We start from the raw sequence: 100,975 nt of genomic DNA on the forward strand, positions 1-100,975 counted from the left end.
AGATAGGGCTGAATTCAAAAACCATCAACAATTTCCAGAATTTAAAATCCTGAATCATGACATGACACTAGTGGAATTCAGGTGTTTCTGGTACATGGACTGCTCTCACCCAATGTGAGGTTGAACTGTTGACCTTGTGTACAACCTACTTCACAAATGAGTCTGCCAAATACAATAAGCCTATAGGCTGAAGATGATGCCCCAACACTGCGGAGAAACCTCAGGTGACTGTCCAGGCAGCAGGCTGTTTCTGTCAACTCACAAAATTTTTGGAAGTTGCTTTTGTGCACTTCCTGTTTTTATTTTTGTTAGCTAATATTATTTCCTTCTTGGGTCTCTGAGGGAGTTGAAAATTAGTTAGTTATAGTTGAAGATTAATTAGGATAGAAAGTGAATTAGATACATTTTGGACTTACTAAAATAGGATAGATAAGGAAATTATTTTCTCTAATTTGTCAAATACAAATGGACTAGACATCATTTAGGTATTTGTTACTTGTATATATTGTATATAGTTATTGTACTTTTGTATATAGTTTTTCTTTTGTTAGTTATAACCTTTTGCCTTTTTTTTCTTTTTATTAAAATAGAAAAGGGGAAATATGGTGATATTTTATTTGTACTGAAATGTAATTTTAATTTTATGTTAATAAATAAAGTTGCCCTGGGGTCAGAGCTATTAGAGCCATAGCAAGAGCGTGATGGTTAGAAGAGCTAGGTAGATTTCTGTGTGTTCAGGGATACAGCCAGTATTGGAGACATATGCCTTTAAGACCTGGAGGGCGGTACTTACAGGCAGTGATGAGGCAGTCATGTGGTTGGGTTTAGAACCAATGAGAAGGCAGAACAGAAAGACTATTTAAACACAGACAAACAGGAAGTAGCTCTCTCTCGGGGAAGTTAGGAGCACTGCAGGAGGTAAGATTTTATCTCTGAGCTCTGACCTCTCGGCTTTCTCTCTTTTACATTGGCTCTGTGTTTTTTATTTTAAAAAGACGATTGGATACATCTACAAGATATCCTATCTCTCTTATATTTGTGAGTTTAAGGTTTCATATTTAACGTATCTTTTATCATAACTGAGGAACAATCTAGTCTTCAACTACATCAAAGACCCCAGAAGGATATATTATTACCTGAGAAACAGGAGAAGGATGCAAGCAACTTTTGGGAGTCTTGCAGGGTAGATAGAGATAGCTGGCAGCCTGGACATTCACCTAATGTTCTTTTGTAAAGTTGTGGCATCTGTCTTCAACCCACAGGCTTAGAGTCTCTCAGTCACTTTTCTCTGTGTCCTGTAGAATGTCTGGCAGTTTCCTCTGCAAAGCAAGAACCTGAAGGACCATTTTGCCAAGCAAAATTCAGTGGTCACCTTCCTATGGGTCTTGCATGTCCAGTTGATCAAGCAGTCCAGGCAAGAACAGTTTCTTGCCCAAGTGCTATTTTTGCCAAGAAGATAAACTCCATATAGAATGTCTTCAATGTCCATCCTCCTCTCTGAAGTAAATTGATACTGCCAGGAGCAAACATGTCTCATTGTCCAGAAAGTCTAAATTTTTAAAACATTTTAAATGCCACATTCTGTAGGTCTTTGAAGTGTTTTAAGATTACCTGTCTATCTGAAATATATCTATGTATACCTAGAAAACTTAACTAATATGCTATAAATTTGACTATCATAGAAGACTAATTATTAATCTGTATTTCTTAATTATCTATTACAATCTAAATGAGTTACATAAACATAATACCTCAAACGAGAGTAGAGATATACAGTATAACAAAATTAAGTTTAAACTTGTATCAAAAAACTAAAATCTATACCAATGTAAAACATTTCAAACAAGTTGTTGCTCTTTAAAAGTAGGTTCATTAATCTACCCTTTCATCCTATCATCTCTATATCATATATATATATAGATATATATATAAAATATCCCCTTTCCTTCTTTAGAAAGAGATTGCATTTATAATCAACCTGTTTTAAATAAAAATATTGGGTTTTTTTTCTGTCCCACACCAGAGGGCTCTTCTGATTTGGGACACAAGAATCTCTTAACCATTTTTTTAAGCAATATGCCTGGGTTTAGAGAAGGAGTGAGCCAATTCCATCTCCAAAGCCAGCTTGGTATATTTGGGAATTTGGGCGTAGCTTCTCATACTACTTCCTGCTGGAGGGGGGGCACTGTATCTTATGGGGAAACAAAGAAGATTTTAGGATTATGGAGTAGTCCATGAGACTGTATTGTCTGAGCCAGTTGCCTTGAAACTGTTCTGGATGTTGGATCATCTGGATCATGGTATCATCGGAGACCTTTCAGGAGGTCTTGGCTGGTCAAACCTGATATATCTTAATCTGGAACAAATCCACAGCCCCTGGCTTTTTGTGGAAACAAAAGCAGAACTTCTTTTCCAAAGCAACATATCCTTACATCCAAATTTTGAAGTCAAGGTACCTTTAAAATATATATATTGGTTTAACTCATCTGCCTTTACAAACAAATGTTTTTTTTTTGTAGTAAAACTCCCAAAGACAACACAATCCAGATTCTCTGTGTGATATCCATCTTTATGTGGCTTATTTTTTATACTACATTTATTGTCTCTTTAAAGACTTTATTTTTTAAAACTATGTATTTCTTTATATAACTGTATATATCATTTTTTTCTTTCAAGCCTACGTATATTTTATACACATTGTAAACTATTCCATCTGAATCTGTCTTATTGTGAATCTACTGGTTTAAACTGCAGCATTCTAAGACTGTGGCTGCTGGCTCCACCCACCTCAGCTTCCCAACATGGTGGTGGTACAGTTTACCGCCAGCTCTGGGTCTGGAGCCATGTGTACCATCAACTATCAGAAGCAGTTTTATCAAAACAGCATGTAGCCCAGAAACCTCTTTTTTTTTTTTTCTGGTACTAGCAAAGACCAAATCCACCATGCAGCGTAACATGCCGATTGCAGACACCTCATTCCCGCCACACTGCAGGTCAAGCAAGCACTCCAGGAACCCACCCTAGTAGCTCAAACACACAGGCTGCCGCTAACTTGAGAGAGACAACTAGGAAGCTGGTTTTTGCCAGAATTCTCTTCTCTGCTTGTCCTACCTATACTTCCTGCCTGGCTACGGGCCAATATGCATTTTATTTATACAGAGTGATATCCACAACACCCTGTGGAGGGAGGGGAAGAAGGAGAAACCATAGAAGGCAGAACCTGCTTCTCCATCTCTTTGGAAACCTAGGGATCTCAAGTCCTCTCTGAGAGCCTGGACCAATTGCTCCTGCCTATCAGGGTCGTGGAGCTCCCCACACAGCTGGAATCAGGCCCCTAGCCTTCCAGTTCTTTCTTTCAAGGATGCAGGAATCCTGGGCACCTTGCAATATTCCCATCTCAGTACTGAAGAGTTGAGGCCTCTCCAGTGTGCCCCCTCAGGAGCCTCAGGTGCTGGTCCTACACCCTCTTCACCCAGAGCCTGACCTCAACCTCTTCCTCTGTCAGAACCCAGCATTCCAGCCCTTTCCAGTCCCACCCAGGGTCCTCAACTCAGCCAAGCCCCACAGATTCTAACCCTGCCTGTCTTCTGGACTGACAACAGGCTGCTGTAGACACTCTCAGGAGCTGGACCTGCAACCTTGGTTACCAAGGACATGAGGAATGTAGCTGTCAGAATATTTCATGACACACTGTTGAGGTGCTCTGAAGATGGGGGAGGCCTGAGTAAAGTGCTGGGCAGACAGGAGAATGCTATGTCTCCTCCAGCCAGGCCGTCACTCCTGCCCCTTCCCAGGATACCCTTCAAGGATGTTTGTACAGCAGGCAGCCTTATGAGATGGCATCTCCCGAGATCAGCTTTGCTTGCTGTCCTAGTAATAAATGTACTGTCCCTCTTACAACCAACTTCTTTACTGCTAGGACAATAAACATAAGTCTGTGGTGGTGGTGGTGGTGGATTTGTTTTTAGCCTAGGCTAATAAAGATAGCATGTCTACAGAAATGAAAACTGGGTGTAGCCGGAAGTTTTCCTGTGTCCTGCCTAGTCCCTCAGTCGCTCAGACCTGAGTAAGCACACAGAGGCTTATATTAATTACGAACTGGATGGCCTATGGCTCAAGCTTCTTGATAGCTAGCTCTTATATCTTAAATCAACTCATTTCTATTCATCTGTGTTTTGCCATGTGTTCCATGGCTTTACTGGTCTGCTGGCATATTGTTCCTTGGGTGGCAGGCTGGCATCTCTCCTCTTCTTTCTCTTCCTGTCTGTCTGCTTGCATTTCCACCTGCCTCTAAGCTGCCTTGCCATAGGCCAATGCAGCTTGTTTATCAACCAGTTAGAACAACACATATTCACAGTATACAGAAAGACATCTCACAGCAACTGGGTGTTCCTCCACAGGGCCCCTGATATACTCAGGAGGTTTGTCTGTGTGTGTGTGTGTGTGTGTGTGTGTGTGTGTGTCTACACGTGTATTTAATCTAGGAGGTTTCATGTGGTGTGGAAGCAGTCTACCACTGAGCCACACCCCAGCCCTCACTGGGGGATTCTAGGCAGGGGCTCTACCACTGAGCCACACCCCCAGCCCCTCACTGGGGGATTCTAGGCAGGGACTCTACCACTGAGCCACACCCCCAGCTTCTCATTGGAAGATTCTAGGCAAGAGCTCAATCATTGAGCAACACCACAATCCCTCACTCTGGGATTCTAGACCAGGACTCTACTATTATGCGCCTAACTGAGGGGTGCTCTTCAGGGCCTCTAACACCGAGCCATGACTGGGGCTCATCTGGGGGATTCTAAGTAGGTGCCCTAACACTGAGCCATCTTCCCAGTGCCCCACTGTTTTTGGTACAGGGTCTCTCCTTGAACATGGAACTCACCAGATTTCTACATGAGTTGTGGGATCAAAATCCAGGTCTTCATGGTTTCAAGGCAGACATTTTACCAACTGAGCATGTCCCCTGACATGTACAACTCTTTGTGTTCATACACACACATGAGCATCTCTTTTGTGATCCTTGACAATCCCACTCCAGTACCTGCAGATGGACCTTGCCTTACCACACTGTCCCTGACGACAAGGATGGAGAGTGTCACTGCCCATGCATGCATACTTAGGAACTTGGTTGCCTTATTTGTGTCCTTGTGTTTAGCTGAGATCTGCAGACCCTGATGCTACGAGCATGTGCCATACATGACTGAAAACTTCTTTTTATGACAATTACTATAAGATCTAAGAAACACCAAAATGTTTTTCCTAGTCTCACATCCTCAGTGCCGCGTTTCTGGTACTAGATTTGTGAGGCTCACTCCCTACATGCTGAGCAATCCTCCATCACCCACTAGCTGAGTGTCTTCAAAGTCAAAGCACGGATGACTGTGTATGTCTGGAGTTAGTATCAGAAGTCTCAGGACTCTGGCCACCAGGACTCAATGCAGCCCACTTCAGAGGTCACTCACAACCCTTGGGTGTGTCCTGGGCTTCTAAAAGACTTCCATGATGTACTACTGTCCACTCAGGTGTCACTAATTTGTCACAGCAGCTCTGGGGCTTGGGGACACTCTTGTCACTGTCACAGCTCAACAGCATAAGTTGTCATCAAGGACACTGATGAGCAACCAGATGAAGAGGTGTGGAGGATGTGGTCTAGAAGGGTCCTGAATGTCCTTCTCCATGAATAATGCTGCTTCTGCACCAACAAATCCTAACTGGTTTGTAATCTGGGCCAAAGACACAGGGACCAGATAAAACTTCCTCCACAGCCCTCCTCCCCCGTATGGGCTTCTGGTTGCCTGCCACTGTGGCTCCTCCCCTTGATCACTTATTTCCTCCTTATTATCCCCATATTCATGATTTTGCCCTGTCTTGAGTGGCTTACTCCTGACCTCCCTATATCAAACTAAAATGTTCCACATAAGCTCTCCAGTGACTCTTGAGTTCAACAGCTCCATTTGTTCCCCACACATCTGTAAAGACCTTTCAGACATTGTGAAGAAACTCTGGCTATAAGGGGCCCTCTCACCCGAGGCCAGCCACAGTTCTTTAAATTAGTTCTCTGTTTTTCCTGTTCCCCTTCTTCAGTGCTGCGCAGATCTCTTTGCTGCTGCTAGCTCACTTTGGTGTAGCCCCCTGGTGGGATTGGTCACCCTGAATCGACTCTGTAGTCACTTCCTCCCACTGGTCCACTCTGTCCCCCTCTACTCGACCCCCGGCAGTCTCTCAGTTCTACTGTGACCACCACCATCTGCTTACAGCCTTCTCACAATCAGTTTTCAAAAGTCTCTCCAGAAACTCAAGATAGCAATCATGATCCATCATGCTAGATTAAGTTAAAACCAGCCTGCTAAGTGACCAGAGAATCCCCCTCTTCAACAGACCCTGATCCACCCCCTCCTGACAACCGTCCTCACAGGAAGCAGCTAAGGAAGGGTCTATGGCCCATCCTCTATTTTATATCCTTTTATGGCTTTGGATGAGAGAGTGACTGCACTGTAAAATAGAATTTCTACAGGATGACCTGGCTTGGTCATCGCAGAAGGGAATATCTGTTGGGACAACCTGTCTCGCCGTGGGCAAACAACTCCAGGAAGGAGGGGCTGCCGGGCTACAGGTTGCAACAGTTTCCTCATTCCACACCCCACAGCCGGATTTTTTCCCAGGCAGACCTCTCAATTTCTTATGGGCAAAGGGTACCAATGCAGTGTTTGCCAATAACCACAGCCCCATCTGTTGAAGGTCACACTCCTGCCTCTTTTCTGCCTCCTGTCTTTAAGCCGCCTCAGATCTAACATTTGACACATGATCATAGCATCAGAGTCTGAAAATCTCAACCAAACCCAAGTACACAAGTATTGTAACCCAAGGTTCTAAGAATGCATGCATGGGCAAGCAGACTCTGGATCTTTGTTGTCAGGGACACTATGTTAAGATGAGGTCCACCTGAGGTACCTGAGTGGGATTTTTAAGAATCACAAAAGAGATGCTCCTGTGTATGATTATGGTGGGGAAGATGCTTAGTTGGTAAAGGACCTGAGGTGAATCCATGAAAACCTGAATTTCCATTGCCAGAAGTCCTGGTAACCGCCAGATTCAGTGAGAGATTCTGTCCCAGAAATAACATAGAGGGCTGAGGAAACTACTCAGTGTAAGGACATCTGTCTACTATCCCCATTGAGAGGTGGGAGTGTGGCTCAGTGGTGGAGCCCCTGCCTAGAATCCCCCAGGGAGGGGCTGGGGGTGTGGCTCAGTGGTGGAGCCCCTGCCTAGAATCCCCCAGTGAGGGGCTGGGGTGTGGCTCAGTGGTGGAGCCCCTGTCTAGAATCCCCCAGTGAGGGGCTGGGGTGTGACTCAGTGGTAGACTGCTTCCACACCACATGAAACCTCCTAGATTCAATCCCTACCACTGCAAAAATAAAAATTTAAATACACGTGTAGACACACACACACACACACACACACACACACACACACACACACACACACAGACAAACCTCCTGAGTACGTCAGGGGCCCTGTGGAGGAACACCCAGTTGCTGTGAGATGTCTTTCTGTATACTGTGAATATGTGTTGTTCTAACTGGTTGATAAACAAGCTGCATTGGCCTATGGCAAGGCAGCTTAGAGGCAGGTGGAAATCCAAGCAGACAGACAGGAAGAGAAAGAAGAGGAGAGATGCCAGCCTGCCACCCAAGGAACAACATGCCAGCAGACCAGTAAAGCCATGGAACACATGGCAAAACACAGATGAATAGAAATGGGTTGATTTAAGATATAAGAGCTAGCTATCAAGAAGCTTGAGCCATAGGCCATCCAGTTCGTAATTAATATAAGCCTCTGTGTGCTTACTCAGGTCTGAGCGACTGAGGTACTAGGCAGGACACAGGAAAACTTCCGGCTACACCCAGTTTTCATTTCTGTAGACATGCTATCTTTATTAGCCTAGGCTAAAAACAAATCCACCACCACCATCACAGACTTATGTTTATTGTCCTAGCAGTAAAGAAGTTGGTTGTAAGAGGGACAGTACATTTATTACTAGGACAGCAAGCAAAGCTGATCTCGGGAGATGCCATCTCATAAGGCTGCCTGCTGTACAAACATCCTTAAAGGGTATCCTGGGAAGGGGCAGGAGTGACGGCCTGGCTGGAGGAGACAAAGCATTCTCCTGTCTGCCCAGCACTTTGCTCAGGCCTCCCCCATCTTCCAGAGCACCTCAACAGTGTGTCATGAAATATTCTGACAGCTACATTCCTCATGTCCTTGGTAACCAAGGTGTCAGTGACAGTGTCTACAGCAGCCTGTTGTCAGTCCAGAAGACAGGCAGGGTTAGAATCTGTGGGGCTTGGCTGAGTTGAGGACCCTGGGTGGGACTGGAAAGGGCTGGAATGCTGGGTTCTGAAAGAGGAAGAGGTTGAGGTCAGGCTCTGGGCGAAGAGGGTGTAGGACCAGCACCTGAGGCTCCTGAGGGGGCACACTGGAGAGGCCTCAGCTCTTTAGTACTGAGATGGGAATATTGCAAGGTGCCCAGGATTCCTGCATCCTTGAAAGAAAGAACTGGAAGGCTAGGGGCCTGATTCCAGCTGTGTGTGGCTGGGAGTTCCACCACCCTGATAGGCAGGAGCAATTGGTCCAGGCTCTCAGGGAAGACTTGAGATCCCTAGGTTTCCAAAGAGATGGAGAAGCAGGTTCTGTTTTCTATGGTTTCTCCTTCTTCCCCTCCCTCCACAGGGTGCTGCTGAGATAGTACCTTGAGCCATGTGCAAAGCCCTGGGGTTTGGGGTCTTATCCTGCCTCACTCAGAAACCAGACTGTGAGGTATATAGCCACTGCCATGACATAATGTTCCTGTGAGTAGCCCTCACCCATTTCCCAGGCCAGCAAGCTCCCTTGTCCCCTTTCTAGGGACAGCTCATGTGATGCTACCTGGAAGCTGGGTCAGATAAACAGCCTGTGACCCAAGGGAACCTGGTGGAAAGAGGCTTGAGGAAGGCCAGGTTTTCACAGTGATGGACTCTCCAAGGCTTTTGGGTGGAAGCAGGAAGAGCCTGCCTTTAGGGGCATCATCCACTTCCACTGGCCTCCCAGGTCTCTCAGGTCTATTGGACTGTGCTGATACCCCAGGGTCTCAGGCATGTCTAGAACAAGGAGTAGTCAGGGTGCCTGGTACTTAGCATGATATGTGCAGGGCGGGGGTGGAGGTGGGGACTCTTCTGTGGCCCTAGTTGAGAGGGACCCACGGTGACAAGCGTGGGGTCCGACTGAGCATCAGGATGTGCTGGCATTTGGGTTCCTCTGACCACTTCAGATTCTGAGTTGGTTGAGGACAGAGGATGAGGATTGGAGAGAATGGGCTAGGGTGCAGTTGGGGAGAGCTAATCAAGGAAGTGGCCAGGCTTTTGTTCTGATTCTCTTCTGTGACACATCAATGAGATTTAAAATCCAACCAAATCCCAAATCTGGGTCTGAGTGATGTCCTGAGGAGAAGACACTGGGCTGGTTGTTGTTGTTGTTGTTGTTGTTTTGACAGGATGCTCTTGGCCTGAGAGGATGTGGTGATCTGTGGAGACAGCATGGGAGTGGAAGGTGCCTAGGGAGGTCAGTGAACCCCAATTCTCCACATGAAGACCGACTTTGACATACTAGGGGCTTGGTCATGGAGACTCCCATTTCCTGATTGGAGGGCGCTGGGTAGGCGAGTCTATGAACAACATCGTTTATCATGAGGAGTATTCCGTTCTGATACTGTTCCAGCTGCATTAGAAGCAGGAGATTGGGGCTGGGGAAGAAATGCACTTGGCAGGCCAGCAGATCTGAGTTCCAATCTCCAGAACCCTTTAAAAAAGGGCTTTGTAACCAATGTTGGAGAGGATATGGAGAAAAGGGAACACTCTTCCACTGTTGGTGGGAATGTAAACTTGTACAACCGCTGTGGAAATCAGTATGGCGGTTTCTCAGAAAATTAGGAATCGAACTACCTCAAGACCCAGCCATCCCACTCTTGGGCATATACCCAAGGAATGCTGATTCATACCATAAAGATACATGCTCAGCTATGTTCATAGCAGCACTATTTGTAATAGCCAGAACCTGGAAACAACCTAGATGCCCATCAACGGAAGAATGGATGAAAAAAATGTGGTACATATACACAATGGAGTACTACTCAGCAGAGAAAAACAATGAAAGCATGAAATTTGCAGGCAAATGGATGGAACTAGAAAAAATCATCCTGAGTGAGGTAACCCAAACCCAGAAAGACAGTCATGGTATGTACTCACTCATAGGTGGATTCTAGATATAAAATAAAGAACAATCAGACCACACACACACACAAAAAGGGCTTTGTTGCACTGATGCCTGGATGGTGGTGGTCCACACCTTTAATCCCAGCATTTGGGAGAGGCAAGGGGAGGAGGTCTCTATTGAGAGCTGCTGGTAGCAAAAGTCCATGGGAGTATACAGCAGGTGACAACTAGAGTTCAGAAGGCCAACCTATCAGAACTAAGGGTTCTGTTAGAGGAAACCATCACGGAAGGCGTTATGGAATTACTGTCTTTTGAATGAATCGACTGTTTCTTGTTGTAAACTTCTTGTGCAATAACAGCTATGATTCTCCCCATTTACTGTGCATTTCCACATTATGTGTACATGTAACTCCGTGACTACATCTCTATCTTGGGCACAACTTTCCCTATATATTTTAGGTGGAAAACTGTCCCCAGCTGTGTTTATTTTTTATTAACATACATCTGGTCAGGGCCATTCTCAGGACAAAAGCATTTCAGCTAAGATGATTTTTTCCAAGGACAAAACTGCACATAGATAAACATTTGTTCATCTCACTTACAGATAAGAGGAAATAACCACTAGCAATTAAATCCCCAAGTCCTTACCTTCACCCCAGGTTATTCATATAAGATCCTAACTTAAGAGATTTACTGCTCACATTCCTGGGATGATGTGATTTTAGCTACTTGCTAGTTACTGGGTTAAGGTAGTTATTTCCCACTGACCTAAGAAGATATCTGATAAGGCCAGGCAAGTGGTAGGTGCCAAGCTTCGTTTCCTGTGCAAATTAAGTTTTAATTCCTCCTCAGCCAGGTACTATCCCTAGATTTTCTCCTCAACAATTACTCTGAATGAAAGTGCTTATACTGACCAAATGCTGCTTGCTCTGACCTAGGTTGCCTAGCAACCGATCATACCTCCCCCTCCTTTCCAGAAAGCAGCTGCCAAAGACAGTTTACATTTTAGTGACTTACTGACCCCTAACTTTCTACCTAGCCACTTCTAGATTATAGTTTGAGCACATAAATTCCCTAATTGATCTTAGCCTTTAGTTGACCCTACCAGAGAACTCCCCTCTAGTCACTCACCTTTTGGGGTTGTAATTGGAAGCTGACAATTATTGCTTTATGTGTGGATACTTATCACCTCTCTCTGTGACCCTAAAAACTTCAAGCCTCACCTTGCTTTGCCAAAGAATTACTGCTTGTGTATACATACCGGTTCCCACACAGCCCTTGGGAAATTGATTCAGAAGAACAAAGATGAAGACAGAGATGGAAAGAACTAGATAGAGATGAGAGATCAGCAGAAGGGACTGAGCGCAGGAGGGACTGAGAAGAGCCAAGTATGAGAACAGAAAAGAAACTGTGTAGATAGAATTGACTTAGAAGAATAAAGGAATGGACTAAAGAATGCAGTGTACTTAGATTCATTGAATATCCCTCAGATTAGAATCCTTGGCTGGTTGGTAGACTCTTCCACGGGCCCTGGGAGCAAACAATATAGGCTGGACCTTTTCTTGTTTTTGGTAGATCTCTGTGAATTCAAGGTCAGCCTGGTCTACTAAGAGAGTTCCAGGATAGCCAGGGCTACACAGAGAAACCCTGTCTCTAAAAACCAAAGCAAACAAACAAACAAACACACAGGGCACTGTCACACACACCGGAAATCCCCATCTATGTTGGGGGTGGAGGCAGGACGACCACAGGGCCTCGTTGGCCACCACCGGGGAGCTCCTGGTTCACTGAGAGACCTTGTCTTGAGGAGTATGGTGGAGAATGATAGAGAGGGACATGCAGTTCTCCCCTGGTCTCCATGCCCACACAGAAGCATATAACGGCAGACACGTTTACACACACACACACACACACACACGCACACGCACACGCACACACACACATTCACACACACACACACATACACGCACCACACCACATCACACACACAAATAATACAAAAATTAAATAACTCCTCAGAGGTTTTGGAGAATTAGCCTCTGGGCTGATAGTGGTGCAGGGGTCTGATAAGCTCACAGTCCAGATGGCACTGGTCATTGAGACTTGGGGGAAAGGACTTAATCAGTGTTTACTTGATGAGACTCTGTGTAGAGGGCTAGTCACAACACTGTTCTTTCACTCTCTCCCAAAATTTCTGCTTCCTTGATCAAACTCGCTGCCTGTGAGCCCTTCCACGGTCAGGGCTCAGACCATAGGACCCATCCAGTGTGATCCGCGTCACAGAACAAGAAGATGTGGTTCTCATGCCCAGTCACAGCCCTCCGTGCAGAAAGTGTCCGGCCTCCAGACCTGGAGGTGAGCTGGCATCCTCTTCATGCCAACAGGGCGGGAGGGGCTGTGGAGGAACGAAGACTTTATAAGCCTGCAGAGACACTCAGCTCCCAGCTCACTGCCCGTCCTGGACACCCGCCACCATGTGGTGCCTGCTTCTGTGCCTCGTCCTGTCTCTGGGGAAATGTGGTGAGAATTTGGGGGTGCATGGGAAGGGAAGGGGACCAGACTCCTCCAGCTTCTCCCCCATAAGTCCTTCCTCAGGCCAGCAACCTGCTTAGGACCGGGGACTGGGCTCTTACTTCTGGTGGTGCCAGCGTGAGACCCCATCTCCACCCCTCCATGCTGCACAGACCTCCCACTCCCTGTCTTCAGAATCTACTGTGAGGCCCTGGAGCATCTCCTCTTCCCCTTGTCCACTCCCTGCCCCCAGGCACTTTACCTCAGGGGCAGGTCCCGGGTCATCTCTGTCTGTCACTGTGGGATTCGGAATCCTCCACTGGAGGCCGCCAGTCTGCACCGCAGCCTCCTTAGCCCAACCGAGACAGACTGCGGTTCTCACGGGCGTCACTGTCACGCTAGCCCTCAACCTGACTTCTGTCCCCCAGTCCTGTTGCCGGGAACACAGGTCCCATGACGCATGCTGTTTTATCACATAGCTAAGAGATCTAGTCAGAGACCAAAGAGCCCCCCTAACCCTGCAATCTGGAATTGGGGTTCTGGAATTTCCTCGTTGTTCTGACTCCGACTGAACTCTCATCAGTGGGGCGGGGGTGATCAAAGCCTCGGCTCTCTAGAACTGCTTCCTGGGTCTACACCCCCTCAAATTTGCAATCTAGTCTATCCTACCCTTCCCCCCTCAGCACTACGCAGGATCCCCTCCCAAAAAGCAGACATCACCCACGGGAGCTCACTCCTCCACTTCAGGAACTCTCTGTCCCTGAGAACCCACAATTCACACTCTCACCCGTCCCATGCCCCTGCTCCCCTCAAATCCCTGGAGCCCATGCAGCTCCAGACACTGACTTCATCAGCTGTCTCCCAGTCTGCTGTCTGAGGTCAGCTTTGTGCACAGAGCATAACGTCTCTCTAATCAGGTCACACACCAGGTGACACTCCTAAAATTCAGTCCATTCTAGCACCCCTTAATCCTGACCTCAGTTCCAGTCCTCTGCCCGTGTCCCTCCACACCCACAGGACAGCTTCCCGCCCCCCCAACCCCTTTTCCATGCCAACCCCGGGCCCCACCCAGCATTCCTTTCTACAGGTGCCCGGCCCCTCATGGAGTCCAGGATCATCAGTGGCTGGGAGTGTGAGAGACATTCCCAACCCTGGCAGGTGGCTGTGTATCATTATGGCAGGGCCCTGTGTGGGGGTGTCCTGGTGCACCCCCAGTGGGTGCTCACAGCTGTCCACTGCTTCAGCCGGTAGGATGGGCTAGGATGTGGCTTGTGGCCAGAGGCTGGCATGCTAGAGGCCCTGGAATCCATCTCCTAAACACATTAGTAGGAGAAGGGCAGTGTGGGAGGGGGCCTTCTATTCTTCAAGGAAGAACATGTCACCCTCCTCCTTGAATGACCTCATGTGAGATAGGGGTCTGAGGGATGAAGGATGGTTCAGGAAGCCTGGGGGCGGCAGAGCTGGGGCTGGCCCACCTCCACTCCATGACCACCTGGGTCTCTCCCCAGGTTCCTGTCTTGCTGTCCCTTGACATCCTGTCCTCTGTGTGACCATGTGGGCTTGGGTTTGGGTTTTGGTCTCTTCTCCTTCCCTGTCTCCTTGTCTGTGTGTCTCCCCTATCTCTGTCCTCCTCTGGGTGTCTCTTTCTGTCACTGTGTGTCTCCCCCTCCAGGTCTCTGGCCAACCTTCTCTGGGTCTGGGTCTCACCCTCCCTCTTCCATTTCTACTGGCCACACTGGAGAACAGGCTTGAGCGGAACCAAGCAGACAGGAAGAGGTGTCCCCAGCATGCATGTGTGAGAGAAGTCCTCAGCTTCCCCTGACCAACCTGTCCACTCTGGGGACACGCGGAGGGAGGCTGGGCTGAGCTGGGTGTGGGGGAGGGCAACTGGGTGAGTACAGAGTGTGGGCAGGGAGCTGGGAGAAAATGGGATCAGACCTGGGGCTGTGGCCACAGCCCGCAGGCCAGGGAAGCTCAGGCCAGCCCTGGTGCTCCTGAGTGGCCCTCGGGCCTCTCTGTTCCATTTCTCGTTCTCTCTTTACTTCCCGCCTCCCTGGCCCGCTCTGTCTACTCTTCTTTGCCTTCCGTCCGTCCCGGTTGCTCCCCTCTCCTCATCCACGTCCTTGCTGCTCCCGTGTGCTTTCTCATGGTGCCCTTCCCTGCCCCTTTCCTCCCTTTCCTTTCTAGCTCTCTCCTTTCAGTCATGTGTGTGTGGTGTATGTGTGTGTGCTGCTGGTGTGTGTGTGTGAGTGTGAGTGTGCATGTGGAGGCCAAAGGTGGCTGTCAGCTGCCTCCCTCTCTTGCTCTCCAGCTTATGTTTTTCAACCTCTTGTATCGCATGCATTTGTTGTGTGTGTGTGAGTACGTGTATATGTGAGTATGCATGCCAATGCACACAACTGGCGGTCACAAGACAGCCTGCAGTAGTCAGTTCCCTCCTCCACCATGCGGGTCCTGGGATTGAACTCGGGTCATGCGGCTTGGCTGCAAGCACCCACACACACTGAGCTGTCTCACCGGCCCCATCTTTTCTATAAGTCACCTTAATAAAAAAATGATCTATATGAGTGTTTTGCCTGCATGTATGTCTGTGCACCATGTGATGTGTGTGCCTGGTGCCTGGAGACCTGAAGATGGCCTGCAACTGCAGTTACAAACAGTCGTGAGCCACTGTGTTTGTGCTGGGACTTGAACTTAGGTCCTCTGGAAGAGCAGCCAGTGCTCTTAACCACTGAGCCGTCATCTAGCCAGCCATTCTCCATCCCTATTTTTTTTTTTTTCCAAAAGAAACTCAAATGTCCAGCATAGCTGGCTGCCAGGCAGCTCTAGGGATCGTGCTGTGTCTGTGTCCTCAGCACAGGGACTGCAAGGCATGCGCCACTCAGCCTGCTTTTCACGTGGGCTCTGATGGTCTAAAGTCAGGTCCTCACACTAGCAAGCCTTCACCCACTGGGCCATCGTCAGCCTGGACGCTCTCTTTCCCGCCTGTCTGTCTTCCGCTCCCTCCCCATGTAGTGTTCTCTCGTTCTCTCGTTGTTTCTGCTTTCCTCCCTCTCATTCCCCATCCCCTTCTCCTCTCATTCCCCCTTTCGCCCAGATTCCTTAGCCCCCACCTTCTCCCTCATTCCTGCTTCCTCCCTAGCGACGGCGTGGTGGGGCTGGGTCAACACAGCCCGTGTGCGGCTGAAGACACTGCTTAGCACGTTCCTGTCAGCCACTGAGTCCCACCCACTACAACTCGAGCCTCCTGAAGCCCAGATTTCTCAGCCACACCGACAACAGCCACAAGCTGACGCCGCTGCAGCTGAGCGAGCCAGCCGACATCGCAGAGTTCGGGAGGGTGCTGAGCCTGCCCACTGAGGAGCCTGAGCTGGAGAGCCTCTGCCTGGCATCTGGCTGGGGCAGCGTCAGGCCAGATAAGTGTGTGCCTGGGCCAGACCCTATCCCCTGGAGCAGGAAGCACAGTTCTGGAAGAAACTGGGCCTCTGGGCTGCTGGGCTGCTGGGCTGCTGGGTACCTGCCGTGGCTGTATTCTCTCGGCCTACAGCTATAAGAGCAAGGAAGCCGCAGTGTGTGGACGTCTATCTCGTGTCCGATGATGACTGTAAGACAGTCATTTGCAGAGGGTGACCGAATTCATTTGCAGAGGGTGACAGAATTCATTTGCAGAGGGTGACAGAATTCATTTGCAGAGGGTGACAAAATTCATGCTGTGTGCTGGGCGCGAGGAAGATGACAAAGATACTCACATGGTAAGCACTTCCATTCCCTAGGACTCTGAGAGGACAAGAGCAAAGGAACCTGATTCTGAGCTGAGGCCCAGCCGGCATCTCCTCAGCTGCTTAGAAACCGCAGCCCGTCAGCTCCCCAGTGTGTCAGAAGGCTCCCTGCTCCAGCAAGGCACACTATGTCTCTCACTCTCCCACATCCAGTGGTCTCAGTCTATGAACACCTCTTCTTAGGTATCTCCCAGGTATCTTCAAGCAGTTCCACTGAAGAACCCCCCTCCTGAGGGGCCTCCTGAACCCCAGTGCTCTGAAACATGGCTCAGACCTGATGGGGTGGGATGTCATAAGGCTGTGGAGCCATGGGGCAGGCAAGAGGCCCGCGAGGGCAGGAGGAGCACCTGTGGTAGGAGGGGCTGCTGTGTGCAAGGTGAGCTGAGGTAACACCTGTGGAGGGTGCCCTATGGTGTCAGGTCCCCAGGGGAGAGGGGCTGGAGGGTCGAGGGACAGCCAAGGGGCTTGTGTCTAGCTAAGTGTCAGCAGACAGTGTAGACAGGGAGGGGTAGGAGCAGAAAGGAGACCGCTTCCTGCAGGGTCTCAACTGGGCCTTTTGGGATGCTTTTACCCTCCTCGGTGCGGAGCAGAGCCTGGAAACGCTGACTCTGCTCACAAGCGCCCTCTGGTGTCCATTAGATCAGACTGCAGGAAGGCAGAAGTGGAGGGAGGATCTCAGCGGAGCTCGGTGCAGACTCCAAGTCCTATCCTCACCTGATCTCACCCCACCGCCTTCCTCACAGGCGTTTGCCTCAGTCTCTCTTACTGTACTGCCTCCAAGCAGCCCTTCCAATGTCAGAGCTGGCTTTTCCCTGCCCCGCTTACAGCTCTCCGTGTGGGGTGTCTATTCTAGCAGGGTATCTGTTCTGGGAACAGTTCATGAGGAGGGGGCCATGAGGTGACCAAGGGAGGAAGTGTTGCCTCTGTTCCCTCGATGCTGACCTGGGAGCCCTGCCTTCTGATCCCTGTACTGACTGGGGACCCTGCCCTCAATTACAGGAGCTGCAGTTTCCCCTCCCCCTTTCCCAGGGCTCCAGGCTACGCCCCCTTTTGAAAGGCTATCCTGCCTTCTTCTGGAAGGCAAAACTGGGAGGCTGCAGCCAGTAATCTGGTGGTGGTCATGTGTGAGAGATGAGGCACCCCAGAGATAAAGTGGGGTGTAGCTGGAGGGCTTCTCTCCAGGTTCCCCAAGCCCCTTAGTCCCACAATCCACTTATAAAATAATCACTCAGACGCTTATATCACTTATAAACTGTATGGCCATGGCAGGCTTCCTGCTAACTGTTCTTTTATCTTAAATTAACCCATTTCTATAAATCTATACCTTGCCACGTGGCTGGTGGCTTCCCGGCGTCTTCACATGCTGTTTCTCCTGGCGGTGGCTGCAGTGTCTCTTCCCCAGCCTTCCGCTTCCCAGAATTCTCCTCTCTCCTTGTCCCACCTACCTCCTGCCTGGTCATTGGCCATCAGTGTTTTATTTACATAGAGTGATATCCACAGCACTTCCCCTTTCTTCTTTTTTTTTAAAAAGGAAGGTTTTAACTTTAACATGGTAAAATTACATATAACAAAACAATTACCGAGCAAGAATTATAGTTACAATATTAAAGAAGATGTCCTATCTATCTTATATTTGTGAGTTTAAGGTTTTATAGCTAACTTATCTTTTATCATAACTGAGGAAATTACGACTATCTAGTCTTCAACCACATCAAAGACCTGAGAAGGAACATAATGGTACCTGAGAAATGGTAGATGGATGCAAGCAACTTTCGGGAATCTTGCAAAAGTAGACCAAGACAGCTGGCAGCCTGGACAGTCACCTAATGTTTTTCAGCATTGTTGGTGCATTCAAATTGGCTACAGGCCTAGAATATCTGACAGACCATTTTCAGAAGCAGGAATTTTAAGAGACCATCTTACCCTGTCTTGGCAGAGTACAGTGGTCGCTTTCCTTGTGTCCCACTTGTCCAGAAAGGACAGCATTGCATTTGTACTGTCAGCCATCAAGGCAAGGGCAGTTCTTTGCCCAGTAGGCCATTTTGTGCCAAAAGACAAACTTCCAAATGGAAATGTCTTAGAAGCCCAACATTCTCTCGGGATCAATTGGTGCAGCCAGGAGCAATTGTGTCTCACGTCAACAGAATTCTAAGTTATTTAAATGCCATATTCTCTAGGTCTATGAAGTGTTTGAAGATTACCTATCTATCTGAAATATATCTATGTATACCTAGAAGACTTAACTAACATGGCTACAAATATGATTATCATAGATGACTAATTATTAATCTATTTTTAATTATCCATTACAATTTTAAATGAGTTACATAAACATAATATCTCAAACAAGAATAGAAATATATATATATACAGTATAACAAAATTAACCTCAAGTTTGTATCAACAAACCAAAATTTATACCAATGTAAAACATTTTAAACATAAACTAAAATCTATACCAATGTAAAACATTTTAAACAAGTTATTCTTTAAAAGTAGGTTCATTAATCTACCCTTTAATCTTATCATCTCCATATCCTATATATCCATATCATATCCCCTTTTCTTTTTTAGAAAGAGATCATATTTATAATCAACCTGTTTTAAATAAAAATATTGGTTTTTCTCTGTCCCACCCCAGAGGGCTCTTCTGATTTGGGACACAAGAATCACTTAACCATTTTTTTTTTTTTTAAAGCAATATGTCTGGGTTTAGAGGGGGAGTGAGCCAATTCCACCTCTAAAGCCAGCTTGGTATATTTGGGAATTCGGGCGTAGCATCTCTTACTACTTCCTGCTGGAGGGGGGGCGCTGTATCTTATGGGGATGCAAAGAAAATTTTAGACCTATGGGGTAGTCCGTGAGGCTGTATTGTGTGAACCAGTTGCCTTGAAACCGATCTGGATGTTGGATCATCTGGGCCATGGTGTCATCGGAGTCCTTTCAGGGGGTCTTGGCTGGTGAAACCTGATGTATCTTAATCTGGAACAAGTCCACAGCCTCTGGCTTTCTGTGGAAACAAAAGCAGAACCTCTTTTCCAAAGTAACATATCCTTATATCCAAATTTTGAAGTCAAGGTACCTTTAAAATATACATTTTGGCATAACTCAACAGGTTTTGTAATCAAATGTTTTTCTTTAGGTATGAATATCAAAGAGAACATAATCCAGATTCTCTGTGTGGTAGCCATCTTTATGTGGCTTATGTTTTATATTACCTTGAGCCTTGAGCCTATTGCTTTAAACTGTACCATTGTAAGCCTGAAACGGCGCTGTGGCTGCTGGCTCCGCCCACTTCAGCTTCCCAACATGGCAGTGGTACGTTTTCCGCCAGCTCTGGGAGTCATCAAGTCTCAGAAATAGTGGGTCTAAGCTTTTATCAAAGCAGCGTGTAGCCCAGAAACCTCTTTTTTTTTTTTTTTTTTTTTTTTTTAAATAATAGTAGAGACTAAATCTACCACACAGCTTAATTTGCCGCTGGCAGATGCCTCATTTCCGTCATACTGCCGGTCAGACACACCCGCCAGGAACCCGCCAGTGTTTAAACCTGCGTTTTGCAGCGTCTAGCTGTCCGTATGAGACAAGAAGCAGGAACCTGGTTTTGGCTCTGTTTAGAATTGATTATTAAATATTCTCAGGTTTAAGGTGGAAACTCGAGCCGTTGGGCGCCATTTGTAGCTGGAGGGCTTCTCTCCAGGTTCCCCAAGCCCCTTAGTCCCACAATCCACTTATAAAATAATCACTCAGACGCTTATATCACTTATAAACTGTATGGCCATGGCAGGCTTCCTGCTAACTGTTCTTTTATCTTAAATTAACCCATTTCTATAAATCTATACCTTGCCACGTGGCTGGTGGCTTCCCGGCGTCTTCACATGCTGTTTCTCCTGGCGGTGGCTGCAGTGTCTCTTCCCCAGCTTTCCGCTTCCCAGAATTCTCCTCTCTCCTTGTCCCACCTACCTCCTGCCTGGTCATTGGCCATCAGTGTTTTATTTACATAGAGTGATATCCACAGCAGTGGGGTGTCTTTTCTCACTCTATCTCTGTGCCTTCTCCCCTTAGGGTGACTCTGGAAGCCCACTCATCTGTGACGGGGTACTCCAAGGTATGACATCCTGTGGTGGTAACCCCTGTGCTTGGCCTAGATGGCCTAGCATGTCCACCAAGTTGAAGCTATACAAGAAGAGGATTGAAGTCGCCATGAGGGACAACCCACAAGGTCTCCATGTTAGTAACCTGACATCCATCGTCTTATGTTCCTCACTGTGCCCCTTTTCTGGACTCTAGGCACCTGGGGGCCCAGAACTCAGATGGCAGAACCCAAACCCCCTAAGCCTCCCAGCTCAAGTGCTGGGTATAGATTCATGACTTTAACAGGAAGAAAGAGCTGAGACATGTGGGAGCCAGCAGGCCTCAGAGGGGTCCCATGTGCTTCTCCCGTCTGGAGAACACGGCAGGTCTAGAAACTGCTCAGGCAGAAGGAGGTGGTGGTGGCCTGGCATGTGTGTGTTTCAGAGATGGAGGAAGGGGGCACCCAGGAGACAGGACACAGGTACACGATGACAAATCCGGGAAGCCTCGAGCGAGATCCAAGGCCCGTGCAACTTGGCACATAGTGGGGTGATGCTAAAATGTCACCCTCATTTTTCTGGAGGCACCAGGATGCCTAAGGACATTCTGAGCAGAGGAAGGAGGTCACCCCGTGTTACAGGGCTGGGGCAAGGGAGGAGGACCACAGAGTGGGGAAGCTTATTCACTACATGGGTGTTGGTGACCACAAACCACAGTTAACAGTAGGACTCACAGTCACTGCAGATGTGGCGCTAAGGTGAGTCATGGGTAGAGACCACGACAGCAAGCAGCTAGAGATCCAGAGACAAGCTCTCAGGCGGACTGTGGAGTGAAGAGGTAAACCCTACAACCCCTTGTCCAGTGGCTCCTACGGACAGTGGCGTGTGAGGACCTGTCCAGTGTGAGGACGCAGCCAGAGGACTCCTGTCCACGGCAGCTGGCCAAGCCTGGTGTGCGGGGTGCTCTGTACTCAAAGGGGGCCACGTGACTGACATCCCGTCCACCTCCAGTGTCGGCAGGGCAGGGCCAGGACCCCAGATACCCAAGTTCAGGTTCACACCTACAGTCACACTGTCAGCATAGACTGTTACTCCAAGGCTTCGGTGTGCTGAGACCTCTCAGACCAGGAAGTCTGAGGCAGCCGCCATTGTGAGGGATCTCTCACGGTCGAGTGCCCAGGCCTCCTGGGAAATCTTCTACTGATCGGGGAATAACGGAAGAGAAGGAGAAAAGAGGGGAAAGGGGAAAATGGAGGAGAGAGGAAATGTGGGGAGAGGGAAAGGAGGGGAGGCGTGAGGAGCAAGAGCGACATCCTGTGATAAGCTGATGGGGGGGGGCATGCAGAAGAAAGTGAGGGTGGAGACGACCCTGCACTCGCTGGGGACATGGTGGTGACCCCACTGCTTTCTCTTCACACCCAAGTCCACGGCTAGAGGGACACCCAGCACTCCACGCAGGACACAGGAGACCATCGGGTGTGTGTGTGTCACAGCTGGGGAGGCAGGGCATGGCTGGGCACATGGGACCACACAAGCCTGTACTCAGGATCAGGATGACAGCAGGTACTCCGGGAGTCAGGCTGAGGTTCGAGAACTCTGGTTCTCCTGGGGAGAGTGGAATTGTGCTGTCAACCTCCCTGAAGGCTGGCAGGATGTGAGGGCCTTGTGAGGAACTGCTGCTGACAGAGCAAGCCGCTAGCCTGGGGAGCCTTCCACTGGGAGGGACCCTGCAGGCCGCCGAGGCCTCCTGATGACAGACTTGGAAGCACTGGGTGGGGCTGGACCCCTCCCTCACTGTCAACAGCCTGTGAACCCCAGGTACTGCTGGACTTTAATTACTGGTCAGTAGAGCAGGGTCTGAGTCACAACTGTGGCTCCAGGATAGGATGTGATGTCCTGAGCTACCCCAGGAGCTGATACTCTGTGGGATTACACCCTCACAGGAGACCGAAGAAGAAAATGGATGCTCCACTACCCCCTCCAACTAGGCCTGTTAGTCACACAGACAAAACAAAGTACCCCAATGCTGGGGGATGGTCTGAATGTCAAATTACTCTGATTGGTCAATAAATAAAACACTGATTGGCCCGTGGCTAGGCCGGAAGTATAGGAGGGACTAACAGAGAGGAGAATTGAGAGAACAGGAAGGTGGAAGGAGTCACTGCCAGCCGCCACCATGACAAGCAGCATATGAAGACGCCGGTAAGCCACAAGCCATGTGGCAAGGTATACATTTATAGAAATGGATTAATTTAAGCTATAAGAACAGTTAGCAAGAAGCCTGCCACAGCCATACAGTTTTTAAGCAATATAAGTCTCTGTGTTTACTTGGTAGGGTCTGAGTGGCTGTGGGACTGGTGGGTGACAGATTTGTCCTGACTGTGGGCCAGGCAGGAAAACTCTAGCTACACCCCAGGAAATACTGTCTGTTCTGGAGGCTTTAGGAACAGAGTGAAACCTGCCTAAAGTGTAGACCACGACATTGTCCATGCTCACCCTTGCGCCTCTCTCTGCAATAAACTCTCCCATCTTCTACACAAAGCTCTGTGCATCTCAGATGAATTCTTTCTGATGGAGAGCACAGGGACTGGAGAGCCAGGGGGAGTCCGGCACAAGGTCCTGGTGACTGGACCGTAGAAGTGTGAAGGGGTATTTGATGACCAAAATATTTAAGTTGGATTTCAAGTTGAGTTAGAAATATCCTAATAAACACGCTGAAGGAGACAGGACAAGATATTAACAATATCGACCATGAAAACATAAAGCAAGGCCAGAAAAATACTAGGCAGGAGAAATCTAATAGTTGAAAAGCAAACTTGTGAACCGTGAGGATCTGGGCAGATGACTCAGTCAGTAAAGTGCTCATTTGCAAGTGTTAGGACCTAAGTTCAGACGCCCAGCACCTGCGGCAAGCTCTAATCTTCCAGAAGGTTTATTATAGAACAACACAGTTGGTGGTGGGTAGGTCTTCACACCAGTGAGGACAGTGTGAGGGGGACCAGTGTCGGGGAGCCATCCAAGACAGAGAAGACGGACAGAGACAGAGGGAAGAAGGTAACAGAAGCCGAGAGGTCATACAGGGTGTCTAGACCCAGGGAAACAGGAAGGCAGGAAGACACTGCGGGGAGCATCTTGGCATCACGGATGGGACTCTGTGCTGGCCCTTCCAGGATCCCACTGAACACAAATTAACCTTCTTTCTGGTCCTTCCTGCCTGGCTCCTTGTCTCCAGCCATGTCCACCTGCCAAGGTTTCCTCTGCCAGAGTCTCCAAGATGCAGTTCTGTGGGTGTCAGCCTCTGCCTGACTCTTGTCTCCCTCTCTGTCCATCTTCAGCAGCTTTCACCTTCCAACTCTAAGCCTGAGAGTTTCAGTTTCCTGGAAGCTGATCTGGCAGGCTGATAAATGGATGCTGGGTCTCTAGGGTTTGGGTCTGCAATTCTGAACCTCTACTAACGGACTGTTGGAGTGGATGACAGTATGACCCTTGGCAATCATTATTTAGTTTTGTGAATATGTCTGACTTTATTTATCTACACAATGTGACTAACCCTATGAACCTCCTATAAATATATTATATGCCCTTGATGAAAATAATCACCGTTTACGAAGGAGGTCCTGTATTCCAGGCATTATCATGCATATGCAAATAGAGAACTTCCCTGTACCCTTAAAACAACAGCATCTCACAGGTTAAATAAAGAAGAGTGTGATCAAATAAACTCTTCAAAGAAATAGGGTTGGTATGTTGAATGCCAGGGGTTTAGACTGGGCATGTACCCGATGTACCACAGAGCCCTGAGTATAAGTAATTCTGCCATTCACCCACAAAGCTCCTTGGACCCACAAAGGCCCTTGGTAGAGATTTGGAATTGTAGACCTAGCCACAGAGACCCAACACATAAGGACACATTAGACAAGATTCCAAGCAACTCCCAGACATAGAGTTGGGACCTCAGCAAATGTCAGTATCTTCCCCTGCACAAACATTTCGAGAGACACACACACACCCTTCTTACACATCCAATCCCTTGTGCAAATGTCCGCATTTGGGGCATAAGCTCTCCAAATTTATACTGGAAACCGTCTGTGTTTACCCATGTCTTAACCTTATATATTAATTTATGCATATGAACTCCAATGTTGTGGTTTTTGAAGCTACACTGTGAGGTCCAGCTAATAGCATCATCCACCTCGGTACTCTAGCTGTGCACATGGATCCACAGCTGAATATGGCCACATCCATGCTGTCCTAGTCAGGGTTACTATTGCTGTGATGAAATACCATGACCAAAAACAAACTGGGGAGGAAGGGGTTTATTTGACTTATACTTCCACAGCCTATTTATCACTGGAGGAAGTCAGGGCAGAACTAACAGGGGCAGGAACCTAGAGGCAGGAGCTGATGCAGAGGCTGTGGAGGGGTGCTGCTTACTGGCTTGCTCCTACTAGGATGGCCCATTAAGCCACTCTTAAAGCATTGAACCCCTTTTCTAGTCCAAAGTCCTGAAGTCCAGCATGGCCAGGCCCGTCACAGCAATACCCTGCTCCCTGATACCAACATGTATCTTAGTCACTGTTCTATTGCTATGAAGAGACACCATGACCATGTAAGGCAACTCTTACAAAAGAAATAATTTAATTGTGGCTTGCTTAGAGTTTCAGAGGGTTAGTTCATCATCTTCATGGCAGGGAGCATGGTGGCGTGCAGGCAGATGCTGGAGCAGTAGTTAAGAGCTTTGCATCCTGACCAGCAGAGGGGGGGGGTCTGGTGTGAGCTTTTGAAACCTCAGAGCCCACCCCCAGCAACACACCTACTTCAACAAGGCTACACCTCCTAATCTTTCTAAATAATTCATCAACAGAAGACTAAAAATGCAAATTTATGGGCTCATGGGGGTCATTCTCATTCCAACCACCATACATGCCTTTGTATGTCACTGAGTTTGACTGACAAACACAAACTCTGGGAGTAAACCTTCATTTAGTATCTGTGACACATGGATGGTCTTCATGACTGGTTCCCAAGACCACCTGTCTGGACCCACTGTATCCATAATCCATAGTCCTCATCTCCATCCCCAACTAGAGATAACCTCAGCCCTGCGCCATCCCCATGCCTTCTCTTTTAGGGATCTACAGAAAATAAGGCAGATGGAAGAAATAAAGAGAGACATGGTTCCAGAAAACAGAATGCTGGGGATGTGGCTCAGTTGGTAGAGTGCTTGCCTAGCATGAATGAAGCCCTGGGTTCAAACCACCACACCTCACAAACCAGGCATTAATACCAGCAAGAAGATCAGAAATTCAAGTTTATCCTTGGCCATATCATGAGTTCAAGGCCAACCTGAGCCATAAGACCCTGTCAAAAAGAAAAGGGGGGTGAGAAAATAACTGAGGGTGTCTTAGAGCAACTATTGCTGTGATGAAACACCATGACCAAAGCAAGTTGGGGTGGAAAGGGTTTATTTGGCTCACACTTCCACACTGAAGTCCATCATCAAAGGAAGTCAGGACAGGAACTCAAACAAACAAGGAACCTAGAGACAGAACTGATGCAGAGGCCACGGAGGGGCGCTGCTTACTAGCTTGCTCCCCCTGACTTTCTCAGCCTGCTTTCTTACACAATCCAGGACCACCAGCCCAGGGATGGTCCCACCCACAGTGGGCTGGACCCTCCCCCTTAGATCACTGATTAAGAAAATGCCCTACAGGCTTATATACAGCCAGATCTTACAGGGGAATTTTCTCAATTGAGTTCCCTCCTCTCAGATGACTCCAGTTTGTGTCAAGTTGACATAAAACCAGACAGGACAGAGAGGAAGGGACAGAGCCATAAGTGTTCTGAGGACTGTGGCCTCTGTGACCCATGTCCAGATTGAAAAGTGACCTTGTAGGCCTTGGCAACTTGAGCCCCAAGCACTCCCAACATCTCCCCACACTGAGTGCTGCCTTTCAACTCAGGCAGGCTCAGCACTGAGGCTGGGAGCGGGAAGTCCTGACTGCTGGTGAAGCCCTAGAGAAGGCGAGGGCCTGACTCCCAGATCTTGGGGAGACAGGTGCTAGCACCCAGGCCCAGACCCTCAAATGCTCTTTGTGTTTTGGCCCAAGATTATCCCTCTCTCAGCAACCCCGGAGTAGAGACTCCAGCTCTCCTCCTCCACACACTGGAGTCCAGGCCCTGGATCCTCTCCCTCAGGTGTCCACACCGGAGCCCTCATCCCTTGACCAGGGCCCTCCTCCCCAGAGCCATGTGTCCAGACTTCAGTCTCCTCCCCAGATCCAGAACAATTCTCTGTCCCTTGTCCCTCAGACACAAGAGTGGAGGTGACTCACTCCTCCCCCATAGAGGAAAAAAGGTCCCTGTGGAGTCGCCCTGGTGCCACCTGGTGGCTAGTTCCTCCAAGTACAAGTCGCACTTTCCACAGCACAGCCTGAGCAATGAAGACTTGGGAAACCTGGACTCCATCCACTGTGTTGTTCTTCACTCTGTGGTGTGGCCTCACTCTGGACTTCACTCACTCACCCATTTCTCCCCGTGCCTCAGTTTCCTTAACTGTAAACCGGGTCATGGTCAAGGTATTTTAGGGATACAGAAAAGGGTGTCACACCTGTGAGATTAAAAAGAAACAGTCAACACTCAGGAGGCAGATCTCTGAGTTTGACCCAGCCTGGTCTACAGACTGAGTTCCAGGACAGCCAGGACTACACAGAGAAGCCCTGTCTCAAAAACAAAAAAGAAATAAAGAAACAAAAACAAATGTCTTCTTCCCTCACCCCATCTGCTTCCCTGACCTCTGTGCCCGGAGACTGTAGCTCAGCACTGACTCCCAGCCTGCAGGGACCCCAGCCACCAGCGCTACTGTAGAGAGAGGCACTTACCATCCCTACCTCATAAATGAAGAAAACGGGGCACAGAGAGACTAAGAAAGCATTGTGTGTCTGGGCAGGATTTGAACTCAGCCCGCCTTGCTCTAGAGCCCATGCCCGATTCACACATGCTGACTAGTTTCTAAGCATTAGCTTGATTTTAAGATTTGCACATATGCTCCATGGGCATTACCTCACTCAACCCCAGTAAGGTCCTGTACCTTCCCATCACCCTAGCCTAAGACAACCAAGAAGGACTGCTTCATACCCAAGGGGCAACGGGACCCCTGGAACCAGACTCTTAGCCCCCCAGTATTTGTGTCTTGAAGACTGGGATAATCTTCCTCATAAACAGCCTGTTTGGGCATGATGAATCTAACCACCATCATTTACTATGAAAACTTGAAAAAAATAATTTGGTGTTTCAGAAAAAAAACTTCATGTGGGAGCCAGTACTGTTCTGACCAACTTCTTTTAAAAGATGAGAAACAGATGCACCAGGGTCTCCAAATTAATGACTAATAAACGAAGGTCCGGAAGGCAGCTTAGTCAGCAGAGCATGCGCAAGGCCACGGATTCAATCCCTGCTAGGCATAAACCAGGCCTGTGATACACGCCTGTAAGCCCAGCCCTGGGAGGCTGGCAGCAGCAGGCTTGAGAAAGAAGTTGAGGTTCATTCTTCACTGTGCAGCAAGTTCAACCTGGGATACATGAGACCCCGCAACTAAATGGGAACTGGAGAGACGACTTGATTGGTAAACTACTTGCTGTACAACCATGAGGCCCTGAATTTCATCCCCAGCACCCACAAAAAAGTGGGGTGCACATGGAATCAAAGCACTAGGGAGGCCTGGACAGGAGGATCCCTGAGGCTCACTGGCCAGCCAGTCTAAATGGTCAGGTAAACTCTGGGTTCAGTCAGAAACTTATCTCAAACAATAAGATGGAGAAGGATAAAGGAACCCACGATCAACCTCTATCCTCTGCGTGCGCCCTTGTCCAGGGATGATGGACATCGGAGAAGGACCGTGGAGGGTGTGGAGACCACGTGGTGGCACCGTGGGCAGAGCACAGAAATGTGGGACCCAGCAGAGGGAGAGGCACCCAGGAAAGGGCTGGGTGGATGAACTGCAGGAGGAAAGATGTGAGTGTATTGAAAAGGAAATAAGAGGAGGACATGACTGCTCCTAGGTATGGTGGAGGAGAAAGTTTACTGTAAATATTAGGGAGAGCCTAAGAATCCAGTAGACATAACCAGCGGACTAAGCCCGGTCACGTGAGGAGAGAGGGAAGAGGAGACGGGAGAGCCAGGAATAAAGACCAGGAGGCCCAAAGGGCCAAGGGGGCCCAGAAGGGCTGGTAGCCAAAACGGCTGAGGTTATAAAAGGAAGAGCAGCTGGGGAAGGGTAAGCCAGCCGGAAGGACCCTGCCACAGGTGGGGACTGGGAGATGCTGGGAGACCTGGCAGCCAGCATCAGCTTCGATGTGTTAGGCCGCTCAGTTAGCATGTGTCACGGGTCTGAGACCCAGCGGTAAGGACAGCAGATGCACGACAGGGGGAGAAACGAGTCAGGGTCCTGGAGACACCGGGGAAGCGGGTATCGGGAAGCAGGTGCTGAAAGGTAGGATGAGATGGACTGAGCCGTGGGGGCTGACCAAAGAAACACTCCTCAAGCGATGAAAGGGAAAGAGAGGACGGGAAGAGAGGGGGGAAACGGAAGGGTGAGAAGGAGGAGGAGGAAGAGGAAGAGGAGAAGGACAGAGAGAAGGGGAAGAGACGGAGGTGGGAAAGGAGATGTGTGAAGAAGACCAGGAGATGGAGGCGGTGGGGTGAAGAGGAGAGAAGGAAGAAGAGCAGGCACACGGGGGGCCGGGGAGGAGGAAGAACACACCCAGCCTGAGGCCCAAGGACTTCTGGGTCAGCCAAGACTCCCAAGAGGATGGTTGCGTCCAGCCTGGGGCAGGCAGGACACGCAGATGACGTCACCGCTAGGGGGCGGGCCAGACACACTCCCAAAGCCCACACCCCAGACTGCACTTGGCAGGGCGTGAGAGCGCCTAGGTTGTCGTTCTTTTGTGTGTCTTAGAGCCAAGGTCAGTACCTGCCTGGGCAGGCTCACAGCAGCATGTGTCATGGTGGAAAGCTTAGTTCAAGCCGCCCCCCTCCAGGAGCCCTCAGTATAACCCCAGAGAGCCCCCTTACCCATCCCCACACCCACACCCCGCCACCAACCAGGGTGCTCCAAGACCAGAGGAGGCTGGAGGCTGGGAATAGGAAAACTAGACTCTCCTTCCCCGGTCTTCTGCATAACCTTCGCCCTCATCTGAGATTCAATCTCTCCATGAGGAGGGAAGCCCAGGAGCCACCTCACAGGACTACAAAGAGGACGCGATGATCCGCGGACAGCACTGGGTGGCAGCCCGCGTCCCACAGAAGTGCCCAGCTGAAGCTCGTCTCAGCGTGAGGCTAGACAACGCTGAGTGTGAGTGTGGCAAGGAGACAAGCGGAACGGGAGACTTCTAGACTAGCTGAGCCTGGGGGTCCAGGGTGTCTGCAGGTTTGAAGCTCTAGGGTTCCAGGTTGCCTGGAGGCCTGTGATTCCAGACAGTTCTAACACCTTGGATTCCAGGGTTTCTGAGGACGTAGGCAGACAGAATGTCCTAGAATCTGAAACACAATTTCTAAGGATAGCTGTGTCCAGTAGCTCTAGAGGGGCTGAACCAGCCATGCAGGTTTGTCCCATAAAGTCAACAGCTTCCCAGACCTAGGGAGGGACGGAACTTGTAACTGAAGCCATGCTTGGCTGTGTGACCACAGCTCAGTCCCTCCAGCTTGAGGGGCCTTCTCATTATCGAGGTGTTAGGTAATTGCTCAAGTCCCTCTGGGGGTTTGAGACACCAGGAGCCACAGATACCATAAACCTTGGGCCATCTCTGTGATGGTTCCAGCCTACAGATGCAGTCTGGAGGCCAAGCTCCGGATCCCACAGGACTACAAAGAGGACGCAATGGTCTGCGGACAGCACTGGGTGGCAGCCTGGGTCCCACAGCAGTGCCCAGCTGAAGCTCGTCTCGGTGTGAGGCTAGACAACGCTGAGTGTGAGTGTGGCACATTAACCTGGGAATCCAGCACCGAGACACCGATGCCTAGCTGAACACTGAGCGCATGCTCCACAGCCAACACTAGCAATCCAGAACCAGAAGTCAGGCTGTCTTGAGTCCAGACGTTTTGTTTGTTTGGCTGGATAGCCCAGGCTACCTCAAACCTCCATCTTCCTGTCTCTACCTCCTAAGGGCTGAGATTGTAGTATACAGACATGTGACACTGGTATTGGTGAAATTAAGGCCACTCCACATAGTTAAAAGGGAGGTTTATTTTGAGGGGTAACTTACAAGTGAATGGATAGTTTACAGGGTCCAGCAGTGTTCTCTGCAGAACTCTGCTCGGTCTACCTCCAGCGTCCAGGGTCCAGGAACCAAGAGGGCCAGCGCATCCGGATCTCGGGTCTTCAGGATCCTCTCTTGGCCCTGCCTTGTAGGCGTGACAGTTACTGAAGCCTCATTGGGGGTAGTACTTCCAGGTCAAAGCTGGAATGGCTACCCACTACACACTGGGTCTGGCTCAATGCAGGCTCTGTTCTTTGTTTTGTTTTTGCTGCTGATGTTGTTTGAAAGCAAGCCTTGGGTATCCCAGGCTAGCCTCAAGATCACTGTGTAGACAAGCATATCCTGAACCTGATCCTCCTGCCTCAGGCCCCCAAAGGCTGGGATTGGAGGCGTGCACTACTCTATATGGTTTGTGTGGTACTAGGGATGGAATCAGGGACAAGAGGAGGAGGAGATGGAGGCGACACCAGAAGAAAGAAACAATAAGGAGCACAAGCCTGGGACCTCAAAAGTCATTCACAGTTCCGAGCCCAATATACAGATGACTCCAGGCATGGGACATCAACCTTCAAAGGTGAACTCTCTAGGGTAGGGACACAGCTCAGTGAATGAAGTGCTTGTCATGCAACCCTGGGGACCCGAGTTCAATACTCAGAACCTACGTAAAATCCAGCTTGAGCTTGTAATCCAGATGGGCACAGGTGGGTCTCGGGAGCTGGCTGCCTAGCCAGCCTAGGTCCATCGAGAAGCTGCAAGTCCAACTGAGAGAGTCTGCTCAGAACACAAGGTGGCGGGGCTGGAGAGAGAGCTCGGCAGTTGAGAACATAGTCTGCCCTTCTAGAGAACCTAAGCCTGGTTCCCATCACCCATGTCAGGTCGCAACCAACACAACCTCCTGGGAATCTGAGGCCCTGGCCTCCATGGGCATCTGCACTGGTGCCCAAGCTCACATGTGCAAGCACACACATAATAAAAAACAAAAACAAATAAGGTGGACAGTGACTTAGGAAGACACCACAGTTGATGCACATGCGCACGTGTGTGCACATTTAATATATTTGAATGACTAAAAATAAAAGTAATTAAATTTCACACTGTAGACTCGAGGTCATGACGACCAAATTCGAGACCTCCCCATTCTGTAAGCTAAGATGAACCCAGATCCAAGTTCCAAGGTGGCATGGTGGCATACACCTGTCGTCCCAGCCTTTGGGAGGCTGAGGCAGAAGGATCTCAAGTTCAAACTCAGATCAGTCTGAGCTGCTTGGCAAGACCCTGTGTCAAAACAACAAAACAGAATCAAAGCTCAACACTCTCTCCCAGGCCCAAGCAGCATGACTTTAGAACCCAGCTTCCACCCCACACCCAGAATCCCAGGCTCTGCATTGCACAGTTCTTCTGTGCTTGTCCTCTCGTCCCCTCCCTTGAGGAACTGCCCCTGGGTGGAATTCCTCCTCACAGACTCAGACAATGGCTTCAGACTAATAAACGCTCATTAGACCGACCTGGTCTGGCATCGCACCTGCACCAGGGCGTCCAGCCTGTAAACCTGACCCTCCACTGCCTCTCGCTCTGCTCTGCCCAACCCCACCCCAGACCCAGGCTGGGCCAGGAGCTTATAAATGCAGGCTTTCGGGCATCTGCTCCCCTTCTGGCATCCCAGCTGCTCTGGATGTCACTGGAGGACCTGGAGGGGGTGAGATCTTTGAGAAAGAGCTTGGGAAAGTGGGTAGGGGTGGAGAGGGGACCCTGAAAGTGCCTTGGGCTCCAGGAGGCACAGACTACCCTGGAGGGCCAGTTGTCAAGGGCATTGGGTCTTCTGTGTCCTTTTTCTGTAGCTTCAAGTTGAATCTGAACCAAGAAAATGTCTCGAAGCTTCTAGAAAGAGCTTGGGCTGAAGGGGGAGGAAGGGATGGGGTGACTTGGGAGGACGTCCCTGAGAACACTTGTCATGGAGCCAAGGACATGGTCAGCAGTTATCACGGGTCAAATCAGTTCAGAACAACGTCCCTGAGGTGTCCCCAGTGCCAGGTCCCAGGTTGAACAGAGCTGGGGACAGGAAAGTCTGACCTGAACTCCATCTTCCTCGAGGATGAGGAGTGGGAGCAGGCAAGTCTCAGTCTCTGCAGTCAGTGCTACCATGCAGGGACGGGGTGGACACCACAGGATCTTAATGACACCCCTCTGCCTAACAGTGTCTTAGAAGAGTCAGGCTGGGCTGAAAGAGTAAATAGCAAGATGAAAGATGTAAAGGACTTGAATTCGCTCCCCCAAACTTCCTGAGGTCTCTCTACGGGCCAGATCCTAACACTGGGTGGGCCCTGGGGACCCAGGGCCAGTCAGGTGGGGTCTGCTCCAAAGGAGTTCTCAGTCTGATGAGGAGACACCACAGAGAGTCAGGGGAGGGGTCAGAGAAGGTCCAGGGGGAATAAGCTGAGCAAAGTCAGGGTGTAAAACTGCAGAACCAAAGTCCCGCTCTGCCTGTACCTAGGAAGGTCCCAGAAACCCAACTGGACAGGCTGGAAGGGGAGGAGGCATTTCTGTCCTTCAAAGTACTGCTGGGAATGTGGGGCTTTATTCGGGGGCTCTCAGAAGTCCATGGGAGGCTGAGACCAGGAGAGAGGAGCCCGCAGCTCTTGTGTGGAAAGACCCTGTGGAAGCCAGGTGTGGTAGTGAATACCTGTCATTCAGCACTTGAGAGGCTAAGACATGAGAGTGGAGAGTTCAAGACCAGCATAGGAAACTTAGTGAGACCCTGTCTCAAAATGAATAGTGAAAAAAGGAGGTGAGGATGTGGCTTAGTGATGTGCATTCCTAGAATCCACCAGTGAGGGTCAAGAGGCATGGCTCAGTGCAGTTAGCCAGCATAGGTCAGGCTCTGGTATCCAAGGGGAAGGAGAGAGGAGAGGAAGAAGGGGGGAGGGAGGAGGGGAGCTTAGCTCTCTAGGGCTTTGTGTACAGGACAGACTACAGGAATACTAGACTTAAGGGGACCCAAGAGTCCCCATGGGAACCTGGATGGAGTCCTGCTCCGGGGCCATGGGGATGAGAGAGACCCAGGGTGCTATAGAACGATGCTGGGGTCTGCCAGTGCTGAAAGGAACAGAGGACCCTCCAGAGATAGGAACCAGGAAGGAGCACGGGTGGAGGCTGCGGGAGATGGCAGGCAGGGCAGTAAAGGTAGGTTTCTTAGTCTAGCATAGTGCCCTACCCCCGCCATCTCAGCAGTTAAGAGGCTGAGGCCAAAGGACCACGAGTTTGAGGTAAACCTGGGATATACAGAAGAAAGTGTGTCATATACAGGGATGCATTTCTGTCTGCAGGGATGGTGACAGGGACAGACGGATCCAGCCTCACCCCAATCTTTGTCATCCTCCCCGCCACCAGATCTCCAAGCCCAGGACCCTCCTCCACAATGTGGCTTCTCCTTGCTTTCATCTTGCTGGTGTCTGCAGGTGAGGGACACCAAAGTTGGGTACTGGTCTGATGAAATGGGGTGCCCCTTTCCCCAGAGTGTCTGAAACCTGGGACCTGCTAGCCCATACTTCACCCAGAGACCCCTTTATGATCCTATCTGGACCCCACCTGAGCCACCTGCTAAATGTCCCTGAACCCTCAGCCATGAGTCGCCAGAAGTTCTGGAGGTGCTGAGCCACCTGAATCCTTGAACTTGACTTCCAAGACCATTCCTTACCGCTGTGTAGCCTTGGGGAAACCCTTTTACCTCTCTGGGCCTCAAGTGCTTCCTACCTGGGACAGTCACTGTGAAGTCCTAATCACATCATGTAGGTGATGTACAGGACAAGCAATCAGGCTGGTTGAGACACCAAGAGCACAGGATCTAGGTTTGAATCCCGTGGCCGCCCATTCCTCAACCCTGCAACTCAGGTTTCCCAGCCATGGGATGGAGGCAACTGTCCTCCATAAAAATTCAACGTGGTGCTCCATGAAGTGTGTGAGTATTCTGGAACAGTTTGGACACTCCAGGCAGGGCACATAGCATTTGCACATAATGACCACGTGAGGTAGAAGGCTTGGGGAGATCCCCAGTCCCCTCGTGAAAAGCCTGCAAAATCCCAGAGCTGGGAGGAGGAGATGGGGGTCTCTGGGCTTACTGCTGTCCAGTCCAGCCAATCTGTAAGCTCTACGTTCAGTGAGAAAACCTGTCCCCCCAAATAAGCTTGGGACTGGTGAGGTGGCGCAGACGGTAATGCCGTCAAGCGTGAGTGGTTGAGTTCAGGACCCACACGTGGAAGGAGAGAACCACCCTTGCCCTCGTTTACCAGTTGAAAGCAGGGATGACCACTAAACCAAGGTCACTCCTGGTGACAGGCCAACTCCAGACCAACCTCTGCCACTTCTTGTGGGAATTTCCAGTGTAACCTGATGCTTCCTGCCCTGGAGAAATGGGAGGGGGTGTCCATTAACGATCCCCTGCTCCCCACCTGACCTCTGCCCGGGGCTCTCAGCCCTCCCCCATGGCAGGCCAGCGTCCCCTTGGGCTCTCCCTGTGCTCTGCCCGCTGTTGCTGCACCCAGCTGGGGCCTCCGCCCTCCTCCAGCTGGGACTGGCCAGGTGCAGCCCGATGCCCAGCTGTTCAGCCAGTGCCCTCCTCGGCAGGGCGACCTCACCCTTCCTCTGCTAAGCCCCTCTTCTGCCACATCCGCATTCCCCTTGGCCCTGTTCCTGACCTTGGAGGACAGAGGGCAGAGTGTGGACATTGTCTTGGTTGTCACACAGCCCAGGAGTTGGGTGTCTGTCATGGTCTTGACCTTGGAGGAGTGGGACAACCACATCATTCAGTATAAGGAACTGTGGCCTCAAATGTCCCAATTATGTCATTACATGTGATGCCATCCTCCCTCTCTCTCTCTCCCCCCCTCCCCACTTTGTGTGTGTGTGTGTGTGTGTGTGTTTGTGTGTGTGTGTGTGTGTGTGTGTCCAGAAGCATGAGCCAGGTCCCCCCTTTCCAAGAGTGACCTTAAACATTAGAGATCCTATTTTCTCTGTCTCTCCTGCTAGTATCTTTGACCTTGAAATCTCAGCTCTGTATCTGGCGGCTCTGAATGTGGTCTAGGTTAGCGGGCACTGTTCATGTCTGAGTATTCACCCTGTAGATGGGTGTCTGGGTCTCTGAGTTCTACAGAATGGCTTGTGTGTAAGCACATCTTTACATTGTGTACACATGCATGTGGATGCCCAGGTCAGTATCAGCTCACTCATCAGGCACTGTCTGCCTTGTTTTATTATTTTATGTGTAGGAGTGTTTTGTCTCCAGTCCCACTTTGGTTTTTTACACAGACTTTGTCAATGGCCAAATGCTCACTGATTAGGCCATGCTGGCCGGCCAGAGAGCTCCAGGATCCAGCTGACTTCAGGCACTGGAGTAATAAGCATGCACCACCACGCCTGACTTTTTACCTGGATGCTAAGGATTAAACATGGGTCCTTGGGCTCCCAAGGCAAGGACTTACCAACTGAGTCATGTCCCAGCCTTTAAACTGTATTTTTGCTGTTAGCTGTTGTAACTAGGTCTGTGCAGATGTCTGCCATGCTTTGGCCTTACCTGTGTCACCTACCTGAACATCCACGTGGACACCCACGTTCGTTTAAAGTAACAAATGCACATGACTATAATCCCAGAACCTGAAGACTTAAGAGAGAAGGCTGCCATGAGTTCAGACCAGCCTGGTTACATTGTAAGTTTCAAGCCAGGCTGTGCAACTGAGTGAGGTCCTACCTCAAAACACGGAAGAAATAAATCAATTGTGTTACAAGAAGTTACAATGTACCAGGTACAATTCATACACGGGCACACACAAAGGCACCCATAGAGCCCGCTTACCTTCATGGCCATCCCCACAGTTTTACAGCTGAGAAGAACAAGCACCAAGAGATCAGCGTCTGCCTGGGGAGAGGGCTCGGTCAGTAAGCTGCTTCCTTGAGGACCCGAGTCTGACCCTAGAACCTGTGTCACAGCCGTGTGTGTAAGGCGGCACTGGAAGGGGGGGGATCAGTGGGTTCCTCAGGCTCACTGGCCAGCAGGCCTGGCAAAGTCAGGGAGCCCCGGGTTCAGTGAGAGTAATCCAGTCTCAGTAATCAAGGCGTTCATGCCTGAAGAAAGACACTGGAGACTGTCCTCTGGCCCACATGCACGTGTGTGCAGCCATGCATGCACAGACATGCAAACACAGGAGTCAACGCCTCATGGCAAGTACAGGCAGCAACTGTCACAACCAGAACACACGGCTCCAAGACAAGTGTGTGCGCATGCGTGCGTGTGCGAACGCGTGTATGCGTGTGTGCGCGCGTGCGCGCGTGTGCGTGTGTGTGTGTGTGTGTGTGTGTGTGTGTGTGTGTGTGTGTGTGAGAGAGAGAGGGGGGGATCTAGAATTAGTTAGCTGTGAGCCACCATGTTGGTGCTAAGATCTGAACCCAGGTCCTCTGCAAGAGTAGTATGAGCTCTTAACTACCGAGGCATCTCTCTGGCCCTCCATCTTGTCTTTCTTTTCTTTTCTTTGAGACAGAGTCTATCACAAACTAATCATCAAGCCCTGGGATCAACCTCTCTCCCCTCCCCCAACCCCAGCCCTGGGGTTACAGGCATGTGGGACCACACCTGGCTTTTTATGTGGGTGTTGGGGGTCCAAATACCCAAGGGGCTCTCCTCAGCCCTAAGCATAGATATATTTCCTTCCTTCCTTCCTTTCCTTCTTTCTTTCTTTCTTACTTTCTTTTTTATTTTTCTTTTTGAGACAGAGGTTCTCTGTGTAGCCCTGGCTGCTCTGGAATTCACTCTGTAAAACAGGCTGGCCTCGAACTCCATCGAGATCCATCTGCCCCTGCCTCAAGGAGTACTTTTCTTCTCTCTCTCTCTCTCTCTCTCTCTCTCTCTCTCTCTCTCTCTTCTTTTCTTTTTTAAAGAAGTGGTTTCTTAACGAACAAAGGGAGGGCCTGGGTGAAACCTATAGTGAAAATAGGGTAAGGCGGGGGGTGGGGGGGGGGGGGGGGTGGGGGGGGGTGGGGGGGGTGGATAGGGATGCTGAAAAAGGCGGGGCTCACGGAGAGATCCGCCCATGTCTCCCGCAGCTCAGGATGGTGACAAGGTGCTGAAAGGCGAGGAGTGTGCGCCTCATTCCCAGCCGTGGCAAGTGGCCCTCTACGAGCGTGGCCGTTTCAACTGTGGCGCTTTCCTAATCTCCCCACACTGGGTGTTGACTGCTGCCCACTGCCAAACCCGGTACAAAGGCAGGGGATGGGGGTCCTGCGGGGTGTGGCTGTGACTGGGGATGGCTGGGTTTGCGGTACATGGACTGTTGGGTACGTGGGGAAGTAACGCAAGTTCTTGGTTTCTGAGGACGGGGAGGCTGGAGGCTCAGGCCCTGGTGAGAAGGGGTGTGGATTCTGCCACCGTAGATTCCTAAAGGGGAAAGGAGGAGGCCCCATCTTTTGGGCCCCTGCTGAGAGAGGGGTCTAGTGAGTGAGAATTTTCTATTCTGAAGAAGGAAAGGCGCCAAACCTGGGACCGAGTTCCACGTGTGTACCTGACTTGGGACTCCTGGCTTTGTTTATCTGCTCGTTTTTTGAGAAAGTCTCACTGTGTAGACCAGGCTGGTTCAAAACTTAGAAAAATTCACCCGCCTCTGCCTCCCCACTGTTGGGGTTAAAGACATGTCCCACCACACCCTGCAACTCCAGGGCCATGGCTGGCACCACTGGTTTGAAGGACTTGAGAAAAGGAAGTGAGATTTTTAAGGTTCTCAACGGGTCAGAAAATGGCAGGTTGTCGACTCTTTGACCCCTTTGTCTGCTCCTTTCGGGTAACTACTCACCCGCCCAGTTTCATGCGAGTGCGCCTGGGCGAGCACAACCTTCGCAAGCGTGATGGTCCAGAGCAAGTGCGAGCCGTTTCTCAAATCATCCCACATCCCGGCTACCAGGCTCGCACCCACCTGCACGACATTATGTTGTTGCGACTTCTCCGGCCTGCCCGGCTCTCATCTCAGGTGCGCCCTGTGCCTCTGCCCACGCGTTGCCCCTTTGCCGGCGAGGGCTGTGTGGTGTCAGGCTGGGGCCTGCTCTCAGACAACAAGCCTGGAGCCACAGGGAGCCACAAGTCACCAGGTGCGTGGAAGGATGGCGCTGGATCTAGGAATTCCAGCAACGCTGTCCTCCAGGGTTCTTGGGTGGAGGGCACAGGGACCAAAGGGAGTGAATATATTCAAAGCCATCTGTCCTCCTCAGTGAGACTCCCGGATACATTGCATTGTGCCAACATCAGCATTATCTCCGTGGCATCTTGCAACAAGGACTACCCTGGTCGAGTGTTGCCCACCATGGTGTGTGCTGGTGTAGAGGGCGGCGGCACGGACTCCTGTGAGGTCAGAGCCAAGTGGGGACTTGGGGTAAACGTGAATAAGATGCATCCTAGCTTGCTTTTCTGTTGCTGTGATAAAATACTCTGACCAAAAGCAACTTGGGAGGAAAGAGTTTATTCAGCTCTCAAGCTCACAGTCCATCATTGAGGAAAGGCAGGGCGGGAACTCAAGTGTGAGCCTAAAGCAGAAACCACGGAAGAATGCTGCTTACTGGCTTGCTCACCTGCTCCTGTTGAGCTGGCTTTCTCTTTCTTCCGTTTCCCTTCCTTCCTTCCTTCCTTCCTTCCTTCCTTCCTTCCTTCCTTCCTTCCTTCCTTTCTTTCTTTTCCCTTCCTTCCTTTCTTTTTTTATGTGTATGAGTGTTTTGCCTGCATGTATATCTGTGCACCACATGTGTGTGGTGCACATGGAGACCAGAAGAGGGCCTTGGGATTAAAATTACAGACAATTGGGAACTGCCTTGTGGGTGCTGGGAATCAAAACTAGGTCCTATGCAAGAGCAGCCAGTGATCTTAATTGCTGAGCCATCTCTCCATGTCCTCAGCTCTATTTCTCATACAACCAAGGCCCTTTCCCTAAGGGGATGGTGCCACTCACAGTGAGCTGGATCCTCCCGTATTGAACAACAGTAAAGACAACTTCCCACAGACATGCTCTGGGCAACCTCTCAATTGAGACTCCTCAGATGATTCTAAGCTGTGTCACGTTAGAAGCTAATTAAGACAGAATAGAACAAGTAGGATATTGTTAGAATTTTCTTTGCTTTGGGCCAGAGATAATGTTAAGTTCAGGTATGGAATAGATTTCCAGGAGCAGTTAGAATCATAGTGAGATTGGAAATGGGGTGGATTATATGGTCTGGGAAGCTAAGAAGGGGAATGAGTTTGGTTTGACTCAGGACGGGAAGCGTGTTGGGGTTGGCAGGGGATGGCATGGGTTTGGGGGAGGGTGAAGAAGCTGTAAAGATTGGGATTGGGTTGTTTGGCGAGCACAGGTTTAGTTTGATTTTAGGTGTGTGGATTGGATGGAATCTGACTTGAACTTAGTGCTGTAGGGCGGGGGAGTAGGAGACAGAGCTGAACTCGGCGGGGGTGGGGGAGGTGAGCTCTCTTGGGTTGTGTTGAATCAGAGTAGGCTTAGATTGGCTTGGGGTGATACTGGAGTTTCCCAGGGTGAGGTTGGTTTGGGGTTTCACTGAGATGAAGAATAGTGGTTAGTTAGAACAAGGCTGACAGTGGGTTGGGGTTGTAACTCGGTTGGTAACGTCATAGCATGCACAAGGCCTGGCTTCCACCTCCAGCGCCATGTGTACCGGGCACGGCAAGGCACACCTGTCATCCCAGCACTTGGGAGGTTGAAGCAAGAGGGTGAGGTGTTCATCCTCTCTCCACATGGAATGAAATACTGAGGGAAACCTCCTTTTTCCCCACAGGGTGACTCTGGAGGACCCTTGGTCTGTAGCGGTGCCCTGCAGGGCATCGTATCCTGGGGTGATGTCCCCTGCGATACTACCACCAAGCCTGGCGTCTACACCAAAGTCTGCCGCTACATGGAGTGGATCCGGGAAAACATGAAAACAAGAAACTGACTCGTTGGTCCACCACCTAGGTCCCTCACTAACCACCTGGGACCCTGACCAAGAATTCCCCATAGCCGGCCAGCAGCCCCATTCCTACCGGAGACAGAGCCGAGTCCTCCTGCCCATTGACATACACCGTTAGCCAGGGCCCCACCCCTCCCGAGGTCACCTGCCTAACACCAAGAAAACAGTGTTTTCCCAACACTCTCGCGGCAGAAGCAGACAGATCTCTGAGCTTAAGGCCAGCCTGGTCTAAAACGTGAGTTCCAGGATAGCCAGAGCTACACAGAGAAATCCTGACTCGGGAAAAAGAAAAAGAAAAAAAAGAAAGAAAGAAAGAGAGAGAGAGAGTGAGAGAGTGAGCAAGAGAGAGGGAGAGGGAGGGAGGAAGGAAGGGAGGGAGGGAGGGAGGAAGGAGATAGTGTTGATCCAACTTTCTCTGTAGAGATGTGACTTTCTTTCTTTAGGGTATGATGGGAAATGGGTGGGGACTAGGATACAAAATCTACTCTTCCCTGTCACCTAGGGTCCCTTTCCCTGGGCTAGGGAACGTGGTTTCAGGTATGACTTTGCTCATTTGGATCAGATATGAATGTTGGATCAGGGGCCTGACCCCACTCATTCTTGATTTTACCATCTGTGAAATGGATCACCATAACACTTGTCTCCTAGGGTGTCTGCAAAGATTAAATGAGTCATTCATCTTAATGGATCAGAACAGTGTCTGCCACTTTGTCCACACTCGTGAACTGTACATCCCAGTGAGAGAACCCAATACACACTAGATTTCCAAGAGTCACCATTAGTTCTAGGCTTCCTGGCGACCAAGACAATGAGGCCAGCATTCTCTTTGCCTTGGCCACACTGATGACATACAGTACAGGCTGGTCAGCTGCCTTGCTGACTGTATCCAGGTCTCACGTTTGAAAACTCTGGCTTTACCATCAAGGCTATAGGAGTCCAGTTTCTGATTCTTTTCAGAGACCCCCAAAATGTGGTTCTTGGGGTCACTGAATGTTGAAGCCCTTGCTTTTGGTCATTGAAGCTGATAGATTCTTAGACTGAGTGAGGGGTTATCGTTGCAACTTCTGAGGATATTATTTTTATCTCACATATTTATTCATGGATGTTCAGAGATCGGAGAACATATTCTAAGAGCTGGCTTTCTTCTCCCACCATTGGGGTTGAATTCAAAAGCTGTCAGGCTTGGTAGTGACCATCTTGTCCACTGAGCCATCGCGCCAGCCTCAGAATATTTTCCTTTATTTATTTATTGATTCATGTCAGCCAAGGATGACCTTGAACTTCTGGTCCTCCTGCCTCCATACCCCACACGCTGGTTTTACAGGCATGCACCACCAGACCTGGTTTTACACTGCACTGTGGCTCGAACCCAGAGCCTCATGCATGCTAGGCAATCACCCCACCAACTGGCCTACGTTCCCAGTTCTGACCAACTCCCACACACACTTCTTTTGGAAGTTAGGGTCTCACAAAGCTCAGACTGACCTAGAACTAGCTCTGTAGCTGAGCTACCTTACACTCCTGATCCTCCTCCTGCCTCCACTTCCCAGACTTTGTGGTGATAATCTTGACTGGGGAAGGTCGTTAGTTCAAATCTTTGGGACTTTGAGGACATGACTTTGAGTACCCTTATCTAGGAAACAAGGAATAGAAAGGTCATTGAGACCCCAACACAGTTGGGGTGGGTGACACTCCCCTGGGATAACCTGAATTCTCATATTCTTGGATCAAAGGGTGATCAGACTATAGTAATGTGCAGTCTAACTTCTATTATTTTTATTTTATTTTATTTTATTGATTTGTTTTTGAAACAGCTCTCTATGTAGCCCTGGCTGCCCTGGAACTCACTCTGTAGACCAGGCTGGCCTCGAACTCACAGGGGTCCACCTGCCTCTGCCTCCCAAGTACTAGGATTAAAAGTGTACACCACCATGCCTGCTCCCAAACTTCTAACAAGAGCACTAAAATCAGTGATCTAGATTCCAAGTCTAAGAAGGTAAGAATCCTTACATTCTCAAAATCAGGATCTGTGCTTTCGAGGGGCTTGGGGCCCCCTGGCTACCACTGTACCAGGAATTTGTTTTAACTGCTGGTTTCTGAGGGCATGCTGGGTCCTGAGGTACAGGACCTTCCTTAGAGCTGTGTGGTGGGGGCCACCTGCTCCCCCACCCTCCTATTGCACCCCTTCATCACCACCACCGGACCTTGCTATTCTGGCTATGGCCCCCAGATCACGCACAGCTCCAGGAGCGGCAGGCCCTGTCCCACCCAGTCTCAGCCCTGGGAAGGCGTCCAGGGTGACCTAGAGCCTGCAAGACAGCAGGTGCCACTGGTCCCTCCCTCCCACAGCTGTGGGGGTGAGTGGGGAGTCCACCTCCGTCAGCAAGGGCAGGGCCTTGGCCAGCATCTGGGTGCCAGCAGGGCAGGGGCGGGGCTGGGGGGGGGAGAATAAGGGTTTTTAAAGCCTCCCTGAGGAGGTTCCTCAGCTCCAAGCTCACCTGCTCCTGGACTGCTGTTACCATGTGGTTCCTGATCCTGTTCCTGGCCCTGGCCCTGGGAGGGACTGGTGAGACAGTGACGGGAAGCGGGAGGGGCCAGAGCCGTGACTCTCATGCTGCCTTTAGCCCTGGAAATCCCTTTCCCCTTTCCCCTCACCCCAGCAGGCCTGCACCTCCCCCCTCCTCCCCCCCTGCACGCTCACAGTCCTCAGTCCCATATCAGGCCCTGTTCCTTCCCACTTTCCAGAACTTTCTCTTCCTCCCTAGCCACCTGATCATCTCTGGGTCTTTCCAAAGGAACTTAGCCCCTTGCAGCCCTTGGGATCTTGGTTGCCCCTCCAGTTTGCTGTTTTTCTAGAGCCCGATAGTCCAACTCCTGAGTTAGGAGCTAACTTGGGCTGTCCAGCAGCTGTCAGCCTCCAGCTGTGTCCTCCAGTGCTGACAGCTGGTCTCCCATCCTCTCAAGTCCCTCAGTTTTTACCAACAGTCTTAGCTTGTGACACTTAGCTGGTTTGGGGGATCTGCCCATGTCCCTTCTCACTGGGTTTGTTTGTTTGTTTGTGTGATCTGTTTTGGGAGGAGGAGTCGGTGGTGAAAGCCAGCGATGGACACCGAGTGTCTTCCTCCACCTTACCACCTTATTTTTGAGGCGGGGTCTCTCACTGAATGAAGTGCTCCCCTCTTAGCTAGGTTGGCTGGCCAGCAAGCCTGGGGGATCCTGCTGTTCCCACCTCCCCAGCTCTGGGGTTTCAGAGCTCAGGTCCTAATGCTTGCGTGGCCAATACTGTAGAACCAAGCCAATTCCACAACTCTTGGGAATAAGCTGTGAAACAGGGTCTCATTATGTAGCCCAGGCTTGCCTCAAGCCCATGGCAATCCTCTGCCTCAGCCTTCTGTGTGCTGAGATTACAGATAAGAGCCACCCACCATGCCTGGGCTCCCTTTCCACTGTTCCTAAATACCATGTTCCTAAATACCGATCTTCCCTCCCACGCATGCCCCCCACCCCCACCACAGGCTCCTGGTTGACTTCTTGCTCCTCACCGGCTCCTGTCCCCTCCAGACTGAGTCCCACGGCACAGCTCCGGTTTCCACTCTGCCCAGGACTTCCCAAAGACCCCAGTACCTGAATCTAGTACCCCATAGCAAGTGGGTCCTCCCCTCCATCCTGGTCTGACCTGGTTTAGATCCTTCTCCACTCCTGTCCCAAGGCTGCCTCTGAACCTCTCCAGTGCCCCCAGACCATTAGCCCCACCCCACGAGAAGCAGAGCCCTCCCCACATGGCCCAGCATTTCCTTCTCTCACTCTCTGACCCATCCCAAACTCTGTTCTCAGGGAGTTCCACCCCTCTCAGATACCATCCCCACCACAACCCTAACAGGAGCCCACCCCTAGCCTTAACCCTACCCTTCGACCTGGAGACCCCCCATTCTCCCCCAGCCCAGCTGGCCACTTCCTGTCCAATCCAGGAACCCCCAAATCATCTTGGGCTCCCTTTCCTGGGAGCCTCCACTCTCATAGGCCCTGACTTCTCAAGCCTTGGAGACTGTAAATGCCAAACCTTCTTGACCTCTGATTCCACTCTCATTGAACTAAGAACCACTGGCCTCTAGAATCCCACCTCCCTTTCTCTCTCTCTCTCTCTCTCTCTCTCTCTCTCTCTCTCTCTCTCTCTCTCAACATTGCCCTGCCAGCCCTTAGCCCAAAGTTCTAAGTGACCTGACACCATACCTGATTCTTGCTCCAGACGCCAGGAGCTAGGCTATTTCTATCCCCAGAGCAGAGATCTCCCTATCCGGGGCCAGCCACCTATGGGTCCCTTCCCCCAGATCACCTGGCCGGTGATCCCAGCCCCGGTCAACTGTGCCCCCCCAACAGCACACCTCCCTCTCTGAGCCACCCCCCCCCCCGGCTGTGTTGCAGGTGCTGCGCCTCCCATGCAATCTCGGATCATCGGAGGATCTAACTGTGAGAAGAACTCCCAGCCCTGGCAGGCGGCGGTGTACCACTACACCCGTTTCCAATGCGGGGGCATTCTGGTGGACCCCAACTGGGTGCTCACGGCCGCCCACTGCTACAACGAGTGAGCAGGGCTGGGGACAAGGAAGCAGGGTGGAAGCCAGGCCAAGCTGGGGTGCCGAAGGGCAGGAGGATGGGATGGGCCGAAGGTTGAAAGGGAAGAGGCAGAGCAGAGCTAGAGCCCTCTGTCCATGACCTCCAGGGTCTCTCTATGCTCCCTCCAGGCTTGTGTTTGATTCCCGTTTCTTTCTTTTCTGTCTTATCGTCCGTGTGTCTCTTGTCTGTATTCACAGCTGAAGGTCTCTGGGGCCATCTGTTGCTACACGTCTCCCCCTCCGGGGTTCTGCCTAGCCCTCTCTGGGTCTGGGTCTCACTTGTCCTTCTCCATCACTACTGACCCTACTGGGGAACAGGCCTAAGGGGCTCCCTGAGGATAAGCAGCGACGTCCCTGAATATAGACGTGAGGGAAGTCCTCCCTCTCCCCAGACCAGCTCGGCCCTCAGGGCCTTCTGTCCACTCTGAGGACACACAGAGAAGGGCTGGTCTGAGCTGGAGCTGGATAAGGGCAACTGAGTACAGAGGGAGGGCAGGGTGCTGGGGTGGAGAGAACTCGGGCCTTGGGCTGTGGGCCAGGCCTGCCTGCTGGGGAAGCTCAGCCCAGCCGCACAGCTGAGCAGCTCTCACCCCTCCCTTCCCCCTGCCCCCTCTCCCCTGTGTTCTGTCTGTCCGTCTGTCTCTCCTTCCTCCCTCCCTCCTTCCCTCCCCCTTTCCCTCCCTCCCCTGCACTCTGCCCAATCTCCCTGCCTCTCTCCTCTCATTCCTCCATCCTGCTCCCTGCCCGCAGCGAGTACCAGGTTTGGCTGGGCCGCAACAACCTCTTTGAGGATGAAGCCTCGGCTCAACACCGGTTTGTCAGTAAAAGCTTCCCTCACCCTGACTTCAACCTGGACCTCCTGAAGAACACCACCCAAAACCAGGAGGAGGACTTCAGCAATGACCTGATGCTGCTTCGCCTTGCCCAGCCCGCTGAAATCACCGATTCTGTGAAGGTCCTCGACCTGCCCTCCGAGGAACCCACGCTGGGGAGCACCTGCCTTGCCTCAGGCTGGGGCAGCACTGAGCCCATCAATTGTAAGTCTGGGCCAAACCACACAGCCTGAAGAGGGACACCTGGGTCTGAAGAAGAGAAGTAGGGTTAGGCTCTGCTCACCACCCTCCCGCCCCCGACCCACAGTCGAATACCCGGATGATCTCCAATGCGTGTACCTCGAGCTCCTGCCTAATGAGAAGTGTGCCGAAGCCCACATCCATGTGGTGACAGACTCCATGCTGTGTGCAGGAGACATGGAAGGAGGAAAAGACACTTGTGTGGTGAGTGGGCTCCTCCCTGCAATGTGGGGAAGGGCTGACAGAGGGAACTCGGAGTCTGGATTCCCACTCCAACGCCCAGCCAGGCAGGTGCTTCTCACCCTTCCCTACGGAAGTGATGAGCTCCGGGAGGGGAGAATCCTGGAGCTGGCACTACTTCACTTTGACTTGGCTTCAGCAACTTCCTGTCTGCCCCCCACTCTAACCTCATGTCCCTGCAAGAGCAGGACCCCCAAGAGCTGGAGTCAGTCTCAGGTTGCCAAGCAGAACCCAGTTGCCAGGCCTTTCCTCATGCCTACCACTCTCCTGCTTTCAGGGCGACTCAGGGGGCCCACTGATATGTGACGGTGTACTCCAGGGTGTCACGTCATGGGGCCCCGCCCCGTGTGGCAAACCCAAGAAGCCGGGCATCTACACTAAACTTATTGGTTTCGTTCCCTGGATAAATGAAGTTATGGAGAAAAACTCTGAGTGACACACTGTCCCCTGCTCCTAATAAAACCCACCATGCAGCAAATGAGCTCGAGTTCTGACATTCTCTGGCCTTCTGGAGTCGGGTTTAAGTCAAGGCCCAACCAGCTGAGGTCCGGACTTCCCCAGTGGATCTCAAGTTTGCGGCAAGGGACAGGTGTACATGTACAGGTGGCCAAAGGGATGGGTCTGAGACAAGTGCAGACAAAAGACTCAGACCAAGTCAGAGATGCCACCTGAGTCCACCCTGGCAAGGAAAAGGCTCAGATCTCAAATGCAAAGTTAGAGATGTCAGGAAAGTCGGCTCCAGCTAGGCTTGACCCTAGCTGGAGAGATAACAAGCAGTCTGACACTGAGAATTTTGGACTGCCGACCTGGTTATATTGAGTCGGGGAAGCTAGAAAGGGGGCGGGATGTTGTATCAAGCCTTGACCTTCTGGGGAGGGCTCTGTCCACAGAAGGGTGGGGACAGTCCCCAAGGCTGGGCTGCAGAGTGTCCGACTGGGGCCTCTGGAGGGGATTCCTTGGGTGGGTGAGGCTGGGCCAAAGGTAGGAGAGCAGCTTAGGGGCGTGGCCCGTGGGGCGATCATCCCATCAGTGCTCTGGCTGCTTGGAACCACGGACCAGGCTGCTCAGAGGGACATAGGCACAGCCGAAAGTATTGGAGGACTTCCAGAGTGGTTTCCTTGCCAAGACTCAGACCTCAAGGGGTGGGTCCTTGCGCGGGGGAGCGGGGCTTGCCACCTGTCTCCCGAGGGTGCTGCCTGCTCTCATGGGAAGCGTGTAACCTCAAGGGAGGTCTGATGGTGACGGAGTCACAGGGACAGAGGTGGAGGCATCTGGCTGCCGGGACTTCCCAGTGTCCTGAGGAGTTGCAGCAGACTGGTTCTGGATGGACTCCGAGCTCTGGTCCAAATTGGACTGCTGCTGGGATTGGTGTCTCAAGGCCCAACGGAAGTAGCTGACTCTCCGCTCCATGATAGGCGAACTGTAGCTCCCCCTCCGCACTTGGTTGAGGAAGGATAGAGTTCCTATGAGGAGGGACCCGGTGGATACTCGACTCTGAGCCCCACACCGGGCCCCACACCGGGCCCCACCCTGGCCCTGGAGGCTGGCCTCCTTTCCTGGGCTCCGCCCTTGCCCTGCCCAAGCCCCACCGTTCCATCCAAGGCCCCTCACCGGCCCACAGCATCAGGACGCTGGCACACCAGCACAGGTAGAAGACCAGCAGGTAGGATACCTGTGGCCTCAGGGGCAGCCTATTGCAGTTGATGACAAAGAGCATCAGGCTGAGGAGAATCAGGAGCCCTGCATCGGGATGGGGCCAGAGAAGGGCAGGAAGCTAGACAGGGGACCCCTCCCAGGAAGAGGAGAGACACAAAGACAACCTCCCTGACCTGCCACACTAAGTAGACACACATTTGTGTACACACACACACACACACACACACACACACACACACACACACACGACAAATTGAAACATACTTGGAGAGAGGGAAAGGGAAAATGGGAAACAAAGCCATCAGCCATGACTGGTGTGCATAGGCCCTTAATCCTAGCTATCCAGGATGCTGAGGCAAGAGAATTATATATATATATATATACATATATACATATATATTCATTCAAGGCCATCATGGACTACAGATGAGTCAAGGCCAGCCTGAGCTACGAGAAAGCCCAAGACAGACACAGAGGTACCCCTGTCCCCCAGAGCAACAGAATTGGAAGTCTAGCCACACCTCTGGGAAGAAGCAGGCTGTGAGGTGGGGTGGGGGCTCCCCAAGCATCCCTGTCCCCACCGACACTTACCGATGCCAGTGCTGAGGAAACTGAAGATGTAGTCAATCTTGTTCAGGCGGCGGCAGACTGGTCGGAAGGAGAGGAACATGGTGGGCAGGAGGATGAGGCACAGTGCCAGGGCCAGAAACATGAAGCCCTTGCTCATGTGAATGTAAACTGGGGAGGAGAGATGGAGAGACAGCTACAGTCAGCCCAGGCGCGCGCACACACACACACACACACACACACACACACACACACGAACAACGCGTATGTATTCTCTCTCTCTCTCTCTCTCTCTCTCTCTCTCTCTCTCTCTCTCTCTCATCATTCCCTCTCACACCATAAGGAGCCAATGAATCTGTAAGATTACCCCCAATACAGGGTCTGGTGGCGCACATTGTCATCCTAGGTACTCCGGTGGCTGGGAGGAGTGCCGTTTCAATACCTGCCTGAGCAGTTTAGTGAGACCTAGACCTTATCTGTCTCAAAACACAAAGTAAAAGAAGTCTAGGGGACCTGAGGATGTTGCTTCATTGGTGGAATGCTTGCCTAGCATGTTCGAAGGCCTGCATTCCATCCCCAGCACTGTGGTAAACTGGGTGCTGCTGGCACTTACCTGTAATTCCAGCACTCGGGAGGAGGATCCGAAATTCAAGGTTATCCACAGCTACACATTGGGTTGGAGGCTAGCCAGGGCTACATGAGACCCCGTCTCAAACAAGGCAGATGATGGGAAGTAGCTCAGCACCTGTCTGGAATCTCTCAGTGAGCAGCGGGGGCATGGCTCAGTAGTAGAACCCCTGTGGAGTGTGTGCAAGGCCCTGGGTTCTAGCTTCAGCACCCCCAAAAAATGAAAATGAGAAATCACTACCTCCACTCACATCACCAAAATCACTTCCTGGAAATTCTAAAAGAACTCTACTGCCACTCACAGAGTTACCCTCCAACAACACCGATGCTCCCACGTGAGCCCTAAGCTACTCCCCCAGAGAGACTCCTGACCCACAGTCACCTCTGGCACCCATTAGTAAGACCCACAGCCTATGCAACTGACCAGTGACTTGGCCCGCGTTGGCACACTTGTGCCTCCTGCAGTCAATCCAGAGGCCGATGAAGCCAGTGTACGGACCGTGCACATAGGCCATCTGCCCATCCACCATGCTGAACACCAACAAGGTTGCCAGGGAGATGAAGACGAGGGACCAGCCACGCAGGACCAACTTTCGGTCCTCCTCCCAGGAACAGAACAGGTCACCTGGGGAGGGAGAAAGTTCTGGGGACCTGGGTCTTCCTCCACTACCTCGCTGCATACCAACCTCTAGCCTCATCCCACTTTCACTTCAGCCTCCCACCTCCCACCACCTCCTGTGGAAGCTGTTCCCAGTTCACCTCCAACACCACTTCAACTCCTTCCATTCACACTGGCCTTTTCGGATGCACTACTGCCCCGCTGCTAACCCCCAACTCAATGCCGGACCACCACACATTCACCAAGTCCCACCTCAAGTCTGCTCCCATGTTCCTTGTGTGTCTCCAAGGGGCTTCTCCTACCTCCAAGAGCTGCCCGACCCAGGGGCCTCAATGCAGCAGCGTGCCTGCCCTTGGGACAGTTTCATGGGTTTGGATTTGGATTTTGCGACAAGGTTTCGTGTTGCCCAAGCTGGCTTCTAACCCTCTAGAGAGCCAAGGAGCACCCTGAACTCCTGATCCTTCCTCCTCCACCACCCAAGTACTAGGATAGCAGGTGTGCACCAACCCTTCGGGTTTATGTGGTGCTGGGGTGGAATCTGGGGCTATGGCAAGCCCTGCCTGCACTCTCCTGAGTGAGCCACTGCCCCAGCCTCCATTGCTCACTTTTGCCTGGCCTTCCACAACCACCTACCCTTCAATTTCTCTTCTTTCCATCTCCTTCCCTGAGCTCAGCCCGTACTCAGTGCCCAGAACTCTCTGTTCCTGGTCAGTCAATCTGTTAGATGTTTCCATGGTGTGAGGCACATCTCCTTCACTGGCAAATCACAGATTTACAATGAATTACTTGCTAATTGTTTTTCCCCTCACCAATCCTCTGAAACAGTGTTTCATGAGTGTGGGAAACAAATCTATTTTGTTCTCTGGTGTACTCCCATCACTTAGCAGAGAGGCTGTGGTGCTTGTTAAATAAAAGGAGTAAATAAATGAATGTATGAATGGATGTATGCATCCACGAATGCACACATGAGCGAATGTGTAAGTGGACACATGAATTAACTAATGGAAACAAATGCATGAGTGGATACATAAACGAATGAGTGCATGAATGAGCTCATGAATGGATGAATGTGTGCATGAACAGATGTGTGCATTAATGGGACCAGAAATGGTAACTCCTTTCTCATCCTTTATAAAAGAGAACAATGTAGTTTTCAGAAGAACTTAGGCACAGAGTCCTAGGACTCAGAGAAGAGCTTGGCGCAAACTGATCCCTCCTCAGCTGGTCTGGATTCAGGCTGGCCGGACCTTCTTGGAGTGGATCACACACCCAGATCAAATGTGATAAATGCCATGAGAGTTGAAATAATCTAGATGTCCAGCAGGAGGGGATATGTCTGAAACATGCAGCAGGCACACAGTAAGTAGGTAGCAAAGGATATGTATTCCTCCTTTTCTATAACAGAACCCAGGCTGAACTCTTGATTTTTTAATTTTTTTGAGACTAAGTTTCCCTATGTAGGTCTGACTGGCCTGAATTTACTCTGTAGACCAGGCTGACCTGGAACTCACAGAGATCCCCCTGCCTCTGCCTCCCGAGTGCTGGGATCAATAGGGTGTGCCACCACCATATCCAGCTCCTAAGATGAACTCTTAATGGGGCTTCTGGAGGTGTGTGTGGCATTTTCTGGTTGCTGTTTCTTGAGAAAGGATCTCACATAAGCTCAGGCTGGGCTAACTTTGATTTGTACCTTAGGATCATCTTATACTTCTGATCTGTCTCCAGGGATGACAGGCAATGCCTGGTTTATGCCAGGCTGGGATGCAACCCAGGACTTTATGCTAAATGAATACTCTACTGAGCTATGGCTCCAGCCTTGTCTTTGTGGTTTTGGTCTGAGGGTTTGTTTGTGTGTTTGTTTCTTTTTACATTTATTTCTTTATTTGTGTAGTTAGGAAGGGAGAACATGAGTATCGTAGAATACGTCTAGAGGTCAGGAAAAAACCTAAGGGAGTCAGCTCTCTCTTTCTACCATGTGGGTTCCAATCATCAACCAAACTCAGGTCCTCAGGCTTGGCACCAAGCGCATTTACCTGCTGAGCCAGCTTACTGACCTGGATTTTGTTTTGTTCTGTTTGTGTTTGTTTGTTTGTTTGTTTGTCTTTAAATAGGATTTCAATATTGGTCTGGAACTCACTGTGTAGAGCAGACTCACTTTGACATTCTGGAGATCCTTCTGCTTCAGCATACTTAGTCCTGGTATTCAGGAGTGCACCGGCTAGCCCAGCATGTGTTTAGGATTTAAACCATCTAGATTATTTCAACTCTCATGGCATTTATCACATTTGATCTGGGTGTGTGATCCACTCCAAGAAGGTCCGGCCAGCCTGAATCCAGACCAGCTGAGGAGGGATCAGTTGGCCGCCAAGCTCTTCTCTGAGTCCTAGGACTCTGTGCCTAAGTTCTTCTGAAAACTACATTGTTCTCTTTTATAAAGGATGAGAAAGGAGTTACCATTTCTGGTCCCATTAATGCACACATCTGTTCATGCACACATTCATCCATTCATGAGCTCATTTAAATTTCATTTTGAAATTTGGTTCCAGTAGCCAAAAATGTATCTCAACAATGGGATATACCACATTTTGTGATATTTTAGAATGCAAATTTCTCTTAGATTTTGGTGTTGAGACAGGGTCTACCACATAATTTTGGCCTACCTAGAACTCACTATGCATATCAGAATGGCCTTGAACTCAAAGTGATCTTCCTGCCTCTGCCTAAGTGCCAGGATTACCAAGCCTGGCTCGAAGATGTAGTTTTAGCACCCTTAAAATTGGAATGCATCGTACAGTCAGACACATCTCAAAATTCACCTTTGACTTTTAAAAATAAAAAAATTAACATCTACTAAGGCCAGGCATAGTGGTGCACGCCTTTAATCCCAATACTCGGGAGGTGGAGGCAGGCAGATCTCTGTGAGTTCAAAGCCAGCCTGGTCTACACAGTGAGTTCCAGGCCAGCCAGGGCTATGTAGAGAGACTCTGGCTCAAAACAACAAGCAAACAAAAGAATAGCACCTGGCTCCTCAATATTTACATAATCACTGAAATATGATCAAGCTTGGCATGGTGGCACCTGTCTGTGATCTCAGCACTTGAGAAGTTGATGCAGGAGGATTGTTACGAATTTGAAGCAAACCTGGGCTACATAGTGGATTTAGGGCCAGCCAGGGCTAAACAACAGGACAATCAATCAATCAATCAGTCAGGGCCAAGAAGGTAGCACTCAACAAGGTGGAGGTTTTCCCCACCGAGGCCAATAACCTGAGCCCAGTCCCTACAATCCCCATGGTGGAAGGAGAAAATTGATTCTTAGAAGTTGTCCTCTGACCTCCACACACTCTCTGTGGTACACACACACACACACACACACACACACACACACACACACACATAGATAAATAAGTAAATAGATGTGATAAATAAGTAAATAAATGTGGAGCTGGAGAGTTGGCTCAGCAGTTAAGTGCACTTACTACTCTTGCAATGGACAAAGGTTCGGCTCTCAGCGCTCTCAGCCAGGAGGCTCACAACTGCTTATCAGTGCAGATCCAGAGAATCTGACACCCTCTTCTGGCCTCTACAGGCACTGCATGCACATGGCGCACATACAAACACACAGGCACTCACACATACACATAAGAAAATATAAATAAGGTCTGGAGAGATGGCTCAGCAGTTAAGAACACTGGCTGCCCTTCCAGAGAACCCAGGTTCACTTACAAGCACCCACATGGCAGCTCACAACTGTCTGTAACTCCGGTTCACATAGACATACATGCAAGCAAAACACAAATGTACATTAATAAATAAATTTTTTTAGAAAAAGAAAATATAAACGAACCTTAAAACAAACAGATATAAAAATAAAATATAATAACATGGGTGTTTGTATAATAAACATAAAGTTTGTGAGTAGTTTTTCCTCTGAAGTTCATCAAAGGAAAGAAAGGGGAAGGAGCAGAAGGTTTCCCACTGCTGTCTTTGTTGTTGTTATGTTGAGATAGCCTCTCACTCCGTAGACCAAGATGGGCTCCAATTCAATGCAATACTCCTGCCTCTAAGTGCTGGGACTGCAGGCATGCACCATCATACCCAGCTGGGGGAAGAGGATTTCCAAAGTCCTTCTCCCTGTGTGGGACACCTTACTAAGCTGTGGCTGGGTCTTCCTCCCCGCCTGACCCCAGATCTGAAGTCTTCAGGAGCAAGGAGCAGATTCAGGCGTCTGTGAGGTCTCGGGAGAGGATGAAGGGAAAGAGCCAGAGGAGAAAGAAAAAGGGACAAAGTGAGACACAGAGGCAGAGAAAGGAACAAGAGACAGAAGCTGGCTCAGAGCAGGCCTGGGAACTGAGGGAAGGCACGAGGGAGTAGGTGGAAGGAATTGTAAGTTGAGATCTTCTAGAAACGAGAATTCATCTCACACACACGCTGCCCTGACTCTCAGTCCTGCCTGGCCCTGATCCTAGCCAGGTCTAGCCCAGACCTCCGCTAACCCAGCATCACCCTGTCCTACCCAATCCAGACTCCATCGAGTCCCTCTGACCCAGCCCAAACACCCAGGTCACTCACGAAGGTCTACGGTGGAGTCTGAGGCCATGGCCAGTCACAGCCTCTTGGAGCCTCTCCAACTGTCATAGAACCCACCCCACCCCAGCTGCTGCCCAGCCAAAACCCCTGAATAACTGTCTGGGGACAGAGAGACAGACAGCAGGAGCCACAGACAGAGGGACACATAGCTTTAGAGTCAGACCTACAGGTGTCCAGGATGCCATGGGAGTGCCTGGAAGCAGAGGCTGGTGCAAGCTGAGCCCACTCGGGGGCCAGCCCCATCTCGTTTCTCCACATGGACCAGCACTCCTCTGGCCTCCGGAGCAAGGGGGCAGCAGCTCCCTACAGCAGAAAAAATGAAACCCAAAACTCTCTGAAAGGGACCTCCTACCTCCCAGATGCCACCCAAGGTCATCAGATCAACATACAAGCACCTGCGCCCATCATTCATACTCAAGGACTCAACAGCCAGGAGCCATCAACATCCATACCTCACCGAAGGGTGAGAATCCAGGAACCGCCAGCATCCACCTTCCTTCCTTGGAGGCTCAGCACCCAAGCTTCTTCCCCATCCACCATTCTCCCTCAAAGGCTTAGCACTCAAGAGACCCCTTCTCAGGGTTCCCAGCCCAATACACAACGTATACAATCTGTTGGCTACAATCACTCTCCCAGTACCAGAGAGAGATTTTCCCTTTACCATAATCACCGACTCAACATCCTAAACTCTCATACCCTGAGCAATGTCCAGTCAGAAATCCACAGCTTACAAACCAACACTGACAGCCCCCTCTCCTTGATCCAGTCACACCAACTCAACAGAAAACAAAAACGGTCCAGTGTGGACGTCCCCCCATCCATAACCTGCAGCCCAGAGGCCAGCATCGAGAGCTTTGAGTCCTTCGTCGGGGACTCCAAGGACAGTCTAAGAGGACATTTGCACAAGTCTCTGTCCAGTCAGAGCGCTGCAGGCAGTTTCTCCAAACTGGCAAGCCTTTCTACTGCAATGGGCTCCAATAGGTGAGTCGAGGAGGCGCAGGGGGCCAGTCAAGCCTGGAGCTGTACCTGCATTTGAAACTGGAGGTGTAGCACAGGCTAGAGGGGACCTGAGTGAGACAGAAGGGATTTGAGCAGATGCAAGGTAGATGAGTTCTGGTGTTTTGTTTTGTTGGGATAGGGTCTCTCTATGTAGACCAAGCTTGAACTCAGACCCTCCTTCCTCTGTCTTCTGTGCAGAGATTAAAGGCATGTGCCACCATGCCTGGCTTCTCAGATGGGATCTGAAGATGGTTGTGGGGTGGCTGGGCAGGGTACATAGACTTTCTGCTGATACTGGTCACATGATCTGTCACAGGACTCAGAGCAAACACTGGCCACTGCTGCGCATGGGCTGGATGCTGTTGCTGGAAGCCAAGAAGATCAGCCAGTACCTTAGCCTGGTACTGACTGTGGTCGGCATGCTGATGCTCAACTTCATAGCCTTCTGGCAGCCCTGGATCCGCTTCCAAGTGCCTCTAGTGCCCTCAGGGGACCCCACTGGCCCCAAGACCATCCCCATTGACACCACCTTCTTCATGGGCTGCCCTGACATCTCCTGCATGAATGACTATGGTAAGAATGCTTGTAAGGTTGGCCCTGTTCCCACCCCTGTGAGACTCAGGTGTCCTCTTTGTCTCCGAGAAGCTCAAGGAATAGTTTCTCCCCTCCTTAGGTTACTCTTTGATGCCTCACACCTTCTTCATGCCCAAGAGCCTGATGTCACTGACCAAGAAGTCTGTCTCACATACCGGATCTGATGCATCCAATAGCCAGTTTTTAGAGCTCAATGTTGGTTTGTGTGTGCATGTGTAAGTGTGCAGGTGCAAGTGTGTGTGGAAGCCAGAAGACAGCTTCAGCTGTCTTTTTTCAGGACTCATCTTAGTAGGGGTTTCAAATACTGTGATGAAGCACTCTAACCAAAAGCAACTTGGGGAGGTTTATTTCCTCTTCAGTGAATCAGCATCAGTTGCAGCAAAGCAAAGAATTCATTTACATGGTCTTGTATAATATTAGAGGAACCAGCCTCAATATTATACATCCCAGGGGCTCAGGAGAGAGAACTACTAATGGCGAGGACTATTTTCAGGAAATAGAATCTCAGCACACGAGTTCTATAGTCCACTTGCTTTAATTCCTCTGGCATAACATCCTTTATACACAGCTTCAGTTCTGTTCTCATGTCTAGCTCCTTTCTTGCCTGACTTCTCTATATTTATCTACTGTCCCCTCTAGGTTCTATCTTAATTCCTTCATCTAGTTCTGTCCCTTCTAGGTTCTCATCTATCTAGTTCTTTCCCCTATCAGCTCCTCTCCTGTCTCCTTCTCTCTCATCTGGCTCTTTCTCATCTTGCTCTTCCCCATCTGGCTCTTCCTCATCTTCCATCTCATTCCTCTAGTCCTCTCTTCTAGCCCTTCAATCTAGTTCTTCCCCATCTCAGTTTGTTCCTCTCAAGTTCTTACCCATCTAGTTCTTCCATTCTCTTTTCTCTTCTCTGTCTTGTGCTCTGGAAGTCCCAGTATATAAAAGGGAGGGTCTGAGCTAAATTGTGTAAAGCTATTACTTAACATCCACCTCTCCTAGGCGGTGTCTCCTTGTGGAATTTACAGTAAGTCAGGAGACTTGAATGTGGGCTGTTATCACTGTTAGTCCACCTGGGACTAACAATGGGCGCCCACCTGGGTGGTGTTTCCTGTAGTCCTTGAAAGTGGCTAAGGGAGATAATCTGATTCCAGAGAAAGCCTTTCCTGGGGCTGTTCTCCAAATACCTGGAATGTGTATGTCCAGAGAGTGATCAGTCTACACTGTTAGCCCTTCTTAGGGAAAAGTCAATTGGGAAAACTATGAAGACACACATGATTTTCATAACAGAAGACAGCTGATATATAACAAGCCAAGTAACACCAAAAACTCCTTGGGATTTGGCTTCCTCTGGAGGAATTCCCTGATCCCTCCAGGTAGTGACTTTGCCATAACCAGCTGAATTCTTTTGATATATTCCTGCAGCCCGCAGCAATGGTCCTTACCAATCCTAGGTGGCTTACAACCACTTGTAACTCCAGTTCCAGGTAATCTACTGCCCTCCTCTGGCCTCTAGTAGAGTGTGTGTGTGTGTGTGTATGTGTGTGTGTGTGTGTGTGTGTGTGTGTGTGTGTGTGTGTGTGTGTTTATCTGCCTGCCTGTCTGTCTGAATGTATGCATGTCTGTATCTGCATGTGTCAGTGTGTATGTCTGTCTGTATGTATCTGCATGTGTCAGTGTGTGTGTGTGTGTGTGTGTGTGTGTGCATTTGGAGGCCAAGAGGTTAATGTTAGGCACTTTCTCAATCACTTTTCTTTTAAATATTTATTTATTGGATATAGGTTCTTACTATGTAAATCAGGCTAGCCTCAAACACAGAAATCTGCCTTCTTCTGCTTCTCGAGAGCTGAGATTAGAGGGATGCCCTACGATGGCCATCTGTTTTAAAATCTTTATGTGTCTGTGTGGGTATGTGTGTGGGTCTGTGTACATTAGTGCAGGTGCTCACAGAAGCCAGAAAAAGGCATCACATTCCCTGAAACTAAAGTTACAGGTGGTTGTAAGCCACCTACAGTAGGTGCTGGGAATTGAACTCAGGTCCTCCAGGACAGCAGGGAGCACACTTAACTGTGAAGCCATCTCCTCAGCACAAGCTTGGTGCTCTTGATTCTCTTCTTTCCCCAGACTTGCTGGACCTGGCCTGGGCCTGCCTCCTCATCTCTGGTATCATGAGTTTCTGTGTGTGTATGGGTCTCATCAGAACCATATTCTTCTCCAGCACCAACACGCCCTCGATGGACTTCTTTCTCTTCATCTGCAGCCTCATGACAGGCATGTACTACGATGCTTCCCATGGGTGCCCATTATAAAGGCCAGCCACATTCCCTCTATACTCAGCTCTCCCCATCCTCATCTTCAGCCCCAGCCCTACCTCCTGACAAATCCCCAGCCACCATGTTGCATCCCGGCCTGAAACCAGCCTCATCTCTAACTACCATCTCATAGCCAGCAAATCCAAACCCCTCCTCCCTGACACCTGTTCCATCCATCCCCATCTCATCCCGAATCCATCTTTTCCCAGACCACACTCCTTACTGTCCCCAACCTCTTCACAAATCTCAACACCCAACTTGGCCTCAAGCCTCATTACCCTCCGAGACTGTCTCAAGGTCAGCCCAGCCCTGCCCTTCTGAGAAGTCAGCCTCACTCACTCCCAGGCCCTAGCTTCACCTCCTTCTCAGTCCACACTCCAACTTATCCCTCGGAAACTCATCCCAAGTTGGATTCCCAACTCCATCGTCTTCTTCAAGCCCATCCCAGGACATCTTCCACCTAACACATCCCCAGCACAGCCTGGACTCCAGCCTTTACACCTAGCCCTATGTGTAGTTCTGTCCTACCTTCCCAAGAGCATTTCCTTCACGCTACTTCTTCTCTCCAAGTCATACTTTGCTCATCTCTTGAGTGAGGATACATTTTCATTTTTCTTTTTTTAACTGGGTCTCATATAGCTGAGGCTGACCTTTATCTACATAGAAATGCAGCCAAGTATATCCAGAATGTCTGTGAACTTCTGATCCTCCTGTTCCCACCTCCCTGGGGCTGGGATAACAGGTGTGTGCTGGCACACCAAGTTTCTGTGGTACTGGAGATGGAACCCAGGGCTTCGTGCATGCTAGGCAAGCATTCTACCAACTGAGCTACATCTCAGCCCACTGCAGATAAAATTTTTCTGTCATGTGATGATGTGGGGAGTGTTCAATTAGAAAATGTTAACTCTGGGGGTTGGGGATTTAGCCAGTGGTAGAGCACTTGCCTAAGGCAAGCGCAAGGCCCTGGGTTCGGTCCTCAGCTCTGAAAAAAAGAAAGAAAGAAAGAAAGAAAGAAAGAAAGAAAGAAAGAAAGAAAGAAAGAAAGAAAGAAAGAAAGAAAGAAAGAAAGAAAGAAAGAGAGAGAGAAAGAAAGGAAAAGAAAACGTTAACTCTGTTGTCTTTGTCACCCCATTGAGTCCCAAGGTTGGTTCATCTGATCTGACTAGCTAGGCAAGTGTCCCTTTCCTCCCCCACCCTCCATTGTAAGTCCCTCCTTACCCAGTAGAGAAGGGATATCCTTTGGTTAAGGACATATAACTAACTGAAAACCCCCGGTAAAACCTCCAGACAAACTCCCAGGATCTATGGAGGCACACAGGTTAGTGACACAGCTAAGGCTCCAGGCATATGTAAACGAAGTCCTCTAGGTGGTCTCCTTGGAGAAGTCATGCATGGTGGCACAGGTCTAAAAGGCCAGCCTCCAGGACGCTGAGGTGTGAGGACGAGAAGTGGGATTTAGAGGGGTCAGCACTGGATGCTGGTTTGTTAACCCTTACTGTGATCATCCTCCAAGCGATTCACAACTGACAGGCTGATTGGAACGTCTGTGTCCATACACGTGCCCAGATGGCAAGAGGTTGAGGGCATTTTAATTTGGCGTTGACTGACATAGTCCGCCTGTCCTTGGCAGTAACTGACCACAACTTCCAGTTGTGGAACAAAACATTTCCGAGGAGGAACAGCATGGCTGAGAACAGAGAGCACGCAGCTCCTGTCTGCTGGTCACTGGCTGGTGTCTGCTTTGTTTGTAGCTGAATCATCAGTGTGTCTGCTTGTTTCTAGCCGGGACTGCTGAGGAATCCCAGCCACCTTCCTGCTTCAGCTTCTTGCTTGCTGGGATGAAGGCACCACACCTCTAACTGTCTAAATACAGTTGTTGAGACTGGAAAGACAGCTGGCAGTTAAGAGCACACAGTACTCCTGCAGAAGACCAGAGTACTGTTCCCAGAACCCCGAGGCAGCTCACCACCGCCTGCACTGCCAGCTCTAGGGGGAGCTGATGCCCTCTTCTGGCCTCTGTGGGCACTGCATCCAGTTGTGAACACCAACCCACCCCACCCCTCCCCACGCCCCACCCCTCCCCACGCCCCACCCGGCCCGCAACACACACATACATATAATTAAAAAATGAAATAAGTTTGTTTCAACATAAGCCACAGTAGGTAGAGAACACCTCAATTTAAAATGAGGCACTTTTAGTCAGATAATCCTATCCTGTCCTTTAACTGAACACAAAGCACTTCTTAAATTATTTTCATAACTTAACTTAAAAAAAAAAAAGCCCCAGTTCTGTTAAATCTGAGTTTCTTATTTTTCTCCCTTTTCACAAAGTAGCTTCATTCTTGTTGATTCAAATTACCCAAAATGTTTGAACTCTCTCTGTGTGGCTCCAGAACCCCTACATTAAGGAGCCAATAATAATGAGAATTATCCTAGTCTTTGAGGTTTACCATGGGTCAGGATACATTACAATCACCACACACCCTCATGATGGCCCTCACAGATCAGTTGGTGGTTATACCCACTGTACAGATGAGACTATTGAGGCTTAGGCACATTAGAGGCTGCTCCAAAGTAAGGAGCGGAGGCAGGGTAAGAGGCCTGGCCTGGGAGTTCCAAAATCTCCCAATGTCTCACATCAGGTACTGTTAGGAGGCCGTGGGGGGAGGTCAGGGTCTGGACATCAAAGACACTGGAGACAATGTGGGGGCACATGCTTGCAGTTGTACAACTTGGAGGCTAGAGCAAGTTACCAGCTAGTTCACCAGCCTTAACTACATAACGAGTCCAGAGCTAGCCTGGGCTATAAAGCAAGTTCTCGTTTCAAAACGGCAACAACCAAAAGGAAGGTAAGAAGTGAAGAAGGGAAGTGGACGGAAAGTGGAGAGAGAAACCAAGGGGAGGAAGGACAGGAAGAGAAAAAGGAGGGCTGGGGATGTAGCTCAGTTGGTAGAGCACTTGGCTAGGGTTCCATCCCCAAACTGCACACACTGAGCATGGTGATGCGTGTCTAGGACAGGGAGAGTTCAAGGTCATCTTCAGCTGTGTAGGGAGATTAAAGAAACCAGCACGACAGTGGGAACTCCACAGCCGTGTGCCTAAGCCTGTGGGGCTCACAGCTGGTCCTGGTCTGTGCTACACAGGGATCAGCATCATTCTGGGGGTCCTGTTCTACCTGATGCAAGCCAGAGAGTTCTTACAGGAAGGCATGACCTACACGATGGGGAGCAGCTTCTACCTGGCCTGGATCAGTGTCTTCTTCTTCTTCATGATTGGTCTGGCTGGCTCGGGTGTGGCCTCAGTGGTGCAGATGATGCTGCGGGGATTGTTAGGAATGGGGGTCAGGTTGCACACAGGGCCGGGGACAGTGGGGCTGGGCTTGGGAGTCAGGGTTAGGGATTCTTGTAGGCTTGGGGTAGGTTGGGGACAGCATGAGAGTGGAGTTGATTCTGGATTTACTAGCCTACTGACCTCTGTCTTCTCTGCCCTTTCTCAGGCCTCTTCTCCTATCTGAACTACATGAACTTCTGGTCCATCCTGCCAGCCCAGGCCAGGTGGTCCTAGGCCATGACAATGAACTGATACCAGTGATCTCCTCTCACGACTGTCAACTGCCTGACGAGCTCACTCTCCAGCCCTATACTCATGAGTTATGTAACTTCTGACTCCCCTCAACCCAGAGTAATGACTTACATTTTAAAGAAAAATATCCTTTGCCCAGAATATTTCATTACTTGGCTTTGTATTTTGAAAGCACATTGTGGAACTGCCATACCCCCCCCAACACACACACACACACACACACACACACACACACACACACACACACACCTTGTCCATTTCGGGGCTATTCTTAAGTAGAGGGACAGAAAAGGGACTCAGGGGTAAAACATCAAAGGTCAGCAAAAAGACTACGGTGAGGATCCTTGGCATATACACAGTGCTTTTTTGTTTTTTTGAGACAGGGTTTCTCTGTGTATCCCTGGCTGTCCTGGAACTCACTCTGTAGATCAGGCTGGCCTCAAATTCACAGAGATCTGCCCGCCTCGGCCTCCCCGAGTACTGGGATTATAGGTGTGTGCCACATGGTGTTTAATGTTTATTGACTTACCCCATGTCTTAACTTCAACCTTTAGTTCTTTTGATTTCTGTTGTGGTTTTTGTTTTTGAGACAGGGTCTCACTATGTTGACCAGGCTGGCCTGGAACTCATAAAGACTGGCCTGCCTCTGCCGCCTGAGTGCTAGGATTAAAGGTGTGCCTCACTGTTCCGCAGCTCCAACCTTTAGTTGTATAATCAATAACTCCCCTTTTCTGAGAAGATGCTGCTCAGGTCCTCAACTCACCCCCATCCTTTCCCACAGCTTCTCCCCTAGCCCTACTCTTCTTCCCAAAGGCCCTCAACACAATCCCGCTCAGTGTAGGGCTCCAGGAGGGAGGTGTGGGGCCAATAGACAGCTGCTGACTAGGGAAGGGTTGATACGAAAGTAAAAAGCCCATCACTTCCCAGGTCCCCCACCTCCTGCCTCCTGCAGAGGGGAGTGAGGCTCCCCTTTTCTTATTCTCTCAGGTTAGAGACTCTCACTAGCTCTATGACTCACAGCAAGGTTGACTTGGGACTCAGTTTTCTTGTCTACAGAGTAGAGGCAATGATCTACTATACAGGTCCAACCTTTTGACATCACCACATGATAGTATTATCTACAAAGTTCACATCCAAGAACTGCACAATCAAAAGGCTGGAGAGATGGCTTAGTAGTTAAGAGTGTTTGCTTGCTTTCCCAGAAGACTGAGTTCAGTTACCAGCATCCTTGTTGGGTGGCTCATGCTGCCTATAACTCCAGCTCTAGGGGATCTCTTGCCCTCTTCTGGCCTCTGCAGGTACTGCACCCATGCATACACAAATAACCCCCAAAACACACACACACACACACACACACACACACACACACACACGTAAATTTGAAAAAAAAGAACTGCACAATTGTGTTATCAAAAAAAAAAAAAAAACCCGCAAGGGGCTGGACAGATGGCTCAGCTGTTAAGAGCACTTGCTTTTGCAGAGGACCAGGGCTTGATTCCCAAAACTCATATGGCAGCTCACAACCACCCTTAACTCCAGTTTCAACACTCTTCTGACCTCTGAGGGCACCAGGCACACCTGTAGTACACAGGCACACATGCAAGCAAAACACTCACACATATAAATCCAAAATAAATACATTTTAATTAAAAAAAAATTAGACACTTTCTCATGTATTCCAGGCTGGTTTGGAACTTACTATGTAGACAAGATGGAACCTAAATTCTGCATCTCTTGTTGGCATTACAGTTGGCCACAACCATGCCTAGTTTACATAATGTTAGGGATTGAAGCCAACACTTCCTACAAACTAGGCAGGTACTCTACCAACTGAGCCACACCCCCAGCAAATGTGTCCATTTTTAAAGATGAGCTACAGCTATATGCCTTACACCAGGTCTGTAAGAATGATCAATAAACACAGCCCCAATCCTGTGCAGAGGAATACAAAGCCTGTGCCCATAAGGAACTAGATGAGATGTGAGGGAATCCATGCTATGAGGAAAGAGAGGAGGTGTCTTATTTATTTTTCTGTTGCTATGATTAAAACACCCTGGTAAAAGCAACTTAAGGAAAAAGGTTCACAGTTAAAAGTACAGTCCATCACCTGGGGGTAGGGGGTCAAGGAGGCAGGAGCTTGAGGAGGCAGCTAGTCACACAGCATCTGCAGTCAGGAAGCACAGGGACACGAACACTGGTACTCAGCTTTCTCCATTTATACAGCCCATAATCCCTACACGCAAGCAGATTATCTGGAGTGGAGGTAATCTGAGGATTCTCTGCCAAGATGACAGATGAACAAAGGTGACTGGAGAAGGAGGGAGTGTAGTGAGTCTTTCTCTGTCCTGCCAGCCAGCTCCCAAATGACATGGAGACTTATTATTAATGATAAAAGATTGGCCTTTAGCTTAGGCTTGTCTCAACTAGCTCTTATAACTTAAATTAACCCATATTTTTTAATCTGCCGCATGGCTTTACCTCTCTTGAGCCTCCCATTTCCTCTCTGTGTCTGGCTGGCAACTCTGCCTTTCTTCTTCCCAGAGTCATCTGTCTCTGGATGTCCCGCCTAACCTCTTCCTGCCTAGCTATTGGCCACTCAGATCTTTATTAACTCAATCAGAAGACACCTTGGCAAAGATACATCTTCACAGTGTAAACAAATATTCCCCAACAAGGGAGCCATGTGGATTGGAGTTGCTTGAAATGCAGAGAGAATGGTACATGCCAAAGGTCCTGGGCAGAGAAGGACTTTGTAGGTTCCACAGAGATCAGGAAGACAAGTGAGGGAGGAAGGTAAGGCCCTGAGAACACACAGAAAGGCACCACTACCAGCCTTGTTGAGAATATTGCCTTTCCTCTCGTGTGAGCCAGCAGCCATAATGGAAACTCATTCACATACCTAAGAGAGGAATCAACTCCTTCTCCTTTCCTTCAGAACATTAGGTTCCAGGACCAATCTCCTCAATGGAAAGAAGAGCCCTAATAGAGCAGAGGTCAGCTGAACAAAGGACACTCGGGTCTCATGAAGGATTGCAGCTATGGATTAAAGAATGTAACAGCTCCATAGGCACTGATATGGAAAGACTATTTGGAGAGCAAATTGAAGAAGAAGAACAGGAGAAAGAAAAATCGTTACCCAATGTGTATGTTCGTAGAGTTAAAAAAAAAAAAATCCATGCCCAATTGTGTGCTGTGTGAACTTGTGAAATGGTATGAGGTACAGACTTTTTAAAAACAAAAACAAATACTCTATTAATTTTGTGCTTGAGACACTCCAGCCCAACCAATAATTCAGAGCCCTGACCTTTCTCCCTAAGACCTATGTATGGGTCCAGACCCCCACCTCCTCCCTCAGATCCAGGGGTCCACACCCCAGCCCTCCTCCCCTAGACCGCGGTCCAGGTCCCAGTCCTCCTCCCTCAGACCCAGCGGTCCAGATGCAAGCCACCCTCCCTCAGGCACAGGGAGTCCCCGCCATTCCGCCCTAGCGTCTCTGCTAGGACCCTGCCCATCACAGATCACATTCGCCTCTAACTGCACCACGCCGGGCTTCCCTGTGAGCCTGGGCTTGGTCCCGCCTCCCGCGCTGCGGCGGCGACCTCTGTTGGGTGGGCCCTTTAAGCGTAACCCAACCTCTGCTGCAGGCACTTGCTCCCCAGCCGCGCTGGCAAGTCCATGGTTTCCGGTTCTGACCCCGCCTACCCCTCGGGGGCCTTTCTCGTCCCGCCTCCTCCTGGAGGCTGCTTCAAGAACTGCCTGACAAGAGTGACGGAAGAGCTGTCCAGATATGCTCTTTATCCTTTTAGTTCTCTTCGGAGACAACAGATCTTATGTTCTGATCAAGAATATTCTAGCGGCAACGGACGCTTATTCTTTCTTCTACCGTCAAAGCGTGGTTCCCAGCAAAGGCTCCAGTGTAGGCTGCCTCGGGGCGGAGCCTGAGGGACGCCGGGGGCGGGGCCTGGCGGACGCGGTGGGCGGGACTGGCAGGCGGCGCGCGCTATAAAATGGGACTCGCGGCGCTGGCGCGCGCTTGAGGAGAGCGTGCTGGGTCGGGTCTGTGTGCGGCGCGGTTCCTCGAGGTTGGTCTCGGCGCCGTCCGGGCTGTGGTGCCGCCGTGCGCCCTAGGGAGCGCGTGTCCGGAGGTATCGGTGGCCTGCTCGTGGGTGTGCCTGTCGCGTGGACGGGTTCAAGGGCGCTGCTTGGGGCCGCGGGCTCGCCGGGGGTGGAACCGGGGTGTCCCCTGAAAGAGCGGATGCGGGCACTTTCGGGGATGATGCCTTCCGCCAGGTGTGTGGAGCTGTGGATGCCGGGACGGGCCTTCCTTTGTCTGTGCCTGAGCCGGGCTACGCCATTTCTGCTGCTCACGTCGCGGGTCTTGTCCGCCATCTTACCCGTTTTTAGGTGACAGGGAGGGGGTGTGTGTGACATAGGATTTTCCTCCCGGTGACAGCCCCGTGCTACCTGCAGGTTCTCTCCGTAGGAAATCTCTGCCACTGCCCCTCCTCCCGTGTGGGATTTTGACATTTTTGTGCAACCTAGAACACTTGAGGGCTGGAGGAGGATGGGGTGTAGGGGCAGATACAAGATACGGAGTTACCAAGGCGGAAGTGAGTGCACGTGGAGGACTGCATTGCTTCGGAGCAGCAGGTAGGAGTAGACAGGAGAAAGGAAGTCAGGCCTTTTTTCCACCTGCAAGAATACTGATACAGTGTTGGGCCTGGCGCGACAAGCATGTCATCCCAGCTGCTGGAATTTTCAAAGTAAATTACAGCCGGGAGGCGGTGGCGCACGCCTTTAATCTCATCACTCGGGAGGCAGAGGCAGGCGGATCTCTGTGAGTTCGAGGCCAGCCTGGTCTACAGAGCGAGATCCAGGAGAGGCACCAAAACTACACAGAGAAACCCTGTCTCGGGGGGGAAAAAAAAGAAAGGAATTAAATTACATATTTCACCCAAAATATTTTAACCACACGTTCCCCTCTAAAACAGCCTTTTTCTGCCCACTGGTCCGTGCCATTATCACACTTGATTAGACTTTCCTCCTGGGATCCTGCTGTTCTCTTTGTGTTCATTGCGAAGCCATCTCCCGGATGCCTTTCACCGGTGGTTCAAATCTGGCTGAGTACGGTCCTTGTCCATATCACTTGTATCTTTGGGTTTGGGTTTTTTGTCGGTTTTATTTGGTTTTTCTCCATAGAACAACCCCTTGGTTCCTCCCATCAGGTTCTTCAGAGGGACTTGTGTCTTCACAGGTTTTATTTTTCAAGGTTACTAGCAGAGACAGCCAAGACAGGGGAGCAGCAGAGTCGTCTTCATGCCGCGGGTACATAGGGAATCTCTGTGGACCTGTCACTGGGCGAGTCGGGGCATCTAGTGGATTTTGTGTTTATAGCTTGGCCACCATCCCTGCAGGCAAGTGGCCTTCACATTGCAGAAGGTCTGAGGCTCCCATGATGTTTAGCACTGGGCTCCGATCATCCTTGAGGACACAGTGCCCCTCCAGGACCTTTGACCCCTGGGGGTCTGAGGGGCTCTGGTTTTGATGTTCTGCAGCTGTCCCCATGCATACACCCTCACCGAGTCCTTCCTGTGTTACAGGTGTATCTCGAAGCCAAGTAGCCGCCCACCATCATCTCATCGTGGTGAGAACCTTTACTTTTTGATCTCTCTACACCTAAAATAGAATACCTTCCTCTAGGGTGACTTTCTATAATTTGGAGTTTAATGGACCAGTAATTATGGGAATGTTACATATTAAAATTCTCACTTACGAGACCAGTCAGCCCTGCTGCTCATAACTCCATACTGGCCAGTGAGCCGTCTCACTTAAATCTGGGTGCTAGACAGAGCAGACGCACATCAAGCGGGGGTGGCAGTGTTTCCTGCCTTCCAGGAGTAAGGGCTGGGTAAGGTGCAGAAGGGACCTGGTTTTCAAACTCAGTAGAAGGAACAAAATCTGACCACTGGATTTGGGGCTGAATACAGTGTGCTTTTGAGAATCCTTAAATCATTTGTACATAAAAATGATACTTTTCAAAAAAAAAAACCTTGAATTTACATAGGAGTCATTATTAAAATAGCAATGTTTATCAGAAGACAGGAATGTGTGTTATCTGTAAAAGAACAAGTTCTCAGCTCTAGGAGAATTTCTCCTTGTTTTTTGGGTGTTGGGGACAGGGAGAACAATGGCTGTGTTTTCTATCTGACCATACTGGGCTTGGGCTAGTAACGAGGTGTCCTGCATATCACTGAATGACGCATAGAGTCTCGATAGGCAAAGATAGGAGAACTGAAAAGGAGAAAATACTGGCAGGTGGCTAGGGAGACCTGGTCCTGTAGCCTGTGTCCATGCTCCACTCCACTAAGTCAGAAATGTGCCCATTGTCCACCCCACAACCATATAGGGCTGATAAGCACCTGAAATGGGAGTTTCTGGGCCTGAATTTTTCATTCTTAATTGTGTGGCTACATCTTTGGACCGCTTATGTCTGCGCAAAATTGAGGCTTATGGTTGCTAAATAATTGAGCACTTGTGTGAGAACTTGAAGCAGAGCAGAGCAGGATAAGTTCAAGGCCAACGTGGGCTACATAACAAGACCCTCCCTGTTGGGTGGAGGAGAAGGCCACAGTATTTGAGGAAAATGAGTTCAGCAAATCCCAGCAGGACCCAAGCAATAGGCAGGTCTCCTCCTCTGGCAAAGTCGTCGCTTCCCCAAGTGCAGTGTGGAACAGTGTTGCTGGCCTCCAGCTCAGGCAGGTCGAAGAGTTGCTTTGGGGTAAACAGGCCTGGAGGAAGGGCAGAAGCCGTTGAGGTACATGTTCACTATGTCCTGGGAATTCCAAACGGGCCTAGAACTGAGCTGTGAGCCCAGGACTGCCTCATGTGCCACACATTCCCCCCAAGGACAAAGCAGCCTCAGTCTGTTGGCAGCAGAGCACATGGAAGGCAGCGTGCAGGGTCAGGGTGGACAGTGAGAGGTAACTGTGGCACCTGCTTATACTCCCGGCATTCCAGGTGGCCGAGGCAGGAGGATCCTGAGTTCACGTCCAGCCTGGGTTACATACAGAACTACGTGAGTAAGATGGGGTGCGGGAGTGTGCGTCTGTGATCCTCTTTGGGGTAGAGGCATGTTGGGGGTGTCACGAGGGAGGACTGCTTTCAGAAACCAAGTGTCAGTCATTCTCTTGCCTGACTGTCTGAGCACTGTGCTACACTATCCCCCTTGGGACCTAAGAGAGGGAGAGTGTTGATATTACCGGGACCCCCGTGATGTCCAGCACTGGGCTCTGACCACCCTGAGGACATGGTGCCCCCCAGGGACCTTTGACACCCTGGGGTCTGAGGGGTCCTGGCTGCAAAGGGAGTAGACGGAGAAGTTGTGCTCTTCGTGCGTCTCACCAGCTACTTCCCCTCTTCCTCCTGCCGACAGACAGACAGTTCCTTCAGACAGCCAGACTTCCCTCCGGGTAAGCAGAAGGGTTGCCTGGGGGTGGGTGGGGTCTTAATACTGCTAGTACTTACTGCTCAGTTAGACTCTGCTTGTACTGTAAGAAATCCTGTCAGTGTCTGTGCTGAGGGACCCCCGTGATGTCCAGCACTGGGCTCTGACCACCCTGAGGACACGGTGCCCCCCAGGGACCTTTGACACCCTGGGGTCTGAGGGGTCCTGGCTACAAGGAGGGGGTGAGTGGGGTATCATGGTCTTCCTTACCAACTTCTTTCCCCTTGCCTTCCTGCCTACAGGTGGTTCCTGCGGACAGCCTGCTTCCTCCAGGTAAGACCAGAGGGGCTGTCTGGGGTAGGGGTAGGGTGTGCAGACATGGGGATGGGTAAAGAAGCTGGACGAGGTGGTCAGGAGGCATCCTGTCTACTACTCCCCATGATGTCCAGCACTGGCCTCTGACCACCCTGATGGCGTGTTGCGTGACCCCGGGACCTTTGACTCCAGGCTTCTGAGGGATTTCCGTTGGAGGGGGATGCCAGATGGGGGCGTGGCCCTTTGTCACCTGCTAGCATGCCTTTGCCTTTTTGCAGCCCCTGCAGCAGCATCGCTTCCAGCCCTCTTGCTGTCCTTGCCTTGAGGCTGTAGGGCCATGGCGGAGAGAGTGCTGGTACCCACCCAGATAGGCCGGGGGGACCGCTACTACACATACACGGAGCTGTTGGCTATCTCACGGCGTTTCAAGCAGAACCCCAACGAGCTCATGGTCACCTGGATCCTGCGGGTGTATGACCAGGGAGGCCCGGCCCTGTCCCTGAATTCCGGGGAGCTGGGGCTGCTGGGTGACCTCACCCACGATGCCATCTTTAACTACCGCTGCAAGGCCCTGCGGGGGGGTGGCTGCCAGACACTGCTGAGCTGGCTGCTGCAGGCCTGGCGCCAGCGCTGGGAATCCTCCCTGCATTTTGAGGCCACGCAGCTGCCCTTCAGGCCTTGGACCACCATGGAGGAAGGTATCCAACTGGTTCGTGAGCTGGGTATGATCGAGTGGATCTACCTTGACCCAGAGGGGCCTGTGGACCTGGCCCCAGAGGATGTGGCCTTCACTCAGGGCCTGCAGCGGCGCCTGCTCACAGCAGCACCCTCCGAGCTGCGGCTCTCGCTGGTCAGCCTGCTGGTGCGCGGCATGACAGTACTAGAGGCTGTGATGGAGATCCAGACCATTGCTGACGTGGGTCTGCTCTGGCGCCAGAGCCAGCCAGGCCGCACCAAGCTCATGCTGGGGCCCAACCCAACTCGAAAGGACCTCCTGGGCTGGCTGCTCAGCCACGGCGTGCCCCGGGAGCAAGTAGACAGGCAGCCCACCAAGGTGCTCCTGGAACTGTACATCAAAGAAGCCAAGCGCAGTCGTGGCCAGCCCAGCTATGGGCTGGCTGAGGAGCAGCCCCCCCCTCCCCCCTACTCCGACCAGGCCTGTGGGGAAGAGCCCCCTGTGCGGCACGACTAGACCTGGACTGGCTTTGAGAGCACACTCGTACCCCGGGGTTGAAGGTGGGGAGGTGAATTGCACAGAGGCTGCCTGCAACCTAGGCCACTAGGAAAGAGCTTGGCAAGCCCCTTTCCCACATTTGTGTCCCTCCAGCATTTAGTGCCAAGTTCAGTGGACCCCCCCAAAGAGAGGTGTGCATGTCCCCGGCCACGCAGTCCATGTGGGAAGTGAGCCACAGGTGGCCGGCCATTTGCTGTGAGTCTAGGGTGCTTGTGGCCCTGGAGTTAAACCCCTTGAGTTGGAGCGTAAGGCCATGCTGAGGTGGGTGGCCACATCAGGGTCCCCGCCCCTCTGCCTCCACCTGGGCCCCAAAGCACTACATACAGGCCATCTTGAATTTTTTACTTTTTCAATGCAACACTTAACATAGTATTTTAGGTGTAGGCCACACTTCATGTACTTTTACTGGGGGTTGACACTTTAGGGCCAGGCTCCCTATTTTAAAGGCTTAACATTGTAAACTTTTCTAATGCAGCATTTTTACTTTATATTTTATTTTGAGCTTATGTGACACTTTGGTTTTGGGGAGAGGAGAGCCCCCTTTTGTAAGGACTTTGCTCTGGGAACCCTGTCCCTGTTTTCTTTTGGCCATGTCCTTCCCTTTTGAAGCACCTTCCAGCTGGGTCTGGTGTCCCTGGCTGCACACATGTCCCCTGGCCAATGTAGATCTGGATTTAGTGGAGGGGCGAGGCGGGCAGCCCTGCAGCTTCTGCCTCCTCCGTGGGTTCCTATTAAATGGCTGGTTCATCGCCCTCGGCTGGGTGTGCTGTTTGACTTGGTCCCGGCGTGGGTAGACTCGGGATGACGAGCTGGGTCCAGGGCAGGTGAGGCACAGGTGCACTTGCCCAACTCTGGCCTGTTTCCAGAGGATGCTCCAGCGGTCTGGTGAGGAAAGGTGGGCTGGTGGGCCAGTCACAGCCACTGGCCGGCCTTAGCCCCTACCCTGCAGCCTGCGTTGGGTTTGAGTGTATTTTGCTTCTTGTGAACCAGACCCTTTAGCTCAGGCTGTCCTGGGGTCCCAAGGTGTGCTCCATAGCTTCCTCAGGATCTTTGGTCTTGTACCTCCCCCAGATAGGAGCCTGGCCGCCTCAAGACAGAACACCTGTTGACTTCCCAGTGGGGCTGGGGGCTCTGGGGAGTGATGAGTACAGGAGACAATGGGTGGGGCTCCAGGGGATGCCAGTGGCTGGTTGCTGGTCAGTAGGGGGTGGGGTCCTGCAGTGGCCGTCCTGGGTGCAGGCTCATCACCACATCCGTCAGGAGCTTCCCCACTTCAGGGAGAACTTAGGATAGTGGTGAGGGTGGGGCTTCTAGAAGACTGGTTACCTTAGCCAGTACCCTGGGAGACCCCCGTCTCCATCTGTAATTACTGGGAGTAGAGTTCCTTAAGGACAGTTCAGTCCTATAGGCTCTCACCTGCACACGTGCTTATTGCCTGCCACCTGTATGTATGGCACCTGACTGTAGAGACATGCACAGTGTCTGGGGCCCACCCAGCCTTCATTCCCACACGCGCGAGCACAGTAAGTGACAAGTCAGAGCAGCAGGTGAGCACACGTGTTGGGATCCAGTGTCAGCTGAGGGGGTGCTTTTGTGTTTATGCCTTCCCCCTCATACAGCCCCTCCCAGGGCCCTCAGGCAGCTGGGCCTCCAGGCCAGTAGGCCGAGCCCCAGGCTCAGCACAGCCAGCACAGCCACAGCTCCGGCCAGAAGGGGCACCGTGGCTGCAGGAAGAACATGGGGGTTGTGAATCCCAGGCCTTGGGAACACCCCGCTCCCACCCCTGCGCGGAGGGCTGTCACCTGGGGGGCTGGTAGACTCATAGGAACCGTGGCAGGGGGCCCCATGAGCTGGAGGCCTGGCTGGAGCAGTCAGCTGCTGGAAGCGCCCAAGCGGACAGGGGGCTGGGCACCCGGGAACCTTCAGTGGCAGGGGTGGGCTGGAGGTGTCATTTCGGTAGATGAGAGAGATGGTGACATTCCTGGTGGTGGAGAGGACAGTGGTACGGCCCATTCCCTCCTAAGAGCCCATCCCACCCAGTGCCAAGCCATCACCCATCCTCACTCTCCATCTTCCTCCTCGGGTTCCCTGGAGCTTCCCCGGAACTCAAAGGCCATGCAGGCAGCGTAAGGTGGGGTGTTCCCATCGTAGAGGCCCAGGGCCCCCTGGAGGGCCAGCAGGGTGCTGTCGTGCTGCAGAGAATCCATTGGGGGAGGTGAGTTAGGACCCCAGAAGGCTTCTAGCACCCTTAGAAATACCTCCAGGCCACTCCCATGCACACCATGGACACTCTGTGATTGTCCAGACATGTTAGTTGTTCCTGGCAGTTCTATTTAACAGTTCTTGCAGGGGGACTAGAGCCCCTCAGGCCCCTCCCCCTTCATTACTGTGTTTCCCATAGGTACTGTAGGAGATAGGGGTGACCCCAGGCTGTGGGCTTAGATGACATGGTCTTAACCACCACTGCCACCCACGTAGCAGCCAATCCCTGTCCTTCCCAAGGACTCACAGCTGAGTACATGACCATCTTGAGGGGCAGCCCCAGGCTCTGGGCCCGGGAGAAATTGCTGAGGATGGCATCCAGCAGAATCCCTGAGGGACAGGAACAGAGTGCTTATATACCCCCTCCCCACCTGAAGAACAGCTCCCCCACCCCCATAGGCCTTACACCTCACCCCCTGTCAGCTGGGCCTTTTCTGCTGCCCGGGGTGGGCCCACATGTGCCCTGATATCCAGAGCTGAAATCTGTGACAGAGTCCTCAGGACGTCTGGGGAGGCCCAGGATGGAAGGGTGAGACCATGGGCACGCTGGGGAGAGAAGGAGAGGACCTCGAGAGGGAGTCCTCAGTCACCCCCCATTTGTTTCGTGTGTGCATGTGTACAGTGTGTGCCTGTGCACGCATGCATGTGCATGTATAGGTTAGAGGTTACCTGCAGGTGTTCCTCAGGCCTGGCCCACCACCTAGTTTGAGAGTCTCACTGGCCTGGAACTCACCAAATAGGCCAAACTGGCTAGCACTGAGCCCCAGGGTTCCTCCCGTCAAGGTCTCCTCAGCACCAGGAGTGAGCTGCTGCATCCAGCTTTTTCATGCAAGTGTTGGCTGTCCAGACTCCTCGGGCTTGTACGGCAAGCACTTTGCTGACAGCCAGCCCTCCAGACCCTGACCCTCATTCAAACCCTCAGATCAGCTCACCACAGTGTGGGCCAGAGCAATACCAGACCACAATCCTTACCAAGCCCTTGGGGACCAGAGATGCCTTGGAATCTGACATTTGGGATTCTAGAAAGATCCAATGAAATGGTACCAGGAAAGGGGGTGTCACCGTCCACCAGCCTGTCACCAGCCCCACCGTGCAGATGGGGAGACCAGGGTACACAGGCTAAATCGCTTGCCCTAATAAACAGCTAGGCCAAGTGCTGGTTTGAAATGCCCGGCTGGGAAAGGTGAGGAGAAGACTCACCTGACAGATTAGTGTGTCCAGAACTTTCCACGCTCTGCGGAGTGGCTCTCCAACCAGCGACAGCCCGGTGAAGTTGCCCAGGCGGGTCAGGAAGCCCTGCGTGGGGATGCAGGGCTGGCTGGCTGAGCCCTGACCAGTCCTTGCATGGCACACCCCCACCCCCCCACCCCCACAGCACTCACCGTCCAGCCCTTCACGGCCTCCTGGTAGTCAGCGGCCTCTGTGGACTCCCGCAGCAGCTCATGGTATCGGGGGCAGCTGCGCATGGGGAACCTCAGCAACTGAGAGAGACTGAGGCTCAGGGGAGACAGCCGCAAGTCTGGGGGCTCACGATTGGCCATGGGGCCGGGGTCTCTGGCCTTGTCCCTCTCCCACTGTCCCCTGTACGCAGCTAAGCTGGGCGGGGGTGACAGCTTACCCCTCTGGACAGTTCCACCAGGGACAATCTTGGAAGCCCAGAAGTGTGTCCACCTGGCTGGGAGCTGCCTCTGCCCCTCTCCAGCTCAGTGGCATGCTTTGCTTCCATCCCTTTTGTGTATGTGTGGTGCTGGTTATGGAACCCAGGACCTTGGACAAGCTAGACCTCTAAACCACAGCTCCAGCTCCTCACTGGGAGACTCTAATGCTTCACCACTGAGCCACACTCCCAGTCCCTCCCTGGGGGATTCTAAGGTGGGGGGGGGCGGGGTTTACCACTGGCCTACATCCCAAGTTGTCTTGTTAACTTTTCATTTTGAAAAAGTCTCGCTAAGGTTCCCAGAATGACTTTGAACTCCAGACCCTTTGTGTCTCCCATCAGATCCAGCCCCTGACCTTGTCCTCCGACACAGGCACTGTGTGCACGGGGATGGGCTTCCAGTCGGCCTCAGGACTCCCAGGGGCAGCTTCGGGGAACAGCCCAGCCAGGTTGGCCTGTGCACTCTCCAGTGTCCGGTCAAAGTCTGTGCTGCGGATGTACACCTGGGGTGGGTGAGGACAGCAGAGGGGTGGGCGGGCCAAGGCTCAGCAGTGTCCCAAATCAAAAGCTGCAGATTCAGTTTGGGGTAGGTTAGGTTAAAGGTCAGGCATTGAGGGTTAAAACTCAAGGTGAGTTCAAGTGTCTGGCCTTCCAACTTTGGAAGTTGGGATGGGGGTCAGAGGTCAGGGGTGAGGTGTTGGACTGCAGGGGTCTACTGAGGAGTTAAAGGAAGGTCAGATCAAGGAGGTAAGAGGTCAAGATGTAGAAGGTGGGAACTGAAAACATGGAGCTAAAGTTCAGTACGCGATTCTCAGAGGAATCAGGATCAGGGCCAGGAGGACTCAGCCTAAGGATGTCAGCAGACAGAAAAGGGAGGGCAGCCATGATGAAAGCAGAGGTCCCAGGTTGGAAGTTGAAGCTTCTGGGGGTGCTGCTCAGTGATGAGGGCTTGCCCAGCATGTGGAGATCCAGAACCCTCCCAAGAAACCCCACCCCAGGAAACATAGGAAGGCAAAGCAGGGACCAAAGACCGAATCAAGTTCAAAGGTCGGAAGGTCAGGATGGAGTAGTTGGGAATCAAGACAAAGGTTGAGGTCCAGTCAGTGGTCAGACTGTCATAGTTTCAGAGGTCAGTGTGGATTCCTTACTAACTCAAAAGCCCATGGGAATGCAGATCAAGTTGATAGAGACCAAAGACAAGAGGTGACGGCCAAAGGGGACACTGGGGTTAGAGGTCAGCAGCAAAGTACCTCTTCACGCCTGTACTCCGGGCTCAGGAAGGCCTTATAACGCCTCCTCAGAAATCGGCCCAGCTCCAGCTGCTGGCGGATCCCCTCCTGGGGACAGAGGCAGCCTCAGCAGACCCTCATCACCTGTCCCCCAGCCCTCTTCCTCACCCCCTCTCCCTCCTCACCTTGGTCAGCTGGCCCAGGCCTCGGGGCCACAAGGTGGAGGCAGCTTCCTTGTGTGGATCTGTGGGGTAGGAGGCCAGTGGGGCCCGGTCGCCATGGCGGAACACCTGGGGATGTTGGAGAACCAGGTCAGGGCTGGTCTAGGAGGTAGAGAGTGGGTCAGGTGGGGTGGGAGGCTGCGCACCAGAGCCACAAATAGCAGGGGCCCCTCTAGCAGGGCCTGGGGTGGGAGCAGCAGCAGCAGCAGCAGCAGCAAGGGTCCGGCAGTGTGGCCCTGAGAGCCAGGCTCGGCCATTTCCACAGAGAGCAGACGCTGAGCTCAGCCTCCGTCTGCGCTGAGGCCTCACCTGCTCATTAGCCTCCGGCTCAGCCCCCTGCAAGCAGCGCAAGCCCCAGCACGCTCCACAGCACTGCCCCAGGCTGGGGAGGTCTGGGGTTAACCCAGTTCATCTCCACAGACCCCCCAGGAGGTGTCCATGTAGCCACCAGCATCCCTGCTATGCTGATGGGGAAACTGAGGCACAACAGGACCACTGACTTGCCTGAGGAAACATCTAGGAAGTGGCAAAGCTGAGAGGTAGCTACAGGGAACCCCACCCCCCCCACCACCACCCCTGCTTCCCCAAGTTTTCTGTTCCTTTTTGAAAATGTCAGGACTCTATGAGGCCCCCTTGGACTGCTTGAAGATTTCACTTTCTCCCACACCAACAGAGCCCTGGAGCCAAATTCCCAAGCCAGGAGTAGACAGACTAGGTTCAAATCTCTCACCATTACAAGCTGTGGGATACTATCAAGTTACTGGAACTTCTGCGTGCCTTCATCTCACAAAACAGACCAGATGGGGCAAAGAGCATTAAGCACTAGAGAACCTGTTTGCAGAAAGGAACCGTTAAGAAGTTGTGTTTATGACCACTTAACAAATGACCCTAAAACTTAGCAATTTATGTGTGTGTTCACGTGTGTGCAGGAGTGCATGTGTGTGTGGAGGCCAGATGGCAGGTGTCTTTCTCACTCTTCGCCTTATCTTTTTAGATAGGGTCTCTCACTTAACCTGGAGCTTGCTGATTCAAGCTAGACCAAGCTCCAGTAATCCTCCTGTCTCAACCTCAAAAGCCCTGGGATTACAGTTCCATGCCACTATGCCAGGATCTTTAACATGGGTACTGGGGAACCGAACTCAGTACCTCATGCTTGTGAGGCCAGTGAGCCACCTCCCCAGCCCCAAGCTTAATATCCTAAGGCCGTTGTTATTGCATTGCTCATGGGGTTTATGGGTCAGGAACTGGGGAGGCTTAGTATAGAGGGAGTCAGCTGTTTAATTTTTGAGTTTGTTTGTTTGTTTGTTTGTTTGTTTTGAGGTTGTGGTTTGAGACAGGGTCTCACTATGTAGTTCTGACTGTCATAAAACTCACTACATAGACCATGCTGGCCCCAAACTTACAGATCTCTGCCTCTCAAGTGCTGAGATTAAAGGCGTGCATCACTACATCAGGCCATGATTTTATTTATTTTTATTTTATGTGCTTGTATGTATGTGCATGCAGTGCTCACAGAGGCCAGAAGAGGGCGTTAGGTCCTCTGGAACTGGAGTTACAGATGTTTGTGAGCCACCATAACTGAACCCTGGTTCTCAGGAAAGCAGCCAAAAAGCAGTCTACTATCATTTGAACACCTGCTGAGCAAATGCTGTGTCTCTGAGCTACATCTTTATCCACAACACCTTACCCCCCTCCCTTTTTAATGTTGTAGACAGAATTGTACTACATTGCCCAGGCTAGCCTTGAACTCACCCTGTGCCCTGGGCTGGCTCACAACACTACAACTTCAGCTTCCCCAATGCTCAGAAAACAGGCATGTGCTACCATGGCTCCCAAAATTGTGTTAATCCCAGCCAGGCACAGTGCTACATGTCTTTATTCTCAGCACTCAGGAGACAGGTGGATCTCTGTGAGTTCAAGGCCAGCCTGGTCCATGTAGCAAGTTAATCCCAAAGCAAAACAAAAGACAGCCGTAAGTGACACAGACCCATAGGAACAATGCGGAGTGGTGACCAAGTTCTGTCCCCAGAAATGTCATCGTACTCGGCCTCCTGGGGTGCTCACTCCCTGTGCCTACAGCGATTGACCACCAGCCAGGCAGCAGCTGAGGACTCTGATCCCCAGCTGCCCTGGAGGTTCCAGGTCCACAGTTTGTGTGACTCGCTGGAAATCAGGTTGTCCTCAGGCCATGCATCCAGCAGCAGCTATGAAGGAGAACGCCATCCCCTGCCTTTCCCGCCTCTTGGAGCTGTTTTCCAGGACTCCATTTTCAAAGCCAGTCACACGCCACCCCCTTCAGCTGTCACGTGACTGGATTCTGTAACCTGGTGGCCCCCGCTTTGTGTGTGTGTGTGTGTGTTTATTCTTTGTGTTCACTGAAAATGTATCACACTTGTGGGGTGGGGCTCCCACATGCCACAGCTCACATGCCAAGGTCGGAGGAGAACTTGTCAGGTCTGTCCTCCTACCGTGTGGACTCTGAGAACTGAACTATCTTGACAACCCTTCTTTTATTTTTTTATTGGCTTGTTCACTTAGCAACAGGGTCTCATGTACCTCAGGCTACCCTTGAACTAACTCTCTATGCACTCTGTAGCTGAAGGTGACTTTGAACTCCAGTCCAGACAGAAAGAGCAACAGCAGACCCAAGAAATCACCCGAGTCCCGCATGGTGAACCAGGTAGTGTATTGGGGTCACTCACAGGATTGTGACTCAAAAGCAGCTTCAGGACCAGAGAGTCCCACAGCGGGGGGTACAAAGTTGTCTCACTGGCGTCTTCTGGCACCTTGCAGGCAGCTCCACTTGAGAGTGTCTTCTCTCCAGCAACGACCTACTGCTCGTGTAACTTGTGAGTCTGGAAAATGTCTTGAGTTTTGTGAGCCTCTTGACCCTTCTTCCCAGCCTGGACTAGAGAAACCCCTCACCACACACACAAGTTCTCCTCTGTGTGTGGAGAGGCCAGCGGTCGAGTCAAATGTCTCCTTAATTTCTTTTCACCTATTCTGATGGCTCTCACTGAACCTGGAGCTCACTGATTGGGCGAGCAAGCCCCAGAGATCGTCCTGTCTCCACCCCCACCACCCCCACCCCCCGCCCAGTGCTAAGGTGACAGGCACATGTGCCATGCCTGGCTTTTGACAGGAGTGCCAGGGAATCAAACCCAGGTCGTCATGCTCATGGGATACGCACTTGGCCCACTGAGCACCCCCTCACCCCCTTACCAAGGGATATATTTCTTTGTGTTACAAACAGAAAATGGCTCAGACATCTTTAAGTGACTCACCCAAGGTCATCCCACGGACAGACATCAGAGCTGGGATTCAAGCCCACACAGGCATCCCTCCAGGAGGCTTCCTACCTTGTACTTCCCTCCTCAGTGTCGAGGCTGGGGCATCACTGCAAAAGCCTGGGCCCCTCCCATGGCTCACACCCATGGGAACAACTGGTAGCAATTTGTGAAGGTGAAGGCAGTTGAGCACACACGTGTTTATCTGCCCTCTCCTCTGTACCCCTAATAGCCTGGAGAGTCATTATAAAGGTCTAGAGGACAAAAGAGTTAGGAACCTAAGAAGAGCATTGGGTGGTCAGAGTCCAAGTGCCTTGCTGTCCCCGTGGTCCAGATGTCAGCATCCGCCACCGCCGCCATGCTTCACACTATCATGATGCTCCTGCCATCCTCACAAACTGGGGACCAAGTTCTAGTGTAACTCCTGACTGTCGTCCCCACCATTGCGTCTGGCAGACATGAGGATGCCGTTTTGCCTGGGCTGCTAGACCTGGGGCAATCTCCTGCCTCAAGACACCAGACCCAGTCTGTTCCTCCCCTGCTCACAATTCTCCCGTGGCTCCCAGCACACTCCAGGGAAGAAAACGGAACTCAGTGAGTGTGGAGATCCAGTTCTGAACTCTCTAATCTCATAGGTCTTGATGCTGGATTTAGGTACCATGTGTGACATTCCACACCCACATCTCCCTCTTCCCAATCCCCAGTGTGAATGTCTCTTCTACCCAAAATGCCCTTTCCTGGTCACCATGGTCACCATTCTGGTCTCCCCGACAACCCCCTCCCATTCTTGAGGCATCTTCCTGGCTGACTCAGAGGCCTGGGGGAGGGAGGTCAAGCCGCTGTGTGGCTAGGACCCATGGCCATGAACTTGCAGGAAGTGAGGACAGGTGAAGGGGCTGGGGCAGGGGTGGGCACAGGGAGGGGAGGGAGCTGACTCCTGACCTCCTCCCCTAGAATGTGACCTTGGCCATGGCCGTGTTCACCATCCTAGCCTCCATCTACTTCTTCAACAAGGTGAGGGGGAGACAGATGCAGGAGAGTCTGCGTCTCGTGTCTCTCTTCATTTGGCCGTGTAGCCTTTTCCGTGTCGAGTTGCCATGTGTCTCCATCACGCTTCTGTCTCTGCTCTAGGCTCAGCAATGAGAAGGCATGGCTCCCCAGTCCTCCAGCCTGGCCTCTGCCTGTTCTACCATCGCTCTGGCCTCTAAGATCTAATAAATGTAACAGCATCAGACCAAGGCTGCCTTCTCCCTAAGCCCTACTCGGCACAACCCTGCCCCCACGATCAGCCAAATTCTCAGTGGGAAGAAGAAAAGTAGAGACCTGGCCCCCTAGATCTGAGGGAGGAGGCTTGGGCCCTGGACCTCTGAGTCTGAGGGAGGAGGCTGGAGCTTGGACCCCTGGGTCTGAAGGGATAGGGCTGGAGCTTGGACCCCTGGGTCTGAGGGAGAAATTCTGGAAACTGAGGCCGGAGTGACAATGACCCGTGTGCTCTCTAGTTGGAGAATCAGGGTCTGATGTCTGACCTGGGTTTTGAGGAATGAGTAGGAGTCTTTAAGGGCCATAGGTATCTGAAGGGCATTTCAGCCATGAGTGTCAGAGCACAGAGGAGAACTCCCACGGTCCCATTTACCCTCTGGCATCAAACAGCTTGTTCAGGACTTAAGGCTTATAACTTCTCTCTGAGCACTCCTGCCAGGTAAAAGTGAAAGTCTGTTTAACAGAAGGCCACACTAAGGATAGCTGGAGCTCAAAGGTGTGTGTGAGCAGACCTCGTGACTGTGTCCAGCGTCTGGGTGGTCATGATTCCTCTCTTAGTTATCTTGAGGGATGCCGACGCTTCTCCTTTTTTCTTTTCTTAGCAAACTCCTATTCAATGGCTATCACATGCAATCAACCCTTTCTTATAGAAGCGTCCAGAACGCCAAATAGGGACTCAGTTAGTCCACACTCAATCACCTTCCTGTCACCTTCTCCAATCTCCCCAAGTGAATGCTCTGAGGAACACACCTGTTTATTTCCACCCAGTATCCGAGGCAGTGGCTTCTGAACAGGGTATATGCTGGGTCTTCAGGATAAGGACTAGAAATTTCAAATCACAAACAGATTTGTGTATCTGTTTAGCTCAGAACTGTGCAATTTTAGTGGCTTGAGACCAAGCTGAACTGGCAATCGCGCCCTCTGTTGACTAGAGCCTGTAACAGCACCCTCTGACCTCAACTACAATGACTCTTTGGATGCAGAATCAGAAATAGCCGCGTGATGGCGGTGTCGGACTATCTTCCCAGCTTCTAATTGGCCAATGGGTTTGAATTTGCAGCGCATGCTGGGCCTCCCTGGGCTCTCTCCCAAACACTTCCCAAGCCTTCACCTCCTCCTGTCTGTAGAGTGGCCTCCCTCCAACCCAAGACCCCCGTGCACCTCCCTGCTCACAGGGCCCCCACCTGGCCGCTCCGCTATATCCTTAGCCCCGTGACTCAAAAGTGGTTGAGCAGTTCCACGCATGGCTTTCCACGCCATGGCTTTCCACGCCATGGCTTTCCACCTGCTGTGCCCCAACAGCTGTGGTGCCCTTTGCAAGTCCTCCATTACAAGCATTCCTTCCTGCCTAACCTCTTCTCCTCACTCCCCCGGTGGGCTTGCTTGGCTGCCAATGTGTCTTCAGCCACATTGGCAACCTTTGCGTCCTCCTCATCCCTCCTTCCCCCAGGGCTTGATCGTTTATGAGGTTTCTGTGTCCTCAGGGAGCTATCAACTTGGCATTTTCTCAACCGCAGTCCAGTGGAGATGGATATGTCTCGGGCCGGCGCTGTGGGGACCCACTGAGGGCTTTGTCAATTCCCACCACTGAGCTTGGGGTGGGGTGGAGCATTGATTCTGCTCTGAAAGCTCCCCAGGGTGCTATGAATGGGCAGTTGGGGTTCTGAGGCTGCTCATTATCGAGAGGAAGCTGAGTGCTTCCCAGAGGTAGCTCTGCTGCCTGCGAGTCTTCCAGAGACCTCTACTCAGACAAAGATGGAACTCCATTACTATTATTATTATTATCATCACTATTTTAATTTTATTTTTAAAAGTAAATATTTACTAAGTGTCAGGATTGCATTATGTGCTTTAAAGATTATAATTTAATTAATCAATTATTTGAGTCAGGTTAGCTGGAACTCAGTATATAAGACTAGAATGGCCTCAAAATAACAGAGATCTGCCTGTCCCTACTGGGATAAAGGGGTGAGCCACCACCCTTGGCTTTTATTTTTCAATTACATGTATGTGGTGTGTGTGTGTGTGTGTGTAAATGTGCACATATGTGGGGGGTGTCCATGGAGGCCAGAAGAGGGTGTCAGATCCCCTGGAGCTGGAGTAATAGGCTGCAAACTGCCAGACATGAGTTGGGAAACAAACTCCTAACTCAGGTCCTCTGCAAAAGCAGCAGGTGCTCCTAACCACTGAGTCATCTCTCCAGAACTGTGAGTCAGGATGAAACAGAGTTGGAATTAAGAGTTTAGGGCTGAAGAGATTGCTCAGTGGTTAAGAGCAAACGGCCTGGGTTGGATTCCCAGCAAACACATGGCAGCTCTAAATCTTCTCTGACTCCAGTTTCAGAGGACTGATGCCTCTGTGGGCAGAGCACACATGTGATGCACAAGACATAATGCAGACAGAACACTCACACACAGACAATGTTAAAAGTGAGTCTCTAAAAGAAAACAGTTTAGGCCTGAGGACACGGCTCAGTGGGTTCAAAGTACTTGCTAGGTAAAATGAGGACCTTGGTCTGACATCCCAAACCCACATGTGTGGAAGCTTGAGGCTGGAATCCCGGCACTTCTGTGCCAAGATGGAAGGCACACACAAGAAAACCCCTGGGACCGGAAGGGCAGCTCCTCTGGATACACGGTGACAAACAACACAAAGACAGCTGTCTAAGTTACTGTTCCATTGCTGTGACAAGACACCACAACTGAGACAATCCTAAAAAAGCCATTTAATTGGGGGCTGGCTTACAGCTTCCCAGGGTTGGTCCGCGCTCATCATGGCGGGGAGTGGAGTGGTGGGCAGGCAGGCCTGGTGCTGGAGAAGCAGCTGAGAGCTCACGTCCTGATCCACAGACAAAGACGCAGCAGGCAGAGAGACACACCGGGCCTGTGTGGGCTTTGAAACCTCAAAGCCCACCCCAAGTGATACACTTCCTCCAACAAGGCCATGCCTCCTCCTCCTCCTCCTCCTCCTCTTCCTCCTCCCTGGTGACTAAGCATTCAAATCTATGAGCCTATGGGGGCCATTCTCATTCAGACCACCACAGACCCTGTCTCAACTAAGGTGGAAGGTGGGGATCAGCATCCTCAGGTTGCTTTCTGACCTCAAACACACACGTCATGTCACATGCAGACCTATAGTCTGACATGAATGCACACCCATCATAAACATATACAGAAATACGATTTTTAAAATACTGTTTTTGACTGTGTATCTGTGCACATGAGCTCAGTCAACAACCATGGAGAGAGAAGGGGGCACCAGACTCCCGCCTAGGCCTTAATTTACAGGTGGTTGTGAGTTGCCACATCATTTGGAAAAGCAGCCTATGCTCTTAACTTCTGATCCATCTCTCCAGCCCCAAGAAAAGATTCTGATCTAGAGAAATGCCTAGGAGAGAGCTGTACTTCTTAAGACAGCATCACCCTCAAGTGTCTGGACTCTGGTCACATATTCGACTCTGTTATTTTTTGGAAGTTTCTGACATTACTTTGTTCAGAGGAACTTATTTTTTCTCTTTTCTTGCAAAATCACAAGATGCTTTCCGGGGCTCATCAGAAAAGATTACAGCTCTCAAAATAAAAACCATAGTCCACAGGGGAGCTAGGGCATGCTTCAATCTGCACCCAAAGTTTATAGTTTTGTTTGTGAGATTCTCCAGAAAATTGCCTTTAAAATTCTTTAAAGTTTGCAGTTTACAGCTTTGAAAAAAGCATGGCCACAGACGCTTCAGACTTGCGCAAGAGTTCGCTGCTATTTTAACCTTGGTATTGAAAACAGCTCTGTGGGGAAGGAACGCTGGTGTTTTGTAGGCAGCCATCAGAATAAACAGGTTTTTGTTCTGGGGTTTGTGCGTCTGTCGTTTGGTTTGGGATGGGAGGAAGGTGGCGCGTGTGCCACAGCCCTTGCCTGGAGGTCAAAGAAGGGCTTGCAGGGGACGTTTCCCTCCCCTGTGTGGGGCCCGGGTATTGACGCAGGCTGTCAGGCTTGGTAGTGAACGGCTTTCTTTACCCGCTGAGCTAGCGTGCTGGCCTGCAGATATGGATGGTGCTGGAATTCTTGACTCTAACTGGAGACTCAGCCAGACTCTGGTGAAGGCTCCTTTCCCTTCCATGTACATCTGACAGTGTCAGAGGCTCAGGACAGCCAGATGTGGTGGTGGTGGTGGTGGTGGGTAGGCTGGTCATCCCAGCACTGGAAGGGGGCCTGAGGCAGAAGGATCACCATGTGTTTGAGGCCAGCCTGAGCTATGGAATGAGACCCTGTCTCGAAAAAAAAAAAAAAAAAACTAAAAAACTAGAGGTAGGTGGAGCTCAGCTTTGGGGTTGAGAGGTGGCATGGAAGGAGAGCACTTTTAGAATCCTCTCGTGAGCTGGAGCATGGCTCATTGGTCGAGCCCCTGCCTAGAAAGGTTGAGCTCTGTCACAGTGGCAGGGCTCTTCCTAGCATGCTCAAAGCCTTGGGTTCCATTCCCAAAGGGGAAGTGTAGTTAAAAGGGACTTGGGATTTCAAAATCCCAGAAGAAAGACACTTGGCCAGAAAGCCGCTCCTCCAGAGGTCCGGAGCTGGCGGGTCTCTCTCCAAACCATGTCGTGGGGCAAACATCCAGATTTATGTGCGGGACTGTCCCAGCACCAGTACTGGGTTTTGGGCCTCAGGAACTGCTCAGTTCTGGGCCAGCAGGGGTGGCTGGTGACCAGGACTCTGTTCCTGTGTTCGTGTCCAGGCCAGGACAGCTGACTGCCTCACACCTGTCTCCTCTCCCAGGCTGCCTGCCTGCCTCCCCACCCCGTTCTTCCTCACACAGTTCTGTTTACACACACCACTGGAGCCTCCTAGGTTCTGTCTGTACCCTGTACACTTGCCCTGTCTGTCACCCCTGCTCCCTGTCAGGACCTCTGTCTGCCACATTCTGTGTGACTCCAACAGGACCAACTGCTCCCTCTACCTGTGTGCTCTATGCACAATCTCTTTCTTCCTCTGGGTCTCTGTCCCTCTTTTCTAAGTCTCTCTCTCCTCCCCACCCCACTTCCTGTGCCCTTATTTCAGCCCGACCTCCATTTTCAGAAGACAGAAGCCCCCCCACCCCAGACTGTGCCCTGCTCCCTCAGGCTGCCCCAGAGCCTCTCAGCCTCCACCCCCAGTGCCCAGGTTCCTCTGCCGCCTCCTCTTCCTCTTCCTCCTCTTCCTCTCCTTCCTGTCGATGGAACCTCAGGGCCTGGCCTAGTCGTCTCTGGATTTCCTTGTCCCCACATACATACAGCAGTGGGTTGAGGAAGCAAGTTGATGCCAGCAGAGTGAGCCCCAGAGGCCTTAGCAACCCCCACACATCCCCCAGCTGCAGCCTGGGCCCCCACATACCCAGGAACTTGAGCAGCATCAGAAGGTGGAAGGGGAACCAACAGATGAACAGCATGGCTGCAGTGGCTCCCGGCAGACTTAGCAACGGAGGCCGCCCGGAGACCCTGGCCAGCTGGAGCTGCCCCCGCACCACACTGTGGAAGACACTCAGTACCCCCAGTGGCACCCCAAACCCAAACACCAGCTGATCAAGCACAGGGCTCCAGGCCAAGGGGTCCTGGCCATGCCTGGGGGATTCCAGGGCCATTGTCCTGTTGCAAGGGTCACTCCAGCCATTCCCATCCCTCCGAGTTCCCAAGGCTCTCCCAGCCAGGCCCAGCAGAAGGATCCAGAACCCACCAGCACAGATAACTATTTGGCGGACTACACAATGACCCAGTGCCCAGGATGGTTGGAGCAAGGAGGTACAGTGGTCAGCAGCCACATGAGTCAGCAGCCGGCCGCTGGTACTGAAAGCCAAGAAGGCCAGACCTGGATCCAGGTGGCAAAAGGTGAGGCCCAGGGGCCAGCAGCTGTGGGTCCAGGTGAGGCCGAGAGGCAGGAGCCCCAGGAAGACGATGTCAGCTATGAGCTGGTAGCCAACCCAGGCTGCAGACAGAGGGGCAGGATGGAGGGATCCTCTAGGCTGGGCCAGCAGGCTGTGGCTGGCCATGTCCAGGAGGTAAGAGACAATTGTCACCAGAGAGTAGAGGAGAAAGAGAATCGCCCAGGGCAGGTACAGAGTCCCCAGAGGAGCTGGCTGCTGCATCTCCGCAGGGTCGTCCTCCACGGGCTGCATGGAGCTGGAGAGAGAGAGAGAGAGAGAGAGACAAAGCCTCCACATCAGAGCACACACATAACCCCGCCCCATTGTCCCAAGCCCCCGGATCTGTGCCTCAGGGCCAGTCCCAGCGCCCCCAGAACCCTGGTGCCATTCTCTCTTTGTTCCTGTGACCTGTCACCAGTCTCCCCTCTTGACAAATCATGCCTCCACCACCCTGACCAGCTCAGCCCTCGTCCTCCTCTCCAATGCCCCCGAGTCTGTCCTGATAAGCAGGGCTGACGTCTGCACCCTCCACTGCCCTTTGCCTTCTATGTCTCCCCCGTGCTCTAAGTGAGTCTAAGAAGGGAATATCCTACCCGGCCTTCCCCTTCTCACCTATGACCCCCTCCTGTCTGACCCTCGCTCTCCAGCCCTCCGCTTCATCCCTACCACCTCCCTCCATTCTGAAGAACACAGACACTTCAAGTTCAAGGCTCACCCCAGAGATTAGGGATGAAAAGCCCCACCAAGGCCATGAGGAGGATTCAGGACCTGGACCCTGTCCCATCCCTCAATCCTCTGACCTCTTGGGTGTCGGCTCAGGTTTTAGACCCAGGTCTTACCACCATTTACCCCCGCCCCCATCCCCTCATGCCCTGAGCTCACCAGTCAGTGGGTGTGGGGTGTCTCCGGGATACCCAAGCAGCATCTGGTGGTCTGGTCTTCTCTTGACCCAAAGTTTAAATGCATGCTGAGCTCACAAAAAAAGGGAGTCAGACCTGGCTGGAAACCAGAGAGACCACCCAGCCAGACTGAGTCTGGGCCTCATTTCCCAATCTGAGAATGGAAGGAATAGCTTGTTCATCTGAGTACCACCACGTAGGGTCAGAGCCCCTCAGGGTCTGTGTGTTGTGACTCTACCCACTCACCAGCCTCCTGGCCACCACTTCCCTTCCTCCTGAACTGTAGTTCCTAGAATAAGCCATGTACGTGTACACACACACACACACACACACACACACACACACACACACACACTCTATCTCTGCTATCTTAACATTCTGGTATATCTGGCTTGATCTTGTTACTGCAGATACCAAACTCCTGTTCACCCTTCAAAACCTCATTGAGTGCCACCTTCTTGAGACGCCCTTCTCTGGCTATCACTTATTTTATCAGGCTGGGAGAGTGTCACTGTCCTTGAAAGCAGGGTCCATCAAGAATGGTCTATTCAAGAATGAGTTCCAGCCACACCTTGAATAAGGAGCTATCTATCTACTCTGTGTGGGCCACATTTTTTAAGGTTTATTTTTTATTTTATGCATATGGGCATTTGGCCTACATCCATGTCTATGTACCATGTGTGTGCAATGCCTGTGGAGACAAGAAAAATGTGTCAGGTCCCCTAGAACTGGAGTTACAGAAGTCTGTAAGCCACCGTGTGGGAGCTTGGAACTGAACCTGGGTCCTTCGGGAGGGCAGCCCATGCTCTTAACGTCTGAGCCATCTCTCCAGCCCCACGTACTATGATCTTAACAACTCCTGGACTGTGTGAGACTTGGGTGGATACAGTTGGCGGAGCACTGGCCTAGCCAGCAGAAAGCCCTGGGGCCAGGGCTTAGTGACACAGGCCTGCAATTCCAGGACTTGGGAGATGGAGACAGGAGGATGGGAGGTTCAAGGTCATCCTCACCTATATAGCAACTGTGAGGCCAGCCTGAACTGCATAAGACCCTGAAAGAAAGAAGACAAGATGGCTTATCAGGTAAAGACGGCTGTCACAAAACCTGGCAGTCTGAGTTTGATCCCGGGAACCACAAGCAGTCCTCCGACCTTCACACAAATATGAAATCCTTTTACACCCCCAAGTGAATAAATGAGCGCAATTTTTAAGCTTAAAATTTGATTTTATGTTTATGAGGGTTTTGCCTGCCTATAAATCTCTGAGCCACGTGAGTACCTAAAAAGGGAGGCCTGGAGAGTACGGCTGGGCTGCGGTTGGGGAAGAGGAAGTGGGTGGCAGGTTAAGCCAGGCTTTGTCTTGGGGTTGTTGTGGGAAGTGGGGGGGGGGACAAGGAAGGAGAAGGGGGTGTGGAATTGAGCCTGCAGTCAGCTCCCACCCCAGCCCTGCACCACCCACTCTGCCCATCAACTTTTTGCCAAGCTCCTAGTCTGGGCTCTCCACCCGAAGGCTGCCTCCTCTGCCCTAGGTCTAGCTCTAAGTCCCATTCTGCTCACCCTAGAGGCATCTTCTTGCCACCTCCCCCAATCCTCTCCTGCTCCCAGACCTCACATAGCCCCCAGAACGCTGGGACAAATCCCAACCTCCCGCCTGACCCATCACAGAGACCTCTTCCAGCCCTAGCTGGCCCAGCCTCTCCTCCGGACCCTGGCTTGGCTTTGGGGCTGATCTTGGTGCCCGGGGTCTAAACCTCCGGGATGGTGATGGCAGCCTGCACACAAGAGGCTGCAGGGACAGTGTCCTTCCCTTCTCCTCTTCCAGTCTCTTCCCTTCTTCTTTTCAGTGCTGCTCTGGATGTGGCATAGATTGCCTGGTACACACTCCCAGCTTATTCTATGCTGAGCCACGCCACTGGGCCCTCACTACGGGATTCTGGGCAGGGGCTCTAATGCTGAGACACACTCCTAGTTGTTTTTTGTTTTTAAAACAATATCACAGTTAAGTTGCCCAGAACAGCCTTGAGCTCAGAATCCTCCCGCCTTCAGGTAAGTAGAATGACAGGCTGCCCCAGCCCGAGGCCCTATTTCCAAGGCCTGCATCCCAGTCCTGTGGCTCCCAAACTCAAATGAGTGTGGAGCACAGCCTCAATCACCACTGTTACCATGGGTGTGGCGGGGGTCATAGACAAGAACGAGAACCAGAATTCTCACCTGGTGTGGGAGGACAACTTACTACAGGATCCCCGGGTCTTGAGGTCGAATCTTGCCTGGGCAGCGGGTCTGCCAGACCTTCTGAACAGCCACAGGATGAGAAAACTCGGGCTCTGAGGGAGCAGCCATCCGCCCCGCACCTGTTCTCAGAGCAGGTTCCACACGTCAGGGCGGGAAGAGCTCGTGACAGCTACTTCCCAACATGGGTGACAGATCCAGCCCAGACTGGGGACTCTGCCTCCCTCCACCTTCCAGGAGAGACACAGGCGGTGATTAAGAGCGAAGCCTTCCTCACTGAGGAGCTGGCTTCCACACTGTGTGCTGCAAGCTCCTGGAGCTTCGATCCACAGGGAAGGGGCCTGTGTACCTACTGTGTGCTAGGTCAGTGCTTGTTGGAAAAGGAGACTGAACAGCCTGGTCTACAGAGCGAGTTCCATGACAGCCAGAGCTGTTACACAGAGAAACCCTGCCTCGGGGGGGGGGGGGAGGAAAAGGAAAAGAGAGTGGAAAGATGAAAAGAGAAGTTACAGGCTCTCAAGCGCAGTGGTGGGCCAGCCGCTGGGTGAATCAGCCACTCCCCAAGATATTAGCGTCTCCAGTTGTCAGGCCCTTCCCCTCAAATACTAGCACCACCCCTAAGATACCGGCCCCTCCCCGTTGCCTACCCATTTACCTGACAGGTGCCCTATGAACTTGACTCAGTGCATTAATGGAGTCACACCCATCAAGCCCTGACCCCATCACCTCCTTGCTGTGTGACCCTCAGTAAGTGACTTCATCTCTCTGAGCTAAATATTCTCATCTGTGACAGAGGGTCGAAGTGCTCACTCCAGCAGCTTGCATCCATAGAGATGTCTGTCTGGGACGAAGGGTGCAGTGAGCACCTTTGAGCAACATCAACTGACAAAGTCGTCATTTTCCCATGGGATCTTGTTAGAGTAGTTCTGGTCCAGTGCACAGAGGGTCCCCAGGGAGGTCTCTGTGACTTCTGCATCCACAGAGGCTAAGCTTCTCATCAGGAAGCCTGCTCAGGATCCCACTCTCCCTTCCAGAGGAAGGCAGATCCAAGACTGACAGGGTGGCTCAGCAGGGAGAGGCCCATGGGAACTGAGGAGTGGGAACAGTGAGAACTGAGGGAATGAGAACTGAGGAGTGGGAACAGTGAGAACTGAGGAGTGGGAACAGTGAGAACTGAGGAGTGGGAACAGTGAGAACTGAGGAGTGGGAACAGTGAGAACTGAGGAGTGGGAACAGTGGGAACTGAGGAATGGGAACAGTGAGAACTGAGGAGTGGGAACAGTGAGAACAGTGAGAACTGAGGAGTGGGAACAGTGAGAACCGAGGGAGTGGGAACAGTGAGAACTGAGGAGTGGGAACAGTGAGAACCGAGGGAGTGGGAACAGTGAGAACTGAGGAGTGGGAACAGTGAGAACTGAGGAGTGGGAACAGTGAGAACTGAGGAGTGGGAACAGTGAGAACTGAGGAGTGGGAACAGTGAGAACTGAGGAGTGGGAACAGTGAGAACTGAGGAGTGTGAACAGTGGGAACTGAGGAGTGTGAACAGTGAGAACTGAGGAGTGGGAACAGTGGGAACTGAGGAGTGGGAACAGTGAGAACTGAGGAGTGGGAACAGTGAGAACAGTGAGAACTGAGGAGTGGGAACAGTGAGAACTGAGGAGTGAGAACAGTGAGAACTGAGGAGTGAAAACAGTGAGAACTGAGGAGTGGGAACAGTGGTAACTGAGGAGTGAGAACAGTGAGAACTGAGGAGTGGGAACAGTGAGAACTGAGGAGTGTGAACAGTGGGAACTGAGGAGTGTGAACAGTGAGAACTGAGGAGTGGGAACAGTGGGAACTGAGGAGTGGGAACAGTGAGAACTGAGGAGTGGGAACAGTGAGAACTGAGGAGTGGGAACAGTGAGAACTGAGGAGTGGGAACAGTGAGAACTGAGGAGTGGGAACAGTGAGAACTGAGGAGTGGGAACAGTGGGAACTGAGGAGTGGGAACAGTGAGAACTGAGGAGTGGGAACAGTGAGAACTGAGGAGTGAGAACAGTGAGAACTGAGGAGTGGGAACAGTGGGAACTGAGGAGTGGGAACAGTGGGAACTGAGGAGTGGGAACAGTGAGAACTGAGGAGTGGGATCCATGGGAACTTTGGGAAATGAGAGAACCCTGGGAGTGGGCCCTGGGACCTGAGGAAACTATGGGAGCTGTAGGAAGTGAGAGAACCCTGTGAATGGACCTGCAGGTGCCAGACCATACTGGACTCACCCTGTGCCTGGTTTCCAGGAGCCACCTCCACAGCACCCTTGTTTCCCAGGCTCACCAGGTAAACACCCGTGTTCCTCCATGCACACTCTCTTCAGCTTTGGTGCGTGTAGAAACAGAGGCAGGAGAGACAGTGGGGCATGGTGGTACACACCTGGTTCCAACATTTCAGAGGCAGAGGCAGAAGGATCAGTGGTTCAAGGCTAGCCACGGCCACATAGTGAGGTTGGGGCTAGCCTGAACTACATGAGACAAGAGAGCTGAAGACAGAGGAGGCGCGTGAGCAAGCACAAGCAATGCCTGCTCCCGCCAAGACCCTGTCCTCCTCAGCTCCTGTCAACGTCTCCTTTCAACTTGTCCTGCGTTGATTTTGTGGGTCTTTTTTTTCTCTTTTTCTTCTTGAATCACTTGCTAATTTCCTTTTGGATATTGTTTTCTCCTCCTGAGATTTAAATCTACATTAAATCTACAGCTCCTCCTCTGAGGATGACTTTGATGGTTCCAAATGAAGTGCAGCTTCTGCTTGTCTATCCTCAGAGCACGGGAATTCTTTTAAAGGGCATTCTGCAGCATCCAGGGGCTTCAGAGTCCTTCCCCTTTCTTTCCAAAAAAAAAAAAAAATTTACTTTTGTGTGTAAATTAAAAATAACTAGCATGGCTGTTTTGCCTGTAAGCCCCTCAAGGCATGGGAGTGGCCAGACACCCCCCCCCCCCGCCCGAGGATGCTCTAACAGCTGGACCCAGCCCCTTGAGATGCAGGCAACCAAGCTCTGCCCTACAGAGGAAAAAGCCCAAGATCAGGTCATAAAATCCCACCAATCCTAGGCTACCCAGGAAAGCTCAGCCCACACCCCCAAGAAACCCTATATAAAGCCTGCCTCCCACTCAGTTCCTTACTGCTTCTCTCTGAAGCAGAGGCAGCCGCCCTCCGGTGTCTTTACTAATAAATCTCTCGTGTAAGGTTTGCTGTGCTGTGTGACTGTGGTATTCCTTGGCTCTGACTGCCAGGACACCTTTCGCCTCATGTGTGTCTGTGCACTGTCTGCACACAGTGCCCTCAGAAGCCAGAAGAGGGTGTCAGATCCCCTGGAACTGGAGTTACAGATGATTGTAAGCTGCCATGTGGAGCTTGGGGTCCAACTGGAGTCCTCTGGAAGAGCAGCCAGTAACTCTTAACCACTGCACTTTCTCCTGTTCCTCTCTCTTTGTTTTTATGTGAGTGTGCCTCTGTGCAGAGGTATGTGCATGTGAGTGCAGTGCCCAGAGGGGTCAGAAGAGGGCGTCAGAACACCTGAAGCTGGAGTCACAGGCAGCTGAGAGCCTCCTGGTGTGAACTGTGGAATGATACTGTGGTTATCCCAGTGAAATGTCCTTGTTCTCAGATGAGACTGAAGGATTTACAGATAAATGTCATGATCCACACTTATATGCAGGCTTTCAGGAGACTCAGGAAACTTCCCGTAATAGACGGTCTTGTTGTCTTGTTGTTTTTTTCTGATTCTTCTTTGTTTTGCTTTTTTAAGTTTTTAAATTAGCAGATATTAATTGCACACAATAGTAAGTTTTATTATGACATATTCTCTCATGTTTATAATGTAATATTTAATCATATCCATCCCTGTTTCTCTCTCTTGTCCTCTCCCACTCCTACTGAATCCTTCTTTCCCAACTAGTCCCTGTTATGTGACATTCATTATTCCTGGGGAGATATAAACAAACATCCACTCACCCTAAATAAGGAACTGACGACACCCCAAAGAACAGATGCCACAGAAAGTCCTTTGGTGAACTGATGAGTTTTATTGGGGCTACTTACAGGGATATGGGTGAGGGTTAAGTGCAGGAGCAGAAATGACTCAAAGACAGCTTATTTTGACAAAGTCCATTCCGGCACAGGTAACAGCTCACAAACTCTGGGACCCTGAGCACACTGCAGTCTGCAGACAGCTCAACAGGTTAGGGTGTCTCTCCCAGGCAGCTGTTGGTCTGAGAGTTACTTTCAGCAGTCCTAAGTGCTCATGTATACTTGGGGAGGAAGGAGCCTAGTGAATCTGGTCAGTTTCAGGGACTTCCTGAAGCCTTTGACTTGTTTACTTCCTAGATGAAGGAGCTTCCCTCCGAAATGGAAGGTTTTTAATCTCAGAGGAAATTGGCTACATGACAGTCCTCTGTGGTTAACCTTGGTTGTCAATTGGACTGCGTCTGGAGTGAGATGGCTGCCCAAGAAAAGGTGTTGCTTGCCAAAAGGTGCCTGATGCCTTGAATTAGATTCCCCAAGACCCACAGGGTGGAAATAGAGTCAACACCAGAAAACTGTTTTCTGACTTCTACATGTATGCCATAGCTTGTACACATGTGTACATGTGCATGTGCGCACGCTCGCGCACACACACACACACACGAGAGAGAGAGAGAGAGAGAGAGAGAGAGAGAGAGAGAGAGAGGGAGGGAGGGAGGGAGGGAGGGAGGGAGGGAGGGAGGGAGGGAGGGAGAGAGGGAGAGAGAGAGACTCCTGAGGCTGACCCGTGATAGTGTAGGGTCATCTGGGAGCTAGACTTTGCAGTCTCTCTGTGGACACAGAAGCATCTCACACAGCTACTGTGGCAGGGTACAAAATGACTGTTCTGTTCCCTCTGGGCAATGTCACCTTGCAGATCTTCTCCTGGAGAGGCAAGGCCTGTCCCTCATGCCTGGATTCTGCAGTGTCTCACTTGTAAGCCCTTCCCCAGTGGGCCCGGGAGATGCTCAGTCTCTACAATATGGCCCTGTAAAGCACGAGGGCCTGGGTTCAATCTCTGGAACCCACATTAAAAAGCTCAGATGTGATTTTGCACACTTGTAAAATCTGGTGCTAGCAGAGGTCAGAAGAGGGTGCCAGATGCTCTGCAAATGAAGTTATGGATAGTTATAAATTATATGGGTGCTGGGAATCAAATCTGGATCCACTGTAAGAGCAACACGTGCTCTGAACTGCTGAGCTATCTCCCCAGCCCTGGGTGGGCTTCACATTTGAATACCTTCAAACTTGGAAGGAGATGTTCGTCAAACAGCAAAAACTGGCTGAAACATTCCATTTCTAGTCAGACAGAGGAAGGATGGACAGAACGCTTTCATTTAAGGTCACTTTAAGGAAGTTACATTTACTATGCATACTTATGACCTATTGGCCAGAAATCAGTTACATGTTCGTATATAACTGCAAAGGAAATAGGATCTTTCTCTTTCACAGTTCACCGTGTGGGAAATGGATGCTGATGTCTATACTAGAAGGTTTTTGATGATGGATTGCTGGGGGTCTTTCTAGAAGTAGAAGCAGGTCTCAGAAGTTAATGTGTTTGTTCATAGACTATGAAAGAGGATGATATGATAAAGACTATGATAGACTGAATGTAATTGGCCTCCATAAGCTCATAGGGAGCAGCGCTACTAGGAGGTGTGGCCTTGTTAGAGTAGATGTGGCCTTGTTGGAGGAGTGTGTCACTGTGTCACTGTGGAGGAGGGCTTTGAGGTTTCTGATGCTCAAGCTACACTCACTGTGAACACAGATTCCGGCTGCCTGCCTATCAAGATGTAGGACTCTCAGCTCCTTCTCCGGCACCATGCCTACCTGCACAGTGCCATGTCCCACCATGACAATAATGGATTGAACCTCTGAAACTGCAAGCCACCCTAGTTAAATGCTTTTCCTTGTAAGAGTTGCCATGGTCATGGTGTCTCTTTACAGCAATAGAAACCCTGACTAAGACGGAGGACTTCTGGTCTGAACCCGAGGGTTTCCACCCTCTGTTGGAGCACTGGTCTGAGGGACAAGATGACTGATAAAACCCTCTTCTCCAAACGCTCTGGCCAGACAGAAAACTCCTGGTGATGAAGATATAGAGGAAGGGGTTGAGGCAGCTGTTGAAGCAGCCCATGAGATGAGCAGCATCTTGGGTTTGCTGCAGAGACGTCAGCAGCACTGACTTCAACAAGAGCACCACACTAAGAGGGAACCTAGATCAGGAGTACAGCCTCTGCCTAGCAACCCCCACCGAAGGGCAGGGGTGTGGATCAGTGGTAGAGCCCTTGGCTAGGAACCCCCAGTGAGGGCTGGGGTTTGGCTCAGCCATAGAGGGCATGTGTGAGGCCCTGAATTCAATCCCCAGAACAAAAACAAAAACCAAACAAGAGGGTTGGGAGAAGCTCTGTGAGTCTACTCTACTCTAAAAGCACATGCTTCCACATGTGGTGCACATCTGTAAGCCCAGCATTTGGGAGGTGTGGGATACATGGTAATCTGAGGCTAACCTTCAGAGGGGAGGTGCATTTCCAGAAATACTGACGTCAAATTTACTAAATGGGCGGAAGCGATGGATTTACAGATACATGTGTCAGCTCCCAGTCTGAAAGGAGCTGTGGCACCAGGGACAGAACAGATTTGTCATTGCAGGCTGCACCGTGCAAGGGGAGAAAAGGCTACAAGCCGGAACGGGCCTGGAGAGACAGCCCGGCTGGTAAATACCTGCTGCACAGTCATGGGGACCTGCATTTAGTCCCCAGCACCTACACAAAAGCCTTGGCTTGGCAGTGCAAGTTTCTAATCCCATCATTGGAAGGCAGAGACAGGAGGATGCCTGGGAGTCCCTGGGCAGACGCTCCAGCTGACCCTAGGACAGTGAGAGAGCCTGTGTGACGATCAGGCATCTGAGCAAGCATGGCCAGTGTCAACTTCTGGCTCTGGCCATGCAGAGGAGGGAAGCCAGGCCTTTGGACACATTAATCGAACACTTTCTCCCTAAGCTGTGGCCTCAGTCCCTGGTCTGAGACTATGTCTTCCATGCTCAAACTGGCCATCCTCTATCTCTGCCTCCTGCGTACTACAATTACAGGCATATGTCATAACACCATACCTTGGGTGATTTCCTCGCCCACACCTGTCTTCCCTTCCCCACTCCTCACCCCCAAACTCCCCAAGCCTGCCCAGCACATCTAGACCCCATCACATACCTTATGATGCATTGGAATAGCGGGCCAGAGTCGGGCCAAGGGTTCTGACTCTGATATCTGTCTGTCCAATCAGCCCAAGCTGAGGCTCAGGGCAGGGGTGGTATAGAGCTGGAAGCAGCTGATGAAGTTGGGAGCAGATTAAGTTCCAGGAAAACATGTTGAGCAAGTGTCATGGTGACCCCAAAGATCAGTATCAAGACTGAGGGACACGACACTCAATGTAAGGCCTGGATCCTGAGGTCTAAAGAGCCACCTCCCAGACATGGTATGTGTGTCTTGGCTCTTCTCCTCCAGTCATAAAATCAGTTAAGATGTGCAAAGGACTAGATGAGCGCCCAACACAAAGCAGATGTGCAATTAAATACAACTGGCTCTCCTTATTAAAAGTAACGTGGCGGGGGCAGGTGGGGGGGTTGGAGAGACGGCTCGGCCATTGAGGGTGCTTGCTGCTCTTGCCAAGGAACCGAGTTTAGTTCCCAGCACTGGTGTACCATGGCTCACAACCACCGTAACTCCAGCTCCAGGGGCCCCAGTGCTCTCCTCTGGCCTCTGTGGACACTGCACTCATGTGTACAGACACAGACACAGACTTACACACACACACACATAATTAAAAGTGAAAGGCCCATCATAGCTGGGCAGTGTGGCACACACCTTTAATCCTAGCACTTGGGAGGCAGAGGCAGGCAGATCTCTGAGTTCGAGGCCAGCCTGGTCTACAGAGCGAGTTCCAGGACAGCCAGGACTACACAGAGAAACTGTGTCAAAAAAAAAAAAAAAAGGCTCATCAAGATAAACAGAGGACATTTATGTTTCATACACATCTTCTACTTGCAGCCTGATGGTAACTTCATAGTTTTCACAGGTATGTTGAGACTGTGACCCTCCTATTGTGGGGATTTATTAAGGTAACTCCATGTAGTTAAAAAGGAGGTTTATTTGGGGGTAACTTACAGCCAGTAAAGGGGGTGGTTACAGGATCCGGGAGAGGTGAAGTGCAGTCCAGCAGGGTTCTCTGGAGAACTCTGCTCGGTCTACCATCCAGCATCCAGGATCACAAGGAACCAAGAGGGCCGGCCCATCTGGATCTCGGGTCTTAAGAGCTCCCATCTTGGCCCTGCCCCAGGGGTGCGGCGTCATAGGTAGGTGAAGCAGGTATGAGAAGCCTCATTAGGGTAGTACTTCCAGGTCAAAGCTGGAACAGCTGCCCACTACACCCTCCCCTCAAGACAGGAAAGAATTTTGCACTATGTCATACCAATGCTCACAAAGCTCTGGGTTTCAAACACTGTGGGTTCCAATTTGAGGATTAGGAATGCCGTATAACTAAAATAGTCTCAAAATGCATCAGTTGCCACTGGAAGGGTGGTACACCCTCACCCACATTCAGAAGGCTGATGCAAAAGAACCACAAGTTTAAAGCCAGCATAAACTCCATGGTGAAACATGTCTCAAAAACACAAAAAGAGAAACTAGGGAGATGCCTCCGTGGATAAGAGTGCAGGGTGTGCAATCAAGGGGCCTGGAGTTCAAATCCACATCTCCTTGTCATAGCAGGCACAGCCAAGCACGCAAGTACAACCCAGCACTGGGGTAAGGAAGCAGGCAGAGCAACCAGTGAGGGCTGGGGTGTGGCTCAGTGGTGGAGCCCCTGCCTAGAATCCCCCAGTGAGGGGCTGGGGGTGTGACTCAGTGGTAGAGCCCCTGCCTAGAATCCCCCAGTGAGGGACTAGGATGTGGCTCAGTGGTAGAGCCCCTGCCTAGAATCCCCCAGTGAGGGGCTGGGGTGTGGCTCAGTGGTAGAGCCCCTGCCTAGAATCCCCCAGTGAGGGGCTGGGGTGTGGCTCAGTGGTAGAGCCCCTGCCTAGAATCCCCAGTGAGGGGCTGGGGGTGTGGCTCAATGGTAGAGCCCCTGCCTAGAATCCCCCAGTGAGGGGCTGGGGTGTGGTTCAGTGGTAGAGCCCCTGCCTAGAATGCCCCACTGAGGAGTGGGCGTGTGGCTGGCATGCCCACCCTTCATCACTCAAGGAAGGGCAGCACACAGCGTGTTTGCTCTCATTCCCAGCCTTTTGAAGATTCATTATGACAGATCAAATTTGCTACATAGCGTCTTGTGTTTTCTTCCTTTTTTAAATCTTGCTTTTTGTTGGGATTGTGAATGCTATTTTTAACATTTTATGTCATGAAGTATTGCGGCATGGGTGTGTGGGTTCACGTGGGTCTGTGGAAAGAAGATTCAGAGGCACTTTAAGAATAAATCTAGCCTTTCATGATTGCTGGGGGGTCCAGCCTCTTAAGGACTGAAGCACTTTCCCTTCGCCCAGGGCATTTTTATTTTTCTCAATATTTAAAGTTTAGCCAGTTGATTTCTATGTGCTCAAAACAACCTGAAAGGAGCTCCCTGAAATACAATGCCAAGTGCAAATTCCTTGATTTTCCGGGTTTCCTGAAGCAAGTTTTGCATAGGCCTTTGATCCTGGGAAACTCTCAGACAAGATTCACACAGAGTGTCTAGTTAAACAAAAGATGGATTAGGTCTAGGTGCTGCTCTCTGGAGCCGGGCCAGGAGTAGCTCAGCAGGAACGCAGCCACAATTGATAACATAAAGAAATGAAATGACTTTACTATCTTCTGTGTGTGTGTGTGTGTGTGTGTGTGTGTGTGTGTGTGTGTGTGTGTTTCTGTGCTGCATGGAGACCCCAGAGGAAGATGTCACGTCATGCTCCCCACAGTTACTCCATCAAGACAGGATTTCCTACTGTTACTGGAGATGGCTGACTTGGGGCTAGCCTGGCTGGCCAGCAAGGCCTGTGACATCTCCTGTGTCCACTTCCATCAGCACTGGGGTTACAGGCATGCATGGGCATGCTAGCTTTTCACAGGGGTTGCATGTGTGTAGCAAGCACTCTCCTCTGCTGAGCCTTGTCCCCAGCCCCTCACACAGACTTTGTATGCTGCTCTTGTAACTGAAGACTCTCTGATCTCTGTGTATTTGTCCTAGTTTTTGTTCTGATTGATTGACAGAGAGTTATATCACATTCAAATGATGACAGCTTGTTTGGTTCCCTTCTGGTCTTTGGTCCTAGAAACCCACCCCAGAATCTGTACACACCTAAGGTGCATTCTCCACCACGAAGCTCCACTCTGGCTCCTTCCTTCCCTTTAAGAATAATTTTGTTTTTAAGTGTGTGTGTGTGTGTGTGTGTGTGTGTGTGTGTGTGTGTGTGTGTGTGTGTGCGCGCACGCATATGAGTGAAGTGCCCAAAGAGGCCACAAAAGGGCATTGTTTCCCCCGAAGGTGTAGCTACAGGCAGTTTGAGCCACTGTGTGGATGCTGGGATCTGAACTCTAGTCCTCTGAGTTGAGTGAGTACTCTGAACTGCTGAACCATCCATCTCTCTACCATCTCTCTAGCCTCTTCTTTTCCTTTTCTTTCTTTATATTTTGGACAGGGTCTCACAGCCTATGCTGGCCTCGAACTCACTATCTCTGTAAGGATAAGTTTGAACTGCTCCTC

At 51.1% G+C, this 100,975-nt stretch overlaps 8 protein-coding genes, 1 long non-coding RNA gene and 4 other non-coding genes across 30 annotated transcripts; 10 read left to right on the top strand and 3 right to left on the bottom strand.

The window, feature by feature from the left end:
• Positions 1 to 12,539: 12,539 nt before the first annotated feature.
• LOC114684353 (prostate-specific antigen-like) lies at positions 12,540 to 21,699 on the top strand. The gene is made up of 8 exons (XM_028858906.2): positions 12,540 to 12,602; positions 13,012 to 13,132; positions 13,846 to 14,005; positions 15,931 to 15,933; positions 16,026 to 16,180; positions 16,306 to 16,384; positions 16,438 to 16,510; positions 20,600 to 21,699. Exons 1-8 carry the CDS (start codon positions 12,540 to 12,542, stop codon positions 20,822 to 20,824), a joined length of 879 nt encoding a protein of 292 aa, XP_028714739.1. The 3' UTR covers positions 20,825 to 21,699.
• An 8,169-nt stretch (positions 21,700 to 29,868) lies between these two features.
• On the top strand, positions 29,869 to 41,050 carry Klk15 (kallikrein related peptidase 15). Its single transcript, XM_037210440.1, has 8 exons — positions 29,869 to 29,959; positions 30,426 to 30,575; positions 35,425 to 35,665; positions 36,729 to 36,787; positions 37,953 to 38,103; positions 38,704 to 38,987; positions 39,108 to 39,244; positions 40,674 to 41,050. Exons 1-8 carry the CDS (start codon positions 29,869 to 29,871, stop codon positions 40,827 to 40,829), a joined length of 1,269 nt encoding a protein of 422 aa, XP_037066335.1. The 3' UTR covers positions 40,830 to 41,050.
• Positions 41,051 to 43,305: 2,255 nt separating this feature from the next.
• Positions 43,306 to 47,251, top strand: Klk1 (kallikrein 1). Its single transcript, XM_028858826.2, has 5 exons — positions 43,306 to 43,410; positions 45,267 to 45,426; positions 46,208 to 46,494; positions 46,598 to 46,734; positions 47,048 to 47,251. The coding sequence occupies exons 1-5, from the start codon at positions 43,365 to 43,367 to the stop codon at positions 47,204 to 47,206; spliced, it is 789 nt and encodes a 262-aa protein (XP_028714659.1). The 5' UTR covers positions 43,306 to 43,364; the 3' UTR covers positions 47,207 to 47,251.
• Positions 47,252 to 47,516: 265 nt separating this feature from the next.
• LOC114684357 lies at positions 47,517 to 54,949 on the bottom strand. Of its 3 annotated transcripts, XM_037200282.1 has the most exons (6): positions 54,811 to 54,885; positions 50,873 to 50,995; positions 50,045 to 50,245; positions 49,018 to 49,164; positions 48,382 to 48,510; positions 47,521 to 48,233 (listed from the first exon to the last, which is right to left on the bottom strand). In XM_037200282.1, the coding sequence occupies exons 3-6, from the start codon at positions 50,148 to 50,150 to the stop codon at positions 47,992 to 47,994; spliced, it is 624 nt and encodes a 207-aa protein (XP_037056177.1). In that variant the 5' UTR covers positions 50,151 to 50,245; positions 50,873 to 50,995; positions 54,811 to 54,885; the 3' UTR covers positions 47,521 to 47,991. The 3 variants fall into 3 exon arrangements, with proteins under 3 accessions (XP_037056176.1, XP_037056175.1, XP_037056177.1); XM_037200281.1 differs by lacking the exon at positions 50,873 to 50,995 and having other exon boundaries at positions 47,517 to 48,209; positions 54,811 to 54,949; XM_037200280.1 differs by lacking the exon at positions 50,873 to 50,995 and having other exon boundaries at positions 47,519 to 48,233; positions 54,811 to 54,949.
• Positions 54,876 to 62,444, top strand: LOC119086825. 2 transcript variants are annotated; one of them, XM_037200219.1, is made up of 5 exons: positions 54,876 to 55,809; positions 56,144 to 56,400; positions 58,532 to 58,678; positions 61,863 to 61,994; positions 62,216 to 62,444. In XM_037200219.1, exons 1-5 carry the CDS (start codon positions 55,085 to 55,087, stop codon positions 62,281 to 62,283), a joined length of 1,329 nt encoding a protein of 442 aa, XP_037056114.1. In that variant the 5' UTR covers positions 54,876 to 55,084; the 3' UTR covers positions 62,284 to 62,444. The 2 variants fall into 2 exon arrangements, with proteins under 2 accessions (XP_037056114.1, XP_037056103.1); XM_037200208.1 differs by lacking the exons at positions 61,863 to 61,994; positions 62,216 to 62,444 and having other exon boundaries at positions 55,059 to 55,291; positions 55,595 to 55,809; positions 58,532 to 58,850.
• A 3,880-nt stretch (positions 62,445 to 66,324) lies between these two features.
• On the top strand, positions 66,325 to 72,049 carry C1H19orf48 (chromosome 1 C19orf48 homolog). Of its 13 annotated transcripts, none has more exons than XM_037200232.1 (8): positions 66,860 to 66,951; positions 67,293 to 67,425; positions 67,556 to 67,715; positions 67,902 to 67,945; positions 69,319 to 69,376; positions 69,734 to 69,770; positions 70,048 to 70,078; positions 70,339 to 72,046. In XM_037200232.1, exon 8 carries the CDS (start codon positions 70,398 to 70,400, stop codon positions 71,250 to 71,252), a length of 855 nt encoding a protein of 284 aa, XP_037056127.1. In that variant the 5' UTR covers positions 66,860 to 66,951; positions 67,293 to 67,425; positions 67,556 to 67,715; positions 67,902 to 67,945; positions 69,319 to 69,376; positions 69,734 to 69,770; positions 70,048 to 70,078; positions 70,339 to 70,397; the 3' UTR covers positions 71,253 to 72,046. The 13 variants fall into 13 exon arrangements, with proteins under 13 accessions (XP_037056167.1, XP_037056157.1, XP_037056166.1 ...); XM_037200250.1 differs by having other exon boundaries at positions 67,556 to 67,626; XM_037200262.1 differs by lacking the exons at positions 66,860 to 66,951; positions 67,293 to 67,425 and adding an exon at positions 66,338 to 66,383 and having other exon boundaries at positions 70,339 to 72,049.
• On the top strand, positions 67,746 to 67,837 carry LOC114684372. Its single transcript, XR_003733293.1, has one exon. It is a non-coding gene; the product is annotated as a small nucleolar RNA SNORD88 (small nucleolar RNA).
• On the top strand, positions 69,563 to 69,653 carry LOC114684370. The gene has a single exon (XR_003733291.1). It is a non-coding gene; the product is annotated as a small nucleolar RNA SNORD88 (small nucleolar RNA).
• On the top strand, positions 69,881 to 69,971 carry LOC114684371. Its single transcript, XR_003733292.1, has one exon. It is a non-coding gene; the product is annotated as a small nucleolar RNA SNORD88 (small nucleolar RNA).
• Positions 70,176 to 70,267, top strand: LOC114684373. Its single transcript, XR_003733294.1, has one exon. It is a non-coding gene; the product is annotated as a small nucleolar RNA SNORD88 (small nucleolar RNA).
• On the bottom strand, positions 71,747 to 79,720 carry Acp4 (acid phosphatase 4). 3 transcript variants are annotated; one of them, XM_037200192.1, is made up of 11 exons: positions 79,366 to 79,492; positions 76,628 to 76,732; positions 76,464 to 76,550; positions 75,570 to 75,716; positions 74,939 to 75,037; positions 74,757 to 74,852; positions 73,970 to 74,102; positions 73,804 to 73,886; positions 73,359 to 73,486; positions 73,097 to 73,275; positions 71,747 to 72,176 (listed from the first exon to the last, which is right to left on the bottom strand). In XM_037200192.1, the coding sequence occupies exons 5-11, from the start codon at positions 75,020 to 75,022 to the stop codon at positions 71,761 to 71,763; spliced, it is 1,119 nt and encodes a 372-aa protein (XP_037056087.1). In that variant the 5' UTR covers positions 75,023 to 75,037; positions 75,570 to 75,716; positions 76,464 to 76,550; positions 76,628 to 76,732; positions 79,366 to 79,492; the 3' UTR covers positions 71,747 to 71,760. The 3 variants fall into 3 exon arrangements, with proteins under 3 accessions (XP_037056087.1, XP_037056079.1, XP_037056085.1); XM_037200184.1 differs by lacking the exon at positions 79,366 to 79,492 and adding an exon at positions 76,810 to 77,223; XM_037200190.1 differs by adding an exon at positions 76,810 to 77,494 and having other exon boundaries at positions 72,084 to 73,275; positions 79,366 to 79,720.
• Positions 79,721 to 80,717: 997 nt separating this feature from the next.
• LOC114684361 lies at positions 80,718 to 81,184 on the top strand. The gene is made up of 3 exons (XR_005090198.1): positions 80,718 to 80,827; positions 80,905 to 80,964; positions 81,082 to 81,184. It is a non-coding gene; the product is annotated as an uncharacterized LOC114684361 (long non-coding RNA).
• A 5,057-nt stretch (positions 81,185 to 86,241) lies between these two features.
• Positions 86,242 to 87,346, bottom strand: LOC114684324 (formyl peptide receptor-related sequence 1-like). The gene has a single exon (XM_028858827.2). It carries the CDS (start codon positions 87,344 to 87,346, stop codon positions 86,315 to 86,317), a length of 1,032 nt encoding a protein of 343 aa, XP_028714660.2. The 3' UTR covers positions 86,242 to 86,314.
• Between the last annotated feature and the right edge of the window lie 13,629 nt (positions 87,347 to 100,975).

Source organism: Peromyscus leucopus, chromosome 1 (genome assembly GCF_004664715.2).
Source record: "Peromyscus leucopus breed LL Stock chromosome 1, UCI_PerLeu_2.1, whole genome shotgun sequence".
Taxonomy (NCBI): Eukaryota; Metazoa; Chordata; class Mammalia; order Rodentia; family Cricetidae; genus Peromyscus; species Peromyscus leucopus.

Coding starts and splice junctions, on each gene's coding strand:
- Klk1 (XM_028858826.2), top strand. CDS start 43,365: ATGTGGTTCCTGATCCTGTTCCTGGCCCTGGCCCTGGGAGGGACTG. Junction 46,495..46,597: donor CAGCACTGAGCCCATCAATT/GTAAGTCTGGGC, acceptor CCCGACCCACAG/TCGAATACCCGGATGATCTC. Junction 46,735..47,047: donor GAGGAAAAGACACTTGTGTG/GTGAGTGGGCTC, acceptor TCCTGCTTTCAG/GGCGACTCAGGGGGCCCACT.
- LOC114684324 (XM_028858827.2), bottom strand. CDS start 87,346: ATGCAGCCCGTGGAGGACGACCCTGCGGAGATGCAGCAGCCAGCTCCT.
- LOC119086825 (XM_037200219.1), top strand. CDS start 55,085: ATGGACCAGCACTCCTCTGGCCTCCGGAGCAAGGGGGCAGCAGCTCCC. Junction 55,810..56,143: donor ACTGCAATGGGCTCCAATAG/GTGAGTCGAGGA, acceptor GATCTGTCACAG/GACTCAGAGCAAACACTGGC. Junction 61,995..62,215: donor CTTCTTCTTCTTCATGATTG/GTCTGGCTGGCT, acceptor GCCCTTTCTCAG/GCCTCTTCTCCTATCTGAAC.
- LOC114684357 (XM_037200280.1), bottom strand. CDS start 54,838: ATGGCCTCAGACTCCACCGTAGACCTTC. Junction 50,246..54,810: donor AGACTCCACCGTAGACCTTC/GTGAGTGACCTG, acceptor CTCCCTCCCCAG/GTGACCTGTTCTGTTCCTGG. Junction 48,234..48,381: donor CGTCCTGATGCTGTGGGCCG/GTGAGGGGCCTT, acceptor CCCTCCTCATAG/GAACTCTATCCTTCCTCAAC.
- LOC114684353 (XM_028858906.2), top strand. CDS start 12,540: ATGTGGTTCTCATGCCCAGTCACAGCCCTCCGTGCAGAAAGTGTCCGG. Junction 13,133..13,845: donor CCCAACCGAGACAGACTGCG/GTTCTCACGGGC, acceptor TCCTTTCTACAG/GTGCCCGGCCCCTCATGGAG. Junction 16,181..16,305: donor CAGCGTCAGGCCAGATAAGT/GTGTGCCTGGGC, acceptor CTCGGCCTACAG/CTATAAGAGCAAGGAAGCCG.
- Klk15 (XM_037210440.1), top strand. CDS start 29,869: ATGATCCGCGGACAGCACTGGGTGGCAGCCCGCGTCCCACAGAAGTGC. Junction 30,576..35,424: donor GAGGCTAGACAACGCTGAGT/GTGAGTGTGGCA, acceptor GCCCTCCTCCAG/CTGGGACTGGCCAGGTGCAG. Junction 36,788..37,952: donor CTGCCTGGGGAGAGGGCTCG/GTCAGTAAGCTG, acceptor TGTCTCCCGCAG/CTCAGGATGGTGACAAGGTG.
- C1H19orf48 (XM_037200272.1), top strand. CDS start 70,398: ATGGCGGAGAGAGTGCTGGTACCCACCCAGATAGGCCGGGGGGACCGC.
- Acp4 (XM_037200184.1), bottom strand. CDS start 76,920: ATGGCCGAGCCTGGCTCTCAGGGCCACACTGCCGGACCCTTGCTGCTG. Junction 74,103..74,756: donor TGGACACACTAATCTGTCAG/GTGAGTCTTCTC, acceptor TTCTCTCCCCAG/CGTGCCCATGGTCTCACCCT. Junction 73,887..73,969: donor AAAGGCCCAGCTGACAGGGG/GTGAGGTGTAAG, acceptor CCTGTCCCTCAG/GGATTCTGCTGGATGCCATC.